General features: G+C 48.5%; 1 protein-coding gene and 1 long non-coding RNA gene across 2 annotated transcripts; one reads left to right on the top strand and one right to left on the bottom strand.

Moving 5' to 3' along the window:
• Nucleotides 1-40,717: 40,717 nt before the first annotated feature.
• On the bottom strand, nt 40,718-125,286 carry LOC128779391 (uncharacterized). The gene is made up of 3 exons (XR_008425315.1): nt 125,148-125,286; nt 47,438-47,533; nt 40,718-40,858 (listed from the first exon to the last, which is right to left on the bottom strand). It is a non-coding gene; the product is annotated as an uncharacterized lncRNA (long non-coding RNA).
• On the top strand, nt 54,545-96,874 carry ST8SIA2 (ST8 alpha-N-acetyl-neuraminide alpha-2,8-sialyltransferase 2). Its single transcript, XM_024561898.3, has 6 exons — nt 54,545-54,678; nt 78,942-79,004; nt 82,509-82,637; nt 86,322-86,579; nt 89,497-89,790; nt 96,573-96,874. Exons 1-6 carry the CDS (start codon nt 54,581-54,583, stop codon nt 96,856-96,858), a joined length of 1,128 nt encoding a protein of 375 aa, XP_024417666.2. The 5' UTR covers nt 54,545-54,580; the 3' UTR covers nt 96,859-96,874.
• Nucleotides 125,287-142,571: the final 17,285 nt, after the last annotated feature.

Genomic DNA, 142,571 nt, shown 5'->3' with positions numbered 1-142,571 from the left:
TGCAGGGCCCGTGACCTGCATCGCTAACAAGCCCCCAAGCAACATGCTGCTTGCCCGGGGTCCACATCCTTGGCAGCACTGGTCTGCAGACTCAACAACGAAAGATTAACTGTGACAAGATAAGGGGAAAGCAAGATAATAAATGAGCACAGTATGATTTTATGTTATAAATAACCTACGTGTTACAGTGTAGAAGAAAATGTACAAGAGACATTATTTTAAGGAATTTGGGATGATGGGAGAATTTGGGAACCTCTGTTTGCCAGGTTTAATTGACAGCAAAGACCTGCCTCCTCTCAAAGCTTTTCCTCCCCCCTAGGCTGCAGTTCGAGAAGCAGCAGCTCTCCTGAGCTCCTGACCTTTTTCAGTTACACAAAGAGGCTTTTAGAGACGAACAGGCTGATTTGGATGGAAAAGGGGAGGAGATTACAAGCACCGGGGAAGCCACAATTGTAAAGGAGCGAAATGGGCGAACATGTTGAAGGCGGGGCATCCGCAGGGATTCAGCAAGGTGGACGTGTCCACAGTATTCGTATTTTTGTTTTGTTATTTACGTACCACTGTGTTCCTCACAGGTTTTCAGGTATTCTGGAAATGCATCTGGCTTTACCAGCCTCAAGGTGGGGAGTGTGGGAAGGTCAGCTTTCCATGGCACAGGATGTACAGGACCAAGAGTGCCCAGCACTGTCCTTGGCCAGCAGCACCGGGCACTGTGTGAGCCAGGTGCCATCCTTTGCCAAGAGGCAGCTGTCCCCACTGGGCACTTGTGCAAGGCCTGGCGGGTGCCGTCCCCAAGGGCCCGAGCACTTCGATGCAATCCTCCACCCAGATTTAAGGATGCCCTAACCCCCCCACACCCTGACTGCTACCCAGCAGATGTCCAGTGAAGGCTTGTACTTCAAAGCACAGCCACCCCATCTCCTGAAGAAAAGCTGACGCCTCAGAATTGGGGGACCAAACCAATGAAACCCACCGTCATCATTATTAAAACACCTATACAGTGTAGTGGAATCCACGCTGATGAGATAAGGCGGAGACTCGTGGTGGTTCGAAAAGTGACAGATTGTCAACTTAACGCCCAGCGTGGAGTCCATCGGGTCTTGTAGAGCCACGTAAAATTATGTCAGAGAAGACCACGTGGTAACGAGAGCACGATGGCAACAAACACTCTCTAGGTTAACTTAAAAAGGAGACAACATCGCATCTAAAACTTCGCCACTGCTGTGCCATTAATATTCTGTGCTCGAGAAGGGCCTGACGGAAAACAGGGCAAAATGCAGGTGTTTGCAGAGTTTGCCGCACGGTTCTTTGTCAAATTTTGCTCTTTTTCCTCCTAATTTCTGTTTAATAAGTATACACGGAATGTATAACGAAAATGAACCATTTTTAAAGTTATGACTTCTAAAATTACTTTAATACTGACAACATTAAGAGTAAAAAGGAAGATAAAAGTGATTGTCCTACAATCACCGTTACAGGACAATGCCTCGTGTCGCAAAATAAGACTCAGCGCGCCCAGTGCCGGCTGTCACTGGGACTTAGGGCAGTGGAGAGAGGGGCTCTCCAATGGCTAAACTTGCTCAGCGTGGCTTTGGAATGAAAACAAGTGGAAGAGATAAGGGGGACGGATGTCTGCGGAAGGAGCTTTGCAGGCCCTATGTACAGGAGATTTCTCACAGAGGCGCCTGAAACCTGGGGGATTTCCTCCTTTAAAATAAAATGTAAACAGCTGTTTTCTCTTTGGCTGGTTTCTCCACGTAAAGAACCCTCAGGCATGCCCAGACTCCCACGCATGGCAGCGTGGACAGAGGGGTCCCTGCTTTTCTCACTTGGGTGTGAGCCCAGCACAGAAACAACTGCACTTCTGAGCTTCGGGAGCGGTCACAACGCCTGTGAACCAGAATGCTTCCCCGGGCTCACAGGCCAGGCGGGCTCCCCGGGAGCCCCAATCCCACTGCCATTACCGACCATGGCTTTCTGCACCCGACTGCTAGGTAACATCCAGCTCCGTGTGACCACGTGTGAATGCCTGTTTGGGGCTCAGCGAGGGAGCAGGGAGAGAGCAGGGAACATCACAGTTTTAACCAGCCCTGCTGTAGTAGGGCCCCTGTCCCCTCATCAGGTCCCAAAAAGCCCCTGCCACACTCCCTCAGGCTGGCCCATCCCAGGCAGCGTGGTCAAAGACACAAGTTCCAGGGCACAGACCTGCAGGGCAGGCCTGCGATGACTGACTACAGAAGGCAGCTGCACTCCTGGCCTCCACTGGTAGTGTCAGGTGCCAGCTGGAGAAAAGGAGCGGCCCTGCTCCTTTCCTGCATCTTCTACACGCCTCCCAAGCCCCCTTCTGCCTGGAAGAGAGCGAAGTGCCTCATGTGTCCCTCCCATGAACAAGCCATGTTCCAAACACTGCTTTTCCCAAAGGGCCCTGTATTCCATCCAGCCTGTTTCCATGCTCTGCGGTTCCTGTTCTTATGTCCCGACTAGCCTGTGGCCAACAGCTGTCACATTCTTCTCTGTAGAAGAAGCCAGGATTCCCCCTATCCACCCCCCCCCCCCCTGCCCAGCAGTCCTGACTGACGGCCATTGTGTTTGCCCTCTGTCCACCCCGCTCATGTCTGTATGCTGGAGGATCAAAGGACCGGCCCCCATCAGGAGCCGTGATCAGCAATGAGAATTATGAGATGTGTTTCCAGCTGAGCGCCTTGTTAGACACATAATCAACCCTAAATAAAATGACATGTTGTTGATAAAGGGACCATTGGCCCCAAAGATATGACCCAGGGAGAGACACTCATTCTGCGAGCAAATCTCCAATATTGGCGATCAGGACGCACCACCTTTAAACATTAGCCAATGAAACCTAACATCAAGTGGGGTGCAGAAAACCAGCCTGTTATTACGTACAGGCAGACTGAAACTGTGCTCACAGACTCAAAGGTTTTTTTAAAGCCCTGATTGCTGAAAAGATTTTTCACTTGAAAATGCGTTGTCTAAAAAAAAAATTTCCTTTTAGTAAAAATGGTGATGGTTAAGGTCCCAGACTATTCAATAAAATCTTATTCATCCGTACTTACACACAAGAGCAATTCTGCCAAACAGTAGCACTCACTGTTCTCAAACACCAGTTGCTTCCCCTTCTGTCTCCTCTGGATACCCTTTCCTTATGCCCTCCTGTTAAATCCTAACTCATTATTGAGACATGGGACAGGTACCTCTTCCTCCACGAAGCCTTCCTTACAACCTCTGACAAAAGCAAGCTCTCTCCTTATGCTCCTGGAGTCCTGTTCTTCACCATTCACTCTAGCAGTTACCACGCTGGGTGCCGTAATGCATGTACCTGCATCACCCTGCTCAGCCAGCAGGGGGTCTCAGTGCTCCTGCAGCCCCTGCAGTGGCCATCTTCATGTCTTCCAGGACTGGTCCTTGCATTAAAAACACATGCCTGACGCTAAACCAAGCAGAACAATGAAGACTACATGGGACTTTGAGAAAGTGACCCACCTACTGTCGGGGGCACAGGACAGGCTAACAGCATTTAAACCTGAAAAACAACAAAAAGTAATGTCTGTCTTTGCACAGCCTTCCACTGCATGATTATGCCGCACTTCATGTAACCAGCCTCTAATTACTGAACACTCCCAGTGGTTTTTATGAATACAGACTCCTACAATGACCGTGAACGTATTACAACTTTCGTGGATGTGATTACTTTAGAATAAACTACTAGAAGGCAATTCAACCCATACATGGGCATATGTGTTTTTAAGAGTTCATACAAATTGATTCCTCTAAGTGGAAATTCTTTTAATGTTTCACAAGTAGGAGGAGTAATTTTTGTTGTTGTTTTCTGCTAGATATACTTAACCCAAGTTCAGAAGGTTCCCTCTATTCATAGTTAATAGTTCCGCTCCTGAATGTGCCCTGGATTTTATCCACTGAGCTATCTGCCCTGTGCGGGGTCTTCTCCACTGGACCCTCTAACCCACCTTTCCACCTGCTTTGCAGGGGGATGTCTGCAACACAACAGAAGCCCATCCATGCAGCGCTGGCAGAACGAAGCCTGAGGCACCTGTGCTCCACCTGTAACTCCCCCCGGCCCGCTATTGAGATCGTGCATCTCCTTCAAGGCCCAGTGGAAGCAGCTTCTGCCGTCTGAAGCCCTGTAGCCGACCCCAGCTGTAAGACGGCTCTCATCTCCGCATCTGAGAGGTGCTCACAGCCTGAGTCACACCATGTCCCACGTGAATACACATCATTTGACACAAGCCTATTACTCCATCTCTGATTTGCCAAAAGCCCCCAGACAAAAAAAAAAACAAACAAACCCTACTCTTCTCAACGTGAAAGATGAAAATCTTTACTGTGTGGATTGTCCCCACCATACCTGGCACAGGTATAAACACAGCGTAAATAATCAATGAAAAGAATAGTTAGAGTGTTGACAAGCTGAAAATCACATAGACTAAAAAGGTTAAACAAAGTAATGTCTCCTCACAAAGATGTCTAAATCACACACCGATGTGAAATTTTGTGTGAGTGTGAGTGAGTGTGAGTGTGTGTGCGTGTTTGTGTGACCAACAACAGAGCACACAGCCATTTAGGAAGCCAGCGGAGGATAAAAACGATTTCATCGATGGCCTCCAGGGGGAGGGACAGCACAGTCACAGGAAAAGGGGGTGGGCAGGAACTGATTGCAAACCGACCTCTGTGCAGCATTCAAAGGGTGCTGAGGACAGGCTGAGGATGACAGCAGTCAGCAAGCCAGGAGCTGCTTACAGTGTGAACGGTGACAAGAAGAACAAGCGCTAATTATGGGGGCAGCAGGACATGAGAGGCGCTGCCCGGAGGAGAGGGAGGTAAGAGCCCGTGAGAACTACACTCTGACCCCCGCCTTACGCAACAGGTGCAGATAAACTAGAAGACGGGCGAGGTGAACAGGGCTATCCGAATGATTGGGACCTGACACAGCCACGAGGAGACACAGCAAAGTCTGCTTAGGGAGTTCTCAGGCTCCACCCTGACCGCTCCTGACCAGCCCACGGCCCTTCCTCCGCTGGAACCGCACACTGTGTTTGTGGCGCTCACCACGCGCCCGGTGCTTTATACACGCCATCTCTAAGCTGCACAGCCACCTGACAACTGGCAGTGTTACTCTTATTTTTAAGGGTATAACATTCAGAAAGTTAAAATTACTTGCTTATTTATCCATTCAGCAACTACTTATCGTGGCTTCCTTTGCGCTGGGAACAGAGTTATTACCGTATTTTCAGACTATAAGACGCACTTCCCCCCAAATTTGGGAGGAAATGGGGGTGCATCTTATAGTCCGAATGTAGCTTACCTGGCTGTGGGGCAGCAGTGGAGCGGGGTTTTTTTCCTATTTTCCTCCTCTGAAACCTACGTAGGTCTTATGGTCCTGTGCGTCTTATGGTCTGAAAAATACGTTAAGTGGGGATCGAGACAGCAAGTGCCTGCTCTCAAGAAGCTTACATGCAAAAGCTCACGTCACAGAGCCAGGGCCTGGCTGAGATTTGGGCCCTGCCTGATTCTAGCCCCCACACAGAGCTGCCTTTGAGCTTCTACCAGAGCAAAGAACACCTACACGTGGTCTGTCTTAACAACATAATAACACAGTAATAAAAACCTGTTGTCTCACACACTGAAAAGGCTGTTTAAATTACCACAGGGAGTATGACTCATATGGATAGACTGGAAGAAAGACTTTTCTTATCTTGTATTTAAATCACAAAAGCTTTGAGGACCGTGGTGGATTGGCAAGACAAAGGGACTTCCCTTTCTATGATAAACACAAATTGTGGGAAAGGGTTATCAAAAAACTGTAAAACTGAGCTTGAAAAGACAGGACCTGAAATTTCAGAAATAAAAAGGGATTTCAAAGGGTGTACGAGACCAAATACTAGGAAGGAAGTGGAAACCCTGAAGCTTCTGCCTAAAACAGAGTCCTCAAAGTTTGAGCTAGCTCTTTCCTTCCGTCCAACTGCCTCATCCTGGAAGGCCCAGGAAGGCAGAATGAGTGGTCCAGCATCACACAGCAGGGCAGCCGCAGAGCTAAAACCAGAACAGCAGCAACATGCAACTAACCGGAGGCCAACCCTGCATGTGCCCCAGGTAGAGGTTTGAGTTTTCCAACATTGGCCAAGCCTGCTTTGAGCTAACTGGCACAAGGGCACTGTGGAAGCAGCTGAATCTTAGGAGAAGAGGAGCAAGGATTTTACAAGTCCGGGAACAGAATCTGTGTTTGCCAGCCCAAGCTGAGTCTCCAGAGAGTCCAATCGCCTTTTTCACCTGGAAGCTAACAGCCGGGGAAGCAGCCTATGCTTCTGAGTGCATAACACTGGGAGCCATGGAAAGTGTTTAATCCTCAATTTAAACCCTAATGATTATTCGGCTTATTTAGAGTTCCACTCAGTCATCAAAGGTCACACTGCCCTCAGGTTCCGCATGCAATAGGGCAGGAAATTAGTTCCTTGGCCCCAAATCCAAACAGCAATGAAGGTGGGCAAGTGAGAAACGGACTCTACCTGTGTTCAAAGGACCCGACCTAGCTCTGCAGTGTGGACAGACAGCTGAGCACGCCTCCGCAGCCCCAAAGCAAAAACAGAGACCCCCTGCCATTGGTACTTCACCAGCCCAGGACCTGTTTTTACAACCAATGCAGAAAAGGGAGTGTAGCCAGGAGACCTCCGTCTTCGGTGCAGCAGACAGACTCACTCCAGCATGAAGCTTTTGCTTGGCGCCAGGAAAGCCTGGGGCAGAAACTGATTTAAATTAGACTCACCCTTGAGGCCTTCCATCACCCAGTGGGAACAGATCATTTAATGGAACATGCCCATGAAAATGGTAAAAGCAGAATCCTTTTTACAGAGCACCAGCCTCCCAGAGTGTTACCTAGTTTATGCACACAAGCACTCGGGGATGGAAACAGGACAGGAAAGAGAGGGACTAGGAAGATAGAAGCCCCAGCAGGAAGACTTGCAAGGCCACCGACCCCACAAAACACTAAATTGATGTTTCTTCTCAAAAATCCACTTTCCTGAGTAAGTGCATTAGGCCCCCACCCGGCCCCGCACCAGGCCCGGCCGGCCACCGCAGAGGCCGATTCGCCAGGTGTGAGATGGAGTACTCATGACCTCCAGGTGTGATTATACTGTATATGCGATTCTGCTGGCTCATTTTGGGGGGTTTTAGCTTTTTTTTTTCCCCAAGTATTTTTTAATTTTTATTGTTATTCAATGGTCTTTAGCTTTTAACATTAAAGCATAAGTACTTTTCACTTCAGCAAAATTTTTAAGTGATTTCGCATTTTTACCTTAGCCATCTTTGAAAATGTCTTTAAGGATTTAAGTAGTTTCTAATTCTATAAATAACGTTGAGGTAAACATCTCCATGCCTAAATCCTTTCTATATTTAACATTACTTCTTTAAGAAAGTTTCTCAGAAATGAAACTCCAGAAAATGGGTAAATATTTTAGAGAGTGTGTTCAGCCATTCACAGGCCGTTCCTGGCGATCTGGAGAAATTTTCTGTAGCCTGCAGACTGGTGTGCGTGATGAAGCTGTCGGGCGCGCCCTGGAAACAGTGACACATACCTCGGGGGTGGTCGAGGCACCGGGGAGGAGCGGCTCTGCACACCCACAGACATGCGCGTCTCCGTCAGCTCTGGCCCCGTGACGGACAGCAGTCAACCTTCCTCTTCCACTGCTCCAGTCCTACCACCTGTGTCCGCTTCTTGCAATGACTAATCTTGCAAACTTCCTTGGTTTACTCTTCCTTCCATGCCAGCGTTTTGGTAACTAATTTTCCTTATTAAATTTTCTCTGTTGCAATAAAACAATAAAAATAAATAAAGTGTATAATATCCATTACCATCTGAAGTTACTAGTTATATTATCCTAAGTGTATAATAAAATAGCACTTAAGGTAATTTTAGAACTCTACCAACATGCCAGCTCACATTCTCACACAAACCTAAGAATGCTGCTTAACATCAACTATTAAAAACTTGGTCAGTGTGCGTTAATGTAGTACAAGCTGTTTGTGGGTTGTTTGGCAAACATAAACACGCAAAATGCATCTAAAATTCACCCAAAGTCAATTTTAATATTTCATTAGGTTTCTTTCCCTTAAATACTACACAATATCAACTTAAAGGGTCTTCTTTATCCTTCTACTCAAGTTTTCCCCAGCAGTGGTTTACAAATGAGCCCCCACAGCCTTTGGGGAGCGCACCTCCCAGCTGACCCCAACAGCTAGAAAAGAATGTTCTCACAGATCTCATCACAGGCTGCCACGTAGGCCGGTCTCTCTCTACTAAGGCTCACATCACCAACAGAGAAAGGTTCTCGGGTGGACGTTACTGGCGTTGCAGATTGGCTGGCTGAACTTTTATTCATATTAAAGAAAATGCACATCAGCTCTCTGCTGACTTGGGGAAGGTGACAGATTTCAGGGGGAAAATGGAAAACTCTGACCAGGGACGGACCACTCCTGGCTGAGCAGCAGGAAGGAACGTGGCTTTGAGGACGGTTAGCTTGTCAGGCCATCAGGTGGAGTGCCTGCCTTAGAGGTATTTTTAGAAGCCTAATCCAGCTGGGGGAAGGGTGGGATTCAAGTTTTATACTTAGATTTGGTGACAAGCAGTTTAACCTATTGAAACCATCGTCTGACCTCAGCTCTGAGGAGAGGACCCCACATCGATTTCTGGGCACTCCCTTACCCCCAGGAGGCTCTGTCACAGCTACGCATGCCACTCAGGCTTACCCGGAGCCTTTGCTCACAGTTCGCAGCTGTCGTCTGTTTCACAGTGTGGAGACCCTGAGGCTCAGGCTGAGCTCTTAAGCTGCCTGCTCAAGGGCGAGCAAACTGGGGCAGAGGAAGGCAGAGACAAAATGAACTTTTCAATGGCAAAAGAACAGCCACGACCCAAGCTGAGCTCCCCGAGGTTTGCCATGGCGGTGGAACCCTTACAGAGACCCGCCCCAGTTCAGAATCCTTGGAGAGTTAGAGCTGGAAGAGATCTTGGCAATACGGTGGGTCAGAATTACCAACTGCTGCCCTTCTCAGGCTGAGTGCTGCCAACTGATACCATCCCCAGAAGTGGAGTTGAAACATTTGAATGTTTCCAGAATGTGTCGCCAAAATGTAAAAGTCAGGACATTTTACGCGGAAGTCTGGATTTCTGGCTTGTCTTGAAAAGTCAGCACACCTCCCAGCCCCGCCTCCATTCTTGCGCAGCACCCTCTCTGGGGGCGCCGTCTCTCGCTTGGCCCAGTCTCCCCATTTCCTACTATGTTACATGCTTCTTATCCAGCAAGACCCATGCTCCCTAAGACCCCTTTTGCAGTAACTGGCCCTCTGGAGAGCATTACAACTTGTCCGATGTCTGGCGACTGGTTTAAATCCTTGCTTCTCCTGTTGCAGCCATGGGCAAGCTTCTGCACTTGACCACAGACGACTCACAAGTTCTCTGCAAGGCTTCAGAGTGGCTTTCATAGGCCGTGTGACTTCTCTCCCTTCCTTTGGAAGCCCATCTGCTCTCTCTCTCCATTTCTGAATTGAAGTTCTTCCTCTGTGAACAAAGTGAACAGGATGGGGGGGGGGGATGGAGCTCCTCCACGGAAGATCCCCGTTCATTTACTCTCAACACTTGGAAGCGTGTGTGACCCCTCCCCAGCCTCAGTGGACACCCCGACCAACTAAATCAGGGCCTCTGGGTCCAGAAGTCAATTTTTTTTTTTTCTTTTGGCTCTGCAGATGATTCCGGTCTGCCGTCACGGTCTCTGATCACTCTCCAGAGCTGCTGACCAGGCTTCCTGCTTAGTGCTCCTGAGTCCTCTTAGGAAACTTATGTGAATTTGAATGTTCTGGAAAGTTTCCTCATCTGGAAAATGAGGCTAGACTAGATTAGCAGTTTCCAGTTTGGGTTGCTCTGTCCCTTAGCATCCATAACAGAACCGTGAACTCCCTGAGCTGCTTTCAATACCGCACAATGTCAAGTAGAAGTAGCACACGTAACCTGTCTTAGGGCTGCCTGCATTAATGAAGGTGTTACATTTCTTTGCTCTTTCCTGAAATTACATCCCTTTGGTTTGGTGATTCTAGTTTCAAAATATGGGGTTTGTGGGGAAAGGGGAAAATGTTACTGGTGGTTAAAAATAGAAAGGAGGAGGAAGAAAGGGACAGAGAGAGAGAGAGCGCGTGTGCTAGGGAGCGGGGCTCTGCCACAGTGATTTCTACAGTCCCTTCCAGCCCGGCATTCTGTGGTTCAATGTGAACACCTGGGGAGAGAAAAATGACTTCTGAGAAAGCATCTAGTCTGTGAACATCCACCCACCCCCAACCCTGAACAGAATTATACTCGAGCACAATCCTTTTTAAACGGGACTTCCATTCCAGCTTCTTTCTTTGTGGAAGGTTCTAATGCCTGGTCACCAACACACCTGAAAAGAACGGGTCCTTAATGCAAAGACCTCCACCAGGAGGCCTGGTTTGGCTCAGGGAGCCCGGACATTTGATAGCCAGAACCGGGCAAGCGACAGGGACAAGGATGATGTGGTCAGGATACGAGCCAGTGGGCAGTAACAGGAAATAAAACATCTTGCTACATGACAGATAAGTGCTCCCTGAAAATCTGTCTGTTTTTATCTCTTTAAAGTCTTCCTCCTGTTCTCATCGCACCTGGCTGTTACATTATTCCAGCCAACACAACCATTTCCCCCATAAACGTCTCCTTTGCCTGATAGTAGGAGGAACGTCATCAGGAAGTGGAGGTGGTGTGTCTTAGGCCAGGCCGGTTCCTCTCTTCGCTGTGTCTTCTGGGGAAACTCCCCCTCCAGTTCCCCTCATGCCTGTGCTGGCAGATCTGGTGACCATTGCTAGGCAACGTGTCATCATAAATATTTCATCAGCGAAAGGAAGTCTGTCTCCGAGAAGGCTTCCTTTGTCTGTTCTGCCACTTCAGCTCTCTTTTATAAAAACAATAGAAAAATTAAGAGAAATCCACTACTCATTTGCTCCCTGACACCCATGATGGGGAGTTGATAAGAAAGAACGAGTGGGACACTTAACATCTGGGCTATGCCAACAGGTCAATTAGAAAATATAACGGGGAAATATCCCACTCATAATATGGTCTTAGTCAGCTCGGGCTGCTCTAACGAAATACTGTAGGCTGGGGGGCTTACACAATAGGCATTTATTTCAGAGTCTGCAAACAAACAAACAAACAAATAAAAGTGCTGGCAGAGTCCATTCCTAGTGAGGACCCTCTTCCTGGCTTGGAGATAAGCACTTTCTCACTCTGTCCTCACACGTGGGAGATTGGGAAGCTCTAGTATCTCTTCCTCTTCTTCCTCCTCTTCTTCTTCTTCTTCTTCTAAGGGCATCAATCTCTTCATGGGGCTCCACCCCCATGACCTCATCTAAGCCCAATCACCCTCCAAAGACCCCATCCTCAAATGCCATCACATGGGGGGCTAGGAATTCAACGTATGAAGTGGGGGCGAAGGGAGACACAAGCATGCAGTCTAACAACTGTTGACCACAATTTTCAAACAGTGTTCATCAACATTTGCAGTGATGCGTTGACACATTATTATGAAGGGAACAAAGGATTCCATGGTGACTGTACTATAATTACAACTATTTTTTACAAAAATACCTAAACATACAGGTAACATAAGTCTAGAACATAACCAAAACATTAAGAGTGGTTTTCTTAGGAGATGACAACTATGGATGTGGAAGACAGAATTCTAAAATGACCCTCAAGACCCCCCACTGCCTGGCATGCACACCCCATATAGTCAGTCCCTGCTCTTAAGTGTGGGCAGGACCTGTAGATATAATGGGATATACTCCTATGCTTATGTTATATGGCAAGAGGGATTTTTTACAGGTGTGTTTAAGACCCCGAATCAGATGAAGTGATTAAAAGGAGAGGATCCTGGGTGGGCCTGACCTAATCAGGTGAGCCCGTAAAAGCTTCAGAGGAGGGAGATGAAAGAAGTCAGAGATCTCCTGCTATAGCCTGTACATTATTGTTGGCATCCTGAGCAAAGGAAGTTTTCCCCAATTTCCTGGGCGTTGGGCCACTTTCACAAACTTCCTTCTTGACCCTCACTAAGTGCATTTCATCACATGAACTCAGAACCTATTTTAAAAGAAGTATGCCTTGTAAAGAGGCCTTACTCTGGGAAGACACAGAGAGATCAGACTGCAGCATCCTAAGGAAATAATTAGAAAACTGCATGGGAATGTGTATAAACAGATGTACATCATTGTCTTGCTTATAAAGATAAAATTCAAAATACGCGTATTAACTAAAGTATATTCCATTCAGTCAATAGAATACTATGCACCATTTTAAAGATTATACAGCTCTGTTTTTAATGAGGAGAGATGTTTACAGCAGTGTGTCGTGTGTGAACCTTATAAGACCTTATATGTAATAGGATCCCAATTTCAGCAAAGATAGTGAATACAGATATGGGTCTAGAGAGGGAGGCAGACCAAAGGATTACCTAAAGGGACACACGGGGGGATGAGAGTGGTTACCTGTGGTGGTTATTTTAGGACATGCTCCTTTTTGTTCATTTGGACTTCCTAATTTCCCTGCACTGAAAATTGATTCACGGGGAAATTTTTCAAATGCAAAGAAAAAATTAAGTCAATACATTAGAGACGGAAGACATGCAAGGCAGCTCATGAAGAGAAAGGTTTTCATGTCCACTTCAGGGTCAACAGCCTTTTCACTTTCCTCTATGTTATAACTGGTGGCACCATCCTTGTCTGTCCTTATGTTTATAGCCACTGGTTTTACAACTATTGATCCGTCCTAAGAAAGCACTGGTCTCCAGAATATGCAGATAAAATGTTTTCCTTAACATCAATGGTACAGTTTCCAGATGCAAATTACAGAGGTCAGTACTCATAGCTGGTTTTGTTGTCCGACACCACACAAACGCCGCGGAGAACGCCATTTCCGTGACACTTACTGAGGCTTCTATTTTGAAGCTCCCCGCAGGAGACATACTGAGAAAATGAACCCTTTCAACCAGCTTCCCTTTACCTTCAACTAATGTGCAGGTAATAATCTCACCCTCCAGGCGCACAGTCCTTCTCCTACGTTCTCTGCCAGAGTCATTACAATACAAGGCATTTACAGTAGGAGCAAAATCACTGGATAGGTTGGCCCACCAAACCTCTTCCCAGCGAGGTAAACCCTGGGCTGGAAGAGCACATCTCGGTACCTGATTCGGGGAACAGAAAATCCTCCACTCCCTGAAGGCTGTGAAGAAGGGATTTGCTACCAGCTGGATAGCCTAGACCAGTGGTTAGCAACTGGAGACGCTTCTGGCCCCCGGGGGACAACTGGCAAAGTCCAGAGACATTTTGATTGTCACATCTGGAGTGGGGAGTGTGCTACTGGCATCCTGTAGGTAGAGGCTACAAATCCTGCTAAATATTCTACAGTGGACAAGACAACCCTCCACAGCAAAGAATTTTCCAGCCCAAAATGTCAAGCGGTGCCAGGTTGAGAAACCTTGGCCTAGAGTGTCAGAGAGAAACAACACAGGTGATGCCGAGGGCCTGAAAGAGGCAGGAGCACAGCTGTCTTACAAACTAAAAACTACGAAATGTTAGCAGCTATGGTGCAACAAGAGACCTGGACACTCCTTGTGTGTGTGGGTTCATTTTCTAGCGCATGGACCATCCCCATGAGAACAGGAAGAGGATCAGAGACAAGTGGAACAGAGCAACCTCAGGTAACCCACAGACCTGGGCCTGGGTCACTGAACTGAGCCCAGTCTAGACCAGCTGACCCCCAGCCAACCCCAGAGGCGTGACCTCATAATGCTAATTGTTGGGTCCCACCACTTTGTGGGCTGGCTTTGGGGGCAGCGATACCTGACTTCTGTGCACCATCAGATGCAGAGAGGGAGGTGAGGTAACACAGAGAAGGTGACAGTCCTGGGTTCCAATTTACATATGCTTGAGTCACTGCCAGTGTTTTTACACATGGCGACTTCCCAAGAGCCTCAGCCCTGAGAAGTTGCCTAGGGCTATAGTTCCTAAAAAAGTTATATGCGTGCATATATTCAGCAGTTTTGTTTATGACTGAAAATTCTGAAAATGACCTCATGTCCCCCAAATGAGAAAAGAAGTCAACTATGATACACAATCTTGACAGAAGAGCTTGTGCTTATTAAAATGACAGGAAGAGTGTGCGTCATAGATAGAGGTCTATGTCCTAATGCTAATCTTTAAAATATACTCTCTAGGTCAGTGGAAAGTGAAAACGTACAAGTGTACATATGCAGGTGTGTACGTGTTGTCTGCACTTACACGAACAGCCCAGGGCAGAAAAGCAGCTTGTCGAATGAGATCAGTTTCACAGAGCTGTGGCATTAGAAGCGATGTATTTTAGTCTTTAAATTTTCCATTAGAGTTGTTATAATAAAAACAGTGATTAAAGTGACACACACACGGCTCTGATGTCACACCTAATCCACTCAAAGGGCTTACACAGCCACCCACCACCTTATCCACGCTGAGCCTCTGGCGCCTTCAGGAAGCCTGAGCATTGCTGAGCTCTCTCTCACCGATGCTATGAGCAACGTGCTACGGAGAGCATCTTTACCAGTGGGAGCCCCAACCAGGGGCTGCCACGGCCTTCACTTGGCCTTAGGAAGAGAAGGAAAAAGGCTCTCAATCCCCAAAGGCCTTGCGTCTGTCAACCAGGACTTACTCCTCCATCAGTAAGTTCTTTCACATCAAAGCTGGAGCCAGTTCTTACGCCGGTTGTAAACCTGGTTACAGAATGAGGGTGTGATATGGGGCACTTGTCTTCTTTCTGCCACCTTTCCAATATTCACAGCTAATTCTATAGAGCACTCGAGGGTGCTACTCCTCTCTGCCGGGCACGTCACATGTTATTTGATTTATTCTCCAAGTAAGGACATCACCCCATCCTTTAGGTGGCAGAGCCAAGCCTCGGAGAAGTTGCATGTTTTGCACCAGGTGGCCTTGGGCAGTGGTATTGGCTAAATCGGCAAACAGGTGAGCGCCCGTGTTTACTCCCTCCTAGGCTTCAGATGCCTTGAAGGTGGGGTGGAGAAGCCACCTTTTGTTCAGACACCAGAAGATACAAAATTCAAAAGGAAATAGCTTTCTTCCTACATCTTAAAGTAATCTTCGGTCTCGTTAAAGGCTTACATTGCCTCAGCGGAATCACTGCAGCCGAACAGCACGTATGAAAGTCCCTTGCCCAATACGAAAGGAAGATACAGTACTGGCGTGGTGACCGATGTCTGCTGGCCAAAGAATCGAGTGCAATTAAACATGAACATGTAGTTTGTCATTTACGTGAAGACTCTTATTTCTCTTCATTGTCTCTCAGTCACTGATAGATGGATCTGGAGTCAGACAGATTCAAGTTCACATCTTGACTTCACACCTCTTGCTGTGTATCTTTCAGCAAGTTGCTCAATATCACCAAGCATGTTTTCTCATTCACAAACAGAAACAAAAATAATAACAAAGCATGCTCTTCCAACCCCCTAGAATTGTTCTGGGCGGGTAGGGGCGGTGGTGTGGGGGGAGGGAACTAAGGCAAATATCTATGGCTATTTTGTGAGATTCTGGCTGGCTTGGTTACCAAATTAAGTCTTTCAAGGCCTGAGAGCCATGCACACAGTGGAAGGTCAGCTGTGGGAAGAGCTTAACTCCCAGTGGTGGCCTTTCTCTGGAGCCCGCTTAAATAAGCTGTCGTGTCAGGCAATGGTGAGGGGAAAAGCATTTGAAAGAATCGGCAGCTGCCTGCCGCCTTTCTCCTCCCTTTAGAATTCTAGCAGCACACGCAGAATGTGCTCCCAAAATGCTTGATAACACAGTAAGTTTATATGTACCTCCTGGGAGGTTATTCTCCATCTCACCATATAAGTTACGTGTTTGTTCTCTATAGACCCTCTCTCCTTCCTTTTCATTATTATAGTTTCAGTATTCGCTTAACAAACATGCGCTGGTTCCCCACACGGGGCCACGCCTTGGACTAGTGCTGATGCTACAGGTCATGGAAGGCAGAGACCCTGCCCTCGTGAGTATCGTGATCTAGTAAAAAGGGAGAAGACCTAAATCCTCAAGTACACCACGAGACGTGCCATCACAGCAGCAGGTACAGCTTCTGTGGGTGGGGGGACGGTAGACCAGGCAGAGAGAACTGCAGGGGCACAGACTCATGTGACAACACACCAGGTCTGGAGGAGGCCTTGGGGAAGTAGGAGCAGAATGACCAGAGGGGAGAGGGGACAAAACACCACACAAATAGTCAGAGACCCTGGTTCAAGTCCTGGGTCTGCTGCTTATGATTCAAGTGACTGCAATCCAAACCCGTATGAAAAACTGTCACATGCAGTATAAGGCTGACCATTCAAAATTAACCTGGGATCAGGGGAGATAATTCTGTATGATGTTGCTCGAGTCCATATTAAGTTGCTGATTTCCTGTTCACCCCTTTCCTTGTTTAGATGAGCCTGTTAGTAACATTCCACTCTGGTGGGAAGTAGAAGGCAGGCTGAATCCAGTGCACAAATAACCTGGTTCTTAGCTCATTTTATCCCTGCCCTCTTCTCCACTCACAGCCCAACCAACTCGGAGGCAGCTCTGTCCCAAAGCCATTCCTACCCCATCAATCGCTGGTGGCTTCAGGAGTCTGTTTCCAGAACCTTTGTGTAACCCTTGGAGTTCATCCTATTCTGATGACAAGGGCCATTTGGGGCTGAAGTGGCAGCATCTGTGCCATTGAATGCCAGCCTGAATGTGCTCCAGCCTCAGAGGTCTGCATCCATGCTGGGAGGTCGCCCAAGCTCTCCCCCAGATAATGAGGGCTTGCTGCCTCCATGTATTGCCCCCTTTCAGCAAAGTAGATGAAGTACGTTCGTTCAAAGGGAGAGGAAGGGCTCCCTTTGGGATGCTTATTAAGAACAGGGTACTGGGGCAAAGAGAGGAGTTAAGCTTGCTGTTAACCTTTAGAAGCAGGAAAAAAAAAATAGATGGGAAATAAGGTTGAGGTCTCCCATTAGTGGTTTTTTAAATATCTGTCAGATTTAATTAAATCATCGCAAATGCCTTTTAAAGGGCTCTGTGTGGTTGGAGGAACTTGATCCAAGAGGCAGTCAGGGCTTTGGTCGCAGGCCAACTCCTGCCCTTTCCCAGGCAGAAAACACAAGTCAGCCCAGTAATGCACATCGTTATGTGGGCCCAGAAGGCCATCACATGTGGAGCTGGCAGCGGGTCCTTTGGAGGACCCGCTGCCAGGAGGGTGCGGGAACTTTGCCAGACAGTCCGATACCCACGTCCCTCTGTCCTGGACTGGCCTGGGCTGTGTCTGCTGTGTGGCCTCTGCATTCTGTCCACTGAGTGTCTTTCTCTTCACTCCCACGCACCTGTCTCTCATCTGAGAGACATCCATGAAACGAGAAGCCCCCCTCAGTAAAAACCTATGACGTGTATTACTACATATCAAATAGTATGGGTAAAATGATAATAAGGACACTCTTACTTATGAGACAGACACTGTTCTACTAAACACCTGACACAAAGTTCAAGTCAAAAGCCAAGCACGGAACAGTGTGCGGTAATCAACCCTGCTCTTCCCCAGACGGGCCTGGTTCTCCCCCACCCGAGCCCACGGTTGGCTGGACTTCCTGGCTCCGCTGCAGTTGGGAGCAACCACGAGAATCATTCCGGCCAATGAGTTTTGAGCAGAGGTGATGCATGTCGTTCGCAGGCTGGAGCATTCCATGGCCCATACAGAACGTCCTAGTTTTCGCTTTTCCACTGCACAGTGACTGGCAGCTTTTGGTATCAGAGTCCCCTACCAATCCATAATGGGTAAGTGGCATGAGTACAAAATTAAACCTTTTTTTGTTTTTAATTTTGAGCCATTTTTTGCATTATTGGCTGTGGGGCCTCTTCTATATGTCCGTGGATTATTTCTGAAAAGATAAGCAAAACACTGACGAAAGAAAGAGAAGAAGAATCAGGTGTGGGAGGAATTTTATACTTTCATTTTCTTGTACAACTTGTTTTGTTTAGCATGTCCATGTAGAAATGCCTTTCTTCCTCCTCTACCCCAGTTTAAACAAATGAGTAACACACTCTGAGCAGGCGCTGTGTGCTGAACAGGCATCACACTAGGCCATTAGGAGACCAGGATGGAAGCTACTCTCTGTTCCTAGCCAAGGTCCCAGCAGGCTGATCTCCTCGAGCTCCTCTGGTCATTGCTATCCTGCTTCAGTGGGCCCTCCGGGCACCATACAGTGTTTCTCTTGAGTCCAGAGCCTGGGAGGCAGAGAGAATGGAGCCAGAATCTGTCCGGCCACATCAGAGAGGTCTAACTGAGCCCCTGCATCACCATCACTGATGGCTCGGGTAGAGTGAGCTCAGGAGAGGCTGTGATGATGCTCGAAGCCTTCCTCTGTGGATAAGCTGCACTGCAGCTGCATCACATAAGGGGCCACTTCACAACCATTGGATGTGAGCCTGAAGCAGACTGTGTCCTAAAAAAGCTTCTGTGATGAGTGAGCCCATATGCAGTTCTCCTGGCGGAGTACCAGGTAGAGTTCATCCTTCAGCTATAGAAACCCAACCAAACCAAGGGTTATTTTCCTCCTGACAATGAGGCTGGGGAGGAGGGTCCAAGGTGCCATCACTGCCCCAGGCTCCATCATCCTTAACCTGTGGCTTTTGTTCCTAATGAAACAGAGAAACTGAGGTTCTCCGTTGTTCAGTGAATTGCCTAAGGTCACCTAGCCTGGATACAGTGGCGCCAGTCCTGGAGCAGCCTGTGTCTGCCCTCACCAAGGCCCTGGGCTTCCCCTTCTGCCTCTCGGGGTTTCAACAGTCTTGAGTAAAGTGGGGATATTGCTTTGAATTTAATGGGCCACCCCTCCATCCCCCCCAACACTGAGCGGCAATGTGCAGATAGATGCCTGTGACGCTCTTACATGCCATCGCATCTGTCCTTACACAAAGGCACCAGCTGCCGGGGCGTGCTGTGACTTCCGGCAGGACCTGGATGGGAGGTTGACCAGGAGAGCAAAGCCTGGGGTTCTGGGGGACTGGCGAAGGAAGGTGCTGTGAGGCGGTGCTAACCAGGGCACCTAGAGCAGGTATGTATGCATAGCAGCTATATCTGATGGTGATACTTGGAGAAGGTGGTCCAATAAATGCAAAGGAAGATCTTAATCAACAGTGGAGGATGTGGGATGGGGAGTGGGAGATGGGGGCTGAGCACAGGCCCTAGGAAGAAGAGGCAGGGGAGGGCTGGGCGTGGGTCAAACCCCCATGGGGCTTCAAAGAGCTCCCATCCAGCTGGGAACTACAGGACAAAGCGAAGCCATCCAGAGAGGCGCCTGGACTCCCACACATGGGAAGATACTTAGAACACTGCACAACCAGTAAGGCGAGCCAACTGAGCAGGTAACTCTCTAGGCAAGGAGCCTAGAGGCCCCTGCTGTGCCAGGACACTGGCTCTTTAGTTGCTGGACCTTGGAGAAGTGTAGGGTGCCACGGGAAGGGGGTGGGGCAGCCAGGAAACACAAGGGCATTCAGGCAGCAGCAGCAATCTCCCAATTGCCAAGAAAGCATTTCAGTATTTTAAATGTCACCCCTGCATTCACCAGCTAAAACCCATGCACCGTCCCCACCGCTGTGGGTGAACATCACTGACGGGTGTGTCCTGCTCAGAACAGCTATGAAGCCTGCGGGCCCGGGGTGTCGGGGCCCACAGACTGAGAGGTCAGGTTTCCCTTTTGTTCTTCCTGCAAAGAATTTTCCACTCTGCAAAGGGGAGGCTAGAAGTTGTCTCCTTTTCGCTTTCCACTTTGAGATATTGGTGGGGATCGGGAGCTGTTTGGGGGTGTCCCCTCTGTGCCCAGCCCTGATGGTGGCAGAGAGACAGGCACAGGTGGGTGAGGAGCCCCCGCCTCCCTGGCAGAGGTGACACGGAGGCTGAGCCGCTCACCCTCTGCTCATCGCTCGGTTTCCTTAGGCAGTGGCATGTTTCATAAAATCCCGGGGCTGTTTCTACCCTTACCTCCACCCCCACAAGCTGCTTTTCCCCAGCAACTACTTCAAAATTGATCTTTGAGTGACTCCTCACTTAAATCAGCTTGAGTTTTAAAGGGTAAGAAAATGTCTCTTACTCATTTGGACTAAAATAACGCGCCCATTAACTGTGGTGGAAACAACAAAAGCCAACTGCCTAGAAATCATCCATTAGCCCCGTTTCAGGCTCCGGCACCTGCCAGCCCGCCTTCTGTGTCGCCTCAGAGTTCTAAAGCTCAGATTTCATCTTGCTGTGCCCCTCCTCCCCAAACTAGCCTTCAGTGGCTCTCCATTTGGGGTAAAATCACAAATGTCAGCCTGTGAGCTAACTTGCTGTGGAAAGACACAAACTGTAAGGGTGAGAGAGAGGCGGGGGGAGAGAGAAAGAGAGAGAGAGAGAAAAGAGTGTAGAATAGAAGGTCACAGAAACCATGAACCAATAAACTGGGCAGAAACGTGAGCAAGGAAAATCTTCCCTCTCGCGACTAGCCCCACCTCCAGCTCACCCAACGTGAAGCAGGTCTCTCCCACACCTGCTTTCCATTCTTACTGGGGCCCCAGACTTACGGTTCTGGCCTCAGAAGTCCTGGCATTTCCGTTCAGCTGCTCACCTGCCCAGTGTTTCTGTCCCTCAAGCCTACTTATATTTGCCCCCAAAGAGCCCAGCCTGGGGCATCTGGTCTACCTGGCATCCCTTTACAAGGCCTCTATCACTCTTGCTGAGATCTGTGTGATACAGTTTCCAGGCCTCAGGCCAGTCTATTTCTTTTCATAGCGTATTCAGTCAGTATATTTGGTTTGTCTGAACCATTTACTGATCTGCGGCCAAACTCTAGCCTTTTACAAAGCTAGACTTTTCTGATCTATTGATTTTACTGAGCCTCTCCCTCCTCACCATTGTTTCAGGCCCCAAGCAGAGCCTCTCCTGATTTCAAAGCCTAGATTTCACTTAGCAAATTTCTGTGTTGGGCCCAAGAGACATTTCTAACTTAACAATATGGGGCAAAGCAGGAAAAAAAAGGCCTACCCTTTGCTCTTGCTCTGGTCAAGTCATTCTTGGAAGATTCATCATTCAAATGGAGGAAGGAATGGAATTTTCCAGAGGCCACTTAATTGCACTCTTATAGACTGTGGTATTTTAAACATTAATACTCTGTAATGAAAGAAACTAGAAGGAATTTGGATTAATCAAAGGCAGGAGCTGGAAGAGGGGACACATTATGGAGATTGATGACTTGGGTTAGATAATCACAGAGAGCTATGCATTTGTTCAAGAAAGTAACTGTTAAACTCGGCCCTTTAGCACGAGGGTCCTATGGGGTGTTCAGGTCCACATGGATTCCATGTAAGTTTGATTCAGAAACTCTCTATATTTAACCGTTTCTCAAAGGTCGAAGTAAAACTTGCATATTCAAAGGTTACATTTCCAAAATTTCACTATTATTAGAGACCACTGGTGGTTTAATGAGCCTTAACTCACCACCTGTAAGCATCATAAATGTGGGCACACAAAACACATTCACCTGCCATACACACACACAATACAGGATATCAAAATACAGTTGGTCCCTGGATTCTTCCTAGATAAGAAACTTGTTTTTTTATTGCAAGTGCCCCATCATGTTATCATGTTTATATTTATCTGTTTTATTGACTAGTTCCTTTTCTCCCCACAGCCCCTTAGTCATGTAGCTGCCATTTGTCCCTGAAGACTCACCCCTCCCCCACCACACCGCTTCCCCCGTCTGCTGTCCAACACGTGGACCTGGGTGCACAGCACCAGTGGCTCCCCCCGCCCTCTGCCTCTCTGTCGGGTAGGCCAACGGGAAGCTCTACCTGGAGAACGAGAGAGGGAGAAGAGTGAGTCAGCGAGGCCTGGCTGGGCCCCTCAGCAGCTATAGGCCAGGGCTGCTCCCCTGGAAACGCTTTCCTCACAAGTCTCCCCTAACGCCCTAGTAACAGTTCTCTCCTCCACTGCCTTCGGGCTGGGCGGAAGGAACACCTCAGCTTTCCCTAACTCCGCGTTTCTGAGCTACCTCTGACATCTCCCCACTCCCTCTGCAAACACACCTATCTTAAATTCCCTCAAATGTGGGTGTGCCATCTGCTTCCCACTGGAAGCCTGACTGTACCCTCCACTCCTGGTCCCCTTCCCCCAAGGAAAGCCATCCACACGTGCTCACATGCTTCTGTTTGTATCTGTTCTTACAAAATGGTGTTGTTTTATATGCACGCATTTGAACTTGCTCAAAAATGTTACTGAGTTCCATCTTTCATTCTGCTTCTTACCTTTCTCACTAATTGCAATTTTTTAAAAAGTTCATCCATGTTGCTATGGCTACAGCTAACCTGTTGTCTCTAAATTGCTGCTCCCTGCTCTGCTATGTGCACCCTCCACGTCTACTTATCCAGTCTCCAGATGAGGGACACCCACCCAGCTTCCTGGCACCACCAGCGCAGCAATGAGGAGTCCTGTATACGCCCCAGGGGGGAGCTGTGAAGGACACTCCAAACAGGGGAGAAAGACATTGGACTTGGAATGGAGCAGACGCCTCCCATGAGCCCCAGGTGTGGTGTGGTATTATCTGCTTCTGTATCTGTCCTTCCAGTTGGGCCATATTTCCAATACACACGTGCATGAAACAAATGTTTGACTCATTGGGGAGTTGGAGACCAGCTCTTCTGCTTACTACTCATGTAATCTGGGAAAAGTCAGGTGACCTCAGTTGTCTCTTCTCTATCATCAGGAAAGTAATTATAAAACCAATTCCCATATGTATGATAAGGGCAACGCAGCACAATGTATGCAGAGAGGCACCCAGTCCCAGGACCAGGAAGGGATGCGGGTCATCTCAGGCCTCGCCTCCAGCCTGTTTAAAAACAGGTGTCAGGACCCACTGCTCAGAAGCCCGGCTGAGGTTTCAGGCCGGAGGAGATCCACATGGACTAGTACATCTGCCCACACAAGAGCACAAATCCCACAGGGGCAGCCTTCGCCAACTTCCAAAGATCCCAGGCTGATTAGCATGTGAACACGGTCCTAATTAGACAAGAGCCCCGAAAGGAAGGGAGAGGGAGTCTCTTCTGAGGTCGGGCCTGCTCCCCACTCCTCTCACACCATTTGTCTCCAGTGATTAGCACATGAATGAGGCACTGATTACCAAGCCAAGCTACTGTGCAGACTTTCAATGGAGTGGCTCCCTGTGGGGACTTATTAGTAATTAAGCCTTGAATAAATGTTTTGCAAATGGGGTCTCTCCTGACGAATAGCAAGGGTTTGGGGAGTTGAGGAACCCTCGATGCTTGGGACCATCAAGGCCTGAACTGTGGGCTTTCACTGCCCCATAATTGTATGTTTGTCCACTTCAACTGTGCCCGGGCCCCAGTTGGCAGATAACAACCTGTTACAAAGGCAGGTCTGCCCGCCCCCTGGGGTTGTGCCCTTTCCTGGAAGAAGTGGGCATATTTTCTGCATCATTTATCTCGGACGGTGACGGTGCCAGTTGAGTGGTTCCCTCACTGGACCTTGCCGGAGGGATACAGGGCACCAGCAGGGCCCAGGAAGGAATTCCGACCTCATGGGAGAGCAACACTTTCCAGGGCACCCCGGAGTCACATTCAAATTCCGCACAGGGTTTGGTCCAGTCAGCAAGTCTCACAGGGTGATTCGTTTCAGCCCCTAGCAGGGTTCTCAGCCCTGGCAGTATTGACATTCGAGGCCAGAAAATTCCCCACTGGCAGGGGCGGGGGGCTGTCCTATGCACTGTAGGCTAACAGCATCCATGACATCCACCCACTAGATGCCAACAGTACAGCGGACAACAAATATGTCACTGGACATTGCCAAATGTCTCTGCAGCTGAGAACTATGCTTCTACTGGAGAAGCTTTTCCACGTGATTTCAACAAAGACAGTGACCTTTCTTGGGGAAAAAAAATATCTGCAGATCAACAATTTTTAAAGTGATGAAGGGGAATTTTGTTCACAAATACCCATTTATTCATGTCTGCCCCCTTTTAATCCAGTCTTCTTTAGGCTCCACCCCCACACTGGGAGCTGTTCTAGGTGCTGAGGAGTCAGCAGCAAACAAAACTCACAGGTCCTGCCAGGATGCAGTTTGCCTTCTAGGTGAGAGGCGCAGACTGACAATAAACAATCAACCAATGAACGGAATGACTTTGGGGTTTGGTCAGCCCCATGTAGTTGATACGATTTAGAACAAGTCTATAATGGGTTGCTGTTGTAGACAGAATACCTGGGAAGGCCTGCCTGATGAGATGCAGCCAGCCACAGGACCACTGGGGAAGAGCTTCCAGGCAGAGAGAACAGGAAGAGCAAATGAGAGGTGGGTTTGAGCAGGTTCAAGGAAGAGAAGAGGCTGCTGTGGCTGAACTAAGGACTTAAGTGCCACATGGGATGAGATGAAGTTTGGAGAAAAAGTTGGGGGACACATCACGGTCTGGGTTGTATTTCAAATGTCATTACCCATCACCACCACCACCATTACTCCTTCTAGCACCCCAGTTCAGCCAGTCCCTGGTCCCATGAGGACCTCCAACCTTCTGAGCCTACCACGCTCTTACTTTCCACTACTACCTCAAGCTCTCACTCTCATTCTCTCTAAGCTTAAATCCACGGCCCACCACTAGCAGCATCTTCTTTTAAATGTCCTCTACCCCTTTCCCCTTTTTCTGCCTTTGCAACTGCCAAACAAAATGCCAACCCTGCTTACACGTGCCATGCTGGCTTTGGGAGAGCTGGACGCCCCTGGAGAGGAACACAAAGGCAGTCTTGTCTGACACAAAAGTTATGCTCACAACTCAAGGGAGCCTTCGGCTCTGCCACCAACTCTGTTCCTTGGTCAATTTGTCATTGCTCTTTCCAAGACGACCATTCCATACCTTCTCTTATTACCTGTAACCACCTATACCTCTTCCCTCTGCCTCACTTTCAGCTAATGACCTTGCTTTTTATTTTTCTGAAAGAACACAGCTGTCCAAGAGCTGGTCCTCTTCCGCCCATCATTAAATCTACTGCCCACCTGCATCTGTGCCCATCTATTCTGTTACAGAGAACATTTGTTCCCTTGAGGAGAGGTACTTTGCTTTAATTAATGCTGCATCCCTAGTGTACAGGGACAGTGCCTTGCACTTAATAAATGCTCATTAAAAATGTGTAAGTGAAGTAATGACTTGGTTTTAAGCAGGCGAATGACAAAATACACTTTCTGTTTTTAAAAGTTTGCTCCATCTGCTATGCAGAGAATGCACAGCAATTGTCTGTAGAACAACTGATGTTAAAGCAAAGAGTGAGTTAAGAGGCACTTGCATTGAACCCGGCCTGGATTAGCGTTACAGGACTGGCATGGGGAGAACTGAAAAACTTCAGGACCTATATTGGAAACAGGATTAACTTACTGATGAAAGAACGTGGGGAGTACAGGGAAGACTCAAGGAAGGATTGTAGGTTTGGCTCCAACAATTGGGAGGATGATGGTGCTGCATCCTAAAACAGGCCAAACTGGAAAAGGGCCACTTTGAGAAGGGAGGGGAGTGACAACTTTGTTTTGGACATGTGAACATGTTAAATCTGGGATGCCCTTTGGAGTTGCTCAGTTGGAGGCATAATTTACGCTGTTAAATGTCAGGCTGGTGCTTTGGAAAGCTTCGAGGACTGACTCTCTTGCTACGTGGCTACATGTCCACTGCAGGTCAGCTGAGAACTCTGCTCATCACAGGCACTCGGGGGTTCAGACTGATAAAGGCTTCACCCAACGTGTGCCCCCACTATGGAGGCATCAATGGAGAGAGAGGATCACACACCACACACTTCAACTGCCTAATGTAAGTTGTAAAATGGCACCACGAATGCGCCCACTGAGGATCTGTCGGCCACTTATGAAGGTTAATTTCACGTGTCAACTGGACTGACCACAGGGAGCTCAGACATTAGGTCAAACGTTATTTTAGGTGTGTCTGTGAGGGGGTTTCTAGATGAGAGTGACACCAGAATAAGTACACCACGTAACGCAGATTACTCTCCTCCACGTGGGTGGGCCTCGCGCACTGAGTTGAAGACTAACAGAACAAAAAGAGAACTCCGCCTTTCTGACCGAGCTGGGACATCAGCCTGCTCCCTTTTGTTGGGCCCAAGCTGAAGAATGAGCTCTGCTTGGTTCTTGAGCCTGCTGGCTTTCTTACTAGAATTTATACCTCATTACCGTGAGGCCTTCACACTCAGCCTGGAACTACACATCAGCTCTCCTGGATCTCCAGCTTGCTGACTACAAATCTTGCAACTTCTCAGCTGCCATAATTGTGTGAACCAGTTCCTTATAATAAACCATATATCTAGATGTAGATATGGATATGAATATCTATATTTCCTGTTGATTCAATCTCTCTGGAGAATCCTGACTAATAGATTAATCAAGGATGGCAAGTGCTTCCTGATGTCTCCGGGCTCCTGTGGCATTCATGTTGATCAGCAATTCTCAACCTTTTTCATCTCATGGCACATATAAACTAATTACTAAGATTCTGCAGCACACCAAAAAATATATTTTTTGCTGACTTGACAAGAAATAGAAATAATTTTGATTCATTCACACGGGATAGCTATTGGAGTATTGGCTGTTCTCATTTTTTTACTTGACAATCTAAGGGAAAACAGGTCAACACCCCTGACTAAATAGTCCGATACGGCATGTTCTAAAAACCCTGGCAGCAACTGGTGTGCCGCAGCACAGCGGCTGACAGTCACTGATGTCGATGATCATCACCACAGGCTTTCCATGGGTGAATCCATAACAATGACGGTACCATTTACTGAGTGATTAGTATATGCCAGGCCACAGACTAACCTATTTACATACAGTGTTTTAATCTGTAAAATAACCTTATGAAGTCAGTTTTATTACCCCGTTTCACAAAGGAGAATATCGCCTAAAGTCACGGTTTAACCAGCCTCAGTTCACAAAGCTGGAGAGCTGGGCACCCCAGGTTGGAAGCCTGGTGCCTCCCACCTAGAAGCCCATGCTCTGCGCCACTCTAGGGAAGCTGAGTTATGGAGACTGAGGATGACATCCTGAAAGTCCTTACAGACAACCATTTAGAAGGGTCCGATCTGGAAGATCATTTTCTACAGAACACACTTCTGCTTTCTACCCTTTCCCTTGGAAGCAGAAGATACCCTTAGCTACCAGCCCAACAAATCTCAGATTCTCTTGGTCGCGTGACTGGAATGCGTCAAGGCTCAGCAAACCGGTAACACGGAACTGCCCCCTCTCCCACGCCCTCGTGCTCCGTGGTAAATCATCACTGTGTTCCACACCAAGTCACTTTGATGCCAGATAAACCTTCCTCACTGACATGTCCTCCCCTGGGAAGTCAAGACACACAATAAATTACCCACGATCAAATCAGGTCTACCCTTATGGCCCCAGATAACCTCCCCCCCATCACAGGACCTATTACTTGAGCATAGCCAGAGTCCCTTTTGCATGTAAGGTAACAATCACAGGTTCCAGGAACTAGGACATAGACATATTACTCCACCTGCCAACACCATCAGTTCAGAGCGCACCTAAACTCCAGGATAATATTTCTCCAATAATTTCCTTGGCTCCTTCTTCAGGTCCCGTCACATTCAAAATGCCATAAAACCACATCTCAGCCATAAATTAGAAGTCCATTTGGTAGTTGTTTGTAACGTGTGTGGGTTACATGCTTCACTGGTAAGACATGGCATTTGAGATTTGATTCCCCACCCTCTTTATTTTTGAAACTGAAAACCATAAATGTCATTTTGTTAAGGGGATCTCAAAATAAATTAGAGGACATTTGTTCTGAGCACATGGCTTAAATTAGGCCTTGAATTTCTGGACACTCACTTTTATCACCTCTTTCCCAATGATCTCTGGCCGCTGTAGCGATAATGAGAACCAGAGTGAATGAAGACCGGCAGGGCAGAGAGCTGCGCGCGGCTGCCAGCTCAGCTCACAGCACTTCCTTTAGTTCCAGGGCCTGCAACAGCTAAATCCCGTGAGCCAGACAATATTGAACATGTCGGAACTGACAGTTCTCGGAGGCTGAGACATCCTCAAGCCGTGAGGGACTAGAAGCTCTTACTGTACTTCTGGGTAGGCTGCAGTGCAGGGAAGGAGTGAACCCCAGGGAAGAGTTAGTTAGGTTACACCTACTAGATCCAGAGAGAGTGAATTTATTCCATCGATCAATTAATCATTTCTTACTAGTTACAAGTCTGAGAGCACCCACAACTGTGTGGGTGCTAGAGAGATAAGAGGTGGTGTAGGCAAGGATTCACAGTGCCGTAACACTTGCTCGCCTTTATTAGGACTTGCTATGCGCCAGTCACACAGAGGAATTATTTGGAATACAGCTTGTGTACTCATAGTCCCCCAGCCAATGCTCCAGAGAGTTTACACCAATCTTCTGATTCAGGAGAAGCTGGTGGGTAGAGTGAGGAGGGAGGGGATTCCAGTCCAGAACAAGTCAAGTGCAACATGGGTCCCTGCACTGTGGCTTTTACCAGCCCCTGGACCCTACCTGGGGTCTTTGGGATATGCGGGTTGCATCACACCCTCCTGGGTTAGGTGTGTGCTGATGCAAATCACTTACTGAGAAAAGTAAAGTACCCAGATGGGGTCCATCTGCAGAGCAGCCTCCACTCGGTGCTCTTTGTACGATCGCTTCAATGGAGCTGAGGACTCAGCTGCCCAGAGACAGGCCAGCATCGGAGAAGGACCATTATTTCAGGTCAGAACTCATGGCTCAGAAAATGTGGAGGCAGGAGGTAACATGCATTTTGTTCTCATCACAGAGACAGAAAAATTTCCTTTCAGACAAGATGCTGCCAGGAGCCGGTGTGCAGGGAGCAGAGGGCTGACCCTGGTTGGTTGTGGAGACAGGAGCGAAGACAGGGCCGGCTATTTTGAGCAGCAAAGTTTTTCCACGAATGGCCAATGATAATGGTAAATTAGACAAAAGCAAAATGCTTTGTGATGCCTGGCCAAATTATATGTGATCAAATTCTAATCTTGGCATCTAAAAGTCTAGGAAAGAGGCTGCAATGCATGCCCCGTACTGAGTATTTGAGGATACAGGGTATATGGGAGACACGGTGCTTTTTAGTCTCTGTCCCTGAGCTCACACCTTGAACTATGTGTCCAGCTTTGACTGGAGGGAGGGAACCGAGCCAAGCCCATCTGTAGCCCTGACCTTGAGATGGGGTCTCAGGGGGCTTAATTTGGGGCAACTAGAGTTTACCTGAAATAGCCAAAAGCAAAAGGATTTAGACTATGTGCTAAGTACACATAGATAAATGAGTAAGATGTGGAGCAAACCAGGCTTTAAAGAACAGGTTGGATATATGTAAATAAAGAGGAATTTGGAAGGCATTTGAAGTTAGAAATTGCTTTCAGTTGTTATTAACAGAAACCTAACTTTCATGGCTTCTACTCACAAGGATTTTCTTTATTCTGTACAGTTTGGAGATCAGATTTCAGGGCTGCCATAGTTGGTCCATGGGGCCCTTGCTTTTTCCATTTTTCTGCTTGGCTGTCTGTAGCCTCCCTGTCAAGGTTACCCCAAGGGTCCTAGAAGGCTGCTAGAGCTCCAGCCATTATACCCATATTCCAGGCAGTAGTCAAGTGGAAGAGGGAAAAGTGAACAGATAAAAAGGGGCTCACTGAAGCTTTCTGTCCTTGTCAGAGATCCCTCCCTCCCTCTTAACTTCTACTTAAAATCATTAGCTAGAATTTAATTCTGTGACCACACCGAGGCGCAAAGGAAATGTGGTCAGCTCGGCACAATGGTGTCTCCATAATACAGACCCACTGATAACGAAGAAGGGAGGTGACCAGATGCTGCTGTTACCAGTGGGCATCACAGGACTAGAGAGAAAAAGGATAAACGCACAGTCCCTGACGAGGAACAGGGAGAGGAGGGACTTGGTAGAAGATAGCAGAGAGACTTACGAGAGTCGAGAGGTTCTCAAACTTCAGCAAGAATCAGAAGGCTAGAGGGCTTGTTCCAACACTGACTGCTGGGCCCCTCCCCAGGGATTCTGATTCAGTAGGTCTGGCGTGGAGCCCTGCAAGTCTGAATTTCTCACAAGTCCCCAGATGATACTGGTGCTGCTGGTCTGGGACCACACTTGGAGAACCACTTTTGAAAGAAGTTAGGATTTTATTCTCTAAAAGCTTTGGATTTGGAAAGAAAAAATGATGAACTAACAGATGATTATAAGCCTATTTGCCAGAGATCTAGAGCAGGGATTTTCAACCGTTTTTTACCTCATGACACATATAAACTAATTATTAAAATTCTGTGACACAGCAAAAAATATATATTTTTGCTGATCTGACAAAAAATATGTATAATTTTGATTCACTCATACTGGATGGCTATTGTTGTGTTGGCTGTTGTCATTTTTTTATTTGACACTCTAAGAGAAAGGAGGTCAGTGCCCCCGACTAAATAGCCTGGTAACGCATGCTGTAAAAAGCCTTGTGGCGCACTGGATGAAAATCGCTGGTCTACAGGATGGGCTAGAGAGATTGGAGGCGGAGGCGGAGGCCAAGGCAGGGAGCAAGCAGAAATGAAGCCAGCATGTGGTTCATTCACCTTGACTTAACTGTGTTTGTCTGTCAACCCCACGAAGGGGCTAACTTTTAAGCCCCAACTTTATCAGCTGTGAGCAAACCAATCAAGATAACTGCCTTATGCCCAGGAGAACTCTGGTATTGAAGGTGTATTAGCACTGATGATTGATTGATTGATTGATAGATAGATAGATAGAGTGTGTCCCTACTCAACTGCAGCCCAAGCAAGTTTATACTGAAAAATATGCAGCTGAGTGGGACCACAAAGAAATGGTCAGGTCACAGTCATGATCAGAACTAAGACTGTAGGGAGGAACTAGGTCAGTGGAGCCCTACTCCTTCCAGCACTGACTCTCCCCCTAGCCTGAGAGTGGATCTCCCTAGGGTTTGAGGATGGGACTGAAATACACAGGGAGGCAGGGTACCTAACCTGGTTGGAGAACTGCAACCAACCCAAGTTTAACCCTTGTTCTGGCTGTAAAGCAGGATGGTGGCCTGACTCTGAGAGGCTTTTGTCAATCAAAAAAGGCATTCTGCGGGCACAGCCTGACAACCAGAGCGGCTGGATCTCAGCCCCCATTTGTCTGCCCACTTGGCCAAAGGCCCCTGTGTGGGACACAGCCTGTAGGACTGAAAGAGATAGTCCTGCTGTCAGAGGGACTTGTCCTCAGGAGCCTTGGGCTTTTCCTGCCTGATGGGGAGACCAGTAGAGGCCCCGAGCTGTTGGGCAGATTGAAATGAGACAAAGCACCCAGCACATGGGTGGTGTCCAACCAGCATCAGTTTCCTGCCAGACTTCCCGTGGAATTGGTGAGGCTAGCCGGATGGGTGAAGCCTCCCGGGCTGCCAGGGAGTCATCTGCTCCGCCTGATCTTGGCACTGCTGCCCCGGCTTGGTGTCTGCAGCGACGTGCCTGCTGCGCCTCTGCCAGCATCTCATTGTCTGGCATGAGGAAAAGGCGCCCGCTCCTGTTGCAGTGTGGAGCACAGCAGACAGAGACCAGCTGAGCCCCTGCGGTCAGAACATTAGCCCCCTTCACACAGCCAGCCCCGGGGGCCACAGAGCCCCTAACTACAATCTGAAATTCCCGTGACTGCCCTCCCTTTCATGAATTTCCTAAGCTGCTTCTCCACTGAGATGATGCCCTGCCAGGTGCAGGGACGTCTCTAAACCATTCTGCCCGCTCATTCAACCCACATCAGGGGCCCTGGGCAGCGTGCTTAGGTGCTGCAGAGGCCAGGTACCCTGTGGGTATGAGGCGATGTGGAGAGCTTTCAGTGCTGATGACTCGGTTTCTAAAGGGGCCAGCCAACAGGCTGAAGCGCCAAATCCCAATTAAATCACAGAAGAAGTGGGAGCAGCCAGAGGATGAGTGGGGAGGGAGAAAGGAAAGCGGCTGTGGCTGAATCTCCAAGGGCCACTTACCCCCTCGCCTCAGGCTGAGCGAGGCTTGCTGGATGGGGGCTTTTCTACGCTCAGTCCTTGCATTATTGTAACAGATGCTGAGCACCGATTAAGGGCTGGGCAGAGGCAATCCAGAGATGAATGAGAATAGGGAGCAACCGCACACCGTTGTCAGGGAGCCAGACCGTGGGCATGCAGGAGGGCACACGCTCTAATGGAGATCACACAGGTGCTGCGAGTGCACAAGGCAGGCATGTCTAACGCTGCCTCGTGGCTGTGGGGACGCCTCCGAAAGAAAGGGGCACTGGAGCTGGTTCCCGAAGGAGGGGCAGCCACTGGCCAGGCAGAGGAGACGGTGCGGGTGGAGGAACACACAGGGCAGTGAGGCCAGAGAAGGTGAGTAATGAGACTGAGAAGCCCTGCAGACCAACAAGCACAGAGGAAAACCATTAAACTGTCTCCTCTCTATCACACGCATGTGCATGCACACACGTGTGCACGCGCACACACACACACACACACACACACTTTTGCCATCCCCGGTTTGCGGGACTAGGGAAGGACAGGCTGGTCGACGATGAAGTTCTAGGCATTGGGTTCTTGATAAGCTATCCAGGGTAGCAAGAGGCAGGAGGTAAATCCCAAACTCTGAGATGAAGGAATAGTTTACCATCTCTCCGGCACCTGACCCACTGGGGAAAGGGAGTGGGTTAATAGTCATCCAGGCTGCCCCAGATCAGTGCTTAATTGTTAAAATACTAAAAACTGAATTGCTAAAATATGTCTGTTCTGGCTGGCACACAGCTCCTGTCCTCAAGCCCCCAAGTGCCACCCTCCAAGGCCTCATTCTGACTGACCTGCACCCAGGCCGTGCTCATGGATAAATACATTTACTATTGCCCCTGGACAAGGAAGAAAGAAGTTTCACAGTGTTAGGATTGCACAGTATGTACAAATGCTACCTGGAGTTACTGAGGCTTCCGTTAAATAGTAGTCATTTTCTGCAACATTCTTGAGATGACTTGTGTGAATGCACGATGCATAATGCCTAACACACAGCAGGTGTTCAGTAAACATTAGCTGAAACATCATCTACGTTATGTTACTAAAAGTGTCCCCTGGGGGAGAGTTCAGAGCCCAACAATTCCCTGAGTTGACAGAACTGACACTATTCTTTTAGGAGGCGACAACAGAGTAATTTTCATAGAAGTCCCTGAGGTGGAGATACGCGTCAGAGAGGGCTGGAAGTGGAGGCATCTGGACGCGTTAGGAAAGGCAAGCGCCGGACCCAAACGGGCACTAGCTGAGAGGCAAAAGCCAAGTGAAACGGGAAGCAGATCTGTGCCAACAACAAAAGCCAACCGTGCTCGCCCCCAAGTCCTCCCCCCGGGGAAAAGTCGGGCACTGACACTTACCGAGCTCTGTATCTTCTTGGAACCCTCAAGCCCACGACGGAAGAGTGACAGCATCCCCATTTCCGGTGGTTGGCACTGCGGTTCAGAGAGGGCTGGTACCCTGTCTGTCACACAGCCATCAAGACACCGAGTCGAGCATCCCACCTACTCTGTCTGGTCCTACGGCAGTCTGTCCGTCCCCTCCACCATGCACCCTTTTACACCGCTGTGGTTTGTTTTAGCAGGACTTTTACAAGGGATCGCAGAAGTAATGGCTCAAATATGCACATGTGTCGAACTTGATGTTCATAACAGAACCCGCCCACAAGCCGAAGAGGCCAGCAAGGTCTGTAATGACGAGAAGAAAGGGTAGTGTGGGAACGCACGACGCATAATGCCTATCGCACAGCAGGTGTTCGCTGAGCATGAGCTGACCCGTCATCTACGCTATGCTACTAAATGTGTTCCCTGAGGGAGAGTCCGGAGCCCAACAGTTCCCCGAGTTGATGCAAAGAGCAAAACGCGTGTGCGTGCATACCCCCCCGCCCCCCCCCCACACACAACTGCCACAGGAAACAGGAAAAGGAGGTGTCTGTTGACAAGACTGGTGACAAAGCTCTCTCAAGTGGTTCCATGGTGGGCGGGGAACGGGTGGTGCCCAGGATACACTTTTTCGATCTCCAGAGAAACGGGCTGGCCTTGGTGCAGAAGGGACCTGTGAGCAACAAGGCCTGTGAACGTCCTCGGTGAGCTTGGTGGCTGCACTTCCCGGGGCAGCGGGAGCCCACGGCCCTGGGCCATGCACATTTACAACTGGCACCCACACAAGGGGGCGGGCCTGGCAGCAGACACAGCCTGGAGTCTGTCTGTCCGAGCACTCGGTGTCTTTAAAGTCTAGCCTTCGCTAATCTTTGTATGTATAGCTCTTCGTGGTTTTCAAAATTGCTCTTTCAGATGGGATGGCTTTTTAATTGGATGAGGATTTTGAAGACACTCTAATCATCTGGGTCACTGGAGCCCCGTCTTTTCATTAGGAGATGGATGAATGAGGTTTCTTTCTCTCTCTTTCTCTCTGTCTCTTTGTCCTCAGTAGAATTAGCTACTTTATAACTGCTCTCCAGGCTTGACATCACTGTGTCCATCCTTGAATCTACTGCCTAAGATGCCTTCACAAACAGATCAGACTGTGTTTGCCGCATGCTGCTCAGAAACTATCTGAGGGTCTCCAGCGCCTGCCGGAGTCCGTCTAGAGATGATTTTCTGAGCATGGAAACATAGCCATAGGTTTGGAAAACACTGCAAACCAGACCCTCTCCTAGTGTTTGGGGGCCTTCTGAATGAACTGGGCTTCCGAAATGGACTTCCCTGGCTCACTGAAACATCTGCAAAAATCTAAAGACCAAGTTTTAGACCAAGTTTTGGAAAAGACCCACCTAAAAGTTAGTATTCAGACTCTTGACATTCAAAACCTTCCAAAGTCTTGACTTAATATTCTTCTCCAATAGCAGTAAAAGTTCATCCTCAAGAGTCAGTCAAATCCCGGTTCAAACCCTAATGCTGGCATTTAATCCCAGATAACTGTCGCATCCTTCTCTATGAACTGTGTGGACTGCCCCTATTTTGAAGGGTGCTTGTAAAGGGTTGCACGAAATAATAAATATAAAGTCCACAGAACATCTAGCTCTCAGAAAAGGACTTGATAAGTGGAATTTCTATTAATATGATTATCTTTTATAGTCCCTTTGCAAACCTACCCACTGTGACTCACTGCAACTAACCTGACTGTCTTTTCCCAAACGCCGCCCTACAGTGTTCACGTTCATTTGGACTTCCCACACGGATGCCCTCTCTTCCGCGTCTCCACGAATTGAAACTACCTCATTTCTGAATCCATGAGGGCATTTAATTCTCACTGTCGGTGTGGCTTTTTAGGTCCACACCTTTGTCCCCTGCTGCAGAGGCTTGAGGAAGCCTGGTGACGCGGTGAGATGGGCTCAGACTTTGCAGCCGGGTGGGTTTGGCCCCCACCTCCCAGACAGGCTGGCTCTGTGACCCTGGATTCATTATGACCCTGGAGTGAGGATTCCGGTGGAAGTGCTATGAGGACTTAAGGAGACGGCATGTGAAGTGTCTTGTGCCAGAGTTAACTCGTGTGCCCTCCCCTCAGCACCCGCCTCACCTGCAGCATGCAGTTATGCGCACGAACCAGCAGCACACGTGAGGGGCTCGGGGAATCCTGAACTGACCAGTGACGCAGCCTTGGCAACACAAGAGTATCTTTTAAACCAACACTGAAGATCACATCTGTGTACCTAGTCTCTACCTTGCTTTGATCCAAAAAAGAATGAGACAGTTTCTGAGCACAGAGCATGGGATTTCCTCGGAAACTTCTACAGAATCAAAGAGTCGAAGACCCCGGATGGGAGCCACTGTCCACCTCCCACTGAGCGGGCTTGTCTAGCACCGGTGCCTAGAAAACCAAAACTATGAAGGCAGAGGAGAACAGGTGGTGGTGTGTCCTGGCCCAGCATAGGTGCCTGGCTGACTTGGGCTACGTTCTTGGTGGATTTAGGAAGAAGGCACCTAACCATCAAATCCGCCTTCTTCACCTACTCCTAGCAAATGCTCGCCATTCCCAGACTCTGTGCAGCCTTTCCAAGAGAGTTTTCAAACCTAATTAAGCTTAGCATTATCATTGTTTTTATCACATTAAGCTCCCACTTGGCCATCAGCAGCAGAGACCACAAAATCAGCACTGCATCTTTAAACAGAAACAACAGATTTTGGTTCAATTAAAAATTCATTAAAATGCAAATTAGTTTGTAAATTTTTTCCCCTCCTCTGATGATTCCTCAACATGGCTTTTTAATCACACTGGCGCTGAAGGACAGGTGAACCTGTGGCTTGAAGGCAACAGAGAGGAAGAGCCAGCAAGCTAGAGGCCCTCTCGTTGCTGCGGGATGAATGGCTCCCCGAGAGCTCCACCCCTCTTCATCTCTCCATCAAGCGTTTCCTCCCCAGAGAGGACTGGTTCCCTTCTCATTGTTCCCCAGCCCGCGGCTGATGAAGTCCATCAGTGTTCTGACCTCAGGCTCACTGGACCCCGTTACCGCAGGCAACCACCAGGATACAATGAAGAGTTACCCTTGTTCACCAGTGTTCCCTGGCCATCCCGTCATATTTTGATAATGCTTTCAGGGATCTTCCTCCACTAACAAGACACTGAAATTGGACTGGGGACTCCCGTAAGCTCTTCCAATGACAACTAACCCCGCAAGCCTTACCCAGGTAACCTCTTTGCCCAAATCCTTCAAAATCGTGGAGCCTGCAGAGAAACACCTACAAACTAAAAACACTGTCTACTACATAGAGGCCCTGTGAGGCTTTACCTCGCCCTCCTATTAATCTACCCAGCAAACTTGGTGAGCTCCTATTTGTTATACCTAGGACAGGAACAGGAAAACCGAGGCTCCGAGATGTGAGGGATACTTGCCCAAAGTCGCGTGACCAGAAAGCAGTAGTCAAGACTTGGACCCATGTCCCCTGGACTGCAAAGCCAGTACTCTTTCCCGGACACCAATTCCATGCTTCTTGGTGTGCACTTTCACAGAACTGGTCCAGCTGATTGTTCCACTGACTGACCCGCTAATACAGTCAGTCGACCCTAAGACAGGTTGGATACATACACTGAGGCCAGCTTTCAAGAGGACAGTGCCTGCGGCCTCAGACACAGGAGTGCTCTCATCCTGCTGGCTGCGGGGAGCAAGCAGCTACTGCAAGTTCATTAGATGTCCCTAATTGCTGAGATACATTCAGGAAGTGGTAAATGCAACTTAATTGAGAACTAATTAACTTGTTGTAGTTATCTCGTTACATGCCAATTAAATGTCTAAATATTCTTTTCTTCTCAGATAAAAGAATGAAAAAGAAAAAGAGTCAATGGTAAAAGTGGATCTCTGGATGGGAAGATTCAGGTACTCGGTTCCTGTGTGGGTGTCAACCCTGCAGAGGCAGCAACAGGTCCCCCTGGTCCTGAAGGGGCAGTCAAGCTCATTAATGCCATTTTAAAGGAAGATGTTCGAGGCAGATTTTGACTTTCCGAAGAATTCCCCACTAAATCTGGTGTGAAATGGGATTTGGCCGCAAAGGCCCCAAGAGACAGGACCTGGCAAGGGCTGTTCCTACCACAGGCTGCTCTCTAGCTATTTAAGGTTTGGGCTTTTTATCCCTTTGTTTGCTTTTAATCTGCCCTTTTCTATGAAAATCCACAGAGACCTTCCACCTAACCGCATGCTGTTATTAGGAGCAGTTTGCCAGGGCAGGGCTCAGTTTCAGCTCAGCTTCCAAGTAATCTTTCCCTCGTAATCTGTTCTTCGGCAGCGATGTTATTTAACCCTCTCCTGTGTCGAGTTTCTAGAAGCTTTTCCAGGAAGAGAGTGGAGGAGATGAGAGGTGCCTCCCTAGAGGATGGGGAAAGAAAGAAAGCTAAAAGAATAAGTCTGCTCACAGCCCTTGACTTTCAGCCCTGATGTTTCTTTCTAAATTATGTCTATTTAAATCACTGAGAAAAGCAAATTCTGTTTGGGGCTGTCCAAAACTCAAATAAATATCCGGTCCTGGCAGACAAGGGCATCGGATCCTGTTCTGACTGGCTCGTCACTGGCACAAGTGATAGGCCGGTGGCTGTGGGAGGCCGACTGGAGACAGCTTGGCCTTGCACAACGGAAGGACGTATCTGGTCTTCCCTCTTAATGAGAGGCAGGTACGGCTGCTCTGAGACGCTGCACCTGGCTCCCTCAACTCACCAGTTTGACAACTGGTGCTCTTTCCAGATCGTTCGGGCTCCCTGCCTCGCTGAGAAACGTCCCAGTCACTTCGCCCCCAAGGCTTTTTCATTCTCCCTTTCTCACAGCCACTGTTGACTCTCTGTTCTGGGGGCTGTAGTGCCAACATGACATGCGGCGTTCGGAGAAATTAGAAGAGTGAGGACTGGAGAGTCAGGGACAAATAAGAATGCTGAGGGCCCCTTCTCTGAGGGACGTGCCCTCCCCGGTCTGCCCCAGGCTGGACATCCACACCCCCAGTCCAGGCAGGTTTCTGTGGCAGAACCTGGTGGAATTCCTGAATTCTGGCCTTCGAGAAGACAACTAAAGAGCCCATTGAGAACAACGAGCCCACCCTGCAGAATGAAAACTCATACACCACTTACTCTACGCTCGGCTGAAGCCGTGGTGCATACAGCAGACTGTCTGCGGCACACAGTGAGGTTCTGATACGAACTTCCACCCTCTTCTCACTACAAGACGAGCGCGCCCCTTCCTTCGTATCACTAGGAGCTCGCCCGCCATCAGATTCAGCCGGGTGTTGTGAAATTTCTTTGACTCTCTAGTTCGGCTACTTTACTTGCACAGAGTCTGCAACTCTATTTTTGTTCCACTTCAGTCTGCGCTGGCTTCTGTGCACGAAGCCCTTGCTGACTGCTATTTGTAGAAAACACTCAATCTCTGCTTATGCATGTGTTCAAAGTTCACTTTAAGTACAGAGTATTCATCAACTGTGTTGCTCTGCAAAGCGCCTGCTGCCCATTACTCATCACAGAGAATGGCTCCGCGTCCTATTTTGCATGGCCCCGCAGCTCTCTGTCTGTGTCCCTCCCATTTGAGCACTCGTTTTTCCTTGGCCAGCTGCCCCTGTTCTCATCCTGCAACCTGATGATCGGGGGCATATTTCAAACTCTTCTGTCTGGGAGTAGCAGAGGCGCCTACCAGTGCGGCGCCGGCACTGAAAGGGCTCTTCTGCTGCATGACAACATGCAGAAGCAGCCCCCTGGTGACGGACGTTTACCCAAAGCTCTGGGGATGGACGTAGAGGCAGGGGCTCCGGGGAGCGGTGGTTTCTGCCAGAGAATGGTTCTCTGAGCCCAGATGCTCATTGGAATACCCTGGGGAGCATTTGAAAATCCTGACGCCTCTGTCCCACCCCAGAGAATCTGGTTGAATTATTGGGGAGGAGGGGTCTGAGTCAAGGTTGTTTCAAGTTCCCCAGGGGATACCGACCATCGCTGGGATGCAAGTTAGAGCCAAGTCAGAGTCAGCAAGAAAAAGCTGAGCTTCTCCACCTCAAGTCCAAAGGACCAGCAACAGCATTGGAGGCCAGACGCAAGTCCAAGAGTTCAAAGTGGGGCAGAAATGGAGCCCAGCATTTAACAAACGAAAAAAAAAAACCCCAACCAGTCGAAAGCCAAAAGAATCCAGGGTGACCTCTGCAAGGGCTCACAGCCCAGCCGCCTTGAAGGCCAAGGGGTCTGAGCCCCAGTTGGTCAGCTCGGCTTAATGTCTGATGCAGGACACTGTATCAGAAGTAGGGGTCGACTTCCTGCTTGAGGCGCTGAGGCAGCATCTGCCTGTGGCAGCGAAGGGCTGAGCCATCTCAGGCCATTGCTGCACAAATTATGATGACAAATACAATGGTCTAAAATCATAGAGTGTTCATGCTGGAAGAAATAATGTAGTCCAACCTCCTCCATCACATCGAAATCAGAACAGAGTCTGTCTCTCCTCCCCTGGACCTCCAATGTAAAGACATAAAAGACTAAAGTCATCTGACTTCATAGAGGCAAGCAGAAATGCTTTAAAATTTTAGTAAGAATGTTTCCATTATCATCAGCAGGGGTGGAGAAACAAGAGAGAATTCCTAAATCAGCCCGTCCCAAACTTCAGAGTGCTTGGAAGTGTCCAAGGGGAAAGGGGGATGTTGAAAATGCACAGTCCTGGGCCCACTCCAGAGTCTGAATCAGTAGGTCTGCGGTGGGGCCCAGAAATCTGCATTTTCAACACAAGATGCCCAAGGGACTGTGCTGTGATAGTTCCAGAGCCTAATTTTAGTAAATACCAGTTTAAGCAGCACCGCCATCAGCTGACTCCGGGGCAGAACACAGCCATTCCAAATCGGCAGTTACCAACCCTGGTGGCGTGTTCGAATCGCTTGGGCAGCATTTTAATAAATGCTACTGCCTGCACCTCAGCTCCAAGCAACACAGTCGGAGTCTCTGAGGGAAGAGGCCTCGATTAGTTAGACATTGCTATAAGACGCTGTGTGGCAAACATTTCCAAACTCAGTGGCTGAAAACGAGCATTTATTTCTCACTCACAGGTCTGTGGGAGGACTGGCGCTCGGTGGACCGACCGAAGCTGGCTCAGTGGCACAAACGCTCCAGACGGCAGGCGGTACTCAGATCAGCTTCATGTATGTTTCCTTCTTCTTAGGCCACCGGCTACCCAAGGAGCGTTCTTCTTGTGACGGACCACTGGAGTGCACAAGACAAGCCACCCTAAGCACATTGAAAGCTGCAGCTGAGCTCACATACATTGGCCAAAGCGAGTCCTCACCAAAGCCCATCAACAGGCCGAGAAGAAATAAGTGGCCCAAACTACCACAGGGCTCCGTCCCAGACCACCTGAGTGAAAACGGCGAGGGAGGGGGGGCAGCTTGACAAGGACACAGCCCCTACAATGTGCAGCTTGAGCCGGGGCTGTCCCTTGTAAAGGGTGACTGACATCCCTGGCCAAGCCTAGATAGGTATATGGGCCCAGGCAGCTCACCCTGCGTGAAGGCGTTGCAGTGCTACCAAACTGGGAAAAAGTGAGAAGTAGCACCGTGGCAATAAGATATTAATCTTATAGAGAAAACAATAAAAACCACACACGTACATTCTTCGTTCATGTCAGCCCTTCATATATTTGGACTCACTCACGTTCTGCACCGCTGGCCCCCGCCCCTCTGAGCTCCACGCTGTCTGTCCCATGGGTCACTGTCCACAGCCTTGCTTTCGATTCCACTCACCGTCTGGTCTCACTCCTCTCTGACCGCAGTCTCTACATTTTATACTCCCTCCCCCATAAATCTGGAGTGCCCCAGAATATCCCTCAGTGCTCCTGCTGTGGTCTCGCCCTGAGAGGAATAAAATCAGACAGCTTCTCTCCCCTTGCCCTGAGGCCACATTCCTGTTAACCCAGCCCAAGTGACACCACCAGGGAGGGGCAGCGCCCACCCATGCCAGTTAAGTGCAGCAGCGTCCCTGGCTCAGCGTCAAGAACCAATGCTCAGCCAGGGGCCTCCCTTGGGGGTGCATTCCCAGCTCTGCCCCTGCCTCCCTAAATTTCTGTGGACAAGGCACTCCCTCCACTCTGGGTCCAGTTTCCTCCCCTGGAGGAAAAGGAGTGTGGAGACAGCCGCACTCTGCCCGCTCTAACCTGGGCGAGCCTGGCACTATGCAGGTGTGAGACTGGCCCGCAGAGAAGCCTGGTGTAGTCAGGGGCCTGAAGGAAGCCCAGACACTGACGTGAGGCTATTTCCCAACAGGACACTTGTGAGAAGCTGGGCAGAGGCTTGCGCAGCTCCAGAAAAATTCATTGTCTTCTTGCTGCTAAGGGAACAACCAACCACATTCTCCCCCGTGTGCACTGATGAGGCTCAGCCATGGTGGCCGGGAAGGAAGAGCTTTAACACAGCCAGGCCCGTGGGGCCATCCAGGATGTGGCTGCTGTGGCTTTGTGCCCACCTGCTGCAGCACTGGGGGAGCTCACAGGCCTCGCTCCCTTTTGCAGTAAAGCCCTGCCTTTGCAGGTCCAGTCCCCTCCTTCCCCACCTCCCTGCACCTGAACATCCGGAGGCTACTCCTCCAGAGACCTTGTGTGGCCTGGCCCTGCCTCCTGTCTCCCCTGCTTTACCATACGCCTATCGCATGGGCCTCCTGGACATTCCCCAACACACCAAGCTCTTTCCCTCCCACCAGCCTTTGCACCTGCTCTTTCCTGTGCCTGGGACTCTTTTCCTGGGGTGACCAACCCTCCAATTTGCCTAAAACTGTCCTGGTTTAGCACTAAAAGTCCACTTCCCAGGAAACCCCTCAGTCTCGGGCACACAGAAGTAGTGGCCACCCTACTGTCCTAATCTTCACATGGCCGGCTCTTTCCTGGGCTTCAGGCTCTGCTCTGAGAGAGGCCTTTCCAGACACCTTTATAAAATGGCTCACCCCACCTTCTCATCACTTTTTATTGCTTAGCACATGCCAAACTTGGCTGAAATTTTTACTGTCTGTCTCTTCCCTCTGTGTAGAGATTGGGAACCTAGTCTCACTCCCCATTTAGAGGAAGCTGGCCAGAAGAAAGCATTCTGTGAGTGTTTTCTGTCGGGCTGACAGTAGGTGAACTGGATTGGTGTGTTTGGAGTCCAGAGGCACTGGTGCCAACAGCACACTGGCCTGGAACATTTTAGGGGCCAACTGGTCTTTGATTCCCAAGAGCTGGATCTTTGCCCACATCATTACTTGTTTAACAAGAGCCTGAGCTACTCAGAGATGCAATGGCCAAGGCAGCAAATGGCACTCCGTTAGCTCCTGAAACCTGCAGCAGAGTCTCCTGGAGAAACACGGGATCCGCTATACACCAAAGTAAAGCTGAGAGTGCTAGCACGCCGGAGAACTGGAGAAGAGCTCAGGATCCCGCACCTACTCTTCCATCGTAACGGAAATGGCAACCAGGGATGGAGTGCCAATGCTTAATGTCCTCCTCCTCACTTCAGTGTCATACCTCTGGAAGGAGCAGCTGGTACTACTGCATTTTAGCAATAAAAAACTGAGGCACCGAGGGAACACACCAATCCCATCAGTGGTAAGTGGCAGCAGATACTTGAAGACAAACCTGTTGGCTCTAAAGCCTTTAGTCTTCTCTTCATACAGGCTGCCTCCATGTTTCGCTAACTGTGCAGTAAGTTTACAATGGAGTGTTATGCAGCCATAACAACTTGGAAAATCCCATGTTGTCATGTTTTGTGAAAAACCAGGATATAAACATATATGCACACTTTCTTAATATGTATGCTTTAAATTTTTTACATAGGAAAAATGTATTAAGCTCAACCAAAATAATATACTGGCTGTGTTGAGTGGTAGATTTTTAAGTAAAATTTTAAATAATTTCCAAATATGTATTACTTTTTTCTTTTAAAAAACCAATGTGGTTATCCAAAGGATAGCTGTTGCTAAGCACCACTGATACCGTAAATCTGTCACGTGAGAAGGTGCCCGCCCATTCTCAAGGAAGCACACACATCAGGGTTCTGTTTCCTGATAACAACGTGGGTTTCGGTGCTTCGATGCCCCTGGCGCCCAGCAGAGGTCCCAAGGGTGTGAATCAGACTAGACGTGAATTGACAGGGAGTGCTGGGTCCTGTTCAGAGCTGACAGTCTGTGGCCTTCAGACTCAGAAACACTTTGCTGGCCCAAGAAAATATTTAGGGGGCTCAAATCAAACTTGGGCTCTGCATTTATGAGCTGTGATTTATACTAGAGCAGCAGTTGGAGAAAAATAGTCATTGCCTCTGAACACGGAAAAAAGCATTCCCTAAGCAAAGCCAGCTGCCTCCTACAGGTGCCCTGAAAGGAGTAAGTCTTTCCTACAGAAAAAAAGTCAGACGAAACAGGCCAGCAGGAACTCCAAGATGAAAAAAGCGCACAAAAATTAATAAGCTTTCTCTTCTTGGAAGCAAAACTCGGTGTGTAAAAAGCACAAATGAATGAACACATGATGACAGCTGCTGGGTGCAGCGTTCGCCTCCTCCTTACCTGCTGCAGGAGCAGCGCTCTCTCGCTTTCAGAACTGGGAGTAATGAGAGATGCGTTTATAAATACACCCACTCTTGCCGTGAATCTCAGTATCTTCAACTCCACATCCCTGGAGGACTGACTACAGGAATCCATTAAGCTAATGAGGGGCTGGCTGCAGCTATATCTGTGCGACATGTTACAAGCATCACCCGTAAGCGAATCAGGATCTTCCTCAAAGCTCTTGCCTTCTGTTTCTTAAGTATCAAAGTGTTGGGCACCGTCCTGGGCGCGCGGGGGAAGACGTTTAATCCCACGTGAGCTGTGAGGACACAAATGTTGCACTGCTATCACCCTCGTCTTCCTTCCCCAAAGAAGTGGGTTTGCTATTTTATATACCACCTTTGAGGGGAGGGCAGGACTGTCAAGAGAAAGACTGATTTTTGGTCTCCACCGTATGCCAGGATATCTGACCACATTCCCACGTTTTAACTTCTCCACTTAAACAGCTGGAAACTCTTATCTACTTTGCTTGTGCCCAAATCAGGGCCAGTGCAAGATGTCTGTTACTGATTTTCATCCACAGTGCAAGGAGTCAATCCGTCACCGATTTCCATTATTCATTCTCAGGAGAACTACTCAAATTTAATTTCTTCACTGAGACTAGGAGGGGCACTAAGAAAAGGACCTTTTTCAGAGGTAACTTGGATTTTCCAACTAGTTTTTGGTGACCCACGACCATCTCCCCTAGATTTGTCTGCCTTACATCCTAATTTCCAAAGATATTATGTCTACTTTTCATCTCAATTCCAGTTATGTGGTGCTTGAAACTGGATTCTGTGGGTCTATGCAGGTTAATAAGCAAAATACAGGATTCCTGTCCTCTGGGCAGTGGTCTCCTCTCTGTGTTCTCATTCTCGCCATTTCTCTCTGACCCTCCCAGACCCTGTGTTCATCTGGCCCTGGCTTAGCCCAGCAATTCCACTTCATTTTCATTCCCCTTCTGGCACAGCGCCGCCTGGTGGCTCCCCTCTGCTATTACAGCAGGACAACCAAAGCTTGGAGGAGCCTACCAAATGCCTGCAAATGAAAACATCTAGGATTGACCACATAAAAGAAATCAAATGACTGATAGAAAAAAATTTTCTCCTTTTGTGGAACGGCCCATAAATTCACAAGCTGCATAAAAGTGAGTAAAATCTGTATTTCTATCCATGTCTTCTCTGAAAAGACCTCTTTTACTGTATTTTGTCAGAGGACGAGGATGACTTTGGAGTGGTTAACCACTCCCTGCTGGCTTCTGAAAGCACAGCTGTGTAATGGCTTGCTATTGGCTAAAAAACTGTAATGAGCCATCAATATTATCGATACATAAGAGTTTATCTTCTCAACTGGCTGGAGCGACCTCCGAGTGGTAACTGCCGTTTCGTACGAAGTGCCTGGCTCTCACAATGCCTAGCTGCGCACTGACCCCTGGCTCCTGGCCGGTACTTTGCCAGGAAAGGAAAAAATTAAGAGAACAAAGTGGTAATTATCTGTTTTAGCTGTTATGTTTATTTGAACTGAAAATGTTGAAAATGATAAAAATGTTGGATACGATTTTTAAATTTCTCTATTTTTAAAAAATGGGGGCTGTTTAGTGATTTCCTCCCCATCGCTATTTGTGGTCAATTCCGTTCTAGAAATGGAGAATAAGAAGTTCTTTTCCTGCCAACTTCATCTTCTCCACTGATTTCATCCCCCAGTGCATGCCCCTAATGGAGCTTAAAATGAATGCAGCTTGGCTTTTGTTTTTGCCCTTTGTTGGAGCACCTCCGCCAGAGGCCAGCTGTGGTCTGAGCCCGGGGACTCACCCTGTGGGAAAGGCATCTGTCCCTCCCAGGGGCAGCCAAACACAAGGTGAGGAAGGGGAGGGGATGATGTAGTCCCCTTTGCTAACCCTGGAACCATAAGAGAATATGGTCTTTTGAAATGAGCTGCACTTGGGAAAATAAAAGCTTATAGAATACGTGAGAGCCAGGAAGTTATCAATCCAGGTGGAAAAGTCGAATGACAATATTGGGAATGTGGGAGGTCCTTGTAAAAGGCCAGGTGAAGTCCCTTATACCTTAAAAATTGCAAAATAAATGTTACAAAGCTCATCCCAAATGGGGATCATTGACAGAGAACAAGGGGAAAGGAAGGACACGGTAAAGAAGGTCCCCCAAGTTCTCCAGCTGTCACTGGTTCCCCCTTCCTTCATAATCTTCCCCCACAGCTCAAGACCCACACTTCACACTCACAGCTGAGACCATGGACTTGAGCCAGTGGGTCCCTCCAGACAGGTGTAGAGTTTGGCTAAAGATCTTATGGACACTTAAAGGCCTATAATAACCCGCTATAGGGTCTTTCCAGATCTGAGGCCCTGGCTTTTTCCCTCTGAAAGACGACTAAAGAATCGAACCGGCCTTCCTGACCTCTCGGGGACCTGTGTGCAGCTATACTGGGAAAATCATGTGACATTTCTCTGATTCAGTATATGAGTAACTTAAGTGCTCACAGGTGTTGCCATCTTGTGCCCAATCTACCTCCCAGTGATGTCAGATGGCTGGAAGCCAACCCCACTCCCAGGGCCACTCAGGAAAATTTACTGAGGTACTTTCAGACCAAAAGAATAACCCAGCACTCATTTGTCATCTCAGTGAATTTCCAGAAACCGCAAAATAGACTGTGTTTATGCCATTGGATCAAGGCAATAACTGGGGGTTCTGTTACTGGCTGAGGACTTGGAAGTTAACAAACCAGAGCTATTACCAGTAATATGTTGACAAAAAGTCAGGTACACAGCTACAAATCTCCATAATCATTTAGAATTGTCAGAATTATATTCCTGTCAGTAAACACTTACTTGGAATTTCAGCTATACATGGGATTTTAATGTACCATAGAGAATATTTGTAACACAAAAACATGCAATACTACTAGGTCATTAACATAGTCATTCCAAAAAATGCTAACTCTAACGAATGTGAAGTAGTAATGATGCCCTCGCAGAGTTTGGGAGAGACTGAGACAATGTGAATTTTATACATCTCTGTTAAAAAAGAAACTGTCTGGGGAAACTTCCATCTCAACAAATTTCCTCTTACCAAGGAAGGAAGGAAAAACATAGATGGAAGGAAAGAAGGAAGGGAGGGAGAGGGAGGGAGGGAGGGAGGGAGGGAGGGAGGGAGGGAGGGAGGGAGGAAGGAAAAAAGGATAGATGGGAGGGAGGGAGATGTAAAGTCGGTAGTGGTCACATACCTGCATTCAAGGTGAGGATTATTCTTCTCTGAGAGAGCTGTGATCAGTGGGGTGACTAGAAGGCCTGGCTAAGGACTTGAGTTGTGAAGATCTCGACTAAAAGGAAAAGAAAGGTGTGTTGATCATGATCCTCGTGTTAATGTTGCTCTGCCAGCCCTCCTTTTCAATGCCCTGCATCCTTGGGTCCTCAGTAGCACTGCCTGCCCACAACCACGCGCTGCAGGGTTTGAGCGATGATGAGGCAGAGGGGGAAGTGGCGGTGGGGTTTGGGTACCGTGGGAGTATGAAACCACCACCTCCTCTCCCTGGATATCTGAACTGTCCCTTTGCTCCAGAAGTTGGGGCTTGGCTGTGACCCGGAGCAATCAGAGAAGTCCAGGTTAGGTGATGACCCAGCGACATCAGGTGAGAAGCCCAGGGGAGGGAAGCATCTCCATGGCCTCCAATACCAGTGGGACAAAGTGGCGTTGACTGTTTTTCTTCGCCAGAAATTGCAATATGAATATTAGGTAGATGCTTATCAAAAGAAAGATAGGAAATTGCTTGCAAAACCAATTTTCTTTACTAAATTTGTGTGTTTATATTGGGTTATTGAGAAAGAACATTAAACTCTGGCCAAAAAAAAATTCAGTGCAGAGAAAATAGGCACAACAAATTTTAATGACTGTTTTCCTCTGATTACAGAGTAATTTATGATCATTGCAGGGAAATTTATAAAATGAAGAAAAGTATGGAGGAAAATAAAGAACAACCCAATTTTACCATCCAGAGATAATCACTGTTTGCATTTCATTTAAACCCTTTCTACTTTTACATAACCTAAATAATGAAGAGTAGTCAATATGTAATGATCACATTCTCTAAGTGCTTGAGACACGATTCATCTGTTCTCACTGGCGCCCGTGAGTTGAGTATGATTATGTTCTCCACGGAACCTCGAGAGGACTTGGGCTGAAGATCACACCAAAAGCTAAGTCCTGAACAGTGCTCTCAGGATGAACCCTGAGCCAGAACCACTCGGGTGTGGCCCACCGGCCAGCGTGGGTGGGTGAGCCGCGTTACTGGTCCAAGCTGAGGTAAGCACAGCAACCGAAGACAAGCACTGAGAAGCTGGTACTTTGTAACATCTATGCGTGTGATCAGTGCCTCCTCTTGATGACAAGGGTTTGGGGTTGCCTAACACGCGAGTGGCACATGGGGTGAACTGCACCAACACACCTACTGATCGGCAATCCGTCCGGACCACACACAGTTCGAGAAGCACTGCTCTCAACCCTGTTTTTAAGTACAGGGATTATTAATATTCAGGTATGGCGAGGCTAACAGTTTGGGAGACAACTGCCATGGAAAAGATAGTTTGTTACTCACGGTTCCCCAAGAGCCACGGGCACCCCATGCCACGCAGGACCACAAGGGGAGGCATCGGAGCTGCGGGAGGCAGAGGGAGTGGGAAGAAGACATGGGAAAGAAACCGTACTGTGGATTCCATGGAAAGGAGCAGGTGAGGCAGGGTAAGCAGCCTCAGGGTTGGCTGGCATGCCTAACTTCAGCGGGCACTGGGGCCCTGGGGCTGTCCCTAGACGTCTGGCACCTGGCATTAGGGTGCTTAGGGCAGGGGGCCAGTGCCCAGGGTGTGAGAGCTCATAAAGGAAGCGTTTGGGGGTAGGCTGTGCGTTGGTTGGTTTGTATAGAAAAGGCGCATTCCCAGGCAAACCCTCTACTACTCTAGGGACTGCCTAGCCCTGAGAGGCGTACTTCCCAGGACCAGCAAAGCCCAGATGTCAAAGCATTAGAACAAAAAGGTCTGCTTAATACAAACCACTACGCTGCCTTCCCAGGGTCACAACAATGAGACAAATGCAGCCGGGAGAACGCTGAGAAACACGAAGATACAGCAATCTGAAACTGAACTCCACAAACAGCCGTGTTGCCCACGAACTCAGAGCGCTTATTAAAAATTAAAGTATATAAACTTACAATTAAATGGAGTATACTACAAGGAAAGGCAGTACACACTCACCTCATCACTCCCTAGTTTTATTTTCCGCCTTTTGCTATTATCTGTGCTCCTGAGGTTATTCCATTTACTGTGTGTTTACGGTGTAACACCCTGCCTTGCTGTGTCAATACGCGCCTCTTCCCAAGGCTGCTTTCAGCTGTGTGATGGTGGAGGCTTGAACGTGGCCATGGCGGTCAGTACTGACTGGGTTTCTACCATGCTAGATAACATGAAACCGGAAGGGAAGAAGGTCTCCACCCCTTGGGAGTTTACAGTCCCACTGACATGTCATGAAGAGGTGTGTGTGCGGGAGAAGCAGAACTGAACTCAACTAGGAGACAAGTCAGCTAGCCTCCGTCCTCAGCTCTGAAACTCCTGCGGGCAAGCCTCTCGGTCCCAGGGGACTCCATCTGTAAAACCCCACAGGAATCTGAGCTCCACCGGGGGCGGGGGGGGGGGAGGGGGTGCGGAACCGTGCCTGGGACCCACACGGCATCCCTGTCCTCCAGCATAGCTCCAGACCTGTGGTGGGTGAGGCAGTACTTGTTAAATGGGGGAGCTCTCTCCATCCTTCCCTTCCAACTCAGAGGATGTGGAGGGCCACAAGCCAAACCAGACTGAGAATAAGGGACAACTGGCACGGCCCGGCTTCCTCAGGTGCCTCTCGCAGGGGCAGGGTGTGTCATGCTGGACTCTGGGCAAAGCTGGGCAGGCTGATTCAGGGAAATCTGAGTCAGAGATCACAGTCGTAATTCCACTGATGGGAATCGTGAAAGGACAGGCATTTTTCTTCCTCTCCCCCATTTGGTACCTGACTTTGTGCTTGGGTTCAAAGCCAACTTTAATCCTGACTGAAGAGCCTGGACAAACCCCTGCAGTAAAAACTGAATCACCTGCCCTCTCCGCTGTCACCTCCAACTCTCCACGGAGCACATGCCCGTTTCTTTCTTTAGCTAATGTAATATTCTGCTATTTACAAAAGCTACGGATGGCATGCAAATGTGCCCACTTACTCCTCTGTGTTGTCACTGTGAGGACTCTGATTCGGAAGGAGAGAATGTGACGTTTGTGAGAACATTCAAACTTGGGGTGAATTTCAGAAGAGAACACAGGTTCTCTCAGTGACTGGAGGTGCTGAAACACAATAGCTCGTAAGTCTATTCCAACTACGAGATTCTATTTCTTGACACCCCCCCACCCCATGTAGCTATGCACAACTCCCCACCCCCCACAGAAAAAGCAAGGTCATTACCACTTTGTAGTCAACGTTCTAAACTGCTTTCTGAGTAAGTTCAAGGGTGTTGGGTACCCTTAATAAGAAGATTATTATTTAAGTACTGAACTTGCTTTTGTTTTTGAGTCGGATTGACTGAAAAGACTAGTCTCTCCCACGTGGAAAGATAAAAGCTGAGACCGATGATTAGGGTCTCACCAGTGTAGAAGGGTGTGCAGAGTGAAGGCAAATTCGTTCCCTGAACCCTGACATACGGGAACTAAAGGGAGACAGTCAGAGCCAAAGGCAGCACCTGTCTACACACCCACTCGGAACTGCCCGGCGTGCTGGAGGGGACTGCGGCCACCTCGTGTTGCAGATGTTGTGAGGCCAGGGGAGGACAACTGAACTCAGGTTCCCTCTCTGCCAACTGTGTCATCTGGGGCAACTTGGCCTCTTTGGAGCCTCAGTTTCCTCATATTTACGAATGAAGAGAATGGTGCCTCTGTGGAAGGACTGGCCGGAGATTGTTCATCACCCCCAAGAGCAGTCCAGGTGAAAAGTCCACCTATCTGGGGGGTAAGAGGCGGTGGGGCGAGGGTTAGTTAGACCCGTAGACACAGCTTTGAAGTCTCCAGGAATCTCAGCTCTGGGTGGCGGTCCTTACACGAGGCCGGACACTGGGAGGGGAACGCAGCCTTAGCCAGGGCCAGAGCTAAGAAGGGCTGTCAGGTGGCTGGACATCACTCCAGGAAACCCCTTCGGGCCTCTCCAGCATGTCCTGCTCCTCTATCCCTCATCAATATGCACTTCCCATGGCCTTATTAGTTGCCTGAATAGCTAACATACTCTTACTGAGCTAAAATGTTAATGGACGGTAATGACTTTTAATTTGCTGCCACTCCCATGTAACTCCTCCATCTCAACCCAAACATTCAATGACTTAGCTTACAGAAGTGATTACAGTGGGAAGTTCCAGTTTCCTGGAAAAACCAAGGCAGGACAAGGGACTGGCTTGGCCGGCCGGTCAGAAGGAGGGGCAGGGTCCAGGTGGCTGAGCCAAGCGGTGTGTCCCCACGGCCGTTTGCCCAGCGTCAGCAGACAGGATACTCACTGCCAGTCTGATCCCGCATCCTCTTTCCAGATGCCAGGTGGAACCCGAGTTCCCTGTAACAGCAGCCGGCCCACGTGGACTCACACCTTGGGCGCTTACAGAGAGCTTTTCATGGTCAGCTATCATGGCGATTCCCAAACACTGTCGGAGTGAAACCCCATCCCAAGGACTCGGTGCAAGGTCAGCCTCTCCGTTACCAAGCTAGCTCTACTCCCAGCAGATGCATTGAGGGGCATTGCTCCCTGGGTCTGGATTTCTCTAGAAGGGAAACACTGAATAAGTTCTCACTTTTCCTGGCTGTTCTTAATGACTCTCCATAAACAGGTCCAAAGGAGGAAGGCTCTGAGCCTTCGATGATAACGTGGGTCACCTAATACGAACGGAAATAGACTCCGTTATAACAGTGCTTGCAGCATTGCGGTTTACCTGACCCGGGGTGAGTTTGGGATCACCACAACCTCCCCAGGATGTTCACGATAAGAAGAGGGGAGTTGGTGGAAAAGCAGACAGCAGAGGAGAATGAGGCCAGCCAGCTTTTTCTTGCTCTCTGGGGTGATCTTATTAATCAATTATAAGCTACTCAGGAAACCATAGCTGGATTGCAGCTCACATCCCATACCATAATTACGCAATTTCACATCTATCTTCCTCCTGAACCGTGAACCACTAGAGGTTGGGAAATGTATGTCTCTCTGTGTCGGTATCTCTTGTCCCCAGCACAGCGCCTAGCACAGAGTAGGTGCTCAGTGAATCCTAAGTGATGGAGTGAATGAATGACTGACTGGAATATTGAGCAGCATTAACAGCTTCACCCTCTTCCTGATTTTCCCTGTTCAGATATCCCAACCATTCACCTCAGAAAACTCAGAGACATGACGGTGAGACCATGTTGGGTGTTGTTGGGAAACCCTCTTTTGGTGTCTGTTACCACCTCTAAGGGACCGGAAGAGTGACAGCCAGCATTGCACTCAGCATCAGAAAGTCTCCCCCCAAGAGAAATAAGTAGTAATTTAGAGGAGCGCACTGTAATAATGCTTGAGTTTTGCAAGGAGCTGGGAAAGAAATGAAATGCTAACAAGGGAACTAGTATACCCCTCCACCGGGGAAAAGATATCTGCTCCCAAGCTCGGAGCATTCCTGTTTCTCCGTGCTGCTTCCTTCTGCTGCTCAGGTGGTGGGAACTCCTCCTGCAGGCTGCCCGGCAGCCCACTTGCTGTGAAGCCTCCCTCCAGCCTGTCCTTCCTACACACCAAGGGGCGAAAGGACTGTAGGCATGGCTTTGGTAGGGAAGGCTTTTGTGCCCCTCTTATCTTCCCAGGGTCCCCTTGAAGTGATTTAGCCACTGCCAGGCCCTCTGAGGCCTGGCTCTGTGTGGGTGGGTGGCCCCAGGGGGCGCAGGTAATCTGCCCCTCCCATTCATTCAGGACGCCTCTCCAGGCAGTTAGGACACTCAATACAGCTTCTCGAACCCCAGGGATGCTTTCATAGTAGACAGAACGATCATTTCTGGGAGTTACATTTCCTAACTCCAGGATTGTTACAGTTAGTGCAAGAAAATAATGGGTAATTATTAATTCCAGTAAAACTTAAGGGGGTCCTTCCCACCCCAGGCTAAAGGGTGGTACAAAATGTAATTTGAGTTAAACTAGACTGGGGAAGTATAAAATATCAGGCACTGGGGTGGGAATGATACTCCTTGTGGGAGTCATATTTTCTGGTAGGCCTTTAGATCAAGACAGGACAGGGATGGGAGGAGAGAACCGCTGATCTCAGAGGAGAGAGCAAGGAAGAGATGAAGCCCAGACCAGCGGCAGCACCACCAGGGCCAAGGAGGCGCAGGAACTGAGCCTGCCACTGTGTGGGTGTTGCTGCCACTCCACCAGCGCATATGCCCTGGGTCCCAGCCACGACGGTGGGACCTCAGGCAACTGAGGGAGCCTCGCAGAACCCGCTTTAGGTCTATCAGTGGAGACCAAGATGACCGAGTAGTTGGGGGGGACGGTCGGTTTTCGCAGCTCAGCACCTCGCCCACAAACTGCAATCAACATCTCTCCCAAAGTTGTCCTGTCTTGGGTATTTCTTATTCCCTCTCCCCTTCCCCCACCTCCCCTCCTGACTCGTCAACTGCTGACACGTCTGGCTGGCGGAAACCGCCTGCTTGCCGCTCGCTGGGAGCTGTCCCCAGGTATTGGTCTTTGTGTCGGGAAAACTTTTCGGGAGAGAAAGCCGAGGCGCTGGACAAAGAACGGGCGAGGGAGGGCATTTGCCAGCCGGTGGGGTACGCAGGCAGTGCGAGCTCTTCCCTGGGTTCCGTACCGGCAGCACGCGGTGCCCTAAGCTCAGCCTCCCTAGGTCCGGAGTGGCAGGCTCCCGCCAAGTCCCAGTGCTCTCGGGAACTGAAAGACGGTCAGCGGGAGAAGCCAAAGGCGGGCAGCTGGACATTGGAGTTGACTAGGGTGGGAGGAGGTGAGACTAAGCACGGAGCAGAGCTGTCAAACTGCGTGCTGGGAGCCCCACGCTGGGCGGGGGGGAAAGGGAGGAGAGGGGAGGGGAGAGGAGAGGAGGGGAGGGGAGGGGAGAGGAGGGGAAAGGAGGGGCAGGCGGGAGCCAGAGGAGAGAGCGCACGAGCGGGCTCTCGGCGCCTGAGCAGCCCCCGTCTGCCACTGTAGCCGCCGCCGTCGCTGGCCAGGACTCGCAGGGAGCGCAGGGTGTCTGCCCCGCTGCGCAACGCGCGCGGAGGCTCTGGCGCTTGCCGCTGCGCCCTCCAGCCTGCTCCTTGCTCCAGCCCGCACGAGTCTCGGTGGGCGCGAAGCCACCATGCAGCTGCAGTTCCGGAGCTGGATGTTGGCTGCGCTCACGCTGCTCGTGGTGTTCCTCATCTTCGCGGACATCTCAGAGATCGAAGAAGAAATCGGGTAAATAGCTGCGCCGGGGCCCATGCCAAGCCCTGGCGGGATCTCTCCCTCCCCGGTACTCTCCGCCCTCCCCACCGGCTTTGTGTTCGGTGCGCCCCCCTATCGCTCCGCTGGAGAGGTAGGAGTACGGTCTTGGTCGGTGGTGGCGGTGCCGTGGAGCCGGGACTGTTTGATGAGCGGTGGGTGGGGGCGCGGCTGCCATGGGGTGTCCCCGGGCAGGGAGCACGGGCAGCCTCCAGCTGGCCCGCATCAGGGAACAGACTCGCCCACCCTGCCACCCTCCCCCACTTCCCCGGAGAGTCCACGCGCGCGACGTTGCCAGGGTCGAGGGAGGGTGCGGGGGAGTGTCTGAGGCGGGCGGAGGGGCCGAGAGTGGAGGAGGCAGGAGTTTCTTTGTCTCCAGCTCGGCCGCTTTCTCGCCTTGGCAAAGTGGGCAGGGGACGCGGGGATCTCTATGCTGGGGGAGGGGATCCCCCGCCGAAGCGGAGGGCGGGAGCTCTGCACCGGCTCCCGGGAAGGGGAGTGTCCCCAGTACACACGGACAGGCACACGCGCCTCTCTCTCTCGCCGACCAGGGAGCCCAGCGGTGGGGCACGCGCTGAAATTGCTTAGAGGGGGAGCACGCGGGTCTGGGCTGAGACCTCCCCGCCCTCGCCTGGCTTTGGACGCTCAACTAAACCCACGGCGCCCCCTGCACCCCCGAGTTCCCTCCCGTGCGCTCTCAGCACGGAGAAGGAGACCTTTCTGGAAAGTCTATACCGCCGCCCGGTGGTCTTCGAGGCCCCCTGGTGCACGGTCTTGCCCTAGCTTTTCTCCGGATCTCTCCTGAGGTGGGGCGGGGCCGTGTGCCCCAGTACGGGACTTCCAGGAGCGCACACTTGCAGCATGGGGCTCACCTGCTGTGGGTCCCCGAGGCAGCCTCCCGCACGTGGGGACCGGCTCCTCCTCACTTCCGTGCCATATAAAGCCTCCAATTCACAGTGCGCTGGCGGGGAGGCAGAGAAGGTTCTGAGGCGCCCGGAGGAGAGCTCCCTGACCCTGGGCATGAAGAAGGTGAGGTTTCAGAGCAGAGAGTATGTCCCTTCCTCCAGGGGGCTAGTGCCAAGCCAGGCGCCCTCTGCGAGTCCCGCACCACATGTGCCCCTCCTTTGTCCAGTTTGTTATTTCATCATATCTGCGTGAGTGGAAGGCCCCTATGTGGACAGTTCCTGGAAAGGGAAAGGGCCAATCCTAGGCCCAGATGCCCAGGCCCTAAGGACTCAACCCTGGAGCGGGCGCCACTTCCCTGCTTTCCATCTGTGCAACCCCAGAATCCCTTCTGTGAACTCTACTGCACTTCGAGAGTCCTTTTCTCTGCTTCTTCCTCCTCATCATCCTCGACTTCCCCCAAGAGCTCCCACAACTTTCCCAAATACTATTTAGTTAATACACTACGTGCCACCAGCTCCCACACGGAGATAGAGAACAGTGTTCTGTAGCTGTTCAACTCAGAAACGTGGATAGGAAAGGAAATGGGCTAGCCAACTTTCAGATGATGGAGGTCCAGTGGAAAGGGCCTTCCTCTGGGCTCCCCGCTCTTCTCCCAGATATGGCCTCTGCCTGGCCCAGACCATTTGCTGACCTTGACGTGTGGGAGAGGGAGGGACCAGCCTCTGCCCATTGTTCTGCCATAAAATCTTAAGGGCTGTGTGCTCATACAGGCATCCCTTCGCTGAACTTTCACCAAATACCTTCCACGTGCCAGGGACGTCTAATTTCTACAATGCAGTCAGGAAATCACCCTGCACATAATGCTGCGCCTTCCTGCCAAATGCACTGTAAAGCTCCCACTCCCCACCCCACACTAGCTTGTTCCAACAGGGCATCCAGGCATAAGCCCCAAGACCTTAGGTAAGAAGGGCACTTACATACATATTTAAAACCCAGGGTTTGTATGCCATGGGTGTGCCCCCGGGACCTTTTTCACTGGGGGATCCCTGCCTGGGCTGAGCCTGAGAAAAATTGTCAAACAAGTCAAATGTGTAATCTTCGGTGGCCTTGTCCTTCATTCTGGTGCCCCGTCCTAAGGCTGACCCCTGGTTTGACCAGTCACAACCTGAGACACCCACCTCCCCCAGCACCCTCAACTCTGCCCCCCACATGTTGAACTCAGAGGAGTGGAAGCATATCTAGGAGTTGCCATGTCTGGGGGAGGAAGGATAAGGGACAGAGGACAGGAACCTCCAACAGCCCCTTTTATCTACTTATAAACCAGGTTTCAAGCTCAATCACTTATTTAAATCTTATAGCCACCCCAACTTCGAGCAGCCAAAGGGGGCTCCATGTGGTAAGTGCCCTGGCACAGTGACAGTGAGGGGCGCCAGCTCTGCCTTCTGCACCACATGCCTTTCCAGGAGACCTCGAATCACACTGAAGACCGCGGAGCCATTTACCAGCCCTGCCCACCCTTTCCCAACTCAACCTCACCCTGGGCTGCGGAGGGTTACATATTACCTGCCTCTTTCAGTTCCTGGGAGACAGCAATGAGTCTAGAAGGAGAGCTGTCTCCGGGGGACAATGGACAGCGGGGTCCTGTGCTCTGTTAGAAAAGGAGGAAGGAACCGCTTTCTGGAGTAAATTTTTCAAGGATGAAAGCATGAGAAATGAAAGAGGAAAGAAGAACTATACCTGTATTGTGTGGAGGGACAAAAATGAGATATACTTTCCTTAAGCTCTTGGTTCCCTTTCTTAGAAAATGGGGCTTTTGCTGTGGTGGCCTCAGAGGCCCTGCGTTGCCCTACGAATCATGTACGGCATCGTGAGGGTCAGGGCTTCCTTCCCAGGGATCTTTCTGAGACACACATCTCTTTTCCTCAGTGATGATTTTCAAGTTTACATCTCTACACAGACAACAGCACGGTGACCACCAGAGGGAAGGGGGAGGGTAAAGGCGGGTAAATGGTGACGGAAGGAGACTTGCCTTGGGTGGTGAGCACACACTACACCGCACGGATGATGTGATGTAGAATTGTATGTCTGAGATCTATATAATTTCATTAACCAATGTCACCCCCAATAAATTCAATTAAAAAAAAGAAAAAATTTTAAATGTTACATTTCTAATTCACTGGCTTGTGGAAATAATTCCTTGAGAGAGAGGGAATTTAGAAAGATGAGTTCTCTGCAAAGCACCCAAACAAATCAGGGGTTGGGCACAGCTTTGGAAAAAGCACCCCTGGATCGCTTACATGTGCAGCACTCCTAATTTTAGAGTCAGTGGGGTGAAGTTACAAGCTACAGTCTTTTCCTGATTGTCCCTTGGGCTTTAGTTTTGAGAATAACGTGCAAGAGCGGGGTGTGGGCATGACCGTCTTGCCTGCCATGTGTCCCCAGGCCCTGGCAGTCAGAAGGCACTCGGTAACATCTGTTGGGGGAGTGTCTTCCCCAGGTCTGCCCCAGGGATGGGCGCACACTGTCCTTGGGTAAGGCTGAGACTCCCGGAGCCTTAGGATGGGAAGGGAGTGCAGGGCTCCCTTAAGACACCGCCTTTCTCTCTACAGCCAGCGTCAATTCGACCCCGAGAAGCAATACCCTGTGGTTAAGGACAGGACAGGGCTGCACAGGTCTCCTCTGTAACCCAACGCCCGAGTCCACAGATGAGCTCCTCTAATTGTGTAAGAGTTTATAGAACTCCGGTTAAGAAGGAGGTAACTAATAATAATGAAGTAACCAAGAAAATGGTGAAGATAAAGATGACAATGGTTATCATTTATTGATTTATTGAGCACTTGCTATGAGCCAAGAACTATTTCAAATGCCTTATGGACATTAGCACATGTCATCCTCCCGGACTCTTAATGGTCACCTACCAGTGACACCGCAAGTGACTCTTCGAGCTCTGAATGCCAGGCACTATGCTAACTGCTTAAGTCTAGTTCACTCATCCTGCACCAACCTCACTAAGCAAAGTGCTACTGCTATGTTAGGGTTATAAGTGAGGAAACTGAGGCTCAGAGAGGTTGTGTGAATTGCTAGTGATAAAGCAAGTAAAGCTGTAGAAGAAGCCAAAGCCGAGCTCTTGACCGCCATGCTGGCCTGGTTTGTCCTCTGAATCCATTTCCCCCTGTGGTAATATTATGAAATAGATCTCAGAACTAGCCTCCCTAACTCGTTCTCCAGGGTTCTTCCAAAGGCCCAGAGTTTTCTGAGAGCATGCCTCAGAAGTTTGCTTCTGAGGCTCAGAGTCTGCCTCAGTAGTTTCCCTGCAGAAAGAGGGAAGGTGAATAAAGAGGACTGGAGAGGGACTCAGACTCAGCTACCCAGAGTGTCCCTCTGGTCCAGTCAAGGTCACCGTGAAGTTGGCACTACCCCCTGCCTTTCCAGACACACCCGCCTGCCATGGGTACAGGCAGCTCAGTCTCACAGGTGTGTCTTTAGGCTGCACGGGCAGGGAAAACTCCCAATCCATTGGAAACCTGATGCAACGGGAGGCACCTGCCCCAGTTCAACATGCCACTTGACTAGGCACCTGGGGGTCTGGGCCGAGGATGACAGTAAAGTTATTTGACAACTGGTCCCTCTTGCACACTGACCTGTTGAATGGACATCAAACTGATCAGAACCAACGCCGTCCAGTAGACCATGGCCAGGAGTCCTGGTGCCCCTCAGCCAAACAGTGAGCCCTAACTAGGAAAGTAACAAGGCACTAGCTGTGATTATCAGCTAAGACTGGATCCCTGAGCCAGCAGCAGCCACTGCCATCAGCTGAGAGTGAGGTGAGGTGCACCTTTCAGTGGATGAGTCCAGGTAGATGTGAAAGAAAATGACCTTGTCTTTGAGCAGTTGCAGCCAGGCACTCTCTAAGGAGCATATGTATTTGCTCGAGACAATGCAACTTTTTATTTTCTAAAGTCCATTCTTCTCTTCAATCCTGGGTACTTCACTCAAGTATAAACATGATTGGAGAATAAAATAGGAAAGAAAAAGACTCTGGTTTTTAACTCACTTGTTCCAAGTCCTTGTTGCCAATGGTTCCTAGCATCAAATTTAAATAGTAAATAGATATTTATCTTAGAAACCAATTCACCACTCAGGGTCTCTCTCTCCTGTGATAAAGCAGGGTTGCTAGGTTTTAAAATTGTTTAGGTTTTACAAATTGGGGATATTGTAAACTGCAAATTATAAATACTTCTCAGAGAGAGTGAAATTTTATAAAGGCTCCCATTGCTTTTAGCACGGTGAACAAGGTAATACATAACCTGGCCCTGGCCTCCCTTTTCATCTTCCTCAGCTTCAGCCATTCTACACTGCTCACAGTTCCCACAAATCGTTCCTTCATGCCTCAGTGCCTTTGCACGTGTCTTCCTCCTTTCTGGAACAATCTCCTCGCACATACCATCCCTTTCTGACTCCCGCCACTCCTTATCTTTCCCTCCCTTGACTCCTCCTATCAGGCTAAGGACTGGTATCACCCTCCTTGCCAAGTGTTCTCAGACCTCAGACCCTCCTCAGACAGCCTCGGGTAGCCACTCTTCCTGTGTATATCCTTAGCTGTTGAGATGGACTCAACAGTTATGTTTTAATTCTTCCTTATCCCCAGCCCCTGTTGATAAATATATGGTTTATTAAATGAAGCCCATAAAGTATTTTTTGAATGAACTCTAGCCTAGGACATGACAAAAATAAGCATCCAGCCCTGGCTGGTGTGGCTCAGTGGATTGAGTACTGGCCTGCGAACCAAAGGGTCACCTGTTTGATTCCCAGGCAGGGCACATACTTGGGTTGCAGGCCAGGTTCCCAGTAGAGGGCGTCTGAGAGGCAACCACACACTGATGTTTCTCTCCCTCTCTTTCTCCTTCCCTTCCCCTCTAAAAATAAATAAATAAAATCTTAAAAAAAAAAAAAAAGCATTCAGCCTCTGCCCCCAAAGGTGGAGACTGTTCTAATAACAATTAAACACCCTGCACTTGCACAGACAGCCTGCTGCTTCTCCAACAACGTGGGCACAGCCCAGTCAAGAGCATTGCTCGTCGTCTTAGAATGCTGGGTAGCATGCTAATGGAAATGAAAGGCCCTTTCTATTTGTGAAAGAGGAGGACCCAGTGCTATATTTCCCACTGCCAGTTCAGTTAATAAGCTGATGTGGAAGCCTGCCTCCAAATTCTGTCCAGCTCTTCATTCTCTAGGAGTCCTTTCTAGCCCAGCCACTGTCCCCAGCCACATCCTCCTTCTGCCTGGAGACAAAGTGTCAACTCTGTCCACCTTTATCACCTGACTGGCTTCCTTGTGAGCCTTAAGAACAGACTTAACTTGGGGCCAATTGTTTCCTTGCAAGAGCTGGTCCCCAGAAAGGACGCTGGATGTCGTGTGCTCGAGACATTGAAGGAATAAGAAACATGAGGCCAGGTCTGTGTGTGTCAGCTCAGAGATTTTCTTAATTAAGCACTTTTGAGCTATGTTTTGATTTTCAAACACTAGTCAAACCAGGGGATGAGGATGGATTGGTCGAGACCTGTGGTAGCTATGTAGCCCTGCAAAAGCTGAGGGGCCTCATACCTCTCAGCTGTCTCAGCAAAAGGGAGTTAGACAGACAAATGGAAAGATCAGTGAAAATGGTGGGGGGGGGGGGGCAGGGACATGAACGACATTGGGGGGGTGCATCAGGAGACAGGCATATCTCCCCCAAAGAAGCCCCAGGGTGAGACACTTAGGTACCATCTGTGCCCAGGGAAAGCATCCCCTGTCTGAATGATGGCCGGTCTGGGGCTTGTCCTTAAGTGTTGGGATTAGTCACTCTCCTGGGTGGCAGCTGGGAGGGTTTTAAATTCTCCCCAGTCGCCTGCAATTCGTCACTAGGCTAGGAAGCTGCCTAGTGTCCTGACGGGACCTGTTTGTCCCAGCGTTGTCTCCGAGTCAGCTGCCACAGACTTCAGGGTGGTGAAAGGGACTGCTCCAGCTGGGGAGCGCGCAATGTGCCTGACCAGACATATATCTGTGTTATAGGTCAGCAGGCGCAGCTCCGCCTCACACATCCATGTGGGGAATCTTGATTCCCTCACTGCTCTTGGAAATTCAGCTCCTGCCTTGCTTGTGGGTGTGTCTGAGTTCCAGAATTGCTCTGTGAAAACGAAGCTCTCGCAGTCAGAGAGTTTCCCAAGCACTTTTTTTGTTATTACTGGAAGAATACGGACGCACTCAGCTCTGCTTCCTGGTCCCTTTTTAAGGCTCAGGGCCACAAGTTCTCATCCTCTTCTAGCCTCTTAGAAATGACCCTTAGGTCAGTGGCTCCCAAATGCTGATCTGCAGATAGGGAGTGATTCCAAAGGAAAAAGGAAGAAAATTAAAAAGCACAATGCAGGCAGTGGCAATTACGTCAGTTTTGAGTTGCCAACTGTCATCCCCTGAGAACGATTCTGTATTCTGAGATGATGTTCTTTTTTCCTTCTGGGTGTTGATGCTCTTTCTTTCTTGAAAGAGGGTGAAGTTAGACAGTATTTGTGATGGTCTTCCTGAGCTGAAGAGGTTGGTTAACCTATGACTCCCCGACCCCAATTTTCTGGAAATATTACTGGCCCCTGGAATCTAATTGTCTGGCTCCGAGTTTCTCTGGAAGAGCACCTCACACATCTTTTCCCTGTGGAGGCTGATGTCAGCAGAGAATTACGACAGTTGTGTGTGTGTGTGTGTGTGTGCATGCCTGCAGTGTGCCAGATGATATCCTAAGCCTGTCATCTTCCCAACTACCCCATGAGGTCTGAGTTATTATCTCCATTTTACAGATGAGGAGGCTACAACCCAGAGCAGTTAAGTAACTCAGCCAAAGTCACACAGCTAGTAAGTTGCAGTGCTGGGGTTTGAACCCAAGCCCCAGAGAACAAGCAGAACTGTTCAAAAATGATGTGCTAAATGACATCCAGTAGGGAAAACATGCATGCTCGGATTTCTAAAGGATGAAGCTTGGAAGCACGAAGGTCTGTGGGAGAGACCTGGAAGCAGCAACACTGAAAGAGACCTACGGGGACCATGCTCTACATCCAAGGCTGTGGTGGAATATGGCGGCCCCGAAAGGGCAATACGACTAGGGGCTGTCGGCTCTGGATCACCTTGTCGTGGAACGGTGTCCCCACCACACACACACTGCCCCTTCTCTCTTTCCTTCTCCTCCAGCCACCTTCCTGCCCCCACCGACTCTCATCAGAATGGTGCTGGAGCATGGCATTTGTGTGACCATCTCATTCACAGAGAGGGAGAGACACACACTGAAGGAAGAGAAAGACAACACACATGATTAAGGCCTGTATGGATTTTCTTCTGGGAAAAGAGAAGGGCTAGTGCAATCAGCTTCCTCAGGCCTGGCGGAGCCTGGCAAAGAAGGGAGGACGTGTTCAGGGAGGGGACAGACTTCTCCAGGGAGGCTGTACCAGCACAGTGAGCCCCATTTCCCAGGGCTGATGCCATGCCCACCGTTCTGCTGAGGGCCACCTGGGTCACTTGCTTAACCCTCATCACTACCCTGTTTGCCCATTTGCAGATGAGGAAACACAGGCTCAGAGAGGTTCCAGGACTTGCTCAGATCACACAGCTAAGAAACAAGGAGCTTGGATTTCACCTGGTTTGCCTGACGCCATGGCTCACTCTACTCTTAGCTACTTCTGTATGCTCAAGTCACTGGGCTGCCTGCTCCTATTCCTCCTGCTGCCCTATGGGAAAGACTCACGGCAGGTCAGAGGAGCCTCCCAAACTCAATGGTGGCCATCGCCCTCGGGAACGACATCTGAGTGGATGCTGAGAAAGGAGCGGCCTCACTTGGACTCAGCTCAGAGAGCTGTGGGCACTTGTTATAAGGTTTCCCCATATCCAATTTCAAGAACAAGAATATTGGCTGTGCTCAGAGGAACGATAACCAGGACTCATTCACACCTTTCTCAGTAAATGCCAGCATTGCTTAAATAATGAAAGGAGGAGACATAAGATATCCGGAGAAAAGTGAGTCAGTAAATTGATAGGGTGGCGACTTTCGTTTGCTCTTCTCCTGTTAGCTGCAAAGCTTCTCCCGCTGCACCTCTGAGGTTCCTGAAGTTTGGGAATTGACTTTATTTAGACTCTGGATAATGCCTCAACTGTACCCTAATCAATATGAAGAGTGCCTGGCTCAAGACACATTGATCTAAGAGTGTAATTTTGGTTTTAACAAAACAACATCTATTCAACAAAGAGAATAGTACACAAAAGCATGTTGGGGAGGAAATGGAGGGAGGACACAAACTAGAATTAGACAAATAACAACTATTTTTTTGTAACGAGTATATCTGGACACGCTTTCTGGAAGTGGCCTAAGTGGCCAGCACCTGGGAGTTATGACTGTGGAACGTGCACATGCGCACTTTTCTGTGGGTACGCTGTAAGTGCTTGCTGGCCTGCTGGCCTGTCCACATTCGGTGGAGGGGCCCACAGGTCTCATGAAAGCCTAAACCTCACGGATGGAAGGCACGGAGTGGTAGGGACCGGAGGCATGGGGGAGGGAGGCTGGAGGCCAAGGGCACAGACAGCCCAGAGCACCCTTCCCTCCAAGATCCAGGTTCCTTGCTGCCCCTTTCCTTACCACCTGCCTCCCTTAGTGTTTAGTTCAAGGGTGAATCTAAAAAGAGAAGAGGGTCCCAAAATGCTGATCCCAAGATTTGCCTCCTGCTCAGCTGGAAAGTGCTGAGCTATAGCTGTCTCTTTCCTTTTAGGCTCATGCCATTTGGTTCCCTTAAGAAAACAGGGGGAGCACATGTTGTGGATTCCAGGGGCGAGATGGGCCAGAGCTGCGGCTCAGCACTGTCTGAGGTTGTTAAGACCGTGTTGGCCCCACCCCGAGGTCCTGATTGAGCAGGTCTGGGTGCCGTCTGAGCCTCTGTATCACCAATTCAAGGTGGTACCGATGCTGTTGGTCCTTCCAAGGACTACACTGGGAGAACCACTGGGCCAAAGTCTTGTCACTCAAAGTGTGGTCCTTGGACCAGCAGCATGGGCATCATGTGGAATTTTGGTAGAAATGCAACATTTAGGCCTCATCCCAGACCTAGACCTAAGGAAACTGAATATGCATCATAATAAGAGCCCAGGTAATTTGCACCCTCCCAATACGGGATCCCTGCTGTCCATCACAGAGTCAGTCTACAGTAACAGTCAAATGGATGCCAGAAAAATGAATAATAATTACTATTATAGTCACTTGCTGAATGTCTATGTGTATACAGGAAGTTTTTCACTTATTATTTCACACCTTTATTATAACACCCCTGTAAAACCCATTTTATGGACAAGTAAATTGAGACTCAGGTAAAGTAACCTCTTAACAAATAGAGAAAAAAGAATTGAGTTTTGTAAAGGTCTAGCCATTGTTTCCCAGGGGCCAGGATTCAGCCGGACTAAACTGCTTTCTCCCAAATGAGGCCCGAGGGAGGAGGTGAGGCAAGGAGATATCCTGACCAAGGTATTAAAGTTTGAGGAGGCTGCAGTGTGTCTGTACAAGAAACACCCTTGACTCAGGGCTGGAACACGTGATAGAAATTTCCAGAGAAGCTGGTCAGCAAAGCACTCCTTTGTGATCATTTATAAAGCAATGACCTCACTTCACAGTTGGCACATATAGTAACAGCTCCCTAGAGTTCTTGGGGCTCCTGAGTGGTTTTAGTGGCCTGCCAGCCTACAATCCAATTCCAGACTCCACTCTGTTATGAAGAAATGGAGGAACTGAGAGGGGAGGCCTCTAGGGGCGATCGAAGGCCAGTGTAGGGGCCCTTTTAGAACCAATCTGCTCCTTCAGATAAAGGCAGCCTCTGCCGGCTGGAAGCCAAGAATGTAATTATATTTATTTTTGCCTTTACTTTCTACTTAGGGCAAGGGATAGTGGTATTCTATTTACGTTATTGATATGAAGATTCCTTTTATGATAAATTCATTTATGTTTTTAACTGAGTTTTTAAGGAAGATTTAATATTAAGTCAATAAAGGTATCAGGCACATGAAGGTAGACCAGGACAATGACGGAAGTCTATGCAGCAACAACACGCCAGCCTGCCTTCTGCCCCACGGCCATCACCTGCCCCCATGGCAGCCAAGCTGTGACAACTCCTTGCAAAACTTCTAGAGAGAGTAAGTGAGTTAATCTTTTCCAGAAAAAGGACCAGATTTAATTTATCACTGTATCCGGGAAATTACCCAGTGCACAAAGCGCCCTCCAATCGAACAATCCTGTGCACGACTAAAAGGCCAGGACGATTTAGGCCCGGAGGCTCCCCCACCCCAGCAACATACTAGGTCAGTGCCCACCGTGTAGCCTCCCGGCACTCTCCACTTCCTTTGCACCACCCCTCACACTTCCTAGTTCTTGTTTGGTGCCCTTCTCCCTTGTAGACGGTAGCCTGAAGAGGGTCAGGACCATTGCAAACCTGAGCTGGGCTACGCCTCCAGCTCCTTGCACGGCACTTTGCCTGGCAGAGAGTAAGTGCTGGCTTTGAGAACCAAGGCAGGGAAGGAGGGAGGGCAGGAAGAAGGGAGTTAATTCCCAGGGGCTCAGAAAGGCGTCTGCCACCAAGATTCTGCAGTTATTTCTATAGTGTAGACCCCTGGACCACTCGGGGGTGACGGGCACCAAGCCCCTGCACAGTCGAAAATCCCTGTATGACTTTTCACTCCCCCAAACCTAACTACTGATAGCCTATAGTTGACATGAACAGTGAGTTAACATACATTTTGTATGTTATGTGTATAATGTACTGGGTTCTTATAATAGAGCAAGGGAAAAGAGAACGTCATTAAGAAAATCATAAGGAAGAGAAAGCACGTTTACAGTATGGAAAAAAAATCTGCATACAAGTGGCCGCACACAGTTCAAACCTGTGTTGTTCAAGGGTCAAGTGTATTTCTCTCCATGGCCAAAGGAGAGAAACTGTGGTGGGCTATGTGAGCTCCCACCTAATTGTCTGCTTTGATATCCATCGAGCTCCACCTTTTTCATAGATGAAGCCATTCTCCCTTCCCCCCCTTCCACACAGAAAGACCAGCCCACAGAGAGAGTAAGTATTGTTAGCAGGGTGATTCATGGTTCTGTACAGGCTTGGGGGCCTGGTACACAGAAGCCAGGGGACTGGGGGGATGTGGCCCGAATCGGGAAGCAGCTGGGCTGGCTCCCGGCAGGCTGAGATCAAGCTGATAACAAGGAGACTAATAAGGGCCTGCAAGCCCCTTCGTCCTATGGCATCAAGGAGGGTTTTTAAATCACTGCTGGTCTAGCTGGCTTAATTGTACTTAATCTTACCTTTTGAAGCTGGAACATTTGGGAGTTGAGATCAATTGAGATAAAATAAAGCAAAATATATTGACTTTCGGATTTGGGGTCTTCATCAGAGCCCCATTGTGCAGTGTAGTTTTTATTTGCTCTCTTGGAAATAAGTGGAGATTAGCCACTGGAAAGGATGGTTCAGCCTGGACTCGGTACTGGTATATTTACTTTTGTTCTAGTTTTCTGTGTCTTATACAAGGTGGTTTTTCATAAGGGAAGGACCCGTTCCTGTCCTGTTTATCACTGTATACCCAGTGCATGGCACCTGGCAAGTGCTTAATAACCGTTTTTCGAATGCGGCATTTCAGCATAACCAGCACACGCTGTCTGCCAGGGGCCAGCCTGCTGGAAAAGTCCATCTGCTTCCGATCAGGTGGAGCCTTACCAGGCACTCACAGGGCCCCCGGAGTAAAGCCTCAGGACGGCTCCCTGGAACCCGGCTTCTGCAACAGTTACCGTGAACGTCAGCAGCCACCACAGAGCTGCGTGAGTGAATGCATCTGCTTCGCCAGACGCAGGTGCTCCCAAGCCCTGCGCGAGATGCTTGCGACATGCACAGATGAAGACAGCACAGAGAACGTGCCCCAGGGGCTTGTGGTCTGGTTGGGGAGACAGCTCTTGTGCGATGATAAGAAGCATGTCTGAAGTCAGAGTTCAGAGATCAGGGCTTGTCATGGGAATCTGCCACCAGCAGGCCCATGACCTTAAAGACAAGCTCTAGCCCTCCGGGCCTCTGTTGCCCCACCTTTGAAATGAGGGTTACACGCATGCCAGGTCTCCTCTAGCTCACCTCTGGGCATCACGACTGGGCACCAGCCTCAGTGAGTTTCCTAGTTCAAAGGAGCCCAGATTCACTGGAAATAGCTAATCCTTTTGCTTTGCCTCTAAATTCCTTGCTCTGAAATTTTAGAGCAGGGCAGTAAATAGGTGCCGATCTATTTTCATCCACCACCTGCTCTACATTGAAAAGAAAAAAAGGCCATTTAAAAGTAGAGGAAGGCAAACTAACATACTGAGTGCCTGCTCCATGCCAGGCATTGCTATAGTCATTTTCACAACTCATGAAGCCTCTTGATACACTTGCAAGACAGACTCCACAGCATCAGTATTCCTGCCTCTCGGCACCAGCAGGAGAATCGCTCCGTTATAGCAGGTTGGTGTTATGCTAAGTGTGCCACGTTTTAGAAAAGCACGTGGGTATGTGCAGTAATATATGGAAAATCTATCATCAAACACAGCTAAGTTGGGGGATTTGGGAAGCCTTCTTCCTTCGGGTATCAGAGAGATTCCTTATCTCCAGCAAACATCTGGCGTGTGCAGTACATCAGCCTGGTGGCAGTCCCTGTCCTCAGTGTGAGCCCTGCCGTTTTCTTCTTAGTACCATTGCCTGGGTTGGTGTTCATGATTCTATTCTTTTGCTGGGACGTTTGTCTTTCTTGTGAGGGTTTCCTATCTCCAAATTCAGATTTTAAGCAGCTTCAGAGCGGAGATGATCTGTCTCCATCCCTGCTGTGACCCCAGAGCCAGCTCAGGGCCTGGCTCAATAAATGCATCAGCAAAGTGGCAGGAATCATGGTTCTGTCATGGGGAGCACATTCTCTTTGCTTCCACCTTTTCCTCCTTATTTCTCCCTAATGGGCAGCGCTGATGAACACAACCTCCCTGAGGACAGCTGTTCAAGGAGGCTCGGCAGCACCCGCAGGCAGCTGTGGTTTGCTCTGCCCTGGAGGGCAGCAGCCATTGCTTCAGCTACCACCATCACGAGTGATGCCCCCATCTGTCCAGGGCTCCTCACTGTAATCCTGCTGTAAGGGAAGGACATCAAGACCTAGAGAGTTCTACGGTGGCAAAGCTACAGCCCGTCAGGAGCCAGAACTCCAGTCCCCTCCCTGCTAGCCTGTCCGTCGTCTGCCCACTGCTGGGCAGGAGAGTAGACATTTATCCAGGACTGGGCAGGGTGGGGAAGAGACACATCAAACACCCAGAAGAGAAGCAACTTCAAAGGCTTCCCCTTCCTGGGCGCCCTCCAGGGGTTTTCTCAGGAAAGGGCTGCATTAATGGGGACACTGTGTCTGAATTTGGTCCCTCAAGAAATGCACAAAAGAGAGAGAAGAAAGGCCTGCTTAAGGCAGAGGCCTTTCAAGTCCTGGTGCGGCGGGTTCAGGAGCTAAGCGCAGCACACAGGAGTGGTGGGTGGGCATTCTGCCCCTCCTTAAAGACCACAGATTTACCCACATTGTGCCACATGAATGAAATGAGAAGTTTCCAGGGCTGCCAAGGTCTGGGTTACGGCTTTGCAGTAGTATATTACTAATACAATCAAAAATGTGAAACAATATCTGGGGTTAACTGTGTCTGCAACAGGAGACCCAGTGACTATCAAGAATGGATTCTAAGTAGCTGGCCCTTGAGGCGCTATGGTTTGGATGTTTGTGTCCCCTACAGTCACAGACTGGAACCCTGGCTCTCACTGTGATGGCAGGTCAAGGCGAGGCCTTTGGGAAGGGCCTGGGTCATGAGGGTGGAGCCCTTCTGATGGGATTGGCGCCCTCATAAAAGAGACCCCACAGAGCTCTCCCTCTTCCTGCTGCCAAGTGAGGATACGAGGGGAAGTCCCACATAACGTGCTGGGTCCCTAAGTTCAGGCTCCCAGCCTCCAGAACTGTGAGCAATTATTTTTTGGTGTGATAAGCCACCCAGTCTATGACATTCTGTTTTAGCAGTCCAAATGGACTAAAACAGGAGAATCAAGTGGATTTTCACATACAACTATTCCTGAGCGTAGCTTTTAATGGCTGGACCACATTTTATCCTTACTGGTGTGGCACGAGTGGAGAACCTCACAGGAGTATTTTCCCTATCGGCTCACCAACTGTGTCACAATTACTTGTTGAGTAACCTTCGCTTCCTCTGAATTCCCTGGTGCCTCCCTGACTGCTTACTGAATCCTTACGGGCAGTGGGTGAAGGGCAGGGCGCAGGGCCCAGCTTTCTGCAGGCACAGGAAATCTGGCTACATGCAGATCATGTTCTGCATCTTGTTTGAGTGTGAATATAGAGAAAAACTGAGATTTTTAGTTCGGGGCACCTTCTGCCAGGGGAACAGTAAGACTCAAAGAGGGGTTTGAAGTATTGAAAGGAAATGACTTAAAATAACAGTCGTTCTGAGCCAGAAGGAATATTAAAGGTGCCCTGAGGTTCTGACCCACCTCTTAGAATCATTCATCACAACTCTACCTAGTAGCATACTTCCTGCAGAGGGTGAAGGTCTGGCCAGGGCCACCCTGTTGTCACGCCCGGGAGACCCTGGGTTTACGTAGCCAAGAAGGAAGAAGTGGCTGCCACTGTCAAACACGGATGGGGACCCCCCATCGTATTCCACTGCAGAAGTGTCCCCTGCAAGGTGTCTACGTGAGAGTTCCCGTGATAAAGTGACAGGACATACGCCAGACTGGAGTGGCACTAGGAGAGTGTAGAGTGACAGTTAGTGCAGATGGGTCTCTGAGGACAGAGGGAAGTAGCTGAAGGAAATATGGAATGAAGTTTGGGTAGTTTATTTAAGATAAGAAAAGCAAACTCTATAAATGCTAGTTGGTGTGAGCCGATGAGAGGGCAGATGGATTAGGAAATGGGCCTCTGAGCCAGTCAGTCTGCTGGTTCAAATCCCGGTGTCCCTACTCACTGTGCAGCCCTAGGCAAGCCTTTTACCTTCTCTGTGCCTCAGTTTCTTCTCATGTAGAAATGGCTATCTGTTTCTGCCCGAGAGGGCTATGTGAGGCTTAAATAAATGGTATCAAATTTGTCGAATAGGTCCAGGGTAAGAATCAGAATGATCACACAGCTGCAAGGAAACTGAATATATGGAAGAGAGAAGAAACAGCTGATACAACGTGAGTCTCAAAATGCAGGAAGGGATGCAATTCAGAGCTCAGGCAGAGACACTGAGTTTGGTCAGAGGACAGCTGGCTCCTCTGTTGTAACCAAGGAAAGGAGGAGGCAGAACCCTTCTACTGACCAGCATTCACTGACACCTTCCGATGTCCAGACACTGTGCTCAACACCAGGGGTGCAGCAATCCACAGACAGACACAATGCTGCCATCACGCAGCTCAATTCCAGGGGCTGAGTGGGGCAGTGCACTGAATACTTGAACACAGTGACCAGAAGATACAAGGAGAGGGGAGTGGGGAGGGAAGGCCGCTCTGAGAAGGTGACATCTGAGCAAGATTTGAAGGAGGGGGCAGTGAGCCATGGAGACGTCTGCAGGAAGAGCATTCTAGGGAGGGAACAGCCAGTGGGCCTGGAGCATGCCTGGAGAGTAAGGCGGGTTGGGCAGTGGTGGCCGGTGGTGTTGAGGTTACTATTTCCCTCCATTCACTCTGGGTGGTGCTCGGAGGAGGCGGCACCTTCAGCTTGTCTGACTCGTCTATTCACTCTCAATCCTCTCTAAGCATGTTTGGTGTGCAGGAGACATGCCCCTCCCCATGGCAATACAGAGATTAATAGCACCCTGTCCTAGGCTTGGCCCCCGTCTCTGGGTGGGGTGGGGGGCTGGTGGTGAAGCCACGTGTAGGTGAAGCTGCCCTGCCACAGGTATGACCAGGACACCGGGCAGGGCCTTCAGAATGGGGTGGGAGGCTCGGAAAAGGCTCCGTGGCCATGAACCCCATACAGAAGAAGTCCTCTGTGCCGACAGCTCCTACCACTTCCACCTCCAACAGCACAAATATCGATTGCCTCTGGGTTTTAACTGCTTTGGTTTCTGGGGTTTTCAGTGGTCGGGACATGGGGATGCAGCATCCTTAGAAGTCTTTGTATACCAAGTACTCTCCTTTATAAGACAGTGGGCAGGAAGGCTGCAAGTCCCATATGACTTTGACATCCCAGTTTTGTATCCTCTGGTCGGTGCCTCCCTTTGCTCTGAAAGTGTTCTGGTTTGGATGATAAATTATTTGGTCCCCCCTGGGTACAGGTGACAGTTTCATGATGAGAGGATCAGGGATAAATGTGGCAGGAAAAGCTTGGCATCCCAGTGACTTGTTTACTTGCATTTTGATGTGCAGATGCCTGCAAGTACTTTTATAGAAAGACTAGCAAAATCGGCTGGAGCCTCATCAAAGCCCCGCATTCTCACTTTTCTGAAGTTGGGCAGAGGGACGAACCTTGGGTGAACTGGCACCTTCTCGTATGCTGATGGAAGCTGATTAATAAGCACAAGTTTGCTGAAATCAAAGCAAATGGCTAAATCAAATCAAGCTAATATTTCAAATGAAGGAACAGAAGATGGCAGAGAGGGGAGCTGAGTAGTCAATAAGGGCAGCTCAGGGGCAGAAGAGAGACGCCCATGAGCTTGCTGACTTAACCCTCCCTGTTGGCACCTACAGCACCCATGGAAGCCCAGTTGCCATGGAAACACCATTGTCAAGGCTGGAACCTTAGGAGGTCTCTTCAGAGGTCTGTGCCCGGCATTGTTTCAGCATCTATGCAGTTCAAGAGCTTTGGTATAATGATAAGACTTGCTGTGTGGGAAAAGGTGTCTCAGAGACTGTTAAGCACTAGGATAAAGCTATCAGACGTGACCTGACGAGCAAGATGTTAGGTGAGTGGTTGGAACTGGAGAAGATAAACAAATTGGTGATGGGTAGGGGTGGCACTGGGAATAAATCTAACTTTGGTGCAAGCACCATACTGGAAGTATCACTCGCTGCCTTTAAAGCGGAAGCTGCTGTGATGTGGATAGTCGCACTGAGTGCCCACGGCAGGGTAGAGGTGACTGCCCAGTGCCAGCTTTCGGGGTGAGCCACGGAGGTTCTCACACCAAACAAGCTGGCGGGGCAGGGGTTCACGGTCCTCCCTGTTGCAGCTGTGACTTCAGGAAAACCGTGCTCCTGGGAGCACAACCTTACTCCAACCAGAAGGGTGTCTTCTAGGAAACATATGGCAAAGAGGCCCCCTATGCAGGGGACAGGGGGCATTTTGCTCCTAACATTCTAGGCCAGAGGGTCAGCAGAGTATGGCTCACAGGTCAACTCTGAGCAGCTACCTGTTATCATGTGGCCCTCAAGCCAAGAATAATGTTTACATTTTTAAACCATTGGAGAAAACCCCAAAGAACTATCACATCAATATTGAGTGTTCTGCAATATGGGATGCACTGGTCTAATTCTCTGCATTCATTAGCTCATGCAGTCTTTACAACGGCCCACTGACATAGACACTGGTATGCATTTTATAGATGAGGAGTCAAAGCTGAAGCTTGTAGATAGGTTAAGCGGTCACCCATGACCACACCGGGAGTGGTGAGTGCAGCTAGAATTCGGACCCAGGGAGTCGTGACCAGGGCGTGTGCTCTTCACAGGCTTCCCCCCACACAGAGCTCTCCAGCACTGTAAGGGCAGTCAGAGTGTGGGTGACACATGCCAGTGAATTCACACACGGGAGGGTAACAGTTTCAGAGAAGCCAGGAAAAGGCTCGTGGAAGAATGAGGCCACCTTTCTCTCATGGTGACAGGAACACTAACTTTGACCCTCAATTAAGGAGAATCGTTTCCCCCAAAGTAGAACTACAGTATTCTCATTAATACACCTATTCCTAAAAAATGTATTTATTATATTTTTAATTTCATCAATAAAACATTGTGGAAATTTGTTTTCTCTTGTTGCTTAACTGTCTGCACTACATAAGACCTTCAGTTTGTCCCTTGGTCCACAAAGCCTAAAATACTTGTTGTCTGGCCGCCTAAAGGAGAAGTGTGCCGACTCACACCCCAGAGGACACAGAACCCTGGGGCTGCTGTGGGATGTGACTGGAAAGGCTGCCTGCACCTATAAGGTGGTGAATGGCACTGATGCAGTAGCATCCAGTTTTTAGTTTGGAAAGAATGACCCGGAACTTTGGGTCCCCTGATGCCTACTGTTACATCACTCCTAACCAGATGATGAATGGGTGTAAGTCTCTCATCCAGGAACACCCTGTGGTGTCTACCAAAGATGCCTCAGACCAGGATGACTGGAAAGCTGGGAAGAAGTTCTCTGCTAGCGCAGGTGGTATCCAGGTGGTAGGGGGTGGTCCCACGGTGCCCAAAGATAAATGAATTACCAAGCCTATGGACAAGAACGCAGGCCACTGCCTCCTGCTCAGAGTGAATCAGAGGCCCATCTGGAACACAGACTGGCCCAGTCCAGACATGGGGCACCACACTTCCCATTGTGCATGGGAGGCAGGAGATACATTCATTGCCAGCCAGGTGGTGACAACCTGCACTGGATCAGCCAAGGCTGGACCCCTTGCCCATCTGAGCTCTTGGCCAAGTACAACCAGCTCCTCAGATGGAGCTCAATGTTCCAGCAACAACTTCAGAAAGCTCCTACTCAAGTAAGCTCTGGGCAGGACAGCCCCTGTTGAGCCCTGGTCGGCTGGTGGGACCTGTGACCCTGTTTTAATCATCAGTGCTCAAGCCTCCAGACACAGCACTCTGGCGCGACCTTTTCTTCTCTTGTCTCTCTGATGTTCTGCCTCCTTAGCACTGCTACGTCAAAACCTAGGCTTCTGATACATGCTACCACACGGATGAACCTTAAGAACATTATATGAAGCAAATGAAGCCAGACACAAAGGACAAACATGGTATGATCCCACTTACATAAAATATCTAAACTAGGCAAATTCATGAAGATGGAAGAGAGAGCCGGGGGCAGGGAGGGACTGGGGGTTGTTGTTCAATCGGTACAGGGTTTCCATTTGGGGTGACAAATATCTTCTGCAGATTAACAGTGGTGACGGCCCCACCGCATTGTGCATATACTCATGCCACCGAACTGCATGCTGCAGGGGGTTAAAATGGAAATTCTAGGTTATATATATTTTATCACAATGGAAAAACCCACCATGACCCCTACTGGAAGCTCCAGCTCTGTTCACATGACTGACCCCAAATACATCAACCCTTCCCTTGCTCTTCTCTCCCTCTGGGGTCTGTGGGGCTGTGTGACTGCAGTGTATTCCTTGGGACAAGAGGCAAGAACCCCAGTGGTTTACACACAAACTGAACAAAAGCATTCCGTATTCTCCCAAAACTATGAAGGAAGAACCATCTGCAAATTCATGAATTGTGCTTTAGTTTAATCTTCCACTCTGAATGCTAATCAACTGTTTCAGTTGGGTCCAGACTCTTAATTAAAGCTGTCAGTGCCCGAGAGGTGATTTACAGAGCCCGACTTTCTGGTGAGAAATCGAAAAGGTGGGTGATTCTAACAGAGCTATAAAAGCCCAAGCTTGGATGAGGAGGCCAAAGAGAAACGTAGTTTTCAGGTTTACTAACTGCTTGTTACCACACACAGACCCGACTGCATGGTGTGTTTCAGATGCCACTTTTGGTATTGCCTTAGTTTCCTGGGTGCGCTCCACTAGGAGGGAATGTCGTGTCAGGGGTGGAAAGGAGACTGACGCCCTAAAACGTAGGGCTTGAAAGCAGCCGGTCTCTGTCATCACTCTGGGTGGAGTCCTTGACAGGTCAAATGGACAGTGCTTATTATGACTATTACACCTTGTTTTACATAGAGAGTTCTTTATAATGAGCCAAGCACTTTCCTGTGTATTTCCTCCTTTGGAGCTAGGCATCTACACTTCTGTGACTTCAGCATGTAATGAATTATCTTTAGCAAAGTTTTCTCACTTAATCATCTTCTTCTGTCACTCAACCAAGCAGGTATCAGCATTCTCCCATCACAAGGGCTGAATGCTTATTTTAATAACACTGGAGGCAAAAGCTAATTAGGGAAAAAATCCCTCGCCATTTCAAGTGATTCATTTTGAGCCAAACATCTGCAGTCTGAGAGTCTTTGAATGACAGCCTGCCCCACTCTGGATATCTGAGAGGTAGAACTTTGTCTTGTTCAGGCATAAATGATATGCAGGAATATGGCGTGCAAACTGCAGGGAAGACTTGGGAAGAAAAGTCCCACGTAATGTTGAAGTTAGATTGGACTTACTGAGCCCCAGTTGGGCAAGGTACTATGCAAGGCTAAGAGGATAACAAGGCCCCTTGTTTTAATGTAGGTTTTATTATTATTTAGGTATGGCCAGGCCAACAGATTAGTAGGAGTCTACTACCATTGGAAAGACGGTTTGCTGTATTCCTCGGTCACAAGAGGAGAGGGCACACCACACCATGCAGGGCCACGTGGAGAAGCACCAGGTCGCTCAGGAGGCAGAGGGGGAGGGGGAACTATGGGCAAGAGCCTTTACTGTGGTTTCCATGGGAAGGGAGGGTGAGGCCAGAAGGTGTAGGATTGGCCAATTTGAATAATCTCAGTGGGCTCTGAGGCACAAGGGCTGTCCCTAGTTGTCTAGTACCTGGTTCTGGAGGAAGGAGGGTAAGGTGTGAGACCCCAATCAAGGAGATGGCAGGGGCATGGGCTCCAGGTGGGTAGGCTTGCGTTTGAAAGGTGCACTCCAAGGCCCATCGTTGGCCACCTTTAGGGACCTGCTGCCCTGGTTCCATTACCACAGACAGAAGCATGCACAGCGCCCTCCTCCCCTGGAGCCCACTCAGATTTCATGCAAGGCACTGACCGGGGTTTGCTGAGCTCTTCTGTGTATAAGCAGAGTTTTAAATGTTTATAAAGTCAAATTCGTCTACATTTTCTTTTACAATTTCTTCTTCTGAATTTAAAAAGTCTTCACATACACTCTTCAGAGTTCATCAAAGATTTGATAAACTTTCTCTTCCATTTTCTTACTGATTTCTTAGACGTTGTCTAATTTTTTTTAATTTATAATTTTCTATGACTTAAATACATTTTTATTTATAATTTTATATTGTTAATATATATCATTAATAGTTAATATATAATATACAATATATAATACGTTATCTATTATTAATTCTATTTTTAAAATTTTTATAATTTAAATATTATTTAATTCAGTCTTTCCCAGAGGGTGCTGTAAGACTGTTGGTAATAATGTAAGATGATTTTGGGTATTTCATTGACACAAATATTTTTGTGTTAGTGATTTAATGATTTTGTGTTTTTTTGCAGTGAGTATATATAACCATGGTACCAAACCTATATTTTCACAGATGGCTTTGCTTAGTTTAAGTTTTTAAAGATGAGTCCATTTTAAAATCTATGTAAATAATATTGTGGGTGACTAGCAAACACAGCAAACTGGTAATGGGGGTATGAAAATTACTGAAACTTGGGAAACATTAGTTGAATCCACTTGAAATTTATTTTGTTGTCTAGTGTAGGGTAACACTCCACTGATCCCCTAAAACTCACCTCCAGATTGTAAACCAACCACTCCAAACCACTTACTGAGTTTCTCATTGATAATTATTTATAAAAATCCTATATCAATCCTTATTGCAGCATTTCTGGAGAGCCTTTTTTGTTCCATTAACCTTTCGTTAGTCTTGAGCTATTATCATTCCCTTAATCACTGTGCTTGACCTAATGTCTGGCCCAGCGGTCTTCCCTTCCTACAAGGAGTGCTGATTTTGAGGGCTGGGGTCAGGATAGGGGACGTGGAAGGTCAGTGACATGTGGACAGCAGCTGCCCAGGAAAGCCCCTGGGGTCTGCCCAGTGTGGATGATGTTTACAGAGCCAGAGCTGGCCTGATATTCCCAGACCCAGAGTTAGAAGTCAAGAGCTCCGCTGTCCCAAGAGTAGATGGGAGGGACAAAAAGAAATACTAGATATGATTTAAAGTGGGAAGAACCAATGATGCTCTGTATAATTAAGAACTAGACTGCAAGTGATGAAATTCGAGACATTGGGCAAGTCACAGCATCCTTTCTGTTGTCTGGTCATCTGGCTGTGAAAGGGGAGAATATTGCCAGTTGCCAAATAGTTTAAAATACATTTAAAAGTCTACCAGGAAAAGACATGTATGTGTTCACACACACACACACACACACACACACACACATTATATCTACAAGTATGCTAAGGCTAGAGAAGGCCGATAGAAAAATCCAGACTTAAAACCAGTGTGGAAATAAGCATTAACCTCCCCCAGAGAGTTTTCATTAAATCATATTATTCCTTAAAATACCCAGCTTTCCCAGTGGTTTTAACTGTTTCTTTGGAGCGCACCAACACTTTAACTGAAAGGCTAGGTGGAACTGAAAAAAACAGATCCACACATTCTCAAATCACACATCCCATAATCAGTAGGAAAAAACACTTTACCTTAAAATAATTAGTCTCACATACAACTTTTTAAAACCAGTACATAGGGCACAAAGTGGGAAAGGTACCAGGGTAAGATGGATTCATCCATCCCTTGGCCCAGGGGTGAGATTTCATGGCCCGATAGCCGGGGTCCAGAATGGAATTTGTCAGAACTGAAGAGATGGTAGAGCTGGAAAGGGCCTTAGAAAGCGTTTGCTTCAAAAACTTATCCCCCAGAGGACTGAGCAAAGGACCCCATTAGTCACCCATTTCCAGCTCCTCACAGTGACTCCACTTAATATTAACTTCTCTTGCCACCAAAAACCAAATTGTTATCACATTTTGAACTTCTGGTGTCTCAAGTTTGGGGAAAATGTGATGGACAACATCTTAACACATGTGAGTGGAAGCCAGAGAATGCAGGGAGCTGATGCTGAGACATGCTAAGGAATGGTATCCTATGGGATTAACCAGAGGAAATTAATCCCAAAGGATTTTGTCTCAAGACTCAAATGGAAGTTGCAAATGGGAACCTTGGTGTGAATTAAAATGATGTTCGAGTGGGAGGCAGGGGAGGATCTGGGAGGCCTACTTCCCCGTAAAATGCTTGGGTTTGTGGCTGGGTCAAGATGTTGCCCAACTTGGAGAGGCCGGAGTGAGATCTCACCCACCCTCTCTAGTTCTCCAAGGCCAGCTGCGCGATCTCCTGATGATGGAAGAGGGCTTTGCAAAGGAGAACTGGGTTTATAAATAATGCATTTCCTTTGTCTTGCAGGAATTCTGGAGGCAGAGGTACAATCAGATCGGCTGTGAACAGCTTACATAGCAAATCTAATAGGTTTGTAAATTAGATTTTGTGTTCATTTGTTTTTGCTGTAAGGCAGCTATTAATCTGCTCCCCCTCTCTGCGGGATGGTGCCCTTCTTACTTAGCAAAGAGACCTGTTTTGTTTCACTTTGGCTTTGCACTGCCCTAATGACTCTGGGGGGCTTGGGGGAACGGTCCATAAAAGAGGCTGCAGAAGTGGAAAACTCAGGTGCTAAGAGTCACTTTCTGGAAGAGAGTCCACCCCACTCTGAAGCACTTGGGCCACCGAAGAGCATATTCATAGCTTGCATTTTTGCTGGGCAGTGGGGACTCTGAATGGAATTGGGACTTTCACCCAGTTTCACTGTAGATCACTTGTCCAGGATGTTAAGATGGAAAAGAAAACATTCAGAAACTGCTGAGACCTCTTAAAAACATTAGGGAGTTGATTCAGCAATGTCAGCTTGATAATTGAATGCACCTTTTAAATTCTGAGACTGTTCCCTCCCATGACAGTCCTTGGCCGGGGGACAGCTTGATGCAGGGGAGCGAGCAAATGCTTTGCAAGCCAGCAGATCCAGGCTTGCCACGCCTATGCTTGACCATGCCTCTGAGTCCCCATTCTCCAGCGACAACTGCCCCATAGCTCTGACCTGGAGCCTTAGAAGCCCAAGCTTAAGGAGCAACAGAAGGAAAAAGAGGATGCCAAGTTATTTGACATAAACAAAGGCCACTGCTCAAAACAGAGAGCTTGCTTTACTTCCTCAATATCCTATTTTGGTCAGTCTGGGAATGAGAGGTCCAGTTATTCAGAGTTAGGTGTATCACTTGCCCTTCCAATGTTTTTAGGTCTCTAGACCATATGACACCTGCCCAGAATGGCCATTCCTGACCCTAGAGGACTGACTCAGGAAACTGTCCTCTCTGTCCCTGACACCATTGCTTCTGGATCTCGGAATGACCTCTTAACTGTCTGGAAGCTACAGGTGAAACTTACACTATGCCTGGTGAAATGCAGACATACCAGGTGACCCTCTTCAACTGTGGAAAGAGTCCCTCTTTCTGAGAAGGAAGATCCTGCCCCTGGAGCAGGATCTCCCATGTTCTGTGGTCACTTGGGGTGGGGGGGCAGGGTCTGCAGTCATCTTGGGAGCAGGGCAGACCTAGATTCAGTCCCAGGGTGTGTTAGCAGGGACCTTGGACATGTTATTTTACCCCTGTAAGCCTCAGTTTCCTCATTCAGTTAGAATAGTAATACATCTTTTTCGAGGGGTGTTTCAAGGATGAGAACCTGTGACTATAAGGATCTAGCCCAGCCTGATGTGTTCCAGGCACCCAGCTGATGCGTACTTCCTGTCGCTGTGGATGTACTCATGGCATCAGGAGATGGGCAGAGAAACGTAAGCCTGACATGAGCTCTAGTGTCCTTGGGGTGGATGGGGAGCTAGGGGCAGGAGGACACATTCACTGAGGAGGCCTATCTCAGTTTACTCACCCAGCCGAGTTTGTGCAATGCAGAGCACGAACAACCAGTGAACAGAGGTGGTCCCTGGGCTCATCTACCACGGGTGTCCAATTCGCGGCCCAGGATGGCTATCAATGCGGCCCAACGCAAAATCGCAAATCTACTTAAAACACGATGAAATTTTTTTGTGATTACATGTCACGATATATTTAATGTGTGGACCAAGACAACTCTTCTCCCAGTGTGGCGCAGAGACGCCAAAAGGTTGGACACCCCAAATCCATCCCTTAGGTTTACAGATAAGAAGACAGAGACCCGAAATGACCTTCCCAAGAACTACAGCAAGACAGTGACACAGCCAGGGTTCAAGTTCAGTAAAACTGTGGGTGGCCAGGCAGGATCCCGTCCAAGTTTCACCAGGAAGTAGACAAAGAAATGGAATTTGACCGCTGTCCGTGCCAACGTTTCTCTTTCTTTCCCTACCCTCTTCGTCTGGGTCCCAGAACAGCCTGGAAACCCCTTCTGCCAGCTTCTGAGTAGGTCTCCCCTGCAGGCATGTGTTTTAGAATACCTCTGAACACCCTGCCTAGGAAGAGACAAAAGCGGCACTACCACAGAAATGCAGCCACAAGCAGCTCCCACTGGCGCTTTATGGGATGGCAGCTGGTGATAGGTACTGGCAATTGGCGGTCCGTGTAGAACTGTAGGACCTTAGCACTGGGTACCTTCTGCTTCTACACCTTTTTTCTAGAAATGGGAACACTGAGGCTCAGAGAGGTAAAGTGATTTTCCCACAGTCACACAGCTTGTGAAATCTTACCACTACACCTTCTGCTTCCTTTCATGAAAGCGGCAAAAATTCCAAAGGGGCAAGTCCTCTGTGCCTCCCATAGGCTGCCCCTAGCCTGCATGCTAGAGAGGAGCCTTGGTCAAAACTCTTTTCATCTTCTGCAAAAGTTACTTTATTTGAACCCAAGACAAGGGGCACCATCCAGAGGAGGCAGGAACACTGAGGAATGGGGAGAGTGCACATGTGCACCTCCAAGTGAATTTCTTCTCTACCTACAAAAAGCACAATCGAGCACTGGGTTTAGACTCCATGAAAAAGCTGTCATCTTTATAAAATTGGCTGTTCCAAGGTAAATGCAAAGGACAGAGATGCTTGGTTGGGATTCTTTAAAGCTCCAGAACTGGGCATCCCAAATCCAGTTCTCACTGGAACTGAGAGAACTCACTGTCAGCGCAGACAAAGGAGTGTCTGGCGTGACCCACATGCATCTGTGTGCCGCTGGCAGAGGCAGGCAGCTCCTGCCTTTAGAGATGTAATTGTAACCTAGTTTCTTAGAAACCTACTAGCACCGATTCCGAGCCTCTGAACTGAGGCGGGGCCTGGAATGCCCGGGGTTCCCGAGTTGGGTGGAAAGGTGGTGTGCACCCAGAACTGTGATTTGCCCCGGGCGTACAGAGCCAGCCAGCTCCTTATCCAGCCTCCCCCAGAACAGAATTCAAATCTGAATTCAGCAAACACTTATTTATTGAGCACCCGCTATGTGAGGGAGCACCCTTGCTTACAGTCTAGTGGGAGAGACACAGCATCGATACCTCAGACAAGGTGGATGTTTGAAGTGGCATCTCAGTTATAAAGGATTGAGTGGTAGGATCGGGGGGGGGATGCAAGTTTGTGTTTTCTCTCCATTAAGTTTGTTAACCATCACGATACTGGACTGCTAATGCAACTACTATTTGGAGTTTTGTGAAAGTAACTTGGAGAAGTATTACTATTCTGACCACGACAGCTAGGTTGCACTGGGAGGAAACATTGGGAGTGGGGTGGGAGAAAGGCAGTTTATCACCCCCTTCCCGCTTCCAAGAATGTACATAAGTTACGCCTTAGGGAGAAAGTTTGTGCATTCCAGAAGATAAATAGGCTTCCTTCCCTTCTCAGGTAATAACTGCAATTTTGCTCTTCCAAAGTTTACATCCAAGCCCCAGCAAAAACAAAACTATTAGACTTGTCATTGGCATGCTAACAGATCATGTTTACCCTCTTCCTCTTTCTTCCCCTTCCAGAGCTGAAGTTGTAATAAACGGCTCCTCATCACCAGCTGTTGTTGACAGAAGCAATGAGAGCATTAAACACAACATGCAGCCAGCCTCAGCCAAGTGGAGGCACAACCAGACGCTCTCTCTGAGGATCAGGTAGTGGTAATTACCTCTAGGACGAGACAGGCTTGCCCTTCTTTGGCACAAGCCCGCCAATTGCCGCTCTCTATCATCCAAAGAAGTCAGGATAGAAATAAAATGTTTACCTCCCACTGAGGCAGGTTTCATCTGTAAATGGTCAGTCGGAAATAAAAACCCTGGGCAGGCCCCACCGCCCAGGGTGTGCGTGTGGCCGCTCAGCCAGGGGGCTGGCAGGAGCTGAGGTCGTGGGGCTGGAAGGAGTGAGGCTCTCAGGTCAGCAGCAGCGATAGCCTGGGGGGCAGAGGCCACAGGTGGTTTCTCCCAGGGGACCAGGGAAGGAGATGCAGGGAAATGTCTCTTCCCTGGATAAGGAGACGTTTCTTGCTTAGGACTGCCTGGCATCTGTGGCCTTCTCTGAGTTGCCAGTCCTCCCACTTGGAGAGTCTTTGGAGAGCTCCCCCCCACACACACACATACACGCAGTCCTGCGGCTTGAGCAGGCCGCCTTTGCAACCACACGGAAATGAAAAGCCATAGCTGGACTGGCTGTCTGGCATGACGCCTGATGGCAAAGGCAGAGCTATGCAGTTGTTGGGTGGTGGGAGTGGGAGCCCACCACGTAGGAATTTCAGCTTTCGCACTGTGGCTACTTGCCTTTGATGTAGCTGTCACTGGCCCAGCAAAGACTGGTCAGTGTAACCCAGCCACTCATTTCCAGGCATCAGCTGGGGGCCTGGAGTAGGGACCTGAATCAGGCATGTTAGTGGGGAGACAGTATAAGCAAAGACAGGACAGTATGGTGTGATATACACAATAGACAGTATTGCATCTTATAAACAGGCAGAGATAAGAAGTTCATCTGAGGAGAGTACCTCATTTTGTAAGAGAACCAAAAGGGCTGGCCAGGAAAGGAGCAGTGGGGTTTGAAAGATGATTAGGAGTTTGCCAGACATGCCAAGCAGCATATCACTTGTATGCCGTCTGAAGTCTGGAGCTTGTGCTCAGTGCTACGGGCGTGCAGAACAGAAGGGAGGGAATGGGGTGAGGAGTTGGTGGGGTAGCCAGGACTGGAGAGAAAAAGCCTTTACTATGGTGGCGACCTTCCCAGGCCACAACCATTGGGAGGGAGCAGAGATCAGGGGCCTAGGCCACAGTGGCCAGTCTTGCCCACAGCTGCCAAAAGTGTCACTACACAGAGCGGAGAAGCTTCCCCTCCAGGTACATGCACTGTCAATCTCAAGGCTTAGCTGTGGGAGAGGAGGGAGTGTCGGGGATAGAGAGGGAGATCTGAGACCTGGCAGCTGAGACCACCTGAAGGAGCTGACTCCTGTCCCCACCATCTGCCACCCCTCACTGAGCACCTCTTCTGAGCCCCCTGGATGGGCTCTCCACCCTCGTCACACTGCCCTACCGGCTGCAGGCCTGCACACAGACCCTGGGATCAGCAGTGCCATGGAATCGGCGAGAACACCTTAGTCTCCCAGGACTGCCAAAACCAACTCCCACCAACCCGGCGGCTTACAACAACAGACACTTATTCCCTCTCCGTTCTGGGGGCCAGCATCCAGAAGGCTCCAAGAGACTCTCTCCCTGCCCCTTCTAGCTTCAGGAGGCTGTAGTCTGTCTGCATCTTGTGGCCACATCACTCCAACCTCTGTGTCTGGGGTCACATGGTTTTCTCCTCTGTGTCTCTGTATTCTGTCCCCCTCTCTTTTAAGGACACTTGCCATTGGGATTAGGGCCCATCCAGGTAATTCAGGATGCTATCACCCAAGAACCTTAATTTTAATAACATCTGCAAAGATGTTTTTTCCCCAGCTAGAGCCACGTCACAGGTTCCGGGGGTTAGGAGGTGGACATATATTTGGGCAGGGCCACTGTTCACCCCACGCCACCACCTGTGAGAGACTGGCCCTTCCTCCTGCTACTCAGGGAGAGAAATGAGCCACCGTGCCTGCTGGCAAAGACCAGACTGTGGCCTTCATGGGAATGTACCTCGGCAGGAATGTGCCTTCACCCACGGGGGAAAAGAATTCCCTTCGACTTCAGTTAATCACCAAAATTATTTGTAATAAAAGATTCAGTGAGATATTTGGGATGATGTTTAATAATTGATAGTAATTCCTTATAATTAGATAGAAATTAATCTACTCACACAGGTGTTTGTTTATGGGCTTTCTGGAGGCTCCCTTTGCTTTTAAGTACGTTGGGATAAATCACTACAAAGGTTTTTAGCATTTCCCAAACTATACTAGTTTGTCAAGTTGTATAATACCTAGTAAAGCACAGTAAGCTAAAATAATGCCTCTGTTTTCTATCAAGAGATACAAATCACTCAGCGAGAGGGCTCCCCCAGCATGAGAGCAAGAGGTCCAGGTCACTGATAAGGAGAGTGTGGTGCCTGCCCAGCAGTCTAGCTGCCCCTTGGCTACAGCACAGGTGCCCCAACCTGGACACCCGTTAAATCACCTGTGGAGCTTTAGAAAGCATGCTGAGACCTGGGCATCCCACTGGGGTGCACCACTGGCTGTGAACATCTCAAATCCCACAGGCGCCAGGGCAGCAGTGGAACCATCTGTGCAATGGGGCGCCCATCTTGCAAATTCCCTCATTTGCAAAGCGTGTGAAGATTCTGTCCCTCTGGGGCTCTGGGGAAAAGCAGACTTTGTATCTGAAAAGGCGTTATTGTATCTGTTCTAGATGGGAGCTCACTGCAGGAAATGAAATTCATTTCAGCTGATCTGGGTACCAAATTTCTATCTCTCTCTGACTTGAATCATTTGTAATGATATTTTGGGTGATTTAGAAAGGAAAACCTCAGATCCCTGGGGGCCAGGCCTGCATGGTTTGAGTAAAACTCTCTGGTTCTTCTTATAGGACACCCATCCGTTTTACGACTACATCCTATGCTAGATGATTCTAGAACTTTCCCCCTCAAGCAAAATCACCCAAGAGCATACAAAGCTGTCTTTTGATCCCCTTTGCTTTGAAACACCACAAAGCGACCACACTCTGCGGGACTGGAGAGGCATCACTACTTACAACCCCCAGCTAGACAGCAATAAGGGGGCGGGGAAATCACACCCCACAAACAGACCAGCTCTTGGACTCAGTCTCTCAAAGGGAGAGTGACTGACACGCCTCACGGTACCCACATTCACATTCGCCTCCTGGGAGGCCCCTGGGCCAGAAAAGGCTTCCATGGAAGAAAATAGGTCCCTGAGGAACGAGGGACATTTGCCATTACCGTTTCTGCTCCTAGTCCGGGACTTACTGCCATATGAGGGCCCTGAATCCTGCTAAAGGAAGGGGAGTAGTGTGACCTCTGCTGGGTTTTCCCGAGATGGAGGGTTTCCTGGGAATTGCTAAAACCAGGCGGTCCTGGGAGAGCCAGAACGCAGGCGGCCCTCTGTGGCAAGCTCACTCGGGAGTTTGAATGGAGTCATCTACCGTGGCAGCTTGCACTCCTCATGGGAAGTGGGCATAACCAGGGCAACCAGAGTGGCCGCTGCCATAATCACCGCTAGGCGATTTCTGACAGTCCCTGCCTGGAACCTCTGAGGGCATCTGACCTCTTGGCTCTGCCTGTGTGCTGGGCTCCAGCTGCCCTGCAAGGTGACGTGGTACAGGAAAAGCTGGGCTGGCAAAGGGCCGCTTGCACCAGGGAGACTTATCCTCATGTGTGTTCGGTTCTTGTAGGAAGCAAATCCTAAAGTTCTTGGATGCTGAAAAGGACATTTCTGTCCTCAAGGGGACCCTGAAGCCCGGAGACATCATTCACTACATCTTCGACCGAGACAGCACGATGAACGTGTCCCAGAACCTCTACGAGCTCCTCCCCAGAACATCCCCGCTCAAGAACAAGCACTTCCGGACTTGTGCCATCGTGGGCAACTCGGGGGTCTTGCTGAACAGCGGCTGTGGGCAGGAGATCGACACGCACAGCTTTGTCATAAGGTAACCACAGCAGGGTCTCTGGGTCAGAAGCAGCAGGCGTATTGAAGCTGAGTGTCGCCGGGTGTCTCAAGAGGTTGAAACAGGACACACTGGTTGGGTTAGTCTCAACCTTGTAGGTTGTATAACAAGTGTGCAGTGTGAACAGAATGAAATAAATTCATGTAAAGTGGAAAAAAGTATTGATGCCTCTGGTCTGAACCTTGACTGCACATTAAAATCACTTGGGAAACTTTTAAAAATCCCCACGTCCAGACTGCACCCCAGACCAATTACATCGACCTGAAGGGTAGAGGGCATGTGGCCCAGAGAGCCCGGTAATTCCTTTACACAGTTGAGGTTGGGAATTGCCTGTCGAGTGCAGAGGTAGGCAGTCCATGGCCCACAGCCTATTTTTATCAATAAAGTTTTATTGGCACACAGCCATACCCATTCATTTTCATATCCTTAATGGCTGCTTTCTTACTATAATGCAGTGTTGTGTAGTTCAGAAGGGCTGAACTGCTGCGATGGAGAGTGCATGAAGCCCGCAAAGCCTAAAATATTTATTATTTGACCCTTTACAGAAAAAGTTTACTGACCCTGGATAGAGCCTCCTACAAAAGTTTGGTAAGAAAATCTCCTGGTTAGTCCAAGTTTGCAAAACTCTTTCAAGCATTAGAGAAGCTTATACTCTACCAGTAACCTTATATCCTGGAGTCAAAATCTGGGAAGTGAGAGAGCAACAAAGAAACTTGAATTTTGTACTTGACCATTATTCTCATGAAAACATCACCTCTCACTTTTCAGTCACCTGGGACTCACCTGGAAATAGTTACCCAGGGCCCTGACACCCGACCCCTAATCCAGGCAGACTCAGAAACAAGGTCTTGCTGTCCCTGGTCAAAAGTAGGGCACACAGAGCCTCGAGTTTCACCCCAAACAGCATCCCAGCCCTGGCAGACTGGATACCGCAGCTCAGGTTTCTGTTGGGATTGTCCCTGTGCAAAGGGAGCCTTGTCCTGGGGCTTCGGGAAGCAGTCTCATCCTAGAGCTCCTTGAACCTCAGAACGTGGGATTGGACAGTGTGTTTACTTCTGCATCCACTGGGATGGAAAAGCCACTGCAGCCTGGCAGCCGAACCTGCTTCAGTTTCTTATCTTTTGCCAGGTTCTTTTATAATTTGCTCCTGACCTTTATAACGGCTCAGCCCCCACTTCTCAAAGCCCTCCAGTATAAAGATTAAAGGAGGAAAGGGAAAAAGGAAAGAAAATGTGGCAGGTTTGTCTGATTGGGAGCCAGAGAAGGGGTGAGGGTGGGGTGCAGTGGGCAACAGAGAGGAAAGGTTGAGGTGGAGAAACCAGCATGAGGAAAGGCAGCTTCGTGGATCACGGAGGTCACTGCCGGACCACACACAGGTTGCCTAAGGTGCTGCTGGTCCCCACAGGGTCCCCATGAGCTGTAATGCCAGGTGGAGGAGACTGCCTGACGTAGGGCATGTGTGTGCAGTCAATTCCCAGATGTTTCGGGATTAAAACCTCATCGTGCATGGGCACACCCTTTCATAGGGAGAATCCCACAAACAAATGCCCTTCCACAGGGCACTTATTAACTCACTCGGTTCTCCCAACAATCCTGTCGTGAACATCTGATTGTGTCCTGGCTTTTGCAGTGAGGAATGTGAAGCACAGGAAGTCAGAAGTGGTGGCATGGCTAGTTCAGGCCAGGGTCGGGCCTTGGGCATGAGCTGCCTCTCTCACCTGCAGACTTGCCTTCCGATACCGAATTTTGTCCCCTCCAATAAATACAAGTTTGTCTTATCATTGTCATAAAATGCAAATCTGTCTGTGTCACACTGTTGCTCAAGAACCTTCAGTGGCTCCCTATCACCCTCAGAACCAAGTCACTGACACACAGGCCCTGTGGTATCTCACCCTTCTTGCCTCTCCTGCCCCATCCCCTCCATGCAATAGGCTCCAGTCACAACAAATTACTTGCTTTCCCCTAAATACACACACTATTTTCCCACCTCTGTGCCTTTGGACACAATTCTTACACCGAAAATGCCATATACTATAGTGTTTGCTAAACTGCCTGGCTATAAGACTTACCTAAAGAGCTTATATGAATAAATATTAATTCCTAGGCTCAGCTGTTGAATCTGGATCTTCAGGTGATGGACCTGGGGAACCTGTATTTTTAACAAGTGACTGAGGTGATTCTTGTGTCTGGCAAGGTGGAGAAACACTGTCCTAATATGCCTTTCCCACTGCTGGAGTGCTGCTCATCCATCCTTCTAGATTCCCTCAAGGGTCACCACCTCCAGGAAGACCACCTGATGCTCCTCCTCCCCATAATTATAATGACAGTAGCAATAGTTAGAGTCCTTACTGTGGTCCAGCAGTGCTGTAAGGACTGGAAGTGTAGTGACTCCTCTAGGGCCTGGGAGGCGTGCTGCTGTGATCTCCATCACGGCTAAAGAAATTGTTGTGGATATTCCTTCACCATGAGCAAGCTCTCAGGAAGCAGAGAGAGGTTGAGCAGGTTGCCCAGAATCACACAGACAGAATCAGAGCTGAATTCTGAACCTAGGAGTGTCCCTTCAGAACCCTCCCTCCGGCACCTAATGTGGTTAGGTCACACCTGCCAATGATATGGTCATCTTGTGGGCTGAGGGATGGCTTACTTGCTTCTTTCCTTCTCTACTGGATACTGAACTCCAGAAGCAGGTATTTGACATCCTCAGGGCGCAGTAAAGTCCTATGCATATGCTCAGAGCCTCGTAAGTATGTGTGGCAGGAAAAACAATGACAGGAGAGCCGTTGAGTGCAGGAGGCTGCCGTGGGTCTTTGTTTTAGCAAGCAAAGGGTAGATAAAGTGAAATATAAGCAGAGATGTCTCAGCTTTCCCAAAAGAACCAAGTTGCTTTTTTCTCTGGAAGGTGCAACCTGGCCCCGGTGCAAGAGTATGCTCGGGATGTGGGGCTCAAGACAGACCTGGTGACCATGAACCCTTCCGTCATCCAGCGTGCCTTCGAGGACTTGGTTAACGCCACGTGGCGGGAGAAGCTGCTCCAGCGGCTGCACAGCCTCAACGGCAGCATCCTGTGGATCCCTGCCTTCATGGCCAAGGGCGGCAAGGAGCGTGTTGAGTGGGTGAATGAGCTCATCCTGAAGCACCGTGTCAACGTGCGTACTGCGTACCCTTCTCTGCGTCTGCTGCACGCCGTCCGCGGGTGAGCGGCCCCTCCCTGGGGATGGGGGCTGTCACAGAGGGTGGGGGGAGGGTGCTGTGCTTGGTAGGCAACACTCCTTTCCCAGGTTAATGTCCATCTCAGCTCCCCCACTTCCTAGCTGTATGACCTCTGCAAGTCACCTGGCCTTTCTGAGCCTCCCTTCCTGAGAAATGAGGGGATTGGCAAGTGCGTTTCATCTGCCATGGCAATTTTGACCAACCGGTAGTGCCTGCCTGGAGAACAGTGTTGAGAGGAAACCATAAGGGGGCAAGCATGGAAGTGGGAATATTTATTTGGAAGCTGTTCCAAAGCTGTGACAAAGTACCACAGACTGGATGGCCCAAACAACAGAAATCTGTTGTCTCACGGTTCTGGGGGCTAGAGGGCCAGTATCAAGGTGTCGGCAGGGTTGGTTCCTTCAGAGGGCTCTGAGGGAAGACTCTTTCAGGCCTCTGTCTGTGGCTTGACAATGGCCACTCTTCACAATGTTCACATGGCATTCTCCCCATGCATGTCTTCTCCAAATTTCCCCTGATTTTAAGGATGTGAGTCATATTGGATTAGGGGCCATCTAAATGACCTCATTTTAACTCGATGACCTCTGTAAAGAACACTTATCTCCAAATAAGGTCACACTATGCGGTATTGGAGGTTGAATTCAACATAGCAATGGGGCTAGCTAGCTGCCTTTCCCACTCGAGTCTTTGATTCAGTGCACCCATGCCAGGAGAGTCCCTTAAGCACCGTGTATTCTCAAGATTCTTGCTCGTGCTGAGACAGTTCATGGGCCTGGGCATTGCAGAGTGGGCAGTGTGGTCTGGAGACCCTGAGCAGAAGGCTTGCCCTGCAACTCCTGCCACCCCCTACCCCAGCCTGAGCAGCTCCTCCAAGGGACTTCCAGCTCTGCCGGCCTGCCCACTGGCACGGTGCCTGGCTGGCTGTGAGCGAGGGAGGTGAGCAACTGAGGGGGAGGACCCAGGCAATGAGAATGGCCCCGGGGAGTGGGAAACTGGTCAGCAGCTGGTAGTGAATGGCTCTCATTCAATTACAACAATGGGGAAGGCTATGACCCACAAAGAGGGCAGGAAAGCAGGCCCATTCATCTGCCCAGCCCACAGGCCTGGTGCAGAGCTGGCCTGTGAATTGGTGCTTAATTAGGCACCAGGAGTGCTGAGCCCAGGCCCCAGGATGGCACTGATCCAGTGGGCATCCCTGCCAAGGCTGGAGCAGCGTGTCAGTGAAGCAGGCCCTGCTGCTCGTCAGGGGGGAGCAGGACTGAGGGCCAGAGGGCAGGCCCGGTGGTGAGAGACTAAGCATGGTGCGGAGACTACAGGGAGACCTGAGGGTTGTGGGTGTCCCCAACCAGACATGCCCGTCACAGTGCAGAGTTTATCCTGTGCACCAGCCACAGGAGCTGGGCCCCAGTCTTCTCCAGGGGACACAGAGTGTGGAATTGTGTTCTGCAGGGGTATTCCATGAAGAAGAACAGGACAGGGGGGTCTGTGATACTGAGGCACAGATGGCTAATGGCATTTGGTCATTTTTAATGGATTATCTCTATTTTTTTTTTAAATAGCAATGCACACAGTAAAAAGAAAAACCCAAATACTATAGGAGGATTTAAAATGAAAAGACCTTCTCCACAGAGGCAGCCTTGTTGAACTGTTTTTCTGTGTGTCCTTCCAGAAAAATCCCCTTTTACACATAAGGAAGCATGTTTTAAGTACCACCCACATCTTGCTAAATTCTGGAAATTATTGACAGGTACCACCTTGTTTCACTTCTCAGCTTCCTAGCCTTCCACCAAGTCTGGACCATAGTTAACATAAGCAACGCCATGGGTGGCGGGGGACACAGTGGGCGTTTTAGTCTTTTGCTAATATAACCAGTAGTACAGTGATCATCATCTACCGACACCTGCACACAGGTTTCTGTATATAAGCTTGCTTTTTAGAAGTGTCACTGCTAACAAAAGAGATGGATATATGCATTATTAATCTCTATAGATATTGCCAAGTTATACCTATGATTATTAAAAATGCTTGTTTTTCCATAACCTTGCCAACATGGTGTATTATCTTTGCCAATCCAGTAGAAAACGGCATCTGACTGTTTGAAATTGGATTCCTTTAATTATAGGTGAGGGTGAATATAATTTTTCAGTTGGGAGTGGCATTAGTTTAAATCCCAGAATCTAGCCAGAAGGCTTAAGAAAACCCCACCCCACCGCTGCCAAGAAACAGCCTGGCTGGGCCCGTGTGAGAGCAGCAGTATCTTGACTCTCTGGGGGTCCCACCCTGTAGCAGGGGGAACCCAGGTAACCAGCATCATATTTTTCCTTTTTTTTCTTTTGTCAACACGCTGCCTAGGATGCTGTTAGCCTGCATTTTGCACGTGCAGAGCCGGTGGCTGCCCAGAAGAGAGTGAGGCCACGCTGTGTGGGCTGGTCTCCCACACAGCACTACTGTGATGTCCTTCCCTTGCCCTGCCCGTGCCTTCAGAGGGAGCCACTAGCCTCTGCTCGCTTGCTTTCATTCATGGCTTTACTAAGACTTGTGAAGCTGCACCCACTTTGTGCATGTTCTTTGTGCATGTACTATGCCAGGATCTGGGGTTCATGTAGAAGCCAATCCACTTGCTCCCAGAATTTTAAATTATAAAGGGGGAGAAAGACAAGCAAGGAATTACAGAGTAGCACGGTAAGTGCTGTGATAGGGAAAGAACAACAGATGGAACACGACACCCTCCAGGTAGGTCCGGGAAAAGTCCCTGCCGGAAGTGACATTGAAGCTGAGACCATAAGAAGGGGTTGCCAGTCAGGAGTCATGGGAGCTGATGGGGTCCTGGAAGAAGCCAAGGAGTCCCTCATGGCAATGTGACTGTGCTTATCAGGTTGTGGGAGGGATTTCAGGCCCAGATCTCTAGGGCTTCACAATCCTGGCTGAGGCCATTGGCTGTTACCCTGTGGATTCCAGGAGTCACTGGAAGGTTTTTGGTGGCATGGTCAGACTGGAGGCTGGCTGACTTATTTGGTTAAACATGGAAACCTGGGAACAAGGAATCAGTTTCAAGCATCCCCAGGCTTGAGCAGCTCTGCACTCCTGCCCCAAATTCTGAGACAAAATGCCCAGCTTACCATTACTGCAAAGCTGGGCAGCCTGGTCCAGACATGTCCCCAAAGACAGCAGAGTCTTAAACAGTGCTTCCAAGGACAGGACAGCAATAGGGCCAAGGCTGACGATGTGGGTGATGTGAGACCGGGAGCCAAAGCGTTCTGTTCCTGGCCTTGCTGCTGATTTTGCACAAAATAGCACTAAGTGTCCCTCGGCAACCACCTACGAGGCATTCCTGCTCTTAAAGGATGAAATGAGCTACATCCCACGAAGTACTTTTAGCTTCTTGGAGAAAGCCCTTGTGGTCTCTTTTTCCAACATTGGTAGCCCCCATTCTCGCCACGTATCAAGCCCAGGCATCCAGGGAGAAGGGTGCTTTCGAGATGATTTTGTCAAGCCTCATTTATTGCTGTCTGTGCTCATAAAATACAGTGCTTAATAGTTTTGGCAATTGGAGTAACCAATTTGAAAAATAATTACTGCCTTCTTTGAGATTACTTTGCCTCCTAATTAAAATCTCAAGCCTGGGCCATTAAAGGTGTACTGTCAATATGATGTCCCAGATGCACCCAGCTAACCGCATTTGGGAGGGTGAAATTAATTAGTTAGTGTTTTAACACCCAGCTGTTATCCTAAGGAAAGAAACAGTCTACAAGTCAGCCAAGCACGCAGTCGCTAAATTGGCCAGTGAGACTGAGAAGATATAAAGGGAATCGAGAGTGTTTTGTTCCTGCAGAACTTGGCCAGCCTCTCTTACAAGCTGCTCATTAAACAGTGCCCTGTGTCCCCGTCAGACGTCTCTCAGGAGTTCTTGTTTACCTGCGGATGCAGAGCAGGAAATAAGTGAGTCCCTCCACACAGCTGAGTTCTCAATTCATCCCAGAGCCTTACTTGCTGTTAACACCTTTCCCAGTGATTCCGGGTGAAAAGCCTGGCTCAGACCTGAGAGGCTGGGCGTTTCTATTCCTGTCCCAGCCGGCCACAGTTACAAAGCTGCGTGCACTGCTCACGTCCTCCTTTCTCCTTTCCTTCGTCGTCCCATTTTTCAATGCTACTGGAGTCAAACATTTGCTGAGTGCAAGAGAAGTCAGGATACTCAACTCGAGACTGGGCTGCAGTAACAAACCCTGGAACCCTCACAGTTCAACATGGCAGAAGTTCATTTCTCGTTCTTGCAAAGTACCATGTGTTGGCAGGGGCTCTCTTCCAACCAGTGACTCAGGGATCCAGGATTTGTCCATCTTAAACTGACAGCATCTTTACAGGAGGCTCTGAAGTTCTCCAACACAGGAGAAGAGAAAGTGAGGACCTGTTCTTGAGCAACATCAGCCCAGAAGGAACGTATCTGTAGTCAAAGCCTACTGGCCAGAAGTGATCAGATGACCCCTGCTCAAAGACAAGGAATTCTGAGAGAGACAGGAGATAGGAGTATTTGCTGAGCACTACTCTGTCTGCCATAGAGCCTTGGCTGCAGCAGGTACTGAGCCAGATGCCTTTGAACCCCCTACACAGCATAAGGCGTGGCCCCTGCTCTTGAGGAGATCAGAGCACAGTTTTGTAGGGGAGACCAACCCACACAGTAATGGATTGTCAGCCCAGGCTGATAAGCACATTGGGAGAGGCAGAAACAAAGCTCTTGACAATAATGTGGAAGTGATTAAGTCAATTTGGGCTAGAGAGATGATGACAGAGCAAAGGGAACATTTCCAAGAAGATGTGATGTATGTGCTTGGTTCTGGGGGGATGAAAGAGAGAAAGAGAGTTCATCAAGGGGACACGTGAGGGAAAGGCCTATCTATGGGGAGGGCACATCACAGGTCTGTGTAACCAGACCCGGCTATGAGCTCCTTGGATGTTTCACCACAGATTAAATTCTTCCCTCCCCATCTCTGGGCAGAGCATTGATAGCCTGCAAAGAAATGTATTTCTGAAAGCCTTTCCCTGCTAAGTCCTTACTATCAGAAAATAAACAAACCACAGATCCCTAATGTGGCGTGTGGCCGGTGCTAGGGCTTGCATTGGTTCAGGCAGTGGTCAGTGGGACGCAATCATGCAGGGACACTGCTAGTTGGTTGCATGTCCCTGGATGGTGCCAGCAGCAGCTGTGGCCAGCTTACTCCCAGCCCCAACTCTCCCAGAATCACTCAGAGTGGAACAGATCCAGGAGACAGGCATGGAGAAGCTGCATGTCACCTGAGCTCTATCTATCTAACCAGCTGCACGAGAAGTTCGAGTCTTCTCAAGCAGATCACCCCGGACTCACATGTTTTCTTCTGTCGTCTGGAAGAGGACAACTTCAGTCCAGGAGAACCACGGGTCACCCACAGACATCGTCTGTTTGGCCCACCCAATAGGGCCATATGTGGTATTTTTGGAATTTTTGTAAATTAGTTGCCAACATTTGAAGAATTTACATTTAAAAATCCAGATTTTTGACACTCTTGATAAAAAGCAGAAAATCTGGCACCACCACACTGGACAGCAGTAAAACTGGCTACCCCTTTAGATGCCACAGTCCCCACCACTCCTTACTATCTTAGCAATGCAGAGTTCACGTGTCAGTTTTCCTTGCACGTGTCCCACCTCCCAGCTCACTCAGTTATATGCCCCGTAGTCCACTGGCCTAGAAGACTCCCCAGGCCCAATCACCCTTAAAACTCTGACTATTCCATGCGCTCACTATTTTTCCTCCTCTTGGCTGAATATGTGTCATTCTTCAGTTCCTTTGGCACAACCACCTACCAGTCAGAGCAAGGGTTCATAGCCTTGGCTGAATATTTGAATTACTGGGGGAGGTTTTAAAAATCCGTATTCAGGCTATACCTGGAGGTCATACCCAGGCATCAGTTTTCTTAAAGCTGCAGGTGATTCCAGTGTGCAGCCTAGGTTGATAACCACTAAGTTGGAGCTGAAAATGCAATGGATCTGCTCAGGGGGCACTGAGCTCCTGTTACTGGAGGGGGTTAAGCCAAGGGGGATGAGCACTTGGCCAGGATGTATAGAAGAATCCGAACAGCAGCTGCTGCTCTTCCGGGATCTTCCTCCTCCATGCACTCACCTTGCCTTTGCCCCCTCCCAGGGTCCACCCAAGCTCAGCGTAGCCCCACTGAGTGTAGACAGTACTGAGGTGGTCTAAGGAAGGACTTCTTTTCTAAGGATGCCCCAACCTCAGCATCAAACATCCCGCCCCCCACACCCTGGCCAGCACCTCCTACATATTAGCAGGTAATGACACAGGATAGTCCTGGACAGTCCATTAGACCAGCCACTCTCCCCAGCTGCCCCATATCTGTTTGGGCCTTGTTATGAAGGGGAAAGAACATGGACTTGGAATCAGAAAGCCTGGAGGGGAGTCCTGGTTCTATACATTGCCAGCTTGGGGTCACCGAGCCACTTTTCATCTCAGAGCCTCATTTCTGCACTCGTGTCTATGAAGGGGCTTGTCTTGTTTCCATTAAATCACATATGGGAAAGCATAAGGTCGTTGGCTCCATTGCTCAATGAGTGGCGGGTGTCATTCCCATGTGAAGGGAGCTGGGAAACGGTCGCTTGACAGGTCTCTACAACCCCTGGAGTAGCAGGACGCACTTTTCCTCTTCCTGGAAAGGATAATTCACAAACTCATGTTTCCTCTTTTTGTTTCTTTTGTCACTCTTTTTCTTTTTTCAGATACTGGCTGACCAACAAAGTCCACATCAAAAGACCCACCACCGGCCTCTTGATGTACACCCTGGCCACGCGTTTCTGCAACCAGATCTACCTCTATGGCTTCTGGCCCTTCCCGCTAGATCAGAACCAGAACCCTGTCAAGTACCACTACTATGACAGCCTCAAGTATGGTTATACTTCCCAGGCCAGCCCCCACACCATGCCCTTGGAGTTCAAGGCCCTCAAGAACCTGCATGAGCAGGGGGCTTTGAAACTGACTGTTGGCCAGTGTGACGGGGCCACGTAAGTGGGCACCCTGCAGGACTCAGTGGCTCACATTTCCTGCCAGCTATACCACAGGCAGGTGGGAGTCGGGGTGGCGCGAACTATAGAACAAGCAGGCTAGTGGTTTTCTTTGTTAAAGTGTAAAACAGTGACCAGAATATATATATCTATATCTGCATATATATATTGACCTGAGTATTTATAACAGTGTGGTGTTCATCTAGCATCAGGCAGACAAGCCACAGGAAGAAGGTGTGGAGAACCCACCAGAATTGAGACTCGGTCCATCTTTGGGGACAGAAGGACTCAATATGGAAAGAAGCCAGTCCCGTGACTTTGGATAACAAACTGCCTCCTGGAGTGGAGGGGTCTCTGGGCTCATGGACAAACGGAGAGCCGCCTGTTGGCAGCTGCCTCGAGCCCCTGAGAAATGTGGATTCTGGGTGAGCTGAGACCCAGAAGCGACAATCTGATTGAAGTCTGACATGGAGCTGTTCACAGAGGAGAGGGAGGTTGGAGCGTTCTGCTGGCAAAGGAGCACAAGGACAATAAGAAGCAGAGGCCACATCCGGGCTTGGAGGCCTTCCCACACACATAGAGTTTAAATGCTCAAGGGATGAACGGCAGGTGACCCGCCTGTTCCAGACAGGCCTCCAGCACTACGGAGAGAAGGCTAGAGAAGACACAATGGGAAGTTCGTACCCTGGCTTGCAAGAACCACCAAGAACCCAGGACGGAGCAGGCAGATGACACTGAAGAACTGGGGTGCTGCAGATTGTGTTTTTGAAAAATTGTGACCTCCTGCTAAGATTCGGCACTCCACCTCCAGAATAAGACAGAAGAGGGTCCAGACAGTGGTTGCAAAGGATGTTCTCTAAAGCAACTTGAGTCCACGAAGGAGGAAGGGACCCTGAGACATCACCCTCAGAGTTAGCCTCCTTCCCGCCCAGTTAGAATGTGACATGAGGGATTGTATTATCCCCTTCCACCACCAGGGAAGCCACAGCGAAAGCTTGGAAGGGCACTGCAAAGATAAAAGTCATCCTTTCAGAAATATATAAGATTGCCTCTCTGGGTGCCTCCAGAGCCCCCGAGTGTGAGACCCAAAAGAACGCGAAGCATTTAGCTCCACTTGTCCGCAAGCGCTCTGTTTGCTTTCGCATCGTGCCCACCATGGGGCCTCTGCAGCCAGACTGCTGTGTCAGCTTCACTTCTCGTCACGCTCCCATCCTGCTGGGCACACTAGCCAGCACTGAGCTCCAACACTGAGGCTTCCAACTCTGCAGGGAGAGGTTCCAGTGTCCCCTCCACCCCCTTCCCTGCCAGAGGCAATGATTTTCGAATTTTGCAGAATCTGTGTTCCCTTTATTAAGATAAATAGTTAAGACTTTCTTTAAACCCAAAGCCAAAGGCAGTATCCAAATACTGGACATAATGTCCCCAGGGGAACCCTGGGCTCGATGCCAATAACTTAGGGGCTGGAATCACAGGTCATGTAGAGACAAGCATTAGCTGCCTTGGTTTGTTAGATGTATTTTCTTGCCTGATAAATAATGGTGTTTTAAAACGTATTTGAAAGAAAAGTAAAAACCCATTATCTTGAAGGTGAAGGGAGTTAAAAATAATCAAGATCTGCTCCCCAGCACATGAGACTGGACATAATTAATCAGTGGTAACTGGGCACAGGACAACTACCCCTAATTAGTGGCTGACAGGAAGCCAGTGGAGGATACTCAGAACCCTCAGCCCCACATGTGGACGCTGCAGCTCCAAACCATGATTACGACTCTGCACATGTGTGTGTCTCTCCTTGTTGCTCCTGTGGATGCTCAAAGCCTAAGATTGGGGATTTGTAGGATACAATGAGTATCTGAGAAAGCACCAGCCCTAACAGCCTCTGTGGGAACTGAGTGGTTTGGTTGTCATAAGAAGTGGAAATAATTAGTATCATATTTTACACTTCTTCAGGGCCTTTCATCTTGAGGATCTCAGAAGCCCCGGGAGACATTTAATTTCTGAAGCTTGCAGTGCTGTGGGGAATGAGCAGGACTGCCAGCAGGGCCTCCATGCATGAGCCACAGTCTTGGATTCTAGAACATTCTAATGGTGAGCCCCAATGTGAGGTCCTGGAGTTGGCCCTGAGCTCCACCTGCCTGCCAGCACCCCTCCCTGGGGAGCTTACGGACCAGAGCTCTTCAGAAAGCATGGTTTTCTTTCTGGCCCATCCTGGTTCCTTAAACTGAAACTAAGAAGAGTTGAAGTGGAAAAGCCCTTGCAACCTGCCTCCGGGTTCCCTCCGAAGAAAGGTTTGTGACCCTGGACGACCCACACGTTGCCATCCCCCAACTCGCGGGTCCTGCACTGCCACGAGGCTTTGGCCGTGGGATGGTGGGAGCTTCCAGGCACTCAGCTTCCCCTCTCTCCTTGATCTTCTGCATCTGGGCGCATAGTCAGAAGATGGCCCTTCCTATACTGCCTCTTTACAGCTCAGTTTGAGCGAGATTTCACTGCAGCCTCCAGCATTACCCAGCTAGCCTGAGGGAAGTGGGGGCCAAAAAGTCCTGGCCTATCCTGTGTACCTCATACCCTGATCTGCTGTCTTGTCATGACAGTGGACACGCCACCCCGGGCCTTTTCAGTCTCCTCCTGTGGACCCTCAGTCAATCCCCAATTGCCCTGATATCACCCACCCTAAAGCCCCTCAAACCTCCTCCATTCTCCTCAAGCCCCCAAATGAGCCCCCACTGTCTGCCTCTTCCTTCGCTGAAGAAATGGAGCTTGCTGAAATGAGGTCTCTCCTCAAAAACCTCTTGATCTCCCCCGCCCTCCTTTCATCTACTTTCCTCCCAGCTCAAAGGAAGCAACATCCACCTTCAGGCCAGTTACATTTTCGCTGACACCCTCAGCCACTCCCCTGTGGCCTCTGTCTTCTCTGTCCAGTAACACACGCTCATTCTACCCATCCTGGCTCCCATGGCCCCTTCCCTGGGAAGGCGTCTCCAGGCCTACACGGTCTTCCCTCCTGAGCCCATTCAGCCTCCAAGCCCCTGGCACCTCCGCAGTGCCACATCCAAAGGCCCTTTGTCATCAGCAAGCTCTCCACATCACTTGGCTCTACAGTGACCCCTCCCAGACACCCCTTGTCCCCTTGGTTTCCAAGCTGCCATGTTCTTGTGTTTTTTCTCCTCCCTTCCCAATGCTGCTTTGTTGCTTATTTATGTATTTATTTATTTATGATTTATTTATTAATGCCCTCACCTTAACCTAAAAAGGAGCCAAGGTAGATCTGACTGTGATTGCCGCCTCTCCTCCTTGCCCGCAACACAGACATTCCCCCTTCCATTACCTGCCTCCACTCTCCATCAGCAACCTTGCACCTTCCTTTGGGTCCACACTCCCCTGCAGCCCAGCCCCTCTCCTGGGTTCCAGGCTGGGACCACACATTCCTTGTTGGACATTCGCCCCACCTATTCTGGCAGTGCCATAAACTCATACATCTGAAGCCAGGTTGATTATCTCTGCCTCCCCTTCCTCCACAACCCCTCCTTTTTCTGTTAGAAGACCTGTGATCCCTCCCACCACCCAGTTCTGAGACCCTAAAGGCATCTTTGACTCTTCTCCATGTATTTCCTTGCTGCTCTTCCCCACCAGCACTGGCCTGGCCTCCTTGTCACGTGGGCCATTTCAGCAGCAGTCTCCTCTCCTAGGTTTCCTCTGGGCATGCTTGCACCTTCTCCAGTCCATCCTGAGCGTGCACAGCGATTCTTATCTCCAGCCATTCACACACTTTTAAAACTTCCCGTCCCACAAAATGACGTACAAGTCTTTGTGGTGATATTACAGACATAAGGCCCTGTTCTCCCTTTGCACCCTGCACCCGTTGTCATTCCTGAAAGAGGCGCCCGGTTTCCCTGTCTCTGTGCCTTTGGTCTCACTGTTCTCATCTTCTGGAATGTCCTTACCACCTGGAATGCTCTCTTCTGTTTCCTTCAAGGCCCACGCAGAAACCACATCTTCCATGAAGCCGTCCCTGACCTTCCAACCACTGGGATCTCCCCCTCCGCCGAACCACCGTAGCACTTTATTTCTACTTTTCTCACGGCACTTATCATATTCTGCCCTGTATTATAGTTACTGTGCATTTGTCCTATGACCGTCCTTAGACTGTAAGCTCGCCGAGGGCAGGGACTGTGTTTTGTTTATCTGTGTCCAACACAGCACCAGGAATGGTGCATAGCACACAGTAGGTGCTCAATAAATGTTTGTTGGATTAAATCCTTAATGCCTGTCTCGGGCTGTATAATTAATGAAGTCATTTGCATCTATAATGTCACAGGAACCTCCAAAACATCATGCGAGTCGGGCAGGTGCAGAAATCATTACCCTCGTTGTACGGGTCATAAAACCGAGGCAAAAAATGACGTGAAGGCGCGTAGATCGGCAGAGTTTGCATCCGGGGCTTCCCACCCCCCACACCAGGGCTTTTTCTGTTAATCCTCGGGGGCTGGTCGTTGTAAACTAGACACTGACCTAACTAAGCACAGTCCTGGCCGCTGCAGATCTGGGCGTAGTCAGGCAAACCTCATTGTGAACCCCAGGTCTTGTGCCCATCAACACAGGCAAAATCGCACCCCTTTGGGGGGAGGACAAAAGTCATTCAGGTTTCACAAGGCCCATGGGGTAGAGTTGTGGGGCCTCATAAATCATTCCTGCTGCTGCTGTCACAGGATAGGGAACCATCTGTCCAGATGGCAAAGACACCAACAGCTCCAAGGGTTGCTGTTTGATAAATCTCTTCACGCCTAATTAAGGCTCCCTGTCCAGGATGGATGGACCAGAAACAGGAATGAGAGATGCTGATCACGTGAGACTCAGACGTGCGTGCTGCCTCCTGAATGTCCTTTATAGCATCCCAACGACACCGACAGCCTGCCCCTGCCCTCCTGTCTCTCACCAGCGCTGCTGGGTGACAGCACCTCTCCCGTCTTCATCCTATCTTTTTGCTTTCCCTCTCCAGGGCTCTTCCCCTGGGCATCCACCAAGAGCAGGGTAATCTCAGAGAACTGCAGCCCCTCTTGGGTACCCAAGTGCTGACCTGGGGCAATGTGGGAGTTGATAAGGTGGGAGGAGGATAGGGAGCAGTCTATGCCACCCCTCCAGGAAGCAAAAAACTAGGGGCTTTGTTCTCATGGATGGCCATCCACAACCATGGACTACCGCAACAGTCCCGGTAGCGGGGAAGTTCCCACATGCACTGAATGGAGCCATCCAGCTCCGGATCACCCAGTTTGTCTAGAATTACCTCAGTTGCCTTTGACCAAAACCAACAGAACCAACCAACAAGGACACAGAAGGTCCCTTGCGGTGTCTCTCAGTCTTCCTCACCATTTCCTCTGCCATCCCACCTCCCCCTAGAAACAGGAATAGGGAATGGGGCTCCTTAAAGGCTCTAAGAACTGTCAAGAAAGACACAAATGCTCCAGCCATGACAACACGTTCAGATATTGAAGCGGCTTCTCCAGAACTCACCCAGCACCAGCTGTGAGCAGCCAATCCTTGGCAACACCATAGAAAATGAGGAGATGACAGCTGATCAGTGAGGAATCTGCCCTGTGGCCCCCATGGACCAGAGTAAGGCAGGCCCAGACTCTAGTGCCAAACACTGTGGTGAGCCATGGTGAGGGGCTGGCTCTGCAAAATGCCTGTTCAATGTAGTTCACAAAGCCTTCATTTCCAAAATGAGGTTGTCACAGTAGAGCTGCTGGACAGTGTCTGAAGGGATGACTGGCTCATCAAAATAATTACAACTTAATGGAAGTTGGATGTTGCAAAGGACCACTGGGGTCAGCTGCTGTGCTCAAGGAAAGCCAAGCTCATACTCTCCCATTTCAAGGTCCAGGGCTGGTGAGAATGTTACTTGCTGTAGTAACAACTGTGGCTGCTTCTTGGCCTCACGAGCATCTCTGGGCAAGAGCTCTGGGATGGGTACCAGATGATCCAGAGCCTGCCACTCAAGACCCAGAACACATCTGTGCAGCAACATCAATTGTTAAAATACTTCCTTGCCAGTTGGTCAAGAGCTACTGCCCTGAGCGCCCCCAGTGCCCTGTGCTTCAGCGCTGTATGTAGCCAGGGTCCATTCTAATTCCTCAGGGCCCCTCTGAGTTGTTAAACTCAGAAATTCTGCATATCACCATTGCCCCCAGAACTACCAGGGAAGAGCCCAGGGGCAGGAAGGCTTTTGGGGCACTTGGACCACTGGGCAGGACACCAGACGCTTCTCATTGGTGTTTCTGTGGTGGCTGAGCCTGGAAAAGAGGTTGGCTTTCCTCTTTCTTGTTTTGCATCCTGGACCCAGAGCAGATGTTCTGTGTAGATCATGTGATACAGGTTGCAAATTCAATTGTGGAAGCATCAAGAGGCACAAGATGAAGGAGAGGCATCTTAGGTCAGCCAGCCAGGGCTGGCAATGGGGAGGATCACCTTGCAAAGTACCTGTGAGGCAGGTGAAGAGTACAAGGGAGATAGGGAGCTGAGGGCATGTCAGAGGACCAGGAAAGAGCAGATAACATGTATTGAGCACTAAGTGCTTTATTCAGGCTAATTTGTTTAATCCTTACAGACACCCCATTGAGGTGGGTGCTATTACTACTCCCACTTCACAGATGATGAAGCCGAAGGAAAGAGGTTGATTAACTTGCCAAAAGTTTCAGAACTAGGAAATGATTGAACTAGGATTTGAACCCTAGTCCTCAGGTCCCAAAGCAGCACAGGAAGGTCCAACCTTCACCTTGACTGGCAGACTCCAAAGCCCAGGAGACTGCACTAGCCTTGCCAGCAAGTGATCCATCTGGGTCCCATGGGTGCTGTTCCCACTGCATTTTGGCGGACAGCCCCCTCCCCACTCCTGCAGGCCCGTTGAGTGGAAACGCTCATTAGTGTAGTGACAGGCTCTGGCCTCACAGCCTCAGGCCCTGTGGATGTAGCTGCCACCTTTTGAACTTGGTGGGAAGTTGGGACTAAACATTTCCCTCTGCACACTCCGGGCCACTTGGCCCAGTGTCTGGGGATGACAAGGGACAGCTAAACCGCAGGCTGCTAGAAAAATGTGTAACTGCCCTCTGGCAGGAGCCACCCTGGAAACAAGAAGTGAAACCAACAAAGCAGAGAACAGGGGACATTTGCATTCTAACCATAAATGAGTGTTCTCCTGGCTGCTAGTTCTCCAAGTCACGTCAGCTCCTTCCTCTCCAGCTTGTCCATCCTCTCTATGACAACCCTTACTACTGAGAGGAGCAGAGCTGTGAACCAAGCCCGAGGGACTGCGTCCGTGTGCTGTGAAGGCAGCTCTCCTTTCCTCTATGGACACATGGACCACAAGGGTGAGCGAGGGCTAGGACACTCTGGCCCCCACCCTTGCACACTCCCGAAGTCTGGTGACCCTCCAGCTCCTGGGCCATGGGACGGAGTTTACTCACAAAGTACACAGCCCCCACCAGGAGTCACCCAGGAACCTTTGGGTGAGGAGAGGCCTCCCTCTTCACGTCTGTTTGCTTCCAGTGGCTCATTCAGCACATAGACACACCAAGAGCCGCAATTCCCCACGCATTATGTGAATGGCTTTATCTATATTATTCACATTTCCTCCATGAATAAATGGCATTCAGACTTCTTAGGTAATTTGTCCAAGGATGTAAAACCAACAAGTGATAATCAATCTCATTTCTGAGCCCATGCTCTTTCCACAACACTCTCCTGATGCAGACAACGTTTAGGACGTAACTTTTATAACCCGTATTGTCCCTCCTGTGGTGTATCTCCAGAAACTTGCCAGGAACAAATTTTTCCCCAGCCTAGGGCAGCCAGTTTGGGTGTCCATATTTTATGATGTTTCCCCACAGCCCTGTCTCCCCTTCTCCAGTGGCATTCTACCCCAGATGGCCCAGAGGCTGGCCGTCCATGTCTCCTCTGTCAGGCTCAACTGATACCCACTTGTCTGGGGATTGCCCACTTTCAATTTGGCATTGCTGGTTTCCAGGCTGCTACACCGAGGGGGTCCCGGCAGGCCTCTACCCCAACTTCCCAGGCGCTTCTTCAGAAGGCCTGGGTGGCTTCTGAAGGCCTACTGTTCTGCAGTGCAGTCTTTCAGGAAACACTACAGAGCTGCCCAGGACTGCTGTCTACAGCACAGGCCATTCAGATGTGGCTCAGATTTCTCCTGGTCTTTCTTAGGGACAATAGAACTTTCTTGCATCTTCTAATGGGAGTCAAACTGGACAGAGCAGAGGACTGGAGAAGGAAAGAAGGGGCAGCTCCATACATCACTGAGATGGGTTACTCACAAGGGTTACTGAGAAGGATCCTGTACTCCTTCTTCTGCCCTGACGAGGACCTTTCTTGGATATGAGGTGCAGGGTCTCAGCACCTAATAGTGCATCAGACAGGATCCCACTGAGGTTACCATAATCTCCAGGTGACTCAGTTTCCCATCCTGAACAAGGGCATTAACCTTACCCTGTCCACAGGCATAAAGGATGTGTGAAAAGGTCCTAAATCAGAGCACTCCCCCCTCCCCTCCCCCCACCTTGCAAGAGGCAGAGGTGGATGGCAGGAGTAAATGCAGCAAGGTAAATCGTGGGGCGACTCGCATTTTCCTTCCACAATTAAAAAGGGGGAGTTTGAACAACAGTAAAATTAAATTTAAAAAAAAGAAAGGGGGAGAAAAGCTAACAATAGGATCTACCCTGAATCATATCTGGAGATAGAGGTAGGGGACAGAGGAAAAGCCTATTCTCCAAAGCAGTGCCTTTTCAAAAATACTTCGGGTGATAAGTTGACATGACAATTATTGAGACTGATGAAAATATGTTAGAGGAAGCAAGGTGGAATCAAGACGCAGTTAAGTGTGGTGTTTCACTGGTGCTTATAAGCTTACCCCAAACATGTAGATGCCAACAGAGGTTCTGCCTGAGTCACTCCCGAATGGAGACACAAGCTGCACTTCTGCCTATACCAGATGGTGACTTTGAACTCAGTCTATTTAAAAACAGCATGCACAATGTGGAGTCCAGGGCTTCTCAAGGGCTGGAGCACAAAGAGGAGCCTGGCCTGCTTTTGATTCAGGCATTGTCCTTGCCAATCCTGAGAGTGAATTTTAAGAACAATGTGACTTCCATTATAGAATTGCAATGAGGTTTTCTAAGGAAACACGAAATCAGAGGCTAGACTCAAACCACACACTTCCTCCTGCGTGTGCTCGAGTCAGGAAGCTGGCCTGGATGGCAAGGAGGAGGCTGCCTGGCTCTGTAACTCTAGCCCGTGGCCCCTGTACACGACACTAGACAGCTGCCACTGGAGCTCACCTCAGACGGGGCTTAGTTCTATACCAGGGGACTGAAATAATGTCAAATGGTCATATATGAATCTATAGATGGTGACTTCTATGTACCCGGAGTAAATTTAAAAGCAGTGTTGATTAACTGAGCCCCAGTAATCTTATCAACACCACAGCGGGGATCAGAAGCCAAACCGCAAGCACAAAGCATTTGTTTGTCCTCCCTCTGGACAGCACAGACAACAGCTCATTTCTACAGGGCACAAAACAAAGGCTCTACAAGCCTATTCCAGGGTGCAACTTCGACAGACTGTCCTCGTGCACCCCAAGTCTCCATTTATTCTGCCATATTCTCCAAGGAAAAAACAGCTACGTTACAATGTGTTTCTGTGTATCAGGTCTTTTATGACTCTCTATAAAGAGAACAAAGTGCACTCTCTTCAAGCTGTAAACAAGCCTTTAAGTAAACTCTCAAAACATTAAAAGACATTATTCCTCTTCTAAGTTAAAAAGAAAAAAAGGCCTTGATCAAGCCACACTATGCCACCACTTTCACTCAGAAGGCCCTCAGTCCCAGTCACAGCACAACTCTCCGAGGTGTTGAAGACACAGTTGGCAGATGACTCTGTGCTCTGGATGATGGGAAAGAAAAGCCGCTCCCTATATATGCAGTGGTCCTACTCTACCAAGCTCCTTCGGGTGGATAACCACGGTCTGCCATTCACCACAATGCTCTGAAGCTAAGAAATCTTCTTATCTCCCTTTTAAGGAATCCCCAGGTCACACCTCCTCCTGACGTCCATTTGACACATGGGAAATTCACAACACTGTCTCCCAGCAGCCCTGGTCTTCCCAGCTCTGGTGCCTTCATTTCTAACTCAGCCATATTTCAGGCCACAGTCCACTGTGTCCCCACTTCCAGGGAAGAACAGCTTTCCAGGTGGTCCTCCAGATGGCTTCTCTCACTTCTTCTGCCTCCTCTCCCCTATAGCGTGTGGGCTGGGTATGGAACAGGCCGCACTGCATACTGAGAACTCTCCACCAGAATATCTACTCTATCCAATGGCCAGTGCCAATGATTTTATACCCCCGAGACAGGTGATGGGCCAAGGGTCTGGACACTTAGGTTTTTAGGTCCACCCCCTCGGCAAGTCATGCATGGATGTCCAGCTCCTGGCTTTAGAATGTGAGGTTGCTTCCCTGCTTTTGTTTTGTTCTTGGCCTTTGACATCTCAGCTAAGAAAAGAGGCAGAAAGTCCTGTTTTAATATGCTATTACAGGTAATGGGCCAGGCGGCTTGCGTGACAGCTCATCCTACGGGGTCAGGCAATTCAGAGCCCTGGATTTCTTAGAGCTCAATCTCTAAGGACCTAGAAAATAGACACCCAGTAATTCAAGGGCCATGATTATGACTGACTGAAAACTTAAAGAACTGCAAGAAGCTGGGCAATGTGAAACAAGATGAAATTCCATTATCTGCCCCTTGCTTCTGGTTTGCAATCTCATTAAAATCAGAATTCCAGATTAGCTGTATCTGTGTTTCCATGACATCAAATGGCCTGTTACTAGAACTGTTCCCTAGCCAGGAAGTAAAGCTTCACAGCAATGGGCAGATGGACACAAGAGTCTGTACAGAGCCTCTCCTGGTGTTAAGAGAATGGTTTGGAAGCTGAAGTGCCCTTCTTTAGGACACCAAGAGGTTTCCAAATGGTGCTCAGGCTTCTTAGGGTCAATCGCTGAACAGACTGGGTCACAGTTACACAATATCATTGCTGGAAGGAACCTCAGAGACGTTCAAGTCTGAATCAAATAAGTGTGCACACTCTTGCTTAGATCCTGGGCTCACATGTAATTTCTCACCACCCTGCCCCCTAAGCCCGGCCTCAACCAATACCCATCAATGCAGGATGGCGTGAGAGATGAAATCCATTTGCCATCCCAGTTCTACCTAAGTCCCTTATTTTATAGGTAAAGAACATCATCCTGGCATCTGATCAACGTCAGAGAGCCAGTCAACAGCAGAGAAAAGACCAAACTCCCTGCTCGACCTGGATAAATGGGGAAATGAATGGTTCCCCCTTACTTATCTTTGGGTAATCCCTCCCATCAAGTCTCCCCAAACACTCACAAATTTACTCTAGTTGCAGATGCCATATTTATTAGTCTCTCCTGAGCCTGCTGCTTTTCCGCGCTGAGGTTCCCTCTAAGACGCATCAAATTCAATTTAAATGGTTTTGAATGGAGTAGAACCACTTAACTCACTACTTGTAAAGCCTACTGACCTTAACAAAAAGTCAATGTTATGTTTTCAAGTTAAAGGGCCTAACGTATTCCTGGAAAAGTGAAAAGGGAATACTTCCAAGTGCCGTGTTATGGATGCACTGAACTCCTGGAACTGACTGCCTTCGAGGTCTTGAGTCTGGAAGGGGCCAGAGGAAACAAATACCATTCCTTCAGAATCTCAGGATCTTTTCCAAATGTTTTCCAGATGATTTTGTCTACCTCTGTCCAGAATAGAAAATGCTTGCGGGTTGGAGGTGACCGGAAATGCAGATGTAGAGAAATGGTGCATTCTATTCTTGGACTGAACATTACTGTTCCATATGGGGTACTGAGCCAAAACATATGGCGTTCCATCTGCAAGATAGGGCTGGCTGGGCCCCATGAATGGTTTTTAATGCAAGTAGATTCAGCCTGATTTGGTCTGCCTCCAAAGGACAAGAAAAGCCAGTGATTCAAACATTGTGAAAAACCGTTGAAATTAATGGCACAAAACAAGACTCATTTGTATTCTGCCTAATTTAAAAGATGTCTGGTTGGTGTAAAGTAATGAATTAGTTATGGGGGTGTTTGGACTGTTTGACATTCTTCTTGAAAGAACAAAATGCCTTTTTTCCTTCTTTCAAGCCATTCTCTGTTGTTATTTTGTGTCATTTCCCCTAAGGGAATCCATTAAGCATTTGGCTTTTAGAATGGGCCAGATTTCACAAAGTCCACAGCACTAGGCAGAGCTGATCTACTTCAATTCCCCAAGACCAGGCTGTGAGGGAGAGTTCAAGAAGATGCTCTTCTAAAAGCTGCCTAATGGAGTTACCTCTTTCATGCCCCATCGGTAAAATCTCCCAGGACCACTTGCCATCAGAAGACTCAGTGGGAGGAGCTTGGAGCCCATCCTTGAATGCCTCAAAGGGCTCATGCACAGCTCCAACACTGCTCTGTCACTGACCTCTACAGTCCCCCTGCTTCCAGGCTAATGATGGTGACGATGGCAGGAATGATGCAGTGAGACCCTGCTCTGTGCCAGGCATCATGCTCCACATTACATGCGAGCTATCTGGTTCCATTGTCATAAGAACTTCAGGAGGTGGGCTCTGACCTCCCCACTTTCCAGAAGAAGAGGACAAAGTTCAAAAAGTAAGTTGCCAAGGTCACAGAGCTCGTGAAGGGCAGACCAAGAACACAGGTATTCCTGCCCCAAAGCCTATACTGAGATCACACAGGAAACGGTAGCATGGCTACCCTGCTATGAACAGCCATCTAAGCTGCTGCATCTTTCAGTGGGACAACCCAGCCTGTGTAAAGTACTGGTTGACTCAAACTAGGGCTGACAAAAAAAGCAACTACTCCGTACTCATGATGCTTCGTCAAAGCAATGCAGGGCAGAAGCCTGCGAACACCTCCACGGCATCGTTTCCACCCAGCTAGGACTAAGTTCCTCAGCACATTACATGACCTCGATCAAGACACCCAGCCTCCCGATCAAAGGCCAAAGTTGACTAACAATCCCACATGGCCCATCTTTCCTTACGGAGTGACGGTTTGTGCGCTATGATCCACTCTGAGCTGTCTCAGTCACATGGTTTTCAAACCAATCTCAGCAACACATACCTTTTCTCCCCCAGGTGAAACTGGCAAACAGAACCCCTCCATCTGAAGGGAGACTAGGAGGCTCATGGCTTCCTTTTGTCAAGGTTCGTGTCCTTCTAAAGGACAAACGCTGAAGACTCAAAGGAATTTAAAGGATCCACACATCACCACTGCAAGGCCGCAGTTTTAGACTCATTTTTTACCTTCTACCTGCAAGGGTCCCGGCTGACCCCGCATCGTGGACACATCCCTCAGCTGCCTGCAGGATTGTGGTGGAAAGCAGCCAGACTTGTTGTTAACAAGAGCTGTTTTCATAATTGCATACATTATATGTACTATACCAGTCCAGATGACCTCAGAAGGTGGAGTTCAAGGGAACCCCGGCCTAAATCGTTTCCAAGGGCAAGTGTTACTGGAACCCTTTGGTCAGGAGCAGGCCTTCTTCTGTAGCAGGCCAGGTAGTATGTGGCAGGGGATCCTGCCTTGTTCGCCGCCTGATTTAGTGAAGGGCATGGAAGCTGTTGCATCTGTTATGTCAAGATGGGAGCAAGAGTATAAGGAAATTAAAAGGAGGTGGTTTTAGCTCTTCAGTGTCCATTCTCAAAGAATAAAATGTGGATTTTTTGAAAAGGTGGGTTCGGGACTTTCTTTGCTGGAAAACCATAAAGATTCTTTTACTTTCTTTCTTTTTTTTCTTTGTTCCTGCACTGTCTTCATTTTGACACCCACTGTGAGACTTTGCACAATGTATTTCAGGTTCCCCTATTACAGAGCACACCCAACAGACTTCTTCACCAAGAAGCTATTTGCCAGTGGCAGACCCAGCAGGCGCCAGTGGAGATGAGTTTCATGGGCATCGGCTGTTGAGGTAAAAAGGTGGTGAGAAGCAGGTAATGAGCTCAGCTGGACCTCGGGCCCAGAAAAACAGGCTGGCTCCCCAAGCTGGAAGCTATCTCTTGCTTCCAACGCAAAATTCTCTATGGAGCACATGTCTTGGATAATTTACGTTACGCTGACACACTGATCCCTCACCCCCTTACCTGGGACAAAGAAGCCAAACAGCATCCCCCTGCCAGATGCCCCCTCCCTGCACCTACTCTGCCCCTACCTGTGAAAGTTTGTGCCTCCCTACTTGCTAATTAAAGATAGGCCCCTTCCCCAGCCTCACAGGAGAGGTTGTTGGAGAGACCCACAGGGGCCTAGGGCGTGTACAGGCCCACCCACTCGGGAACCAGCACCAGAGGGGCCCAGTTTGATTGTGGGTAGTGGAGGGAGTGGCTGAAATCCGCTGGAGAGAAGAGCGGGCGCCATTTCTCCCTCTCGGCCCCTCCCCCATGTACAGCATCACAGCCCAGCGACCAGCCTTACCTGGCCCCAGTGAACACCTAAGGCTCCGCCCCTTTAAGTAACAGACACGCCAAAAATGGCCCAAATGACAGAACATTTCAAAGCTCCAGAAAAAATACAACTAAGCGAGGAAGAGATAGCCAACCTATCGGATGCACAGTTCAAAACACTGGTTATCAAGACGCACACAGAATTGGTTGAATCTGTTCAAAAACCAGAGGAAAAAATGAAGCCTATGCTAAGAGAAACAAAGGAAAATGTACAGGGAACCAATAGTGATGCGAAGGAAACTGGGACTCAAATCAACGGTGTGGACCAGAAGGAAGAAAGAAACATCCAACCAGAAAAGAATGAAGAAACAAGAATTCGGAAAAATGAGGAGAGGCTTAGGAACCTCCAGGACATCTTGAAACGTTCCAACATCCGAATTCTAGGGGTGCCAGAAGGAGAAGAGGAAGAACAAAAAATGGAAAACTTATTTGAACAAATAATGAAGGAGAACTTCCCTAATCTGGCAACGGAAATAGACTTCCAGGAAGTCCAGGAAGCTCAGGGAGTCCCAAAGAAGCTGGACCCAAGGAGGAATACACCAAGGCACATCATAATTCCATTCCCCAAGATTACACAGAAAGAGAGAATCTTAGAAGCAGCAAGAGAAAAGGACACAGTTACCTACAAAGGACTTCCCATAAGACTGTCAGCTGATTTCTCCAAAGAGACCTTACAGGCAAGAAGGGGCTGGCAAGAAGTATTCCAAGTCATGAAAGGCAAGGACCTACATCCAAGATTGCTCTATCCAGCAAAGCTGTCATTTAGAATGCAAGGGAAGATAAAGTGCTTCTCAGATAAGGTCAAGTTAAAGGAGTTCATCATCACCAAGCCCTTATTATATGAAATGTTAAAGGGAGTTACCTAAGAAAAAAAAGATCAAAAATAGGAACAGTAAAAATGACAGCAAACTCACAGTTATTACACCTAAAACAAAAACAAGAGCAAACTAAGCAAACAACTAGAACAGGAACAGAACCATAGAGATGGAGATCACGTGGAGGGTTGTCAATACGGGAGTGGGAGGGGGAGAGAGGGGGGAAGGGTACAGAGAATAAGTAGCATAGATGATAGGTGGAAAATAGACAGGGGGAGGGTAAGAATAGTGTAGGAAATGTAGAAGCCAAAGAACTTATAAGTATGACCCATGGACATGAACTATAGGGAGGGAATGAAGGAGGGAGGGGGTGGGCAGGATGGAGTGGAGTGGGGGGGGGAATGGGACAACTGTAATAGCATAATCAATAAATATATTAAAAAAAAAGATAGGCCCCTTCTGCCTTCTTCCACATCCAGTCTGTAAACAAGCCCAGAGTTCTGCCACATGAAGAAAGGGCCTTTAAATCTTAAAACATGTGCTATAGACACGAACTGTCGTCCCCCATTTGGTGTACAAGTATTAAAACCTGCCTCGCCCTTCCACAAGTTGAGTTTATTTCTATTTTGAGCCATTACTCCACAGGGCTGGGGGAGACGCTAACTCAGTCAACTCAGAATTCCCTCACCTCCCTGAGACTGTGCCTAAATCTGGGGGGCTTATGTGGTGCCATGGCATGGGGGTATGGGGACCATCTGTTCCTTGATGTCAACTGTCATCGCAAGCATCTGCCAACACCCCCCCTTCACTCCTCTCCTTGATGCCCTTTGAGCCAGCTTCCTACCACTTCTAGGCCTATTAGAAGGTCCAGGAATGATTCTGCTCTTCTGGGCCTTAAGGTGGGCTGCTAGGGCTGAGGGTGGCCACCCAGCTTCAAGGTTCTGCCCTTGATGTCTCCATTAATACCATCACTGCCTAGGGTCTTGCCTTTCCTGGAGTGCAGCTGCCTGCTGGACTCTGTAGGTTTTGTTTTGTGGGCCATAATTTGCTTCTATGGGATGTACAATTATCAAGGTGGAGGAGGGGAGGCAAAGACTGGAATTATCAATGGACAGAAACAGTTAACATCTTTTCAAAATATGACACCACCCTTCAGGGGACTACACAGCAGCAGCCGAGGTGTGCTTTGTTTCCCACCTTGTTTGGAAGGTGATCCAAGCTTAAAAGGCTTGGAGACAAGGCAGCCTGTCCGTGGTCATGGCAGGAACATGACATGAAGACAGGGTGTGAGCTGGAAGGCAGTTGGGTATTTTTGGAAAGAATGTCGCCCATGCAGACAGGGCCAGTCTCCCCCAGGGTCCCCAGCCATTTGCCTGTCGAGCTCCTCAGGAAGCTGGAATCCTTGCAGCTGGCACCTTCCTTCATCTGACATGACATACACCATGTGCTCAGGATGGGCGCCCTGAGACTCCTGGGGTCCTTCCAGTGACTCATGGAGTTGAGGGTGTAGCTGTTACTACAATAAAGCCCTTTGTATTTCTCTGCCTTCACCTTTCAGGTGTGCGCTTTCCAAACCCGCACAGGACAGGGAGTTCCGTCTGGTGACGCATGCTCTCTATCTGGGCCAAAACCACAGCTGCTGCTTCACCCTGTATCCTGACCACCTTGCGAGTGGCCTGGTGCACAGCGCGTACATTCTTGTCCTCCCACCGTGGGAGAAGTGGTGAACCTGTGGGCCAGAGTCATTGAGGGTGAGTTTTACAGTCAAGCCTCCTGGTTTCAAATTCTTGCCATGACTCAACGTGGCAGTGTATCTAGGTCTCTTGGAAGCTCCCACTTAGCTATTTGTGGATTCACAGGGGTCTATAAGAATTGGACAAAAACCTGTATGAAATTCTTACCATGGTGTCTGGAGTGTGGGGAGAGCAAATGATGCAGAGAATTCAGCTAATTCCATCTTCATGACCACCAGCCTCACCCCAGCCTATTTCCTCATCACTCTTCCTGGGCAGGTAGGCCTGGGGGAGGCTTCTCCAAGACTACTTCCCTTCTCCTCCAAGGGACATGGGCCACTGCTGTCTCTGTCCTCAGGGACCTCCTGTCTTTATGACCTGACCCGGTGGGCCCTGATTCTGTCTTGGGTTCGTGGAGTGAAGAGAGGGTGTGGGAGAGTAGTGACCACCTGGGGCTGACTCTGAGATGTCTCTTCCTCCCCACTCCACTGAGCCTGTGAGTGCAGCATGTTCTGGTTCACCCAGGTTAGCATCTGAGGCCCAAGATCATGCCGTTTCTGTGCCAGCCAGTCCTCAGTGGCACTCTTACTACCCCTGGCTATACGCTTAGTCTTCTGGGCCAAATCACTGCCCCTTAATGTCCTAGAGTGTCAGGGCCCTAGTTTATGGGTAAGGAGATCTACAAAACGATGATCTCAGACTCTGAACCCAATGTTTCTGAGACTCGGAAGACTAGAAGCCAAAGCCTGCAGTATTCATTTCTAATGGCTTTGGGCCAGAAGCTGCGGCCTTTCTTTGCCTCAGGCCCCCCCCTGGTGCTGGGAAAGACCACTCTGGTGGTGGCTCTTTCAGAGGGTGCAGACACAAGTCCCCATGCAAGTGTCCTGAACTGGGACATGCTGAGCCTGACAATCTAGATGCAAATGTTCCCACAGGGATGTGGATCTCCAGGTTTGATGATGTAATTGGTGGCCTTCATAGCACTTAGGAGGTACCTCTTCAAAGATGATTTGGGCACTAGGTAATTTTTGCTAGATCCAACCTGGCCAGGGGGAGGCTGGAGGCTGGAGGCTCTAGACCTGAGGTGGGAGCAGGAGTGAGGGGATGAGGACCCCAGACCGACTCAGCTGTGGAATACAGGCCTGGTAGCTTGGGGGAAGTCTGGGGCCCAACAAAGGACTGCTACATGGAGGTGGGGAGGGGACAGAGGCTAGAGCCCTGTGGGACCTCAGGGGTGAGGCACTTTGAAGGAAGTAAAATCCCAGGGCTAGATTTAAGGCTTTGTTTTCTTTAAAGTAATTCCTTCATACCTTGGTAAAGTTTTCCTAACAGATTGATGTTTATGTTAGTCCCTTAGAAAATGTAGGGAAGAACCAGTGTTGAACTCTGGGGTCAAAACAGGCTGCTGGAGGAGGTGGGGAGCTCTCTCTAGTACAGGACCCCCTTCAGCACCTGTGAGTGGGTTTTCTTGATGTGAACGGGGGTTGGACACTGACATTCCAGAAGAGCATCTGATACAGCGGTCATGCATTTTTCTAATAGAGGGGGAGACAAAAACGCATAACAATCCATGTACTCACCGTTTGAAGTATGCACCAGGCCTTATGCAAGGCGGCCAGGATACAGGGTGAAGAAAACAGTTGTGGCTCTTGCTTGGGAGTTTCCACCATCAGGAATAGATGAACAATAACTAATAATTCTATGGGCACTGTATTAATTTGGGCCCTGCTGAGAAGAACAGAGAGCTACAAGAAAATATAATGAGCAATGTAACCTACAACTTTGATTGCTTTATTGAAACGGTGTATTTTTACCAGGAGATTACTGTATTAAACATCAAATTTTATTGGCATTCCATTAGAACATCTAACATCTAGTAAAAAATAAAGTTCGAGGCACTGTTCTCATTTGTCTGCTTCTGAGACGTGCTTCTAGAAAAGGATATTTTAGTTGTGCCCCCAAAAGTCAGCATGGGACAAGTGTGGCCTGGAAAAGTCGGCTGGTCGGGAGCAGGTGACTATTACAGGCTGAGTTGTGTGCCACCAAAATTCATATGTTGAATTCCTAAGCCCCAGGATGGACCTGTGAATGTGACTCTTCGGAGATAGGGTCTTAAAAGATGTGATTAAGTTAAAACAGGACCATTAGCATGGCCCCTAATCCAATATGACTGGTGTCCTTATAAGAAGAGCAGATTAGGACACGGAGATACACGGAAGGGAGACCATGTGATGACATGGGGGAGAGACGGCCGTCAACAAGCCAAGAAGAGAGGCCTCACAAGCACCAACACTGTGGACACCTTGATCTCAGACTTCTAACTTCTGGAATTGTGAGGAATACATATCCATTGTTTAAGCCACTTGGTCTGTAGTGTTTTGCTGTGGCAGCCCTAGCAAACTAACACAGTGGGGAGACCTTCTGGAAAGAGGCAAGGACCCCCGACCCCACCCCAAAGAACCCTCCATCTCCTGCCCAGCACTTGCTTCCAAAAGCAGAGGCACTCAGGGACTGATGGCAGCACCTGCCCTTTCCAAGAGCAGACCTTATTCCCCCTGGAGCCCAATCATCCCTTTTGCTGGACTGACTGTTAGCAAAGGATGGAGAGCCGATCTATCCTCCTGCAGACTCTGAGTGCCACATGTTTTTTGCCTTCTCCCCTCTTCTTCCTATCATGGGGAGAATATAAAACAACCTCCTGAAAGTCCCCCACAGCGATTGTGCATTCCGGCTCCCCTCCCAAACAAGGAGCACCAAGCTTGTAGTTTAAAGGAGATTATCTCCTCAGATCTAATGAAAACAGTCTCTTGAAAACAGAGTCCCCAGGAAAAGGGGGGAGATGCCACAGTAAAAAGAGAAAAGAAAAAAAACAGTGTCCATCCAATCAGTGTCTCTAACATGGCCTCATTATGCATCCACTTCTGACATTTGCCGCTGGTGCTAGATCTGAGTTGCAAAAATATCTTCTGAAAGGCAAACTGAAATTTGCCATGACCATCCCCCACCCCTTCACCCTCTAAAATTTAAGCATTTACCAGGACAGCCGGGATTGGGAAAGGCGAAGAGGGGTAACAACTGAACCCATGGCGGAGGCGGAAAGACTGATAATCAGGGAGGGGGAGGGGGCAAGAGAACATCATAGCTACATGTGAATGACCCTCATCTTCTGTGTCTCTGTGTGATTTCCTTTTTAGGGAACATTTAATAAGATACAGAAGCCAGATTTGGTTGAGCTGAAGGCAGGATCGCCATGGCAACCTTCCTTTGGAGGTTATCCAAGTCAGGTAGTGACAGCACCGCTGAGTTAAAGGTCGCCCCTGCCGAGAAAGATGGGCATTGATAAAGTATTTTAACAAGACCCAGAGGAGCTGGTATTTCAAAGCTTCCTACAGAGGATCAACCAGGCCTAGGAATGGGAGTCGAACAACAGCAGAGAAAGTGGGGCGCCCTGTGGGGGTGTTCCACCAGAGCTATGGGGCCTGGAACTGTAAATATCTTCCCACAGACACAGAGCTCAGGTCTCCACCAGAAGCTCAGACTTGACACGATTATAATAATTGTTCAATGGAAGGGTCCACAACCATTTGAACTGGGCACCTGGGTGGAAAAGAAACATGATTGTGAAAGGCATGCATTCCTCCAAGGCTCTGAGCAAGCCAAATTTTTGCAAGTAGAATAGCACTGACTTTCATCATTCCAGAGATGCTTTATTTAATCTCTTTTCTATTAGAACATAACTTTAAAATCTTGGAGTTGAGAAGACCTTTCTTTGCCTGATGTTGAAGCCAGAAACCTTGCAGGGAGCCACATAAATATGAATGTCTGTGTGTCTAGGACTCGAAAAAAGATCTAAATATGAATTTTACACATAAGAAAACATGAAAAAGTAATCCAGCTTTCCTCATAAATAAGTAAATGCCAGTTTAAATAAATAAAAAGATGCACTTTAAAATAATAACATTTTTGCTTATCACATAAGCAAAAATCAGGAAGTGCGGTAATAGCTAGAGCTGATAGGATACGGGTCCCACACTCTGCTGGCAGGAACCCTCCAGTGCCCCTCCAGTGGGGACAATTTGCAAATATCTATCGAAATTTAAAAAGGATTCCCCTTTAAACTAAAAACTCCACTTGTGCATACCTGCTCTCACGCAAGTATCTACGCGGACGTAGATACCCTTTGCAGAAGGTTAGAAACGGTGTGAAAAGCCACCAGCAGAAGACTAGTCGAGTGAACTACGGGACTTGCATGGAGTGGAGTAATACACAGCTTTTAGAAAGCATGAGAGAGATTTTGGGGTGTTCACATAAAACAATGCCCCTGATACAGTGCGTGAAAAAGTAAGCATAAAATCATGAGCGTCGTATGTCACCTATCCTTTCCACAATTAGAAAACTGGATTATGCACATGTATTAATTTTTCAACTTGGAAAGTTAGTCTTAAAGGGTCATCTGGGCTTTGGATTTGCCTCACGTCATGGACGTTGTTCGTACCTCCCAATGCCCGTTTCTCCCTTCCTCCCTTCCTCCCTCGCAGAACCTCACCTTTGTTCAGGAGGTCACCCCCCTCCCCTTAACCAGACCTTGTGGTTCAGGGGACATAAACTGGCTCAGCTGCTGTGGTGCCCTGAGCCAGTGGGTCTCAGGCTTGAGGGGGCATCCGAATCAGCTGGAGGTTTATTAAATCAGAGAGTTGCTGCTTTACTGGATTTAGAATGAACCCTGATAATCTTCTTTCCAAAGAAGGGTTAATGTTGCTGGTCTACCTCACTTTGAGAACCCCGGATTTAAGCCAAGGGCCCCAAAGCTCTCCTTTTTGCCAATGATGGCTTTGGAAACAGGGTGCTGACACCTTCAGAGATAATGGGGAGTTATCGGATGGGAGTCATTGGAAAAAACTTCTTTCACTCTGGGGAGAACCACCAAGCAAACCACACTTTCTGTTTTTCTCTTTCCCCACTAAACATAGACAAGAGGCTGCGAATGATGCCCTGACTGTTACTGGCTGGTGTCCTATAATGACAAGACAAATCAACCTTATGATGTCACTGATACTCTGAAAGGTGGCGCGGAAAGATGGAAAGATCGGAGTCCTTGACCTGAGGCCCACCCCACTGCTAGCCTTCCTTCTGTCTGAGCCAATACAGTTGACACAGCTTAAGCCCATCTGCACCGCATCTTCTGTTACCTGTAAACAAATACATCATCACTGACACAGCCCAGGAGACTTCATTTTAAAATGTTTAAAGTTAAAACAATTTTTTCCTTTATGGAAAAAAGCCATAAATTTAGTACAAAGACTAATAACAGATTAGGACAATTCTTTGAAAAGGCACCTCACATACCCCCTCTCACATAATCCCTGGCCAAGTAAGTCGTCTTGTTTGCTTCAAATCCACTGTCACACAGAGGCAGATACTAAAGAAATACAGTTCTGAATCTAAGCTCAGAAAAGAACTGTATTTAATAGACAGCTCGGGGGGATCAGAGTCCACAAAGGAGAGATGACAACACCCGGAAAGACTTCCTTCAAAAAAAAAAAAATGTTTAGCCCATCCATCCTCCCCGCACCCCACAGAGTGCCGCCGCTGGCCCCCAGCTTCTATGTCTGTCCTTCAAAATGCTGCCGGGTCCTTCTCTCTGTGACCCCTGCCCCGCCTGGGTATGTCACTATTATACAAAGACATCCAATTCTCTAGGCTGCCACCAATCCCGCCTCTCCCAGTCACCCTCGGAGGGCTATAGTTGAGGTGGGGGGTGTGAGAGGAAAAGAGTACTATTTCATCTCTGTGAAATATGAACTAATTTAGAGACGAAGGAGTGACAAGGGAGTTTAGGAACTTAAGCTAAAGTCACACCTGGAAAAGTCAGGCTCTCAGCCACTATGCTGATCTGCTATCAACAAAGAACTGAGATGCCCTAACATAAAATAACTCTTACAAATCCAAGAAGAGGGAAAAAAAACGCCCTAATGGAAAATTTTGCAAAGAACATGCACAAGCCAATTAAAGAAGGAAAACAAATTGGAAAAGATGTTCAAGCTCACTAGTAATAAAAGAAATGGAAATTAAAACAATATTTCAGCTAGCAGATGAGCAAAGATTTTTTTAAGTTAATTATAGCCAGTGTTGGAGGAAAAGGAACGCCCACGCTCTGCTGCTGACAGAGGAACTGCAGGAAAACCAGGTAGTGCCTCTCCAAACCTAAAATCAGCATCCAGTTGACCCAGTGATTCCATTCTATTAATTTATTCAATTGAGTCCATCAGAGAAGCAGGATAGAAATACATACAAGAATGTCCACAGCCCTGACTGGTGTCGTTCTGCAAACTGAAAAGTCACTGGTTGATTCCCAGTCAGGGCACATGCTTGGGTTGCCGGCCACATCCCCAGCTGGGGGTGTGGGAGAGGCAGCTGATCGATGTTTCTCTCTCACATCAACATTTCTCTCCCTCTCTTCCTCCCTCCCTTTCCCTCTCTCTAAAAATAAATAAATAAAATCTTTAAAAAAAAAAAGAATGTTTACAAAGTCTGTGTCTTGAAAGATGAAAACAACTTCATGATCCCCACGGGATCCAACAATACACAAAAGAGAGAGGGAGAGAGAGAGAAATGCTCACGGTGGGCTTCCCACTATGGAACCCCACAAGCGCCTGCCCTGCCGGCTGGGTCACAGGTGATATCGGACAGACACAGGCTCCCTCAACAGGACCAGATCCTGGCCACACAAAACTCACAGCAGGGAGCCCCAAGGCAGAGTGGGAGCTCTCTACAGACCTCAGAAAAGTGCAGCTGCTGAGCTTCCCAGGCCCAGCGTCCTCTCCAAGCCCCAGCTTCTTCTTCAATCTTCAAAGGATTAAGTGAGACTTTAGAGAAAGGCTGGGGAGTTACTGTAATGGCGGTCCTACCACTTGGAAACATGAAGACAGGAGAAGGAAGGTTCCTTCTTTCCCAACCCTAAAATAGATCTACATTCACAGAGGAATGTCTGGAGGTGGGTATCTGTCAGAAAAGGAGGAGTGGTTAACTCTGAGCACCATGTCCTCTTCCTCTTTAACCCACTATTCCAGCATGTTGGGTTACTGAGAGGATCCGACCAGACATGTGCCTGCCTACTGCAGAAAGGGAGGGAAAATGATGTCTCATCTTAAAATGCCTGGTGATCTCAAGGGCCAGCAAGGATGTGGAGCCATTGGGCTCCTACTATGGGTTGGGCTGGGAAGTGTATCTGCCTTCTCTCGGTCTGTAAGTTGGGACACTTTGAGGATCTTCTCCAGTGACAGAGCAGCCAGAATCCTCACCCTGGCTTCGCAGTGAGGGAGGCAGGAAGTAAAAGAATGTTGACTCAGCAGGCAGAGGTTTCAGAGGGACTGGCCCAAGCCACTGCCCAATTGGAATTCGAGATGAGACTCAAGATCTCCCAGGCCAATAACCTAGGCAGGGCCTAGTCAATGGGAGCAGGGACAGAACTGGACTCCACCTTCAGCAGATGCCAGTACGATACCCAAAGAGCAAGCAGGACAACGATCCTCTCCAGGGGAGTCATCAGGAATCCAGAGGATGGCAAAGGGACTCCTCCATGACCCAGCCACCGTCCTCATTGCCACGAAATCACAGACACCTAGACCTGTACCCAAACGTTTGAAAGGAGAATAACTGGCCCACTGGAGGTTTGGACATTGAATTTCATTGTATACTTAATAGATGAGAGTTAAAACTAACTTATAAGAACTGTTACAAGACTACAAGAGACTGTGTAAAAATGTTTTAAAATTATATCCAATGTTGACTATAATATGGAGGAAAAAGAACTTCCACACTCCACTAATGAGAGAGTAACTGAATAAAGATTAGGTAATACCACTCCAATATTAAAATCAGCACACGTTTGACCCTACAGTTCTGCTTCTGGTAAGGTAGCCTAACCGGTTCATCGGGCAGCAAGCGAGAGTGCTTATGGGACCTTGTTACAACAAAGGAATCCTCACCTCCGCCAGCGCTGGAGGAACTGATGCTCCCAGACGTTTCCTCACAGCAGAATTACAGGGTGTTAATTTTTATCATAATAATTCCACCACAGGCTGGAGATGGGTTTTTTTTGAAGAGGAGGAATTAAATGCTTTACTAGGTGACCTCTCCCAGCATGCTGCAACACTCAAGGACATTTCTAGAATGAGAAAATGATGTGTGAATCTTAATGCAGGAAGAGAAGTGTAAGGCCTTAGGGTCAACTCACTGCGTGTCTTCAGGTAAAGCTATAATAATTTTGTTTCTACTCCTCTGCCCTTGTTTTTCCTCACTTTGGGGTGTGTTTACACCTCTTACTTTGATGCGACTTTCATTTAAGAGAGTGTTTATAAGCTGACAGGTTTCGCTGCCTGCCCAATTTCATTTTCTTTCTGTCTTTCCAGCTGGCAGAGCAAAGCCCAGGGCCCTCTCAAAGTGGATTGTGTAATTGGAGACCCCCAACAAAAAGCTGGGACCCTAAAAGCTATTCCTCACTGCCAGAGTGATCTAGGACTAAACCCACCCCTCCAAGGACTGCGAGGAAATGACTTGTCTGAAGCCTTTTTGATAAGTAGAAGGAAACAATCTCCCCTGAGAGTTTGTAATCACAAATCAGACTCACAGAGGTTCACAGGCTGAATTTGAAAAACCTCAAGGTGAGATTTTAGTTCAAATCGTTCTGGGTTGGTAATTCCCCGGACACCTGAGAGCAAGCGATGCCTTCCATATCTGAGGGAAGTCATCCTCAACTCAGGCCTCAGAGCACTCCCTCAGATAAACTGCCAGTAATATGAGCTCACCATCAACAATGACAAATCAGGACCCAGAGCCAACAGCAGACTGACACACAGCACATGCTAGGGTAGTCAGACACAGGATATAAAGTAAGTTTAACATGTTTTTAAAAAGCAAAGGAGAGCATATCTAAAAATTACTAAGCCTGCCTAAAAATGCCTAATCAGATTTGAAGAAAAAGGAATAGAATACCTAGAAATTGAAGATATAATAATTGAAATTGAAAATATACTGCAGAAACACTATATACCCACTACAATGGCTAAAGTCAAAATGACCGGCAATGTCAAGTGCTGGCAAGGATGTGGGGCACTGGAGCTCCCATGCATCGCTAGCAGGAATGCAAAATGGTACGGAAACTCTGGGAGAAGTTCTGCCACTGTTTTATAAAGTTACACATACATTTGCCACATGATCCAGAAATCTTACTCCTAGGTATTGACTCACTATATTGTATACCTGAAACTAATGTATCAACTGTAATTGAATTTTTAAAAAAAATTTTTAAAGGCATAATTTAGAACAGTACACCATTTACAACAATATATGCCAATATATAGACAGTATACCTAAGAACAAATCTAATTAAAATTGTATAAGACCTTTAGAAAGTTATTCAAGAATTCCTAAATAGATGGAGAGGCATACCATATAGATGGATTGAGAGATTTAATGGCATATAATGGTCAACTATCCCCAAATTAACCTTTAGATTTAATAAAATTATAATCAAAACACCAACGGTTTTTCTTTTAATAGAACTTGCCGAGCTGATCGCTGTGCGCTTATATATGAAAGACAAAGGGCCAAGAACCACCACCGCAGGAGAGCGAGGGGCAGGGATGTGTCTCTGCGGGCACCGGAAAGAACAATGGTGGGCACTGCCACACGGGCACGAAATCGGCCAGCGGACCAATGAAGCAGAATGAAGAGCCAGAAAGAAGCCTTCCCATGTACGGAAAACTGATCTATGACAGGGCGGCCTTTGGGCAGCAGAGGAGGGCTGGTCAGCAGCTGGTGCCGGCGTAACTGGTTGTTCATGCAGACACAAACGGCGCGGGACCCTTCCCTCACATCACCCACAGAACTAAACTCCAGGCAGACTGAACACTTATGTGTGCACATCAAAATTGTAAATTAAGAACACAATACAGAAAAATATCTTTAAGACTCTCAGGGTAAGAAATTAATTCTTATACAAGACCTAGAAAACACCAGACACAAAGAAAAAGATTAGTAATCACTGTTATATCAGAATTATTCAAAAGACATCAAAATGAAAGTGGAAAGTCAAGACAGAAACTAATATCATACACACATAATTAGTAAGAAAAAAGACAATAGGTTTGATTCTATTGATTTCAACAGAAAAAACTGAGCAAAACAGACAAACAGGCACTTCATGAAAAACGACATGACCAATAACTACATGAGAAAATGTCCCATCTCTTTGGGAAATGGAGAAATTTAAATTAAAACCGCAGTAAGAAAGCAATGACAGCAGAGACTGGCATAAGTTGCAAAGCTCACCATTTGTCTAGGGTGAGGAGTACCCGGCCAAACACACACGGTACTGGTGGGGTGTGAACAGCTTGGCAACGCTTACACTGCGAAGTGTATATACACGTATCCTCGTGCTGTCCGGCCCCCCAGCCTGAGTGTGCCGCAGCACCATCCTGACAGTGTGGACCCCACGGGTTAAGAGCAAACTTTTCTGCAAAACTGCTTTCAATTCAGATGTCGCTCACACTTCAGACTGACTGGCTACAAATTTGAGGGTTCTCAACAGGTCCGGACCTCAGGTTCGATAATTTGCTAGGGAGACCGCCAAGCAGGGACAGACCCCATTCCCAGGTCCATGTGGACTGGGGGTGTTCTCATCCTTGACCAGCAACTCCTTGACTAGATATGCAGCCTACCCTCTGGCACCAGGATGTCCCTCAGGCCACCTCAGAGAGTTGTTAACTGATGCTTCCCCCAACAGATTCAGGCCAGCAGAGACTAAGTGCCCTATGGTGGCAAGTTCACACGTTTTTCACCCTTATAGAAATGGGACTCCTGTTCTCAGTGTGGATGTAGAGATGAAAGCAAATACATTTTTGTAAGCTGAAACACTGAGTTTTATAAACTCCCCTCCTCTGAAACCATGTATTTAATACATGCATACATACATATATGTGAACACACACACACACACAAATGCACATAGCTTTGTTAGCACTTCTGCACAGGATGCGAGAGCACACTAAGCGCACCGTGCTGTAACTCGTTTCTTTCACAGTGGGTCGTGGGCCCCCTTCCATGGTTACTTACACAGTATCCCACTATGTGAATTAGAGATAACTTGATTCAAAGATGGTTACCTCAGACCCTTGAGTCTTCTCTTCACAGCAAACATCTCCAGCTCCTCTGATGGCACCCGTCCAGACCCACGTTTGGCTTGTTCTTGGAAACTCCAGCTTGTCACTGTCCCACTTCAAGTTTATTGCCCAGGAATGTATTCATCAGGCCTGTGAAATGAGCAAAGGCAGGTAAACAGATGGTTTTCCAGGGCAGAGCACTCAGCAACGGAGCTCGGGCTAGCACGTAGCCCTTGCCACAAACCTTTCTGAAGCCCGGCTGGAAAGTCTTGTTTCAAGGTGATGTCCACAATCCAAAGGTATTGTCTTCTGACCCTGCATTCTGACCAGAAGGCTCGTGCACCCACCCGGAACTGGTCTTCCAGCTAAGACTTCACTCTTTCTGGGCCAAAGTCAAACTCCCTGCCTTAGCTGCTCAGGTCTGGTCTGACCTCCAGAATTCCTCCAGTGCAATTTGCAATAAAGAGCTCCCCTTTGAGTGTTAGCATCTACTTCTTAGTAAAAAAAAAAAAAGAGGGTTAAGATTGTAAGTTCTATGTTACAGTAGTCCCCCCCCTTATCCCTGGTTTTGCTTTCCGAGGTTCCAGTTAGCTGCAGTCAACGAATACTAAATGGGAAATTCCAGAAATAATCAATTCGTTAAGTTTTAAATCACAGCCATTCTGAGTAGTGTGATGAAATCTCACGTGGCCTGGGACGTGAACTCTCCCTCTGCCCAGGGTCCCCACACTGTAGACGCTTCCTGCCCACTAGTCACGAAGTAGCCATCTTGGTTTTCAGATCAATTGTCGACTAGCTCGGTGCTTGTGTTCTTTTCTCTTTTTTCCTCCTTCCCTCCTCCCTCCCTCCCTCCCTCCCTCCCTCTCTCTTCTTTTCTTTCTTTCTTTTATTGTCCAAGCACACACACATACAGTGGTCCCCTTTATCCTCAGAGGATAAATTCCAAGACCCAGAGTGGATGCCTGAAACTGCAGACAGTACTAAGCTCTGTATATACTGGCTTTTCCATACATGTACACAGAACTATAATAAAGTTTAACTTATAAATTTAGCTCAGTAAGAGATAAACAATAATAAACTAAACAATTACAACAATACACTGTAATATTGATAAAAGCTATGTGAACATGGTCTCTCTCTATCTGATCATACTGTATTCACCCTTCTTCTTGTGATGACGTGAGATGATGAAATGCCTGCGTGATGAGACAGAGTGAGTGAAATGACACAGGATGTGATTTATGCTATTACTGACCTTCTCAAGATACACAAGGAGCACTTTACCCCTTGTCTTTGGAGTATCTGAACTGCCAGTATCGCTTGCCCTTGTGCACGCGCGTGTGGCCGTTGTTAGGTGAAATGAAGCTCACATGAGCACAGCCACTGTGATGCCTTGACAGGGGGCCTGATAACCAAGGCGGTCACAATGTAGCTAATGGGTGGGGGCATCTACACCATGGAGACCGTGGACAAAGGGAAGATTCACGTCCTGAGCCTTGTGAGATTTCATCACACTCATTAGAACAGCCTCTACTTAAAATTTAGGAATTGTTTACTTCTGGAATGTCCCACCGAACATTTTTGAAGCGCAGCTGACTGTGGATAACTAAAACTTCAGAAAGTGAACCCCTGAACCTCAGATAAAGGAGGGATTACTGTCTTGGCAGGAGTTGGGGGGGCAGGGTGTGGAGTAGAGAACGCAGTGGTGAGGGGTAAAGTCCAGGTCGGGCCTGAGAGGCTGCGCTTGCATTCTGCCTGGAAAGCAGCAGGGAAGCATGAATGATTTTATGCTAAGGGGAAATGTGATCAGATTTGTATTTTGAAGAGGCAGCACTCTGCCATCAAGGAAAATAACAGAATAGAAAATGAAGAAGGACGAAAGATAATGTCTGGGTAAATACAGCCTACGGAAAGCAGATGTTGTAGGGAGCACAGGGAGAAAATAGGGGTTGTGGGCAGGGTGCGAGGCGGGTCTGAGGTTCACTCCGTGGGCGTGGGCTTCAGACCCGAGCTGAATCCAACCTCTCATTGTGGAGGAAGCAAGCATGGGTGTTTGAACTCCCTGAGCCTCAGTTTCTCTCATCTTTAAAGCACCAGAGTGAGTTACTAAGAGAAGTGAAACGAGTGTTAACAGAATATAAATTGCCCAGGCAGGCTGGACTCAGCAGAGGTGCTCAGAAATGGGGAACTCTCCATGAAGACTTTTGAAAAAGCACTTCCACAGAGAGCAACAGGATACAGCGGAAAAGCTAAGGAGAAAAGCTTCAGTTATTTCACAACACTGCCAACATTTCTGAGCAGAAAGAGAGCTAAAGGAGGAAGTAGAAAGACAGGATGGAACTTTATAAAAATGTAGAGGCAGGGGCAAGCCTGGAGGAGGAGCAACATGCTTCCTTGACAAGCACTGTGGGAACTGCTGGGAACAAAACGGAAATGGCTTTCATTCATCAGGAGCACAATTTTGTGAGGCTTGGGAGCACCACCAAACTCTGAGGGGCTGACAACAGCCCCAGCCTGCCCATCCTCATCCAGAAACACACTTTCAGGGCACTGAAGTGGGTCACATTCTTAGAGCTTCCCCAAACTAGCTTCTAGGAGCTGTTTCCACAGGGATGGCCCGAGCCTCTGTTTCCTGGTGAACAAAGGAGGAACTAATTGTAAAAAAGGACAGTTCCGGGAGGGCACTGATAAGGACTGAGAGTGACAACAGAAACAGCAATCCAACGGCCTGGGATAAAACGGTCACAGGCCTTTGTGTTTTCCATGTAGTTGTCACCATCCAAGTGTTGGCTATGACCCCCCAGAACCCCTGACGAGGCAGCTATGGAAAATAAGAAGCACTGTGGACAACTGTCATTTTTTCTTCTTCCTCCGGACAACAACTCGCCCCACCCCCGTCAAGATTCATGGGCACTCAGGCCCCCAAAGCCCATTGACCTTAGATGCCCCTCAGGGTCCAGTAGGAAGTGCCCAGATCGATGAGATCAAGCAGTTTCTCAGAAGTCCCTAACAGAAAGCACGCGGCCGCCAGTCAGCCTGAGACCCCCAGACTCGCCTTTGTGGGTGGCTGGCAGGGGCCTGGGGAAGCTGTCATTTTTCTAACAGGCCTCGGAGTGCAAATGGTTTTCTCCCCGCCGAACAATCCACCAGTTAGCAAACATTGCTCTTCCAGGAAAGCAAATACACAGCTGGGACACTCATTTTACTTCCACTGTTGTACATTGTTAGCTAGGTTAAAAAAGACTTCAAACATGGAAACTCTTTCAAGTTTCCTCCTTCTCTCCCTCCCTCCCTTTCTCCTTCACCCTACCTTTTGATGAAGTTTCTGTGCCCACATGCAGCCCTAACAACATTTCATCTTAAATTTCTATAACAGAAATGTGGGTCACTGATTTTAGAAGTGGCCTAGTTTCCCAGCTCTAAATAGAAATCTTTACCCAGGTTGAGGTTTCTTCCTATGTTTGTGTCTAATGAAAGTGTAACCAGCCTAGCCAGGCCAAACAGCTGAGCTCTCGGCTCCTCCTCTCCACCCAGCTGTGCACATGGAAGATTGGAAGGATGGCCCATAAGGCTTGCAGACTCCGGAGTGTCTGAGATCAGAGCTTCCCTGGCAAGGGACACAAGAGCCAGACGTGCCTCTGAGGGCACAGGTACTAGGACCTCACAAGGAGATCAGGGCCGCAGCTTCTTGTCCAGGAAAGGGAGGACAGGGCAGCTAGGATTTATCAGGTGCCCACCTGTGCTGGACACCTCTGTTCCTCACATTTCATCCCTGTCCGGTCTGCTAGGGGTTCCCTCCTTCCCTCCTGCCCCTCCTCCTTCTTTCTCTATCTCTCTTCTTTCATTCTTTTAAAATTTTTATTCTAAGTCCATTGTAGAAAATTGGAAAACACAGGCAAGTGAAAAGAAAAACAAAAATTATCCAGAATACTACTAAAGAAAAACCCTGCTGATGTCTCTTTGTATGTCCTCCCAGTTATTTGCTAGGCGCATGTACTAACACAGACTAGTGTGTGTGTGTCTGTGTCCGCACACGCGGTGGAAAAGGGCTGAGCCCTGCAGGTGCACTTCCCAGTCTCCCAGGTTGGTTGGCTTCTGCCGGATTCAGCCAACAGGAAGCATTATTGAAGACGTGAAGGGCAGAGGGAAGGGAAAAGCCCAAGTATTTTTACCATCCCTGCCTGCATGGGGTTGCTTCTCTGGAAACACTGGCATCTCCTACAAAGCCCCAACCCCCCAGACAGGCCCTTTGTTGTCTGAGCGTCCACCTGGTGGCGTCGAGTCCTGGCTCTGAAACCACCACCTTCTGTCCCTCCAGCCTAGGGGTGGGGGCTTCCCGCAGACAGCAGTCTCCAGAGGGCACTGCCATCCCACTTGGGTCTCAGCAAACCCATCCCTGTGTAACCACTGCCCTGTGTTAAGTTGTCGTTGTTTCCAGTGTTTACGGGGTTTTCTGTTTTCCTGGTGGGACTCAGCTGCACTCCTAAATACATACGAACATAAAGCCAGGTATACTCTCCGTAAGCACGGGGCTACTATGTAACTATAAAAACAATAAAATTCAAAACAGCATCGACTTAACATGATAGGCCATGTAGACTATACAATCTGGCTGAACTAAATTCCCTCTGACAATGTGAATACGAGCCCATCCGCTACGGGGCAGGTTCCTCCTGAGTTCAGCAGGCTTGTGACACCACATGCTACACAGCCTGACCTAGTTTTCCATTTGAATTTCTGTAAAACATTCCTTTATAGAGTATCAACACTCACTGCTGGCTTTCACATCTAAAAACCATTGTAAAGATGAGCTCTGAAATCTCACAGCTAAATTCAGTTATAAGATTTCCAAAACATTGTATATATTCTTTTTATTTTTCAAATAAAAGCACAGCACTTCAGAATGCACAGGGAAAGAAAGGCCAGCGTGGCTTTCACAGAGATGCCAGTAGACGGAGAAGAGTCCTGGGCCAAATTTCATAGCTCCTAGTTATGTGCTAGGAACACGCTAGTTAGCCCTGATGACAATCCTTCCTCCCAGGCATTATAATTTTCATTTTACAGACGAGGGAACAAGGTTAATGAAATTAAGCAACTTGCCTAAAGTTTCTCATCTGGAATGACACAGAGTCTCACTCACTCTAAGGCCCATGCCTTCCCACCCCTTTCCATCCATCCAGTGGGCACTTGAATCACAAAATGCATTCGTTCATTCAATAAATACTTAAACTAAACACCTGCTAAGTGCCAGACACTGTTGTAAGCACAGGGTATTCCAGTGAACAAAAGACAAAAACCTGCCTAGCAGAGCTAACCTTCCAGTGGAGGAGCTGGAAAATAAACAACACTGACAAGCACCACATGTGGTATGTGGACAGTGACAAGCGGCAGGAAAGCAGGAAAGGGAGTATGAAATGTTCTCTGAGGGGACTGAGATTGTAGGGTCGCCAGGGAAGTCTTTTGAGCAAAGACGTGGAGGAGGTGAAGAAACACGACAGAGAGACACCTGGGAGAAGAGTCTTTCTGCAAACAGCCAGTATGGGAGGGCGTGGGGAGTCAGACATACAGGGCCTGGAGGTCATCGGTAGGGTGCTGGCTTTGACTCCGAGTGAGACACAAAGCCATGGAAAGCTCTGGGCAGGGTCACTCTGGCTGTTCCCTAGAGAAGGGACTGTGGGGGCCCAGGACACCGTCCGGAAGAGGAATCAGAAGGTACCGCAGTAAGTCCAGGGGAGTTGACAGCAAAGGTCATAGGTGGGAAGAATAATCGAATTCTGGATAAACTCAGGGTCTGAAATATGACCAGGCACGCCTTAGCCTCCTCAGCCTTTCTGGCCCGTCAATTTATGAAAACCAAATTCTATAACCTTCGGGAGCCTGAAAAGGAGCCCAGCACCAGCACGTCCAGAGCAGCGCCGTCCAGCAGAGCTTCCCACAGGATGGGCGTGCCAGGCGCCCTCCCATGTGGCAGCCGCGGAGCACTGGCAACACGGTGGGTATGGCTGGAGACCTGGATTTTTTCTCTTATTAAACTTAAGTCTCACAAAACATGATAGCACTGCTCTAGAGAACCAGTCTGATAATTGTGCCCCCGCCTCTCCCTGGGACTGACTGAGAAGACAGGAGATCGCCTGTGCTTTGGATGCATGAGTTCAAGTCTCAACCCCTCTGACATGAGTTAGAGAGCCTTGCAGAAATGGCTGTGATGTGAATAAAGTGACAACTTCCTCCCTGCGGTGGCTCCATTCATAAATAACGAAGTGTTTATAAATATGCAAAACGCACAATGAGTCAATGCCACCAAGTGTCTGTGATGGGAACATTATAACATGTCCTAGAGTGAAGGGTGTGGGAATCAAAATAAATTCAGTTTCTCTTTAAACCCTACAAGGAATGAATACTGAATAATTTACTTGTGAGGTTCTAACACAAAAGCAAGTCATTTATTGGTTCCTGTGAGCATGAGCTGCACACTCTACCCTGATTCACAGACGTGGAAACCCATTATAAGAAGTAAATGATTTACCAGTGAGAGCGCTGGCAGACGGCAGCTGTTTCTACACCACTTGATGAACCCCGAATTACTCTAATCATCATTTTATTTAAGCCCAGAAGGCCATAAGAAATACATTACTGACTCCACTGAAATATGTCTCCCTTAAACATATAAATAAACTCGAACACGAAACAGGCACATTACTCAAACAATTTCCTTCAGCGACAGGCACCAACCCACAGGCCAAAGGCAAACAAGAATTCCTGCAGTCCTTCCCAGGAACCGCTGAGCCCCCCTTCCGAGGATAATTTCGAAGCAGCTCCCTTCAGCAAATAAGATGCTCTCTAGCCCAGCCGAGTGACAGCCTTTTCCAGAACCCTGGCTGATACATCTGTTGTGACCCCTCCCCCAGGAATACAGCACTGCGTTGGCCCCCGTAGCCCAAACCAGGAATCTGGATATGACATTCTTGGTTTCCCCACCCACTTTTATAGAGCTATAATTGACATGTCACGTTGTAGAAGTTTAAGGTGTACTGAGTGTTGGTGTGATACATTTACGTATTGCAAAATGATCATCACTGGGGCGTTAGCGAGCACCTCCATCAGGCGACATAATTACTATGCGTTCTTATGCTGAGAACATTTAAGACCTACTCTCTTTTAGCCGCTGTCAAGTATGTAACACGGTGTTATTACTTGTAATCACCATCTGATCCCCAGAACTTGTTATAAATGGAAGTCGGTGTCCTGTGACCACTACCCCCTCACTTCCCCACCCCTAACCGCCACTCTACTCTGTGAGTTCAGCTTTTTTAGATTCTACATGTAAGTGACATGCAGTATTTATCTGGCTTATCTCACTTAGCATGATGCTGGACCTTAGGTTTTAACCTTCTCCTTCCCCAATTCCAATCAGGTTGTTTCTAGGCTAAAAGAGACCTGTAGCCAGTCTCCCTACCTTCTGCCCTGGCTTCTTGCTCTGATCCCTTCTTCACACGGCTGTGTGACATGTACCTGTGCCAAGAAATACTTCCAGCTCGTTGTAGATCCTCAAACAACACTTGGGCAGCAGATGAATGAGGTCTTTGAGAGGCAAGCAGAGTCGAATGATGGAGGTGTTGGGGAAAAAGTTTGACTTTGACTCTTAAGAGTCATAGGAAGCCATTCCAGAGGTCTTTTTTTTGTAGGGAAATAGTACTATATTTATGTATCGTCAATGTCCTCCAGAAGACCACTAGGAACACACCAATCATTAAACAATTGTGTTTATTGACTCCTTGCAAAGAGGGAGAACACACATCAGGGGAACTATGGAAGCATCTCAGTTACAGGGTGTTAGAAATGATAGCATCTGGGCTTGTGTTAGGTGATTCTGGAGAATATTCTAGGAAGGGGGTTTGCTCCCGGTTAGATGCTGTCAGGAAGCAGGGGGAGACTGCAACTGGTGGGCCTGAACGAGGGAGGAATGGAGTGAAGCTAAAACTACGACCTGGTAAAGCAGCAGCAGTAACCAGCAGCAGCCAGAACGGATGGCTCGTTGGTCATTCCTGTGGTTGGACATCGTCCGTGTTGGTGTCTCTGCTTAGACATGATTACAGAGCGGGTCTTGTTTTGTCTTCTACCTGTCAGGGTCCAGCGCGGCCTTGCCCGATGCTGTGGCTGGATGATGTGTTCACGGTGGGCAGAAGAACACCATGGCCCTGCTGGGAGTGCCAGACCAGCTCTCGCCTGCCAGGGGCTGCTCTTCTCCTTCTCAGAATTAATAAGACATGGAGTAGAAGCAGGAAGACCAGGGAGAGGGGTGTTGCAGTGGGCCAAGGGAGAGAGGATGGTGGCTTGCAGTGGGGTGATGGCGGTGTGGCGGATGGGAAATGACTGAATTCAGGGTGCAGGTGTGTCACAGTCCACACTCAAACCACACGGAGCTTTCCGGCCTCTCAGAAGAATGCTGACCCTCGTGCCTCCAGGCTCTCCCTGGGGCACTCTTGCTCAGCCCCCTTTCTCCACCTCCAGTACCGGCAAGGCCCTGTTCCTGGACATCTTCTGGTTTATCCTGCTCAGATGTGACTTCCACCCAGAAACCTTCCCCAAACCTCTCAAGTCTGCTTATCTGTCCCTCCTTTGTGTTTCTACAGTATCTCATGGCATGTCCATTGTTTACATATCTGTATCCCCTAGTAAGATTGTAAGCGACACCCTGGAGAAAGTGATGTCTTCTTCACTGTGTGTGCCATAGATGAATCGCACAACACATGCTTAGTGAATGCATGTTAAGTGAACCGAGACTTACTGTTACAGAGAGCTTTCTCCAGACTGTTTTCCAGCAAGTTATCCAGCCCCGACTACCAAGCTATATGCCATTCCAAAGCTAAGCTGCCTCTTTGTTCGAGCATGCCCACCAAATAATAGGGTATTCCTGGCACTGCTGAGCATATTCAGATTTCCTGAAAATCACATCTATAAACCACTGAAACAGCAGAAGCGTATGGGGTGCTATCATTAATGGGCAGTAAGTGCCTTGGTTGTGAATGGTTTTGACTTAATTTGTTAGAAGTATTTACAAGCTTTTTATCCTTCATGATTTTATAGTCCAGAAATGGAGTTTTTGTTTTGTCCACTCATTCAACCACGGATTTCTAAGAGCCAGTGCCAGGCCTTATTCTAGAAGCTACAGAAGGTTTTTTTTTTTAAAAAAAAAAAGGCAAAAATCTCTGACCCACTGGGGCTGACATTATAATGAATGGGAGAGGCCATAAAGAAATAGGGAAATAAAATATAGAGGTTGTTAAATAGCAACATATGCTAATGAGAAAAACGAAAGTAGGGAGGGGCATGTAAAATGTTACAGGAACTGAGGGATCTTAAGGAGCGTCTCCCGGAAAGGCTTCAGTGTGAAGGCAGTCTGGAGGGGAAAACGGACTAAAAGAAGGTGCAGAGGTCTGGGGCAAGCAGTGCAGGCCGAGGGTGCAGCCAGTGCTGAGGCCCTGGGGCAAGAGAATGCTTGGGTTTGATGCAGACCAAGCAGTGCTGGCCCAGGACTGGAGCAAAGGAAAGGTCGGAAGCGGAGGGAGAGAAAGATGTTGGAGGGACCGTGGAGCAAGACTAGGGCGGGTCATCGAGGCTACGTCCGAGATCATGGCTGTCTCTCTGGGTGTCGGGCTGACCTTTAGAAGGGTTGTGTGACAGTTGAAAATTTAAAATATTACCGAGCTCTAAAACGCTTTCTCTTGTTTTCTAAGATTAAAAATAGATTAAATTATATACTTTTTAAATTTTGTATCATTTCTCTACAATACTGTTTTAAAATTCTTTTTATTAGTAAACATAGTATGCTCACTATAAATGATGCAAGAGTAGAAAACACAAACACAATAAATAAGAAAATTAACAACCACTGCTCTCCGACTACCCAATGATGACCATTGTTATTTTTACTGTTTTCTATAATTTTTCTTCAATGTAGTTTAAAATTTTTACATAGAATGTTGTGCATATTACACACATGCTTGTGTGTATACATGCATGTGTGTTACTTGAGCCTTTTTCCTCTTATTAATCGTGACCATGTTTTTAATATCATTAACATTCTTTTAAATAGCACTTTCAATGACTTCAAAGTATTTCATCACATGAACAATAATTTCCTTATTGTGCATTTCACTCATTTTCTTTCCCATGCAGTAGCCACTCTACTTACAAAACAGATAAGGCTCTAAAAAACTGTTCCCAACTACCTTTGTTTTTTCTACTTGCAGACCACACACAAGTAGCTGCTGGCATCAGGGTTGGACTGAACAGCTTACGGTCGTATGCGGCGATCTCTTCTGCAGGAATATCCTCGGCGGGGAAAAGTCGTGGGTTGCGGGTATTCTGCAGTAAGACTCAGGGGCGGTTACTGTTGCTTCGGAAATCCAAATCTGGCATCATGTCAAGAAGCTGTCAGGCCCCACCCTTCCCTCGCTCGGTGCTGTCCACGTCAGATTTAGTCAGGAAGGAGGGCAGAAGTGCTGGCCCCCTTACCTGGCTCAGGGGCCCCTGATGTGATGGCACTGGCCTTCCCCAACCTGTCCCCAAGGCCCGCTGGTGCCCACCAGCCTCACCTCGCTCCTCTTCCTTCTGGCACTACCTGGCTCTTTCCCAGCCATGTGTTGCAAAGAGCCTCAAGGCAGTGACTGAGGGTGGATCATGTTGTCATTTAGAGTGCAGTAACTAACACTGAGCTCCCACAATGTCCCCAGATTTCAGCCCTTCCCAATCCAGGTGCCCAGTGAGGCTCATGACCATCTCCCAGCTAGAGAGGCCAAGTCAGAGAACAGAGAGTCTCAAGGTTCATGTCTCCTGGTCCATAAGGCAGCAATAGACCCCAGCCTCTACCTGACTCTACCCCATAATCAGACTGACCCTTATTCTGGTCAGCTACCCCTTAGTCCAGGGGGAGCGGGGCACAGCAGTGATGGCCCGAGACAGTGGTTTTTCAACCCTATCTACTTAGAGCTTGTTTGATACACAGAAGCTTGGGCCCCACTAATGAATCAGCTAATAGTTCAGTTAATAAAACAGAACCTGCATTTTAACAAATCCCCAAGTGATTCTGATGTATGGTAAAAATCTGAGAAGTGTTGCTCTAGCTCAGTGGTACTCAACTTGAGTAAGCATCAGAACAGCCTGGAGGGCTTGTTAAAACACAGGCTGCTTGTAACTCAGCCACTGAAAGGAATGCAATTCTGATTATGTGCCACGGTACAACACAGACAGGCCGTGAGAGCATCATACTCCACGATCAGCCAGGCACAGGACAAATACTGCATGACTCCACTGATATGAGGGCTCTAGGAGAACAAAGATCTTCAACAGACATTTATAGAAAACAAAAAAACTTCCAGAATAGTCCAGAAGTTGACTTCTAACTGAAGATATTCAGAACAAGCTGATAACCTCATGAAAAAGACAATTTTTACCCAAGATGATTAGAACAAGATTTTTCTGTCTGTGACACTCTTCTTTATCATATTTTTCCTCATTTCTGATTTAACACTGTAAGCTTCTGACTTGCCTTATCATGTCCGCACTAATAATAATCATTTTCTACATCTACACCTTACTAAAGGTAACACCCTAGCTCCATAATATAGCTCCCCTGAGCCATTACTAGTGTGCCCAACTCCTAGAGCCCTGCAAATAAAAGCCATATGTGCAATTAATGCTACAAAGGAGAATTCTGCTCATAAATATTCTAATCAACATGGAGTCTCAATGGAGTTATTTATGAACACCCAGGACAGGGTAGCTACGGCTATACTTGTGTAATGACCATGACTCAACCTGCTCTATAAAGTGGCCCAGTCCCCTCTTTACACCTTCTTTCTTAGCTGATCACAGTGTTTCCTTACTGCTAAAACTTCAGGTCAAGTTCTCCAAAAGGAAAAAATATTTAAAACCATTACTCCTATAAATAGGGCAAAATCTATCCAACTTTATCAATAATAGTAATCCTTATAGGTCATAAAATTACTGGTGGAACAAGTAGAGAGCCCAGCAACTGACTCTCCTTGGACATAACATTGGTGATGGTAGAGAGGACATGGATGACCAGTGATGACAGAGATCATTCAGTAAAAAGGAACTAGAAAGAATACCAGACTTCACAACACAAATATAAAATTGGAATCCTATCTCACAAAGTATGCAAAAATCAACTCAGGGAACATCAAAGACTTTAAACATCAGGAAGTAAATTTCAGGACTTCGAGAAGAAAATTAAGAGAATATTAGCTGAGAAGGATTTTCTTAAAAGAAGGCAGGAAACACTCTATAAAAGCCTAGTTTATCTACATTAACAACTTTTGGCTCAGACAGAGGAGCAGGAACAGAAGGCAGGTGGCTGGTGGGTTTGGTATGTGATGCTGAGGGATTTGCCATCTTGTGACTCCTTTCCAAGACACAGGGAGCGAGTTCATGCTTGCGGTGAGAGTAAGGGGTAACTGTACTGTGGGCAAGGAGAGGGAGTGAAGGGGCGACTGAGTCAGAAATCTGAGGGAAGTGGAGATAGGACACAGGAGTCACTGAGTAGGGTAGGAGAGGGGGTGGAACAGAGAAACATCAGGTGGCCAGGACTGCGACCAGATCAATACTCCTGCATTGTGGCCCCATCTGCCCAGGGGTATGACTGCCCCGGCAGCCCTTGGTTGCAGGAGGTCAGGACTCTGCTCTCCAGCTAGCTCCAGTGGCCTTACAACTAGCAACAAGCTCTCCCTAACTCAGGCACTGATGAATCTCAGTGCCAGCCTTGTCCACTTTAAGGAGTTGTCATCTCTTTCCATCGCTTCTGGATATTTCAGTAAGGAAGGGCTATGCTGGGGACAGGGAGTCATGTGCTGTCTAAAACCCTCTCCATCTCATTTTTAACTACTGACTGGTCACAGTTTAATCCTAGTCTTTCATCCAAAACTGACAGGGAAGCATCTTTCTAACAGTGCACAGTTCTAGGTTATCGACCTGTGGTCTGCTTGTCTGTCTTGCCAGCTCAGGTGCCCGCTTCTCTCTGTGGTCTCAGAAACAGGCATCATACTCTCAGAGCCTCGGACATTCCCCTCTAGCTGCAAGTTACAACACTCGTTTCTCTAGTCAGTTTTTCCTCTTGAGTTCCTCACTAGAAAGAAAAATTGTTACAGCCACATGGATGCTTTAGACCAGCATGACAGATCCTGAGGGGTTGTCCTAATTTTTTTTGTAATTGTGGACTTCACCCCCATCTGGAGATGTCCTCCTGCTGCCCCTGTGTTGGTCGTGCAACAAGTTCCCTCAGGGGACAATGTGCACTCCTGCCCCTCATACAATTGATCTGAGGCCTGACATTTACCGCAGGACATTTTTAAATAATTTAAACAGAAAACAGTTTCTCAATAAGGATGTTCAATTGCCTATCTCTCTCCTGCGGAGGTAGGGCAACAATTCTAGGCCTGATTCTGTTACTCATGAGTTAACTGGTTAGGTAAGTAGCGTCCTGCAAGTCATTTCCTTCTCTGTGGCTCTTCCTTTTCCAATATAAAAAAAGAACGGTTGTGCAAGCTATCTCCTTCCTCACAGAGGTGTTGCGTGGATTAAATACGATAATAAATGCCACAGTGCTTTGCAAACTGCAAATCTAAGGTGTTATTATTCCCTTGGTGAAAGTAAATACAGGCCGTACATGTTCACTGCAGGAATATAAAAGTTTGGAGTTTCCATTAAAGGCCAGTTCACAATAGGAACCCCTTTTGTTTGCATGCATTTACTAGGCCCTTGTATATAAATCATCTCCTTTCGTCTTCTTAGGAAGCCTGTGGAGTAACTAGTATTAAAACCCACTTCACAGATAAGAAAATCAAGATTCAAAAAGATTAAGCAATTCTCCCCATATCACACAGCCAGAAAGTGCTGACGTCAGCTCTGGACCAGAACAGCAACCCTTCTCCACAAAATCCTCCTTCCACCTCAGGACACTGCCATCCCAGGGGGTGGCCCTTGTCTCCATCGTCCAAGATGGATAGCAACATCACATCCTAGGCAGGATAATGAAGAAAGGGCCAAGGAAGGAGATTAACTCTTAAGGAAAGGTCATGGGAGATTCCACGTGACACTTTGCCAATGTCTCTTTGGCCAGAATACAGTCATGTGAGGACTAGTCAGCTTGCTGGTGAGATACTGATGGAGCATTGAACCAGCAACTGAAGAGTGTTCTGTAAGGGATCACAACAGTGTGGGTACATTTAAGAGACACACAAGGGGGGGGGGCGGTGTATACCAGGGCTAGTGTGGGGGACCATTGTAAGTGTAGGCTTGAGGGGGCATGGGAGGGATGGTTGCAGGCCCCTAGAGAAAGCTCAAACTGTGACTGCAAGAGAGGCTACCCGAACTGAGCTGCATCCCTTCGGAGAGAAGAGCAGCTGATCTCTCCCTGCCCTATACATATGCCAACTTCTGACAATAAAAGCCCCAACCAAAGCCTACTCTCTCTAGCCAGAGCACCAGGAGGGGACATCCTAATAAGACCAAAACCTTTTAGATAATAATCCACCCAGGCAGCCAAACACCACAGAGAAAAACTGTGGCCCCACCCCAGCCGTGCCAGCAAAGGCCGTGTGAGGAACCCACACAGCCAGCCTTGAAGGGCTATAATGAGATGCTCCGACTACCAATCCCGTCACCCAGGGTGGTAACTTTTTCCAGCGGCTGCAGGAAATGAACAGACCTGGCATGCAGGTGGTGGGCAGGAAATATTTATTGTCTGAATAAACAAAAGCAGAAAGTGCTTTCATCACTTTGGAGTCACGGGGCTAAAATACACGTTTCAGGATTTCCAGCCAAATCTAGGCTCAACAAGAGAAGGTGTTGTTCACACTCAGGGGGTGTACTTGTCTAGTTAGGCTAGGCTAACAACCAGTTTAACCCTCAAGCAAATTTCTTTGCCTCTTCCAGATTCTGACATGTGTTGGCATTCCCTGGACTATGGTCACATACCTCAAATCTCTGCCTCTGCAGCCACACTGTCTCTGCTTCTTTTTGTCTGGATGTCTCTTATAAGGACTTTTTCACAAAAGACTGTCATAACTAGTGAATTCTTCTACATGTACACTAGTAGATAAGCAAGATCTAAGCATTAGTACTCCCTCTGCTGTAGCTGAGATTCGAGAACCAATGACTTAGGCTGGGTCCCCCAGAAGCAAAGATTTGTATGCAAATATTGTATTCAGAGCTCCCAGGAGAAAACCATTAAGAGAATAGGCAAGCAGGGCGAAGACTGGGAATAATCCAGGCAAGGGTGCAAAGTCAGGCTAAACCCACAGCCTGCTCAGAGTTGGCCCTGTGGCAGGCAAAGGAGCTGAGGTCTCTCTCACATCAGCTGAGGCCTTCCCAGCCCAAGGTCTGCCCTGACCCCGGAGTCTTCCTCAGCTGTTTCCTGCACGCCACAGACACACCCTCTCGGCTCCCTTCCTGTAGCATCACACAAATCTTTGTTTCTCGTTTTCTTGATTCACCATCTTTGTTGGTGTTTACTTGGGGGATGGCTGAGTTGAAGGACCCAAAACTCTACCCTTTGTCTTGACCACTGGCCTTCTGGTTTGGGCTTATGTATAGTTTTAAATTTTTCTATGCTGCTTGTATTTCTATTAAATCCCTGGTTGGTGTTCTAAAAAGTAAAAAAAAAAAAAAAAAAAAAAAAAGGTGGGCATCAGCTAAGACCCTGGGCTGGAGCGACAACGTGAACTCCCAGGCACACCAAAGACATAGGCGGGATGGGGAGGATGCACGGAAAACAGTCGAAGGGGTCCCAGGGCACCAGGGCAGTGCACGGGGACTTGGGGGCAGCAAGAACCTAACGACTCAGACCCATCAAGCATGTACGAGACCCCTGGAATTTTAGAGAGCTCTGTTTAGTCTTACACGAGCCTGAATTTTCTAGACATGTGGCCAAACACCGGCACCCAGCCAATGGGACACTGGTCTTGCCATGTAACCCCAACCTGCTTTCCCAGTCGTGAAGGAAAATGCAATGTCTTTGGGTCCCATCAAGCCTTCTTCAAAGCCCCCCTGCAGCCCCCTCAGAAGGCCACACAGACACCAGCCATAGTCAACCTCGGGCCTTAGTGATACCAAGCCTTGGAGCTTGAGCTGTCACTTGCTGAAATAGATTTACTCTACCTGCCACTAAGGGGTCCAGGTTCATTCAAGGCCTTTGGCGTTCCCAAGGACATGCATGCCGATAATCACTAATAAATAAAAATCTTAGGTCAAGGAAATAAACATTAATATACTGGTCTCTCCTTCCTGGGATGAGTATGGAAAAAGATGTCCAGTTCTCTGACTTTGAGTTTCTTAATCATCTATCATGTTATATAAATATCATGCCTGAATTCTTCAGTAGTACATACTATTATAGGAGCTAAACTTTTAGGCTAAAATAAAAAATATATATGCCACATTTTTATCAAAGTGTATGCCAGAGAGAAAATTTTCAGAAATTTAATACCAGCACATAAGATGTCTCCCACCAGAAACCAGGTTGAGTTCTAAACAGATGTCCATTCATTAGATAAGGAACTCAAAGCACATTTCCTGAAGAAATAATGTAGTCGGTTGTGGTAAGATTCCAAGTTCAGCCGACAGAAACCTATTAAACTAATAATAAACCAACAATGCATTTGAAGAGTAGAAAGTAATACTATGGAAATTAGTAACTAAGTCACAATATGGAATTAGGGAAGAAATCATTAAGTTTGATGTCCCTGCTTCAGGAAGGGTGGGTCTATTCAGGGGCTGGAGACTGAGGGTTTCTGGAACTTCTGGATCCTTTGAGGTATTTTAAGAAGACTCCTAGGGAAGTCTGGAGAATTGCCTGTTTTAAAATACTCAATCATTCTATTTACTTTAAGGAGCTCTGAAGAATGAGGAAAAGCTCAAGGCACCACAGTATTGCCCTTTAAAGAGAACACCCCTATGAATGCCTTCATTTTAGGGACCGGGGCTCCATGGAACACACAGACTAGGAACTACAACAGAAAGGCCTAGCTCTGAGCCCCACCTCTGCCATTTACCAACTCATGACAGGGACAAACAAGCTCCCTCTGTATGTCTCAGCTTTGCTGCTCACAGGACAAGGATGCAGCAATACTTCCACTGGGAGTCAGAAATGCCTGACTCCCCCACACGTCTTTGGGGGCTCCAGGGCCTACAGGACTTTCTCTGCTCAAGAGCCTGTCTTGGAAAAATAGACGGTGGCCTAACCACTTGTATCAAACACCTAACCCATCTGAATCCTAAAGATGGACCAGTTACCGGGGCAGCAGCCTGCTTCAGACAGCTGCAGCACACTGCTCATCCTGTCTCCAAGGGCCATGCCCCATCGTTACTTCTGCTCTACAATGACGATGTGGGGAAAAGGAACACGCC

Source organism: Desmodus rotundus, chromosome 10 (genome assembly GCF_022682495.2).
Source record: "Desmodus rotundus isolate HL8 chromosome 10, HLdesRot8A.1, whole genome shotgun sequence".
Lineage (NCBI taxonomy): Eukaryota > Metazoa > Chordata > Mammalia > Chiroptera > Phyllostomidae > Desmodus > Desmodus rotundus.
Note: the sequence above shows the minus strand (reverse complement) of the source record. Positions and strands in the feature narration are given on the sequence as shown.

Excerpts from the sequence above, each read along its gene's own strand:
- ST8SIA2 (XM_024561898.3), top strand. The coding sequence starts at position 54,581 with ATGCAGCTGCAGTTCCGGAGCTGGATGTTGGCTGCGCTCACGCTGCTC. Across the intron at positions 82,638-86,321 it reads ACGCTCTCTCTGAGGATCAG|GAAGCAAATCCTAAAGTTCT; the intron begins GTAGTGGTAATT and ends CGGTTCTTGTAG. Across the intron at positions 86,580-89,496 it reads ACGCACAGCTTTGTCATAAG|GTGCAACCTGGCCCCGGTGC; the intron begins GTAACCACAGCA and ends TTTCTCTGGAAG.